Raw genomic sequence first — 141954 nt, 5'->3', positions numbered from 1 at the left:
AAAAGTGATCAACAAAGTGTTGGTCTTTTTCACAGACTGGAGTGCTGTTAGGCTTCGTTCAGATCTGTTTCAGGAAATTCCCTTTCCTCCACTCAGTCTTGCAAAATGTGATGAACTTCTACTGATACGGTGAACTTCTCCTGTCATTTGTTGAAGGGCACAGCAGCTAACTGAGGTGTGAAGTGAGGCCAGCTAGTTGTTGAGTTTCCCCGCTGCACTCTGAAGGGCCATAAGGAATGGCAAGAACAATCTTTGCCCCCCTTTAGCAAACCAGGACCACTTACAGCATCTGGTTCAGTGATGGCAGTAGCACCCAAGTATTGGCCATCTTTAGGAATTAGACATGGGGCTTGGAGTTAATGTGTTGAATGACACTTTTACAGTAAGACTGAGTAAACGGCTCTATGTGGAGACAAATCTGCAGAGAGGAACACTTGCATTTACATCAGTGAAAAGTACCTCAAAGTGATCTCAGCTACACAGTGTTAATCAGCATCCTGTTTTGATCAGACCCAGCTATGGCTATCCCAGTTTGCCAGTAAATTCCTATCACTGTTTTATATTAGGGAAGCACAGCTAGGGTGTTCTTGCTATTTGCTTATTCCTCTATATGTTTCTAAAATAACTGTAAGTTGTCCAGATGACAAGATGACTGATTTTCCTTGTTCTGTTCTATAAAATGTCTAGGACAAGTCTGGACACTACAGAAATGGCAAGGGTCCTCTAGTAGGATCTTGTTCTCAAATCCTGAAGCCAATAAGGCAAGATTCAAGTAAAAATTACCACATCAGTGGAAGTACATCTATGAGAAGAGAAAGTCTGCATTTCTGTTGGTAAATTGAATGTTCTGGTGCTGTCCCTGGGTAACAAGGTTGAGGAGCATGGAGGGGCTCCACTTGTGCTGATGAGTCCCTGCAGCCTTCATAAGGGTGACCAAAGCATTTTCTAGGTGCACTCAAAGGAGCAATCGTCAACCGTGCACAGTGATAGAGAACTGTTTGCAAGGTGGCACGTGGCAGTGACACTGGGGAACAGCTCTTTAGTGCAGACATTTGCTTTTCAGGGCCTGTGTATGGCTCCTGGTATGGTTTGTTTCAGGTCTGTAGGGTTAGCATGGCTTGCTCTGTGTTTTGTCCCCTACATGAGGGTGGTTGCTCAGGACTGCTGCTGGCCAATGAAAACACTGAATGTTTTGCTGCAGAGGCAACAGCATTAAGGCAGAAGTGCCAAAGGAGCACTTTGAGAACAGAAGAATGAAAACACTTGTAAAATTCCTGAGATAAGCCACAAATACGGCAAGGCTGGAGAAGGAAAGCCTGCAGAATTGGTTTATTTAGGCCAGGATGCAGAGGTGGCAAATGCAGAACTGTACAGCTGACTGTAACATTAACAATTCACTCTGCACCAGTGACACAGGTCAAACTGTATCATTTCTTTTCTCCCCCTGGATGTTTTGTGTAACATACCAGCACACCAAGAACCATGTATTTCACAATCAGCCTGAAGTTTGCTTTTAGCACACAAGTGACAGTTCTAATCAAGTCCAAGTGCTCAAATGATCTCTGAAAACAATTAGAATATGGTTATTTCCACAGCAGACTCAAAGTCTACTCAGGAATTTGATTAGAGATTTTTGGAAGCGTTTTCTCCAGCTACCAGCCTGGGCTGTCAATTCCTTGAGAACAATTTCTCGAAGCACACATATATCAGTTTATTATGATTTTGTGCAATAAAAAAAGTGGTATTGAGGATGACTTTGGATTTCTTTTCACCTTCAGTTCTCCAGAAAGGGTCCAGTAGAGTTTAGCAGATTTCAGTCCACCTATGAGTGGTTAATTTACTGATTAGATCACGTTTTTATTACCCTTTCTTCCTTCCTTTGCTGCCTCACTGCACAAATGCTCTTTTTTTTTTTTTTTTTTTTTTTTTTGCAACTTGATTCTTTTGGTTCCTTTCACTGCATATTATCTGCTGCTGGCGGTAATCTTAGCTCTTCAACTGATAGCAAAATTATGAGGTGCTCAGTGCAAGATGACAATTTTCCTTCCCTCATTCTAATTCATTTGCAGCACCATCAAGAAATCAGCGTCATCTTTTCAATGCGTTAACAGCTCTCTGCTGATAGAAAGCATTAGCTCCACATTCTCCAGCAAGAGGTCAAAACCAATTTTTGTTTGGTAACAACCCATTAAATTTTGCACTTTGAAAGATTCCATTGCTCCCTGATGTCAAATACCTTGGCTGTTACCTCGGTTAACACGCAGCCAGAAAGCAGGTTTGCTGTAAAGTGCTGAATGGGTCAGGCAGCAGAGAGCAATTGCTAGAGAGAATTGTGATCTACTACATGGTCTACTACCCATGCCCAGTTAATTTCTTTATGTCTGCTTATAAATAAGCTAGGAAATAAGCTAGGAAATAAGCTAGGAAAGCTTATTTCATAGAATCATAAGGGTTGGAAAAGAACAACTGTCCACCTAGCACCAATATTGCCCTCTAACCACGTGCCACATCTGCCATTCATCTCCAGAAACGGTGGTTCCCCCACCCTGGGCAGCCTATGCCACTGCCTCACCATTCTTCCTGAGAAGATGTTTTTCCTAATATCCAATCTGAACCTCCCCTGTTGCAACTTACGATCATTTCCTCTCATCCTATCTCTGTTCTTGTGCATGTAAAGGCACCTGAAACAATTTTATTACCTTTTAAAAAGCAATAGGTATACATTGCTAACAGGCCTCTTTGATGTCCAAAAAGATTTGGTCTTACATGTTAGAAGCCAAAGCAGAGCAGCATCATAACAAAAACTAGGCCCATGTGACTCAATAAAAATAGTAATGGTCATCTCTGTCACTTTCTTAGGGTATTTACACAATCACACATTCAGTAAAAAATTGTAACATATCACATACCTCAATCAAATGCATGTGTATGGAAACAGCTTTCTATATACATGGCATAGCTTTATTTAGTTAGTTTTCTGTGCAGAAGAGCTGATCTGGGTAGGGAGCTGAGTTCCTTTGTCCTTTACTCCACATTAACCTGGGACAATGTTACACACGCACTCATTTATGGCCAGCACAACAGAAACCTACAACCTTTATCAGACTACTTCCATTGGGTTGTTTGTGCCAATTGTGTTCCTGGGGATACACACAAATTGCAGTGGTAAATAAGCCTATGTGGCAAACTGGTGGCCCACAGAAAATGTGGGGCCACAGTAGCTGACCAGCTCCATTCACAGAATCATAAGAACCACAAGGTTGGAAACGACCTGCAAGATCATCTAGTCCAACTGTCCTCCCATTGCCATTGCTGTCACAAGCTACTAAACCATATCTCGTAGCTCCTCATCCAGATGCCTCTTGAACACTGACAAAGACATCGACTCCACCAACTCCCTGGGCAGGACATTCCAGTGTCTAACCACTCTCTGAGAGAAGTTCTTCCTTATGTCTAACCTAAACCTCCTGATACAACCTTGGGTCCTGTTTGTTGCTTGGGAGAAGAGGCCCTGCTGCTCTGTGTGCTGTAAGCAGACAGATGGGCCCGGATTTTTCCTATCTTTCCTTCAACTACAACACATTTAAATAAAAAGAGTAAGGCTTGCAATAACTCAAAAACAAAATCTGGAGAATGACAGCTGGAAATAACCTTGTTAAAAATAGCCCAAAGTAAGCCTGCAATACAATCTACATACTGACATATTTGTATGTAGGGCTGGAAGGATGCAGAGGTAGCATATTGTGGTTTTGGCTGAAAATAAAAGTTGAGGGGCTAATTCAGCATCCAGCTCCGCACAGTTGGTGCCCTGGCAGAGAAACCAACAGCAGGGCTGCTGGGCTCTGCAGCACTGATAGCAGGATGCCTGAAGGGTAGGATTCGGAGAAGAGAAACCTGTTTGCTTGGGGAAAGAAAGGGCTTCTTATTGCAGACAGCTTGGACAGCAGGAAAAAAAGCAACAATATTTTTAAAATACTGGGGAGATATATCGTTCTTCTATCCCAGCTGTAAACAGAGCAGCTGCCCAAATGGCTTCCTCCTGACCCAAGGGAGTTCTATGGGCGTCCCCTTCTCCTGGGAGAGCTGCAGCAGCTTGGCACAAATTGGGTTTGCTGCTTTGCAGCCCAATCTGAGGGCGGTGCTCCACAGTGTGCTAGCAGCTCCACAAGCCTTTATTTTATTGCTGCTGCTCTGGGAGTAGCTGTAGCTATTTTCAGTTTAGCATCAGATGGCATCTGAAATTAATGTTCTTTAATAAGCAGCAAAATGCATGTTGTCAGCATCTCGGTGTGAACACAGATACAATTAGGCCTTTGGCAGAGCTTATTTATGCTTTACCTGTGCATAAAAATGTTCTTTAGATTTTATCCCATGTCTCTCCTGGCCTGATTTATTTACTTAGCCCAGATTCAACAAAAAGAGGGAAAAAAAATGCTGCAAACACAAAGGCTTCACTCCTCCTCACTCTTCCCAGTTGCACACACCCAGCCGACTCATTTCCTTTCTCAGCAAAGGAATTAGGCCCCTGTGATGCAGTATTTCCAAAACAAGGATGTTCAGCCACAAAACCTTCACCTCTGCATTAGGGAAAATGTGACAGACGTTCTTGCTACACACAGAAGGAGAAACAGCCCAGGAGCTACCACACAAAACGCATGCATTAGCCTTGGAGGTGCAACACATGCCAGAGCATTTAATGCAACACATGCCAGATTGTTTCACGCAATGCATTCAATATGAGCCAGTGCTGCTGAGCCACAAGGCAGCAGGAGAGCCTCAACTCTCCAAGTGCAGGTGCTGTGGTCAGATAGGGGTATAGAGAAATGGCAGGGTGTGAAAGTTGCATGGTGAAGTCCTTTGTGTTCACCGTAACATTTGAACCCAGTTTAGGAACAGTCTTTCTTTACCAAGGGCATTAAATTATCTTTTTTTTTTTTCTCTCCTCATTCTGTCAGAAGAGTCATCTAAATTTTGCTGCTTCCTTTGCTGAAATGCAGCTCTGCTCTCCCAGAACCACTTCACAGCATTTGTAGTCTTTGCTATCTAGTGATGAATTCCAAATGAAACAGGCTGCATTTGAAGGAGAAAGGGTTTTCTCAAGCTGTCACCTCAGCCAAGTTCCCAGCAGTTGAGCTGGATTTCTTCCATCACATGCATCACCAGTGGCAATAGAGGGTCAGGTAAGCAAGCTCCGCATCCTGGCTGTGCCTGCAGAGCTGCATGGCCATCAGCTGGTGCTCTCAGCAGCAGCCTGCTGACCTTAATAGCTCTAGTACTGTCACACAAGGGAATGTATTGCAACAAAGCTGGCAGATCTGATGGCCTCACATGCTGAAGAGCAGTGCCAACAAGCATAGGAATCACTAAGGACTATATGATTAATGCCAGGAGACAGCTACCTAAGTGAGTAATCTTAACATATGGCACCACTCACGCTTTTATAAAAATCACATGTTTACCTTCTATAAATGTGGTCATGGTACAAAGTGCCCTTAATATCTCAAACCTCTTATCAAGGTATATCCAATCAACTTCATCTAGGAGTAGATGTCTGTGCCTATGACGGGGAAGTTGGAATTGAATGGCCCTTAAGGTGTGTTCCAACCCAAGCCATTCTGTGATTCTATGAAAAGATGCTGTTTTCAGTCTTTCCGTTTTCACAGAATAGCTTAGGTTGGAACGGATCTCAAAGAAAATCTAGTTCCTGCCACGGGCAGGGCTGCCAGCCCCCAGCTCAGCTGCCCAGGACCCCATCCAATCTGACTTTGCACCCCTGCAGGAATGAGGCAGCTGCAACTTCTCTGGGCAGTTGTGCCAGCACTTCACCTTCCTGTGAGTAAAGAATTTCTTCCCAACATTTCACCTAAATCCCCCCTCTTTTAATTTTAAGTCATTTCCTCTTCCCCTATCACTATCTCTATCTGGAGCACGGGTTCACAAGGAAACTGTCTTGCTGTGGATTGGACAGAGAAAGCTTTCTTTTTTTTCCCAACCTAGGAAAGAATCCTTAAAGAGAAAAAAATGCCTTCCTATTCCTCAGAAAGGAACATGACATAGTAGAGAGTAAACTCATGCATATTCACTCAGCACTAACAGTCAACACACACTTGCTCACTGTGCAAAAATATACAGCAGAACTGAAACAGGCAGCTCAAAACACCACTAAATTACACATGTTGTGCAATGTGAGTTTTCCCTTTGGGCCATTCAGTGCTATCCTCCCACACCAGTACTCAGGGTGAGCACTTGGACGCAGAGGAAATGATGTTCCCTGCATGAACCTAGAGGGAATTCATTGTTCATTAGCTGTGGCAGGAGGGAAAAGTATTTCTGATATACCTCAGCTGGACTATCAGTACTCCATCAGGATTTCTGAAGACAAAATGCTGTTTACACAGCATCAGTTGGGAAAATGGTATTTCATTAACGAAGCCCTGTTGAAAATCTGCCTGACATTTAAACGGCACCAAGTTTTTGTAGGTCTTGCTTTCCCTTTACTTTTTTTCCCTCACAGTTCCATGACTCATTACTCAGAAGCATTAAGAGTTTCTGGATACATCTTTAAAGTCCTCTCTTTTCTTGGTGACCTTTTCCCCATGCCTGTTAAAAAAAATATTTTAAGAGTCAGCTTTTTAACATCTCTTATAAACTGAAGTATTGCAGAAATATAATGAGGTAATTGAGATTTAATATAACCTATTTATTAGCTAAGTAAGAGCAGCTGCAGATCTAATACAAGGCATGCATGATGTCCTTATAAGGTGAAGGGAGAAGATTCTGCACGTGAGGTCTATGCTTATCCTTCACATGTATTACCTTTCCACTTCCTATTTCCCCAACTGCCACTGTTTTTGGAAGAACCATAAACGTCGCTACAGTTCAGCTTGAGAAAAGCGTACCAGCCCTTAGTCTTGTGTGTGAGGATTGACACCTTGTGGCCAGAAAGCGTTAAAGAAAAAATGGCCCTATCCTATTTTGAATCATCTAGCCATTCCCTATAGGACAAAGTTTTCTTTAAGTAATGCTTACTTAATTCTTCAGAGAGCCACTGAAGTATCAGCCTAAGCGTGGGTTTGTGCTCTTTTCTTTGTGTTTCTGTATGGTTGTGTACGACTCCATTTCCTTTCTTCTACAGGGAGAAAAAAAACTCATTCATCCAGCAACCGAAGAAGTTCCTGCTTCAGGGAGACCATCCTTTAGAAAGAGGGCATCTCAATGGTCATCTCAAAGGGAGACTTTTCTCCAGAGGACTCTGAAATCTTTTTACTTTAAGCAAGTTGAAATGTAACAGACTTGAAACACCTCTTACTGAACTCAGTGTTTCCTCCTACACAGAGGTGCATTTTTTTTTTTATTATTTAAATTACACTGACTCCTAGGAACACAGTGTGCTAGGGATCATACCAACAAAGTGCTCAGAAGGTAGTTAGACACTGCCTCGCATCCTCACTGTGTGGCAGACAAGAAGTGGCAGCTAGGCAAAACAGATTAAAAGTGGGAGTGTGGGTTGAGAACAGACAATAAAGTGAAGGGGGAAAAGCAGACATTCCTGCTTATCCACTAAGTCTGGCTGATGTCAGATGAGAACAATTTGTATATCAGCCTGAGAAAGGTGAATTTCAAATGGAGAGATCAGAAAGGATGTGTTTACCTTCTTTAGATTTTGACTAGAAGCTTCCTGCAGGAGCAGGAGGCAGAGAGAAAAAGAAGCAAAGGATCTTCCTGGTCTTGAAAGGCTTGCAGGGCTAGTAGGCTGACAACAAAATCATTATTTGACCCTAGGTTGACCCTTTTTGCTTGTGCAAAGCTCACAGATTCTCCCAAAGTACAGTAATTATCTCTTTAATGGCTGGAAACGTCCTGGAGAAACTTTCATTCTCTTCTACATGGAAAACCATTTTATCGATTCAAACAGCCATCTGCCCATAGTAACAATGCGCAGAGACCATAAGATCTGCAACATACTGAAGCTAGTTACGTATTCCCAGCTCTGTTGCTATATGGGCTACATATAAGATCACTCATGTGAGAACCATTATGAACTTAAGAGCCAATGGGCTCATCCAAACCTATTTCATAGCTCTCCAGTCGGGGAGAATTTGTTCCCCTGGACATCACATGCCCCAATACTATACACCAACCACATTTCTGGCCTAGCAGCAGTAACAGTTCTGCTTTCATGTTTGCGAGTTATTCTCTTTATTTTCTCTCTGCTAGGTAACAGAAGCTCTTTCTCCAGATGCACCTATCACAACAAACAAATCAGTCTTTCTGGCTGATGGAGGATTTCTTTAAAGCCATCAGCTGGGTTGATTCAGCACCAAGTTAGTATAGCCATGTATTTTTCAGAGAATTACAGAACATCCTGAGTTGCAAGAGACCCAAAAGAATCTTGGAGTCTAGCTTCACAAAGGACCACCCAAAATTCAAAACTTATGCCTGAGAACAGTGTCCAAATACTCCTTGAACTCCAGCAACCACTGCCCTGCGGAGCCTATTCCAGGGAGCACCCTCTGGTGAAGAATCTTTTCCTCATATCTGGTTTGAACCTTCTCTGATGCAGTACAAGCACGTTGTCCGTTTTGGTTATGCTACCTACCAGGAAGCCAAAGGGAAGCGTTGCTCAGGTGAGGTTGCAGCAGAACAGAATGAACAGCAGCAGAGGGCACCTGAAGCTCTGCTACTGGGCCCATGGGAGAAATGTCACCAGAAATGTCACCAACAAACAGTTGTGCTTCCTCTGCGCACAACCAGGAGAGAGGACAAAACACCTCCTGAGGGGCAGAGCAGAGGAAAAGTGTCTTGATGAAATTGTGCACAGAAGTTATAACTATGACCAGACTTGAAGGGGAAAGGGCCCCAGCATTTCAACCATGAATTTTCACTTTTCATGACTGAAAACCTGTGGGAGACAATTAAATACAAAACAAAACACTGAGTATTTTATTTTAAAGAGTCAGTATAGGATATTAGGTACTTGGCTCTGGTTTCATAGTGTAACACTTGCTACCTTTCAAAGCTCGACCTGAGGGAGCTATGAGCGGCCCTTTTAGATTTTGAAGCTCACTGCACTTCAAGCATGGGTGAACAAGACGACCTCCAGAAGTCCCTTTCAACCTGTCTTTCCCTATGATTCTCTGAATTGTGGTTATCCCAGAAATCTTTGCAAGGTGTCAAACCAAACCTCAGAACAGAAACATTTTAAGGCAGCCACTATCAGGGCATTCACTTTAAACTGATTTAGCTTTGAGCTTCACTTCATTTTCATTTTGCAACCTCAGCCTCTCATGGTATAAATGCCACAGCTCCAGTGGAAACAGAATACCTCCTTTTGCATTTCTATTACAATTATTTTTGGAATAACTTTCAAGCTCAGAATCTTATAAGAAAGTAATGACACTTTATGGCCTATATGATTGAGGAAAAGCATTTCTGAAAGACAACTTTGCAGACTTGATGATTTCTTTTGTATTTGCTGGATGACAACAAATACATTTACACAGCAGCACACTGAATTCAAGTGTATGACTATCTGCAAGTCCTTGGAGTGGGCTGAAAGATTTAATAAATCAATCATTTGATTTGGAAAGGGTGAGAAAAAAACACCTAGCAACATTTCTTAAGGCTTGCTTTTCTAAGACAGAAAATGAGTAAAAGTATCTGAGCAATGAAAGGAATTTTTAACCTGAATCTGTAGAGCAATTTAAGCCCATTTCCTACCACATTTGTGCACTGTTTGAAAACACAGAAGTTTAGAATGCAGTTTTACACTTTTCTTTTGAATCATACCATTAAGGTCTTTATCAACTTTATAAAGCCAAAAATCATAAAACCAAATGACTGCAGCAGGACTATATGTCATTAATAGCAGTAACAGTGGATTCTTCATTTATATCCATTCCAAGAAGTGAGCCATACCTTTCAACAATTTATTACAAGAGTTTAGTTGCTTTCATCTAGCTCTTACTGTAAGTTATAACTCATCTTTTAAAATCTTATTATTAGTGCTGCTGCTTCCTCTGATACAAGGTAATATAGAACGGGTATAAATTTCCATATTTATAATCCATAGTTACTGAAGCATAACAAAACCCACTTTCTTATATTAAATTAGAAACCTAAAAAAAAAAAAACCCAAACAAATTTACTCACAGAAAACCAGTTATGAAGACTGAAATACAAACAGGATATGATTTTCCTTTGTGATAGGGGGCTACATTCTAAGAGGCTCGCAGAAGTGTAACTGTGCAACAGGAAGTAATGTTCCAGGCTTTATAGTCCTTGTGAAGCTCTTGGAGTGCTGTATTTGGTGCTAGAGTTACAAAACTGATTTCAGAAAAAAAATAGAGAATGATAAAGTAATAGCAGTGGGTGTTAACACACCTATACACAATTTAAAAATATGAAGTAAAAAGATTAGAAAGATACTAAGTGGCAGTAGGGCTAGAAGAAGTAAGAAGAAATTAATAGAAGAAGTTATTAAGAGGACTATCAGAAGCAATATTTTAAGTAAGTAATGGAAGTAAGCTTTGAAGGTTAAAGCAAAAAGCAGCTCAGCAAGTCCAAGAACACACTTAAAAACACACTTTGATTTATATTATAACCTACTTATCTAATTATAGCAGAGCTACCTCAACATAATAAAGTATTCTTACCAGATAAAATACACGGAACGGATTGGAAGGGCCCTCAAAGTGCACCCAGCCCCACTCCGTGCCATGGGCAGGGCCCCCCCACCAGCTCACAGAGTCACAGTATCACAAGACTGGTAAGGACCTACAAGACCACCTAGTCCAATCATCCTCCCACTACTATCGTTATCACATGCTGAGCCACCCAGGGCCCCATCCAACCTGGCCTTGATCAATTCCAGGAATGGGGCACCCCAGAAAAGCCTGTAGCTGTACTTCACTGCTCTCTGAAGAGTAAATTCACTTAAACCCATGTGTCCTTTCCAGTGCTTTGCTTGGATGCCTCTTCTCTAGGAGAAAAATGATTCTAAAGGAGCTTCCATGTAAGCTCTATTTTCACAATAGTTCCCATTTTTAGGTCTCCTTCTTACACAAGGGCAACTCCATTTAATCTGGCTTTAACCACCTGAAAGGAATTAACAGGTGGTTAAAGGAAGGCCAGGAAGGCTGAAAGTTCACCATCACTGAACTGGCTTTGCTGAACCATGCACCTATCTATGAATGCTGAACTGCAACTTCAGGAAAAATATAGGGTATAATGTTATAATAGGATGGAAAGTACCACAATAATAGCAGGGTGGCAAAGCCACTGACTGTAACAAATGAGAACAAGCCCAAATTAGCAGCTGCAGAAATGAAGGAAAAAAGCTGCTTACATTTAGAAAGCCTCAGATAGGTAGCAGTCTCCAGCCAGAGATGCCTTTGCTTCCACTGCCAGCCCTTAAATAAGGTCTGGGAAGGGGTGGATCCTGGCTCCAACCCTCCCAGTCACTCAGCTGCATCACACCTTAGCTCCTCTGGGTTGGTCCTGCCTTCCCACCAGGTGCTCAATCACTGGTTCAGGCTGTGACTCAGCATTTCCACTACATAAGAGAATAAACAGGTCTGTGCCTTAAGTACAATATTTATTTGTTGAGCTACAAGTGGTGCAGCTGTATTTTTAATATCTGATGGAAAAATGTTAAGATAAATATTCCAAGGGCTCTGACTGTTCTCTCTTCTGCTGTTTTTCTGTCCCAGCAGTATATTCTGAAAGCCCTTCTTTGTCAGAGAAAACTTTCCTGCAGCATTTCTGACTCAGATCTATGTATACCAGTGGGTAGTGATGGCTTAGAAATAAGCAAACTGATGTTTTGTACAGGTTCTATCTAGAGGGTACCTGAGGGACTGTTGAGAACAAAAAAAAATATGAGTTACTTAAGAAAGTTTTTTCCAGTACAGCAAAGTGACAGGTTTGTTGGTTGGTAAGATGATCCAAATGGCTGCCAGCCTCCAAAATTTTTTTAATAAAAATATTTAGTAAACATGATAATCATGTTGAAATTTTAGAACGCCCAGAAACTAAGAGGAGAAATACAAGAAGAAAAATGTTAATTAAGAGCACATACTGAACTTTAAGTTATTTAGAAGAAAATATGGTGCCCACAAACAGAAAATTTATCCATGTTCTCTTTTGATTCTTTGTCATCTCTCTGTAAGAGTAAATGAAATTTTCACAGTGCTTTAAAATGAAGAAGTGTGTCATCCCATTTTCCTATTTTTTACTTTCCTGTTGAATAAAGGGTTGCAAGAGGCAGACCATTGAGCAATGAAGAAAGCTTGTTTTGCACATATTTTCAAGAGTACAGGGGGAGATCATGGCTCCACTGACACATGCAGCTGCAGATCATGAGTAGGAGGTAGCAAACACAGCTGGAGGAAATGACTTCTCAGCATCTCGCCTTGGCCTGGCAAAGGTTACTTTGGCTGCAGACCGAAGCGACCTTTTAGGATCATACATTCAAAAGGTATCCAAATGCACTTTTCACAGAGTTCCAGCATGCCTGAGGCAGGCAGAGCCCTCTGGGCCCATCAGATCCCAGCTTAGCTCCAGCAGGGCCATCCAGAGCAGGGTGCCCAGGACCATGGCCAGGCAGTCTGGACATCCCCAAGGCACAGACTCCACAGCCTCAAGGCAAATGAACCTCTATCACTTTCCTTATGAGAAGCTCCAAAAGGGCAACTTCATTCTGTTGCAACCTCTATGGTCAACCAGTGCTGTTTTTCCAGATAAATTCTTTATTGATGACACAATCATTTTAGACCTCTCCCTTGTCTCAGGCTCCTTACATCCATATACCATTCTCTAGCCAATTTCACCAGCTGGCAGCAAAGCTCACAACATTAGGCTAGGTGCCGATCCATGTTTCATCCACCCAGAGTAGGGTGGCTCAGCTCTAAAGCTTATTACTATGACACAAAGACTGACCCTATTCAGTAGATATCAATTACTTAGGAAAAATCCATAAAAATTATTTGGATTTAAAAATGGAAAAATTGTTCCATTTTAGGGAAATGATGAATAGAAAGCTGCAAGGAACTGGTCAGTAGGTGGCACAAGAACAGCACAGGACATTGCTGCAGTGTAAGAGCTGAGCCACCAGGTTTATTTGTGCTATTAATGCTGTCTTCTCCCTCCCCTGTTATTTTATACAGTACTTCATAAAGCACATTACCCTGTGATTCAACTGACTAACTACATCATTTCACTGAAGTACGTAGGGTGCATGGCTTAAGTGGAAATTCACTTGAAACACTCATTACTGCATCCCTGAGTGCACAGGGTTCTCCTGACATGCACTAACATCACTATACCTTATGAACTGCTTTCAAGCACTAAACAAGGTCGAATTCCACTCTACATCAAAATAGACACCTGACACGCGATGCTCATTTTAGCGGACTTGTGGTTTGCTGACCTGAGAAATTACTGTTTGAATTGCAATCCCAGCATCTCAGAGATTTTAAGATAACTGGGGAAATCTAGGTACAAAACAGACTCCATCTGCTGATGGAAAAGGTTCATTAACAGGGTTTACTCATTGACAGAGAGTTAGGGGAAAAGCCAGAAGAGATTTGTCAGGGCTTGAGGCTATGATTTGTGGCTGTTGCTATTTGCAGATCTGCCTGGAGGAATTGCAGTCACTAGAAAGCTACATTGTGCTGAGATGTCTGCAATGAGCAACATCAAGTGATTACATTTAATCGAGGCTGTTGTCCCCTTGTACTCCAAAGGGTTTCTTGCTGATTGGAGTTACAGGAGAATCACAACAGGTATGAACAGATTCAGCAGCTCCTATTTCTGCTGTATAATTGCACATCTTTCTCTCTGCAAAGATTTTAAAGTAAAATGCAAGAAGACATGAACTGGGTGCCCTGCCTTGAGACCTCAACTTTGTTTAAAAAAAAAAAAATGGGTTGGAGTAAAGCTGAAGGCATTGCAGGGAAGAAAATGACTTTCATATTTCAATTCTCTGATCTTCTTTCTGTGCTTTGATTCCAAAGGACTGCACCCAAATGTTATGAAGAAACAATGATGAATTTGAACCAAACAAGGTAAAAATGCTGACTTCTGGCTGCTCAAAGGTAAAAAAAAAAATATAACTGCAAATAATTTAAGTTTAGATGAGTTTCTGATTGGAAAAAAATAGTAAAAGAACAAAAAGAAGCAGGACAAACATCAAGAAAACAAGCTATCATCAGCACAAATACACTTGTCATTGTAACATATTTTCCTTAAACAAGCAAAACATAATGCCACATAGTCTCTTACATTATTCTTATTTCTTAGCCTGTATGATTATGAAAGGACAATTATAAGCACTATTTAAACATCAAGTGCTCCAGAGCTGTCACACCCTTCTCACTTCAGAAGTAATTGCAACTTCCAGCCCACACTTACCTGCTGTCACAGCTCATTTATTGCTGTAAATTAGGTGCATCAGAGCCACTGAAGGAACCAATAAAACTGAGATCACAGCTGTGCTACATTCTAATCAAAATTCACTCTTCACCTTCTAAAGTCCCCTCAATAAAGGATAGGCAGGAAGCCTAATTCTGATACATGGTGTAGAGGTTGGAAATATTCTAGGATTGTCTAAGACAGTTAGAGGGTGGATGTAGTGACCCAGTAATCCCTTAGAGTTTGGTACCACAACAATTTCAGCAGAGCCAAGGCATAATATGATGAGTTCTGCTTGATAGGAGTAGAAATAGATGCTGGTGCCTATTCAAACACTAGAAGTATGTTAGTGGAGAAAATAATCTCGATTAGCTGCTCCTTGTGTCTCCAGCAGTGCTGTCTACCACAACACATGGCTGTTCACTCTGACTGGTTTCCAAATGAAGTTACTGCACAACAACTCAAAACTTAAAACAAATTCTTCACAGTTCCAGAATTATTTCTACATCACACATTACTTTCATTTCTGATCAGTTCTGAATGAATAACACCACGTTGCTGATATCTGACAACATTAAATGGAGGACTGTGGAATGTTATAACTCCCCTAGACAGAGATTTGGATTTATTTCTTTTAATTTCCAGACTGCTCAGTGTTGTCACTCTGAATCCTGTGTGAATTCCTAGTGGGAATGAACTACACATTTTCTTTAATGAAAGCTTCAAGTGTAAATATCACTGAGATTTTTAAACCCACAATAGGGATTCAAAATAGCACAACTAGTCTAAGCCAGGATGAATCTAATGAACTTTAAAATTAAGCTCAAATGCATTGACTGGCTATTGTCTATCATTACAACAAGAGTGCAACATTTACCTGATTATGTCAAACCAAAAAGACATCCATGGCCTACGAGTGACCCCATGATGAGATTCAAATAGTGACAAAATCCAAAATTCAGGCAGCCACCTCTCCAGTTACACATTTGACATAGACTGCAGCCCTCCTAGCCACTGTTCACTGGTCTCACAGCAGGACCCTTGATAAAGAGAGGCTCCTGGGGTCCTATGGTTCTGCAGCACAGCTCATGAACTCTAGCTCCACTTCCTAGCTTTGCTGTTATCTGATAAAGGATGTGCTGGTGAGCATGAATGCTAACTTCTTTCCTGTCACCTAGGAAAGATTTATGGAACAAGCACAAACATATTCATGGAAGCAAATCATGTAGATCAGGAAGTTGTAAAGTCATTGGCCCACAAATCTGAAACTATTGAATCAATGCCTATAAGTATCTAAGGTGCGGGAGACAAAGGGATGAGGCTGGACTCTTTTCAGCAGTGTGGCAATAGGACAAGAGGGAACAGCCACAAACTGAAGCACAGGGAGCAGAGTCTCCTTCTCTGGAAACATTCCATTCCTGCCTGGACGCCTACCTATACAACCTGCTGTAGGGAGCCTGCTTTAGCATGGGGGGGGGTTTGAACTAGATGATCTCTGGACATCCCTTCCAGTCCCTACAATTCTGTGATTCTGGAGAATTACTTTGTCATGGGTACAACCAGAATATACAGATGTTATAGTATAGCAGAGAGCTTGGCTATGTAGTTACTACACCAAAGCAGAAAACAGAAAAGACAGGAACACTTACCCATAACCCAGGCTCATTTAGGAAACTCAAGTGGAGTAGACCTCCAGAAGAGATCCTCCCCCCTGGTGGTCAGCTCTTAAATGGGTCTAGGAGAGGTGCAGCCAGGCTCCATCCCTTCTGGCAGCACAGCTGAATTGCCTTCACCTGTGCTCCCGTGGCTGACTCAGTGCTGGCCTCAGGTGATCAATCAGAGGTTCAGGCCGTGATTCAGCAGATCCATACAGTCATGGTAAAGACAAGAGCCTTGCACAGCAGTGATGGGGCTAATGGTAGCACTCTGGAGCTTACTGTAAAGTCAGAACTAAAACTAGAATATAAATCATAAAATCTGACCATTCCTATAAGTCTAGTATTGGCATGCACACATAACATAGCATTCTCACTTCCATAGGTTGCCAGCAATGTGCAGCGGTGAGGCCTCAAGCACAGGGCATGCTTTCTGTATAACACAGTAGACAACCCTGTGTTTTGGATAGACCTGAGCCAAGTGGCTCCAAAAGGCTCTGCTTCTGCAACTAGCTCCTTCCCCACTATGGGAGAACCATGTGGCTCCTCAGGGCTCTGAGGCGCAGGCTGATGCTCTGTGTCCTCTGCGTCCGTCGCAGGAGCTCACGTACACACCGGGCGCAGAGAACTGGGATGAAATTACGTCCCATCACCTTCATGCATAAAATATGGCGTGGCGACACCGGGACAGCAGGGCCTTGGCGGCCTCCCGCCGCATCCTTCCGTCCGCCTGGGGCTTTTCCCGGGGCTGCCGTGGGTCTGCCTGGCTGGTAAACAGGAACCCCAGGTGGCCCCGGGGACGAGTAGGGCCTGCAGCCATGGAGCTGGCCCCCTGCCTGCAGTGGGTGCGGACGCGGATCTGGCGACGCAGAACCGGGCGGCGGAGGCTCTGCAGTAAGTGTGGCATCTGATCCCCTGCACACCCTTCCCTTCTCCACCTGATGGATCTTCTGTGGGAGAGAATGGCTTGGAAGGGTCCCTTCCAAATGGATAGGTGCTTCTTCACATTTTTAACAGGGGATAGGGTGTGGGGTGGGAGGAAACACCCTCACTGTCACTTTTTGATCAGCTGCATGAATCAGAAAGGTTTGATTGAACAGAACATAACCCATTCTGCGGTTTGTGAGACAGCAGAGATGATATCTGGAGCCTTGCCTCCTCTTCAGTGGTTAGAAGCTGTGCACATCACTGAGCTGATTTACATATGACTTTGCTGGAAGTTGCTGCAGCGTGTTATTTGCCATTTCATCACAGTTTTACTAGAGGAATGTCGCATACCTTCCATGGTGGATCTTATGGGCTGTGGTGGGTGCTGCTGTGCAAAGAGTCAAGCTCTCCTAGCAGCTGTACTTGGGCTGTTGTGCTGGAAAGAAATACTGCCTGCGGTACTGCAGAGCCTCAGCAAATGCAACGTAGTCCTGACAAACTGGAAAAAGCAAGGGGATTTCTTTGGTTTGGACAACTGTAGTGTCTAGTCTCTCTTAAAGATGGCAAAGAGTCCAGAGGGCAAGATGTGCGAGGAGCAGCTGAGGTCCCTGTGTTGGCTCAGCGCAGAGCAGAGGAGCTGAGGGGAGGCTGATGGCGGCTGCAGCTCCTCACAGGGAGCGGAGGGGCAGCGCTGAGCTCTGCTCTGTGTGACAGCGACAGGGAACGGCATGGAGCTGCGTCAGGGGAGGGCAGCTGGGGGTCAGGGAAAGGGTCTGCACCACAGGGCGGTGGGCATGGAACGGGCTGCACAGGGCTGTGGGCACGGCCCCGAGTGCTGGAGTTCATGGAGTGTTTGGACACTGCTCCCAGACATAAGGTTTGAATTTTGGCTGATGTGTGGAGCCAGGAGTTGGACTCAGTGATCCTCATGAGTGCCTTCCAACTCCGGATGGCTCTATGAGCAGAGCAGACCAGGTGAATGAGGAATGTTGGCTGGCAATGTGAAGCATCTGCTCTGCTATCAAATTTTAAAAGGGATTTGGAAGAGGATGCCATTCTGCAAAAGGATAAACATGCTAAAATGAGCATGGTGCGTGTCAGCAGGTCTGCCTGGAGTCCATGTCATTTCCTTACCCTAGTTTAGTTATATTATCTTTCTTTAGTTTATCTTTTCTTTAGTTACATTATCTTTCAGAGAGGTTGGGTTGAATCTTTCAATCTCTTAACATTGCAGCACAGGCACCAAACTCTCACATTAGCTTCCTGAACATGTTTTTATCATGAACTCAGATCCACTTTGTTCAGATTCAAAATATTGATGGTAGATGCCAGAAAATCTGTATTTTTTTAGTTGCTGGTTGTCCATGCTCAGGTGCTCACTGGTTTTCAACGCCTGCTGTTTTGCACATAATTTGGTGTGCCAGAGCTTAATGATTATTCTTCTCATTGTTAATGAAGTAGGAAAAAGAAGCAGTTCTGCTTCATGTCTTCTTAGGATTATATTTACCTTTTCCATTTGAGTTCCCTATTCTTGACAAATATGAATTTGGCAGATAGTTTGGAAATGTATATGGAAATATCTTACCATGAAATTAATCTTTAAACATTAATTATCCCATGAATACATGTGTACCTTACTCTGGCTGTCCTCTGAGTTAACAAGAACTGCTGCCAAATGCGTGCAGCACCACTTAGCTCAAGCTGTAAGAATGAGAAATTCGAGAGCAGCAGACACTGAATAATTGAAGGAGGTTTCTTTGGTTGACAATGGTGCTAACTTTGCACACCACTCAGAGCCCCTTTTTTTCTCTTGCTTCTGGATTTGGATAGCATTGCAGCACTAAAGAGGAAGAAAATGGAGAGAATAGATATATTTATATACTTTAATGTCTGAAAAATATTAATCACTTGGAAGAATGTTGGCTTCATTGCTAGAAATAACTTGTGGCATCAGTGAGCACTTTGGCCTGCACTAGTGAAGGAACACGGCTTTGTGTGAGCTGACATGGCTGATGCTGAGGCCTGTCATGAGGGTTTGCTCCTCGCAAGCTCCTCATGTCCAGGTTCAGCTTGCCCTTCCTAGATGTCTTCTGCTGAACACTGCCTCTGGGCTGCTGCTGTTAGAGGAGATGTGTTACTGTGCTGCTTATAGATGTGAACTTTCGAATTAAAAATATAAGATCTAGTAAGAAAACTAGGGTACTGCTGGCTTGTTTCTGAAGTCTGTGAGCACAGTCTGTCACTGTACCTTGTTGTTAAAGCAGCCATTCAGAGGAACAGACAGAGGATTTGCAGTACTTCTGTGTCTGCCCCATGGCCCTGTTTTCCAGCTGAAACCCTGAAGGAAACTCCCTGTAGGCACGTGTGCTTGTGGCAGAAATGCCTCTTTGAACAAAGACATGCTTTCAAATGGTGAGCAAAGCTTTCCTCACTGTCCTGGTGGATCTGGCTGTTCCCTCCAGCCAAGAGAAAACAACTGCAGCCTGTGCCAGAAAAGCCCTCAGAGAGAATCTTGACATTCACAAAATTCACTCTCAGTTTTCTCCACACAGGAAGGGCTGACACCTGTAGATGTGAGAGAAATTGGAAAGAAAGCATAAGTTCATGATAGCTCTGTACAAGCTGATAATGGAATGAATGGCATCTGCCTTCCTGCTGGACACGTCAGTGTCCAAGGATATGGAAGCTCTTGCAAATCCTTCCTGTAGGGGAACACCTCTCCATAGCAACACCTCTCCGTGGGTTCTCTGGCATCTCATACAGGCTGTACTGCTTGTTCTTTCATTTTCTTTTGCCCAGACATGCGTGGTTTGGAATGCAGTGGCAGCTTGGGGGTTGTAAAGCAATTGGTTTGCTGCTTTGATTGAAGCTGGCCAGTGGGTTCCATGTATATTGATGGAAAGACTGATAGGAGTGTCATCACATGTGCAATGTTTCCTTAGGAAAGCAGGCTAAAAAGCCTTGCTTGCGTCAGTGTTGGAAGCTGAGACTGAATCGCTCTAATAATAACTACAGGAATGGAACAAGTCTCAAAGCTGCATTGGGAAGAGTCTGAAAAACAGCTGTTTGCTGCTGCTCCCCAAAATGTACTGGCTTCTGGCCACCAAAACATGTTAATGCCCTGGGGGGAAGGTTTGTTTCTCTGCTTTTTTCCTGAAATTTAGAAGATGTTGTTTGCACCAAAAAAAAAAAAAAAAAAAAAAAAAAAAAAGCCCATCCTAGGGCATTGCTGCATACCAGGGGTCCAACCATAGCTTTTGAACAGTAAGGGTGGGCCTAACCACCTGTGTGCTGGAGCTAATGCAGTCTGTAACCATAGGAAAAAAGCTGATGGCAAACTTCAATAAAATCTTGTTAAATATTCACTGTTAGGCACTTCTCCTCACCAGAGAGGTCTACCAGAGTCATTTTATAAACCCTTTTATAAACCCTTTCTTATTTCTGCTCCAACCTAGCTGTGAAAATTATACAGGAAAATGTATGCACTGTAGCTTGACTTGCCTCCAAGTGGTGAAAAAAACAACAAGCAACCAAACAAACCAACAATCAGTCGCCACAAAAATTCAGGGGAAAGCAAGAAACAAGGAGCAAAAATGTCATCTGGAAAAGAGAAATGGCCACAGCTTAATTGTACATGACCTGCACAGCCTTATACAGTATTAGAACCTACCATACTTCATAGTATATGTTGTCCATAGGGAAAAAGAAATAGATATATATCACTGGAATATGGGAAAGCAGCACAAATATATTGTCCATACTCATTAATGGAAGTTAATAGACAAGCTTTGCCAGACAAGCGTTGCTACCCTTAAATGGCAATAAAAAGAAAGTACACTGTCCTCCTCGTTCCTGGCAATAATGTAACTTTAAATGGTGTTTTTGTTTTGGGAAAGGAGGAGGAGTTTGCTTTCCTGCAGAAAGTGAGCTTTAAGCAATTTTGGATACCAGCACTACATTTTGTCCGTTACCTCGGGAGAACGTTCCTTGCAAAGCATGCTGTAACACATCCGCTGGCGGGACGCTCCATGCAGTGCTGCGATACTTGTGTGGGCAGAAAGCATTTCCACTTCAAGGGGTCCATTCAGTACCAACAGAGATTGATGGATTTCAGAAATGTCGAGGGCACGACTCTTTGTCTCTGCAGACTTTTAACGTGTGGAAGGAAGAATTTGCAAGTATGACTAATGCTTAGCCACTGCGGTACAAAACCTCTTCCCACCGAGCCTTTGTTAGTGGTACCCATGTGATGCTTACACTCCGTTCTTCACTAACAGGAAAATCACAAGGGGTTTCCAGGTACCTTTTGAATACAAATTAACATGCTAAGAATTTCACAGCAATAAGTCTTTGAATGCGACCCTAAGAATGATTCCATGTTTTGTTCTGTTTTTTTTTTTTGTTTGTTTCTTTCTTAATATCACCTCTTTCCCCACCCCCACCCCCATCACCCAGTGGTCCAAAGGTGTGTTTCAGAGAAGCTGAAATCACTTTGTCATCACTCACTACAGTCAACGATTCTTGACAGCATAATGGTGTGTTTGCAGCAGACCCTTAGCAGCACACATGGCAAAGAAAATGTTTTAGACACTTTCATATGCATAATAATTAACAGGTGCTAATGTTAAGAATTTCTAGGAAACAAGTGGCAATTGCAATTACCTGTACAAAGCCAGACAAAACTTTAGTAACTTAAAGGATAGGAACTGTTATTTTGCTTTTGTTTCCCCTCCTCCTTTGGAGGATTATGATCTGCTTTATCATTATAGACCACATATAAGCCCTCTTGCATCTCATCCTTTTGGATAAAACAAAGCTTCAGCAATTCTCAGGTGAATTATCAGTTAGTATGGAAATTCACACACAGAGCAATGTGGTGTCACTCTGTGCATCACTTAAGAGGTATAGTGCTGATGGAATAGCTGGATGTTAGGAAGAATTTCTTAACCATGAGAGTGGGCAAACACTAGAACAGGTTTCCTAGTGATGTAATTGATGCCCCATGCCTGCCAGTGCTCAAGAGGCATTTGGACAATGCCCTCATTATTGTCCTTTAACTTTTGGTGACCCCTGACATGGTTGGGCAGTTAGACTTCATGATCTTTGTAAAATCCTCCTATTCTATTCTATTCTATTCTATTCTATTCTATTCTATTCTATTCTATTCTATTCTATTCTATTCTATTCTATTCTATTCTATTCTATTCTATTCCACTCCACTCCACTCCACTCCACTCCACTCCATTCCACTTCATTCCATCCCATCCCATTCCACTTCACTCTACTCAGATCTAGTCTGTCATGTCTGACATTCAGTCAAATGTAAGAGTCACCAGGAAAACTGTGCAGAGTGATGTTGCTTTGTCCCCATACCACCAAAGCTGTGCACAGTTACTCTTCCACTTCGTATCCATGTCATTCTGAAGTGAATGGAGCCAAAATTTACAAGAGCCAGGTTTCCATAGTGTAGCGGTTATCACGTTTGCCTCACACGCAAAAGGTCCCTGGTTCGATCCCAGGTGGAAACAGTAGAAATTTTGCATGGAGAGTGCAGTGAGGCGCTGGCATAGTTGCACAGATGAGCTGTGGTGCCCCATCCCTGGAGGTGCTCAAGGCCAAGTTGGATGGGGCCCTGGGCAGCTGAGCTGGTGGGGGGCAGCCCTGCCCACGGCACGAGTTGGGGCTGGGTGGGCTTTGAGATCTCTTCTGGCTCAAATCATTCTGTGTTTCTATTTGCTTCTATTCTGTTATGCTATGTTATGTTCTAGTACTTTTAAAAAACCAGAGGCAGTGCAAGAGAATAACACTGTCCTGTCACAGCCAAATATTTCTTTTTTTTTATTATTTTTTTAATGGGGGTGTGGGGGGTCTTGTGTTGGTACATTAAGACTATTTCATTCATAACAGAGGACTTCAACATTCTACTAAACATTCTGAATACCCAGAAACATCTTCTGGTGACACTGCCTAATAACATGGGATAACTAGTGTTGGTAATTGCTTACATAAAATCCACGGGAATTAAACCCACAATGGGCTAAGAGTAAATCTCACTCAATTCCCATTTGCAGCATGCTCTGAGAAGCATTATACTCCCTGAGTTATGTGGGTAAGATGGGAACTGCCCCATTGTACCTTCTGTGTGATTCTGAGAGTAATGTGGCTTCAGGTCCTCCTCTGAAGATAAAGGGGGTGGAACAGTCTAGACAATATATGTTATTATATCACTACTCTCTACTGGGCACAGCCTGTCAGACCTGCCCAAGTGATACTCTGGAGTGAAGCTGTTGTTTGCTATAGCAGACAGAAGGCAATATGCAAAGACTTGCTGGGGTTTGGTTCACTTTCCTAATTGCTGAGTATCCACTTAACCCTGCTCACTCGTGCTTCTTAGGTAATGTAATTGTTTCATAGACAATGAAACAATTCGTTCTCTATATTTGGGATCCCAAGTTCCTCCACTCTGCTCCTTGAGATTAGTGAGATCTTAGGCTGTTCCCGTAACTCTAAGATGGATAAAATTAGTCGAGATAAATCCCACTCACAGTGATCTGCTAAAGAGGATTTCAACCCTAACCTTTTTCAAAATAGGTAGGGGATTTGCACTCAGCTGAAAAAAGTAATGAGCTGGTCCAGAGCTTGTCCTTTACACAGAGTGGTTACAACATCCACAGCACAAGCACCGCAACTTGCTCCAAATATAATGAATGGTTTACGTAAGCTTTTTACCTCTGTTAATCCTTTTGATCTGAGTAAGGAGAGACAGGTTGGAAAACTAAGCTGGAAAGCAAAGAGAAAGTGATGAAAAGGAACAACAGATTATGCTTGAGTAGGGCTAAAGAAATGCAGAACATGCTACTGCTTAAAAGCAGTACCACTGGACATGGAGTGGATACTAACCTGAGTATGTGGCTTGGGAAGTCCAGATGCAGCATGGAGCACCTTTTCAAGGAGCAAAACTTAGATATCACCAGAAGATGACTTAAACCCAAGCAGAACGCATGTGCTATTGGCAGGGACTCTAAATCATGTTGTTTATGAAGAAATGAGTTGTAGTCCCTTGCAGATTACTGTCCTGTCTCATAGGCAGAGGTTGCATTTTTCAGAGCTTTTGAGTGCTGGAGGCAGCTTCCCATTGAGGGCACAGAATCCTGAAGTCCTCTTTGCAAGTGGCCTTCAGAAGCCAGCGTGTAGTTGCCCGCAGCTGAGCTCAGGCTGCACAGCAGGAGCATGGTGTTCCTCCCAAGGGGAAATACTGCAGAACTATTTGTATAGCATCTGCACTAAATAATGGAAAGCAGCTGCTTTCTGAGTGACAGACAGGCATAACGAATGTCTGCATGCATCACACCAATTCTTGGAGGAATACAGCCTTCCAGTGAAATACTACCATTCCAACATTAAGACTGAGAAGTACTTTTCATTTTACTCAGAGTTGCCAAACTATTTGAAGTCAGCTCTCACTTCTAACTTTCATAGCAGCTGCTCTCCAGAATACCCACCAGAAGGTGCCTTCATATTTGTGAGAAACAAAACTTTCCACTTTCAAAAACTTTACACCACTTGCTCTGATGGGAGTGAAGATGCTGGGATAAATTCTCCGTATGCAAACCAGCCTTTCAGAAAACAAAATCCAGATTTTAGGCACCCAGTACAGGTACTGAATAAAAGTGAACATATTCAAAGTATTAAGGAAACACTGTGCAGTAGAAGAATACCAATAAGCTTGTCAACTTCTCTGCAAAAATGCTTAGCAGGAGTATCCCTTATATATTCCTGTATAAAATGTACAGACTTATAATGTTTTGAAACAACTGTACTTCAGCAAAACAGGCCCTTTCATTTAGTGTAACATTTGAGATGGAGCCCTTGTATTAAGGCAATGGCTGTCACAGTCACCACATTACAGCACTGCAGTAGATGGACCCAAAACTGGGGAGGAAAGCTCCTTGACACAGACTTGTCTCCATTTCCCACCCCTGATCACTTATAGAGCACTTGGAGATTAGAGTCTCCCAACAGGAGAAAAGCGCCAGGAACCTGAGAGTCTGGCCAGGTCAGGGGAATCACTGTGAGGGAAAAAAATGGAAGATAAAGTAGCTCCCGCAACCAGCTTTATCCTACTTATCCTTTCTATTTAAAACCTGCACTGAAGAGAGTTCCGGACCTGAGAGGGTTTAGTTTTGGAAAAGGGGTGGGCGGGTGCATAATTGAATTGCTGCTTGTTTGGAGCGGCAGTACAAAGCCAGGAGCCCGCACTGAGTTCCTGAAGTGTAACCCAAAAATGTCACATCACTTTGAAGCAGAAAAAAACTTCTAAGAGGAATGCAGATGGAGCAACTCAGTTTGCCTGTAATTGCTTACGTTTCCTCTGCTTTCATAGTGCGAGAATGCTAGATACATCCAGTATGGCTTAAAACACAAGCAATTAATATTTCACCTACACGTGCATATTGGGTCTTTGTAATATACCCAGATGTTCTTCAGAAGCACCAAAGTATTTCAGTAAGTTTTTCTGCAAGAACTGGAAAACGTGCAACTACCAACTTAAGTACTTTTGGTGAGCATGCAATCATAGAAATGTTTGAGTTGGAATAGACCATTAAAGATCATCCAGTCCAACTCCCCTGCAATGAACAGGGACACCTACAACTACATCAGGTTGCTCAGAGCCTCATCCAGCCTGACCTCGAGTGTCTCCAGAGATGGGACATCCACAACCTTCTGGGCAACTTGTGCCAGTGCTTCTCTTCCCTTATTATAGGAATGTTTTTCCTTAAATTGAGTCTAAATTTCTCCTCTTTTAATTCGAAACCATTTCCCCTTGTCCTGTTACAGCAGACTCTCTAAAGTGTCTGTCTGTCTTCCTTTCTTTCTTACAGCTCCCGTTTAGATACTGAAAGGCTGCTCTCAGGTCTCACTGCAGCCTTCCCTTCTCCAGGCTGAACAGTCCGAGCTCTCTCAGCCTGTCCTTGTAGGAGAGGTGTTCCATCCTTTGGATCATTTTTATGGCCCTCCTGTGGATGTACTCCAACAGGTCCATGCCTCTTCTGTACTGAGGACTCCATATCTGGATGCAGTACTCCATGTGAGGCCTCACCATCACACAGTAGAGGCTCAGGATCACCTCCCTCACCCTGGCCACGCTTCTTTCAAGGCAGCCCAGGCTATGGTTGGCTTTCAGGTCTGCAAGGGCACACTTCTGGCTCATGTCCAGCTTGCCCTCCACCAGTTTCCCAAAGTCCTTTTCAGCACTGCAGTGCTCAATCCTTTAATCCCCCAGCTTGTATTGGTAATGGGGGTTGCCATGACGCAGGTACAAGACCTTGCACTTGGCTTCGTTGAACCTCATGAGGCTCACCCGGGCCCACTGCTGGAGCCTATCTAGGTCCCTCTGCACGGCATCCCGTCCCTTAGGTGTGTTGCCTGCATCTCACAGCTTGGTGTCATCCACAAACTTGCTGAGGATGCACGCGATCCCAGCATTCTGGCTCTGTAGAAAGGGTATTTTTACTTTGAGTGTGTTTCACAGCCTGGAGCTGCTGTGGTGTTTGTGTCAACTGCTGTGACAGCACAGCCTACATCACCTACAGCCTGGGACCTGCTGCAGGGCTGGTCCATGTCTCATCATTGTTTACAAAGACCGCAGTAACCTACTTGTTTTTCAATCAGATCACTAATTTTAGATCAATCACTACTGCTGATGTTAGTATTTTTACTAACAGAAAGAGACATTTCTTAAAAGGTCTACGGTGGCATCTTTAATGATGGCAGAACTGCTTAAGGAATGTGGTTATGCTTTGGTCATCATGCTATTTGTGTTCAAATTTGTCTATTCAAGCACAGATAAACAGTCTCTGGAAAGGTCAGAGAGAGGCCTGGTAGAACTAAAGGTAGAACTATTTGTTCTGTGCTACCCTGCAGAATTAATCAGTTTGAAGTGTTCTCAGAGACCCTTTGTGCCACTTTCAAGACTTGTGTATTGCTGGGCTACATATTCAACAGCCATGCTGCGTGAATTGGCTTTTCTGGAGGATGTGGCTTTCTGTTTTGATGTTTGTAGGAAACCTGTCTTTTCAGACGAGATGAGATCTTCCCTGGTGGAAGACACATCTAGTCAGAGGAACTAGCAAGAAATCCATACCAACAAAAATACCAGTCATGATACTTAACATACAGTGAAGGTTTGGAAGGGGAAAGGAAATAGGGAATGTGACATTGAAGCTGATTATTAGGACCTTAAAGGTTAATTGTGTCAAAACTCTAAGAAAAGCATTGTCTCCTCTGCAACTATGACTGGAGGTCATGATCTTATTTTTCTGGCATGTGTGTATTGTGTATTGCTTTTGTACTATGACACAATTATTCTGGTATTATTTGATACTGGAGAGGAATGGAGAGCTGCACTTGTACACAGTCCCAAAGGCCCCTCTCCTGCCATCACTCTCTATTTCATCAAGTAGCTTGTCCTGCAGTATTACTCACTCCTGGGAGGCTTTCCTCAGGTGGTTTTTTGTTTTTTTTTTGTTATTTTCGGGGTTTTTTTTTTGAGAAAATTTTGCTCTTGCTGTCACTGAAAAGCAGGAGCTGAAAACCTATTTGTTTTGGTGGCAGATGGCATTTAGAGGGCATTTATTCCTTGAAGGCAAACACATGTACCCAACTTATGAGCTCATATCCACAGTGACTTCACAATGTGACTGTGGCAGAGATGCTGAGTTGCTTATTCCAGACCACTCTAATTAAGCTCTCCATTAAAAGAAAGTAGTAAAAATAAGTTGTTTCTGTTTGTTTGTTTGTTTTGTCTCAGTTACTTCATGAGGATTGTTCTGTTATACAGAATAAAAGTATGTCTTCACAGAAATAATCAGGTTGGTACTGCAAGATATCCCATCCCTGGAGGTGCTCAAGGCCAGGTTGGATGGGGCCCTGGGCAGCTGAGCTGGTGGTGGACAGCCCTGCCCAAGGCACTGGGTGGGCCTTGAGGTCCTTGCCAGCCTAAGCCATTCTGTGATTCTATGATTCTACGACTCAGTGATTCTGTGAAATGGAAATAAATTATGTGCCTAATAAATCTGTACACCCTGATAAGTCCACATCAACTTTCTTGGTGGCACATCTTTGTTAGAGCAGAGTATCAGAGGGCTGAGATGAGCTTAACTCTTGCTCCTTCCAGATCCTGTGGGTCCAACAGGATGCTGAGGCTGCTTTCGTTCCTTAGGAAGGGGAACAGAGGTGCTTGCAGACTGTACTTGCCCACCATGTACCCCTACACGGAGCAGGCTCCTCTCCTAGGCCCCAGGACTGGGAGCTGCTGATGGATATATGTAATTACCAGCTCTGGCTGAATGAATCTTTTCCCATAGAGTTTATGACTCATGAAGCTTTGCTGAAAAATTTATGGTCTGTTTTAGAGTTGTGACTCTAAGGAACTCTTGCTTGGGGGAGGTGAGATCCAATTCACTTTTGGTTGTTGCAGAAAAATGGGACATTTCTTACTGAGTCTGTCCCAAAAATTGGATTTTAAAGTGATAAGACATAGATAAGACAGAATTTCCTGTTTCTTCACAGAACAAAAGCCTACCTTATTCACAAGGCCTTCATGTCTGTTTGCTCTAAGAAGGGCAGCTGATGATCATCAGCCTTTCTGTAATACACATCATGTGACTTCTTTTTGCTTCTAGACATTGTGGGCCTTAATTTAGATTGAAAAAAAAAATTGTCAAGAGTTGCCAAAAAAAAAAAAAAAAAGTCATGCTGAGATGTTGCAGCTCATCAAATCAAAATGCAAGATAAAACGAATATATCTTTGTTCAGATAATGCGGCAGACAGTAAGGAAGGCATTTCTCATCTCATGTGAGATGCCTTTCTGAGAGCTGTGACTCTTGCAAGACAGCAGCTTCTTTCTGGAGCAGGAGCATGGCTATAGCAATGGATGCTCTGTGAACTCAGGCAGACATCCAGTGCCCATGGACTGAGCACGATTAAACAATGCTCATTTTTGAGCACATTCCTGGTTGTGGCAAAAGAAGATCAGTGACAGAAGTGGAGGAAATTTACTGCAGCAGTTCACCAGACTGAATACTGGGGAAGTATTGAGATGCTCCTGTTAGCACTGCCCTGAGTGCGCACAAGGAGTTTGCTACAAAGTTGGAAGATGTGTGCACCAGGGTGCGTAGCTGGTGAGTAGTTTGCACTGCGACTCCTCCACATTTGTTCACAGAACTACAGAATCACAAAGGTTAGAAAAGACCATCAGGATCATTTAGCCTCACCATGAACCCATCACCACCATGCCCTCTAGCCATGTCCTTCAGTACCACATCTCCGTGTCATCTGCAAACCTCCAGGGATGGTGACTCGTGGTTATAAAGCTGACTTTGATATCATTACACTCAGTTCCTCTTTTCACGTTCATTAGCCACAGCAGTATCATTCATGTTTTAATTGGACTAAACACCTCCTTTTTTCTGTCCTTATTTCAATTGACTCAACAATGTGTTTCCTTTGATAAATATCCAGAGATGCTATAAATGAAGATGTTGGTAGGAATTCTATAGCTTGTGTGAGTGATGCTAAGCATCCGTGACATTCATTAACTTCAAGTTACATCCATCCCTTTATGGATGGGACTGCAGACTCCACCAGGCATCCTCTGCAGGAACCTACAGCTACTGTCTGGGAGCACTGAAAGTATTCTGAACATGTTGCTAGTTAATGCCTAGAACTGCAAGAGGGGCAAGAGCTGCTTGTGCTGTGCCAAACCACACACTGGTACATATGTTGGGAATTCCATGAGGACACTCAGGAGAGCCAGCTACTCTGGAGAATGTTCTGTAGGTTGGGTTTTCCTGACCGAGCTCCATCACAGAGATCCTGGTGAGAACAGGTGAGCACTGGTGCCAGCAGCAGGGTAGATGGCACCCTTACAAGGCCCACATAAAGAGCTTTTTGCCTGGGGACACCTGGTTGTGCTGAAAGAAGCCTCAGGTCTGAGAGGTGTCGGGATATTTGTTGCCCACTTTGGGAGTCAGCAGTGGGACATTAGGTGTGCATGAAACTGGTGAAAAGTGGGCACCTACAGCCTTTGAGGAGCTTTGACTAGACTGGGTCTCAACGCCACCAGAGGACATACCAGATCTGCACTCCGGGTGCAACCATCCTCTCCTCTCCCTTTTCATTCAGCCTGTCCATTATGAATAACCAACCAGGATCACACAAGAGACTCACTGTAACTAGTTTCACAACAGTTTCTGAGATCTTTGTGAAAGATTTCCACTTTACTCCATTTACTACCTTATATTGTGTCTGCATTCATAACAGCACGTAATTCTGAAAAGTAACGTCCTTTCTCTTTGTTTCCTCTGCAACTTCTTTATCACTATAACAGTGTTCTTGAGGAATTCAGGATTGCTATTTTCAGGGATGCTTTCTCCTTAGAGGATGATATCAAGATAATATCAGTGATAACCAGTGTGTGTTTTCTAGTGACCTACTACAAGTAGATTAGTAGTTGGTAAAAGAAATTTTTATAGTGACAGGAATAAAACCAAATATTTGTTTTGGATTGGAAGGCAGTCTGCTGGAATACCATTTAGATGTGAGTGGTTTTACTTGCTAACTGGTGACATATAATATTTGGCAATGTGAACACGTAGGGAGGAAAATATGGCAAAGCTATGGAGTTACATTAAGTTACCAGAGTCTGTGGGAGGACCAGATGCCAGATACAAAGTATCACAAAGTATCTGTCATTATGTCTGATTTTACAAATTGTATAATAAAGGGGTCAGGAATATAACCCTGCTCTGAATTTCAGCATTGCTGAGGAACAGAGAGCGCTACTTGAACCCAGCAACCTGACTTCAAGGACTAGCTAGCCTGCAAAGCAAGAACAGTTCCTGGATTCCTGTTATGGCTGCATCTTAAACCCCAGCCTCAAATGTCCTGAACACCACAAGTGTCAGAAACGGAGCCTTAAAAACCAGGTCGTTCTCTGCTAACTTTTAGAGACCATTGCACATCACTGTTCTAGAACTGAGGGCAGGGAAAGGTGCATGCTGAATTAATGGGGTTGACCAGAAATGAGGCATAGAGAAATCTTATGAAAGCAAGGGAGAAAAGCATGTCAGACTGGTTAGATCCCAAAGAAACCACTGCTGGCTCTCACAGTTTTAAACAGGAGATTTTCTGCTTGGCTACAGGTGGGTTTCTGTTAACATAGATTGTTGTTGGATAGATTCAGGTGGAAAAATGGTACCAAGGGAAGAAGTTCTAGGAAACGTACATCAAATTCTGCCCCTACGTATCTTTAAGCATCCTTTTTTTCTTTAAAGAAGATGTTGTCAAGGAGTGTGCTATGGCAGCAACATCCTGCAGTACCTTATTTGCTTCCTTCTGAATCAAAATATTATGGAGCTGTTACTGCATAGCCCTGCCGTAATTTTGGAAATTTAATCCTCAGCATTTGAGGAATCACACTCCTCCCTGACACATAAACTTTCTAAGCAGATTCTCTGCCAAGTTTTAGAGTGTTCCAATTTCAAGTTATTTTGATCTCATCTCCAACATGCTTTTTTAATGTATCTTATCATTAGAGATTCCTTATTGTGCAGTTGCAGAGCTCCCACGCTTAATGCAGATGGAGCAGAGTTTAGCTGGGCTGCTCCAATAGCTCAGCTAGAGGAGGGATGTGGTTATTTGTTTAAAAAAAGCTCTGTTTCCCAAACCATATGCTGCTGTGACTGTCCCCAGAAATGGAAGTGCTTGCAGAGCTGTGCTCCTGATGCAGCATGGTGTGGTGCCTGGTACCTGCAGCACACAGGTCCTGGTGAGGCTCAGGTGGGGAGTGCAGGCAGGCAGGAGTGAAAACATGATGAAAACATTCCAGACAAGAGCTGTGCAGGCATTGAAAGCTGAGGGCTTCATTTCTCCACCTTGGAAGCATTTAGGTTTGATGCTCCAGAGTGCTGACTGCAGCTGGCCATGGCAAGGTGAGCAGTATGTGCTCAGCCCAACACTGAGAGGCTGAAGTGGTCACTCACAGCAGGACCTCAGTATCTCCACCACACCATGTACTACTGAGGAAAAACTATTTGCATCTCCCCAGAAATCTAGGCATTGCACCCTGTGAAGCAAGCAGCTGCAGCAGCATCCAAGCAATCACACTAACTAACATCCAGGAAAGGTTTCAGAGAAGTTTTAACAAGCACTTTGATTCACCCACCATCTTGACACACAGAAAGACTTGGCTCCTGTCAAAACTCTCCTGTGACACTGGGGAGGCAAGCAAAACATTTTATTAGGAGAGTTTTTCTCTCCAGAGGCTGCTGGTCCATACTTCACAATCTTGGGTAGTGTTCCCTTTCTCCCACCCTATCCTCCCTGAGATTTCAAGCCCTTCTCCTGCTGGGACAGTTAGGCAAATAAACAACATGCAGCTATTTTATGACTTCCCTCAGTTTTCACAGTGAGACATTCCTATGCAGCAGCTAATGAAAGCAGTACAGCATAGCATCATCTGTATGCACTGCTGGTTGGAGTGCTCTAGTGCTTGCAGCTCGGCATTGCACATTCCCTAATGTGTGCTGACTTAGATATGAAATTCTCCGGCTTTTGTTTGCTTGATTACTGGATTTAAAAATCCCTTACTTACTCAAAGTACTTGCTTTGCTTATGAAAACTAGTAGTAACAGGTGATGCTTGATGCTGTTTAGTTGAATCAACCCATTCACTCCTCACTGCAAGCAGCACAAGTTTCAGTCCTCTTTGTTATGCACAGGAGTGTTCCCACCACAACCAAGCAAGGTCTGCTTCACCCACACTGCCTACTCTCTGCATTACCCTATGCCTCCCAGCAGCTCTCCATTACGCCTGATACGATGGATGTGTGATATCAGATGCTTGCTTGCACAAGAGGCCAACAGCAAGCAGAGCTGAACTGCTGCCAAGTGTGCGGGCTGTGACCATGCTTAAACATCTGAAACCTCCCCTCCTGGCGGCAGCACAGAGCAGGTGTGGTTCATTTTTCTGGTACAAAACCATCTGTGAGGTCAGAGGACAGGCCTGGGGAGACCCTGGCAGCTTGCAGGCAGTTTTTCCTAATGGTGGACAGCAACAAGCAGTGAGAGGGGCTGCCTAGAAAGGTTCAGCCCCCCCCCCAACAAAGACCCTTGGAACAATATCTATCAAAGACAGACAGTGAGGCCCTGAAGTACAACAAAAGAAGGACAGTGACACTGCAAAGGGTCTGCAGGCACAAGTCTTAGGGTGTGTGGTTGATGGAACTGGGTCTAGCAAAAAAGAAGCTCAGGGAAGACCCTATCACTCTCAACCATGATCTGAAAGGAGGTTGTGGTGAGGTGGGGGGGTCTGCCTCTTCTCTCAGGTAACAGAGATAGGTTGAGAAGGAATGGCCGCAGGTTGCACCACGAGAGATTCAGGTTGGATATAAGGAAGAATTTCTTCTCAGAAAGAGCAGTGAGGCAGCGGCAAAGGCTGCCCAGGAAGGTGGTGGGGTCACTGTCCCTGGAGGTGTGGCACTGAGAAACATGGTCAGTGGGCATGGTGGCAGCCTGATATCAAGAGTGGCCTTGCCTTGGGACAAGGAACAAATCTCTTGAGGTCTCTTCCAGCTCTATTTTTCTGTGAACACTTCTAGGTTTCTCCTCTGCATCTCTGTTCTTAACCTGATGCCCCCAGCCCACATTGGGTAGCAGTCACTGGCAGGTGCCATCTTAGGGCTGAAGGGTGAGGGGGTAGTCCTGCCTGTTCTTAGAGTAGAGTGCCCATAGCCTTGAAAAGTGCTTGAATCTACTGAGCAGAAGGTTCAATATTTTGCAATTGTTCTATTATTTTATCATTTAACATTTTTCCTGCTGTTTAAAGACTAACATGTTCAAGGTTAAGCTCTGAAAAGACATTTTGAAAGAAAAAAGAAAAAGCACAACAAACTTTCCCTTCCACTCACTGCTACAGATTTGTTGGATGCCTTTGGATAACCATTTTCCTTGTTACTGCCTAAGTACTATCAGCTTTCAAATGCTTGAGAGAATTTTGCGGCTGCTGAGGGTTTCTTGTGAAATGGGCCCATACACCACAATTTTCACGTCAAATGGATGTTATAACTGATAGTCCTTTTATCCACCAGAAGTTTGCTGGGACAGTTTTGAAAAAAAAAAAAAAAAAAAAAAAAAAAGTCCTGTCAGAAAGCTGTTGGGGATTGTCTTCAAGAAGGAGATATGCAACATAATGTTAACTTCAACTTCTGTAGGGTTTTAGCATCTCTTTCTGGCAGGGAGTGGCTCTCCGATCCTGATGCCGGGTCTCAGCTGGGACAGGATCTCTATATTTAGGTGATGCTAAATTCTAGTTCCTTCTTTCTCCCTCTTATTCCTCTCTTTCAGGGGAAAAAGCTGGCAAAGACATATCCATGCTATAGTTGTAGTGCCCATGGGTCTCCCTGACTCTCCTTGTACAGTTCTGTAACCCCATCACTTATCTATAAATCACAACTTGCCTTCCTGACAGCTGTGTTTCCAGCCCATAATCAGATTAAATGGTTGCACAGCAAGCATGAATCAGGGTTTGGCTCACAAGAGCACACTGATGTAAGAAGCTGCCCATGAATCTCCTGGAGTGCTCGCAGCCCCCCTGAGGTGCCATCACTGGGGCATCAGCAAAGCTCTGCCAAGCTCCCAGCCCAGTGAGCATGCTGATTTCATGGGATATATCTTCACCCTCCTGCCTACTGGATTTGTGTCATTTATGTCCTGCATGCTTAGATAAGAATATCAACTGTATAACAAAAGGTTGTACAACTCTGTATTGCCACTACGGGTGTTTTGGGGGTCCTTTCCTACTGATTTTGTTGTTGCTGGCATCAATTTAAAGCATGAGATTTTTTTGAGAATCATAGAATAGCTTGGGTTAGAAGGGACCTCAAAGATCATCTAGTTCCAACTCTGTGCTATGGGTAGGGTAGCCAAGCACTAAATCAGGCACTAGTTCAGGGTGCCCAGGGCCCCATCCTACCTGGAGGTGTTCAAACCTCCAGGAATGGAGCAGTCTCCACGGGTGGGCCTCAGTCTGCTGTGTCTTGTGACTGATGGTTCCTTAGCTTACAGGTAACTTGGGAGCCCCTAGCCCAATAGCCAGCATTGGCTTTTGACATATCAGGCCTTTAAAAGCAAGTCTTCCCATGCTGTGTGGGATTCCAAGCTTGGAGGCTGCTCGGCCTCCTGATAAAGGACATTATACTCCCGGATCTCCCAGTTCCCAACCTTTCCTTCAGCACTAGGTACTCAGCAAAACAGCAAGTTACATTCTAGCAAAATGCTAACAACTCAGAGGGAACATTCTGAACATGATCAGAAATAAAATCACACACCAAGCAGAAGAAAGCTCTGCAAAATAAATCTCCTTTGAGTTCTTGGCTCTGCAAATACATTTCTGCCAAGGAATGGCTGGCCTCCATGGCCTCAGAATGGAGATGTGCAGGGAAGCCTAAAGCAGTGCACACAGTGGGTAGAGGCACCACAGGCATTTTCTGGATGAGCAGGCTCCTCCCACATCAACAGGACATCCATCCATCCAACATCCTCAGTAACACCTTTAGTGTCTCTGCAGCCACAGTGACTAACTCCTGAACCACTGCAAACCAACCATCAATCATTTGAGTTGGGGATTATCCCATCTACTTGCTAAGGTCCGTACTTCTGTCAAGGGCAGAAACAAGGCTCTCAATGAGAACACTCCCTAACCAGGCAATTTCAAACTCTGCACCATCTGAACCCAAATGTAATCTCTTCAAACATTCAATTTTGGATTTGATATACGAGACAGAAAACCAGACCCAGGTCTTCAAGGTGAGGCACTGATTAAATCTCTCATTTTACACTCTACACTGATTTTATCTCCTAAATATTTGTGGCTAGGGGACAGAACCAAACTTCCTTGCTCTTCATTTTGGGAGTGATGAGAACAGCTCTGTCTAGCAACACTGTATCTTCTGCACAGATCATACCCTGTGCTTGTGCTAGCAGTCATTCCTTCTTCCTTGACAGAGGAAATTAAAGAAATCAATTTTTATCATCTCTGTGATTAAAGAAATTCAATACCTTCCTCGCCTACGCAAGCAAAGAGTTTCTTTTTAATCATAGCACCAAATGCAAACAAGCCCACTTCCAGACCTCTTATCACAGATTCCTAACACTCCCCACATTCATCATATTGACTAAATGATGAAATAATGTATGAAAAATGCCTCCAAGCAATGAGTGGCATCTTGATTATAGGAACACACAGCATTTCAGACTAGGGAAATCTGAGGAAACTCGCTGAAGTGAGCTGCAAAGCAGCTGCCATAAGAACTCACAGACCACTGGTATGAAGGAGATGGCTTTTTCCACAAGGCTGTTGTGAGAGAGCTGCTATAATGTGTCACTGTGGGTACAGTCCTTGCCACCCGGCTGCAAATCTGCTTCTGGCTGTCAGTCACACAGTTGTTATGCTTTTATTACCACCTTTTAATGGCAGCACCCTTAGTAAAAGCCTAACTTGTCTCCTATTTCCACACCTTCTGGGAAAAGAGGTGAGGAAATGGCAGCATCAAGTGAAACCTTCCTGGCTCAAACCTCAGCAGCAAGAGCAGGAGCTGGGATGTCTAGCTTTTGTTTGTATTATGAGGCTGTAGCTTGCAGTCAAGCCAAGGAAGCACTTGCAGAAAGATGCTGCCACATGGGCTGTATCTGCCCAGCTTAGTGCCAAACTGCCACCAGGCAAGACCTATTAGCAATGACAGCAAATTGCAGGGTCAGAGTGGTACTGAACCCAGTCAAAAAGCAAAATAACATCCATGCTGTGTCTAGAGTGGCTGCATACCTGCTGCTGGGTTTTGCCAATGAGGAAGCACGGCCCCTCCGTGGTTGTGTCCCAGATGTGTACACACAACTGCCTGCAATAACACAGGTATCTCATAAGTCATTCAGTTGAGATTCTATGCACTTCCTGAGGAGAAAAGAACTAATAATAACTACAACTGTGGCAGATTCCCTGCTCATGTGTGGGTTTTATTTTTGTATCCTTAGAAAAATCTCCTCATATGTTAGTTCTTTTCTTAAACTAGCTATGTCACATAGGCACCACAGCTTTCTTACACAAAGATAACTGCCTCACCACCTTCTGCCACCCAAAGTTCACATGAAAATAGTCCTTTGGCCCCAGCTTGAGTTACTTCACTGAATCACAGTATCACAGAACTGTTTGAGCAGGGAAGGACCTCAAAGCCCACCCAGCCCCACCCCGTGCCGTGGGCAGGGCTGCCCCCCACCAACTCAGCTGCCCAGGGCCCCATCCAACCTGGCCTTGAGCGCCTCCAGGGATGGGGCACCACAGCTTCTGTGGGCAGCTGTGCCAACGCCTCACTGCACTCTGAGTAAAGAATTTCTGCCTGACATTTCACCTAAATCTCCCCTCTTTAGTTTAAAGCAGTCCTCCCATGTCCCATCGCTATCAGAGTACAGATCTGAGTTATTAGAGTTATTCATTTAGAAACTACCATTTTCTATTTGTATCTTAGTACTTCAGCAAAGGAATTATTTAACTGGTCACAATACATGTAAAGCAGTATCAATATAGTACATACATCTGAGGCAGAAGTACACCCTTCTGCCTCAGTATACTCAAAACATACAATTTCCCAAACTGATGTGCTGTATATGAGCAAGGAGTAACATCATGAGCAGACTAGCCTGCTGATAGAAAAGATGTCCTGATTTCCCAGGCTGGTGCAATTCTGGCACTTTGCAAGACCATTTCCAATTGCAGTGCAAGACAGAAGGACAAGGGGAAACGGCTGAAAACTGCAGCATAGGAAGTTCTGCACAAATGTGCAAAGGAACTTCTTTACAGTGAGGTGGCGGAGCACTGGAACAGGCTGCCCAGGGAGGTGGTGGAGTCTCCTTCTCTGGAGATGTTCAAGACCTGCCTGGATGCCTACCTGTGCGACCTGCTGTAGGGAACCTGCTTTGGCAGGGGGGTTGGACTCGATGATCTCTGGAGGTCCCTTCCAACCCCTACAATTCTGTGATTCTGTGAAAAGGGGTCTGCTGGTATTTCTATTACTGACACACACTGCTGGAAATTGCATGTTTTCCCAGAGTGCCACTGCATGGGGATAAGATCGTACCAGCTTAGGCTCTTTCATGACAGCTTTTAGACTGAATACTCTCAGCTCCTCCCTTACAGACTGTGAGAATCCAAGAGCTTTTGACATTGTTCTGGTTGGAATAGAAACTCTTCCTTGCTGAAAATTAATTATTGAGGGCTCTGCTGCTTTATAATATATTTATGTGCTCCTGGGGACCTCTCCCTTTTAAAGCACAGGAAACACCATCTTAAATACAGCTCAGGCAAGAGCAGGAACCAGCTCTGCTTTGTGGTGCCTTTCCTCCAGGTACAGCAGGACAGAATGCTATCCACAGATGGTGCTTGACTTTGACTGAAAGTGAGATGGAGGTGAAAGAACTGGAGAGCATAGGCTAAAAGCTCAGCATATTGCTATTCCATTGGCTCTCTGGAGAGAGAACAACAATTAAGAAAGTGAACCCAACAAATCCACTGGACTGGGTTAGCCATTCAATTGCTGTTATGCTGTGAACATATTTTGTGGTCCTCCTACATTGAGTTATTCTCTTCTTACACATAACTTTGACCACTAAGGAAAAAAGGCCTGGCAACATCCAGTCTGGTGATTCATTTCACAAGTTGCTGCAGCTTCTAAAACACAATTTACTCAATGGCTTAATTGCAGGCTTACTAACTACCACAAAAGGTTGGTTTTGGCCTTGGAAAGGGAAATAACCTTACCCAGGCATACTTACAGAGCTAGGCCTGCCTCACAGCAGTGATGGCTGCTAACATAACTGCTAAAGTCAGCGGGGATCTCCTTAAAATCTTAGCACTGCTTGCCTTTTGTTGATCAATCACAAAGTCACAGAGCCATTATGGGGATAAGTAGGCAATTTGGGAAGTGGCATTTGGGTGACTTGGTATTATGTATCCTCCCAGCCACATGGATTCAGAAAAGCAGAGTCAGAACATCAGATGAGGCGCTCAGAGAGCAAATCTCAATAAACATCAAGAAACAAAGAGAAAAGCCTTACAGAGGTTTCTGTCTCTTAAAACCTTGTGTGAGGAAACATCAGGCATTTTCCTCCCACCTTCACCTTTTCTCCTGCCCTCAATGACATCCTCCTCATACTGCAACGTTCTGCTTCACTTGCTCAGCTTTCAATTGTGAGTTCGAAGGACAAAATTTTAGGTAGAAATAACATTAAAAAAACATTAAACAAAATACATAACATATATACTATTGTGGCAATGGGACAGATCAATACAATGGGAAAAGTGTTACAACAAAGGTGTAATATATAGAGAGGTGCTATAAAGGAAGAGAAGAAGATTACTCACCCATATCAGGTTCCAGGCTCATAGGGGAAGCTTCACCAAGGGGAGATCTCCAGAAAGAGCTCCCACAGCAGTCAGCCCTTAAATGAGGCCTAAGAGAGGTGCAGCCAGGCTCCATCCCTTCCAGTCACACAGCTGAATTGCCTTCACCTGTGCTCCCAGGGCTGACTGGGTCCTTTCCCCAGGTGCTCAATCAGTGGCTCAGGCCGTGACTCAACAGTTACCATACAATTATTTATTTATATAATATATAATAAATATATATCTAATTATTATATACCAGGGTACTACTATCTAGGGTACTACTACTAGCTCAAGAGCACACCCAGGCTTGGTTTGTGGATGACCACCTAAATCTGAAGGTATTTCAGATGTTTGCTCATCCATTCCACTTGCAAGTCCTATGTGGGGACACATATTATACGGCTTCCCCCTGCCTTTCCAGTACAGGTGTATCTGGTCACACCTGGAAATCCCAACATGTATTGTCTGACCTGCATCTTTCTCTGGCTTCTTCTAAGTCTTAAATTGCTTCCCCAAATTTGCCAGTGAGATCCAGACCAGATTGAAAGCAATTTAAAATTTGGCCGATTAAGCGAGGCTCAGCGGTGCTGGCACTGCACTGGATATGTCACCAGCTGCCTTTCTTCTCTGCTCTACTTTGCTCCAAAAGACAAGTGACTTCAAACAGAAACATTTTCCACGTTTCTCAGGTGTTTTTGAGCAACCTAGTTTCTCTGAGCCACTGCCTGGAGCTTAGTTTGGCAGCTTCCCCCAAGGGCAGAGAGAAGTAGGAGGAACACAAGTACTACCGCAGCCCCTTTCACTTCTCCCATATGAAATGCTTGCTGCCAGGTACAGCCTCACTTCTTCTTCTGCAGCGCTCCTTTGATGTAGCCCATGGACATCTCAGACATCCCATTTGTGAGGGAGAACCCTGCAGCCCCAGGCAAACCCCTACAGCCAGACCTAGTGTTGGTGGCTGTGGCCACTCATGGTTTGATTCCCCATGGATTGGACAATGCTCTCAGATTCAGGGTTTGAATTTTTAGTGGTCTTGTGTGAAGCCAGAAGTTGGACTCAAGGACCCTATGCCCCATCCCTACAGGCACCCAAGGCGAGGTGGGATGGAACCCTGGGCAGCCTGAGCTGGTGGGGGGCAGCCCTGTCTACAGCAGAAGGTGGGGGCTGGGTGGGCTTTGAGGTCCCTTTCAATCCAAACCATTCTGTGATTCTACGATCTTAATGGCCCTTTCCAGCTTAGGATACGTGTGATGCTATGGTTCTATGAAAAGCAGGCAGTTTAGGGCAGTAACCAAAGCTGCAGTGGAGACAGGTCTCCATAGGGAAGAGAAAGATGCAAAAACTGCTCTCAGTCAGTTTGATCCATATGGTGCAAAGCCTTGCAAAAAGGCAACAGACTTCATGTGTCCCAGTTTTGACATCACCATCCTGTTTCCTGCCTATATTTCAGTGTGCTAATTGCTTGGAAAGGGGTGCTGGGAGGGGGGAAAGGATCTTACGCTCAGATCTTCATGTAGGTGCTGTTGCTAAGAAGCAGGATAAAAAAGAAATTAACCTTTTTTTTCTTTTCTGGAGGAGAGGTTGTAGGGAAGGACAGGGCAGAGCAACCCTTTCAGCTTCATATGAGGAAGATGCTGTTGCACACAAGAGATGTTGGAGTGAAACAAGAAAACCCCATCCTTCTTGCAGACAACAGCTGCCCCTCACTGCTCTGCACCGGATGGCATTGCAGTATGGAAGAAAGCACCAGACTCAACAACAAGGAGGGGTGATTAGCCTGCATGTAGACTGGCTGCACAGGGTGAAGCCAAAGTGGGTGTCCTTCACGTGCATCTGCTTGGCAGGGGTCCCAGACCAGTGGCTGCAAAAGCCTGCTGAGAGCTCCCTTCTCTGGGACTCACATGCCCACATCATCGCTAGCACCTGGGCTCCTCCATCCCTGCAGCACTCTCTGTGCTGTGACCTGTGTTTCCCTGCCTGTCTTCACAGCTGGGTGGGCAATATTCTTTTTCCCCCTTGCTACCCCCTAGAGCTGTTTCACTGACTGCCAAGCTCTCTGTGCACAGAGCTCTAAGTAGGGCACGCTGGTGCATCTCCCACAACTGCTATTTTATCACTGTCTGGAAGACACTATTTTGCTGTCACCAATGTCTTGCTTGTTCGGCAATGCCAAAGCCTGTACCAAGGTTGTCAGATCAGTCAGACATGTACTGTCCTGTGCTGGAACACAGAGTCTGCCTGTGGGGATAAGCTAGTTTGCTGCTGATTTTCCTTCTGGCCCACTTATGTCATTTTCTGTCCATCATGACTATTATCTCTGAGCTGCCTCTGTATGAAATACTAACACCTGTTAATTCCTGCACTTCAGACCCAGCTGTATTTTTACTGACTTTGAGAAGCTAACTCCATGTTCCTCCACTATTTGGGAGAGTCTCTCCCTAGACTAAAAATGTTGGGGGGAGGGGGCATCTACGCAGGGGTTAAACTGATTAGAAAAAGAAAATTCAGGAGATGAAAGCAGGAAAAATAACTTGCATGAAATGCCACATTTTGATGAAACTCGTGTTGCTATTTTTATTCTTGTGTTGTTAGGCTCTCTCTGAAGTAGCTCTCTCAGCAAAGAAGCCCAGAATGAAAGATAGACTGATTAACAAAGCCGTCTGCTGAAGAAACACTGATGCAGTGGGTGGTGATCTTATCCTGAGCCAGCAAAGTATTTGTGCAGCGATGCAGCAGGAGGGGAACAAACTCCTAGCCATGTGCCAACAATAGTAAGCTTCAGGCTCATTCAACAAGTGAAATTTGACCAGCACACAGTGGCCAGTATAAGCCAGGTGTATGTGCTCATGCATCATATGAAGGTAGGGAAGCTGTTCTTTAAGTCCCATCTTAAATTACTGTACCTTTGTGGGCACTGGAACTGTAGAAGCATGTACAAGTTTTCAGAGGGTTCCTCATTCTGAGATACTCTATGATTATTGTCGTTGCTCGTCCATTCATATAACAACATTTCTCCCCAGAAGATGGGGATGTGGGTCTTCACTTTTATCTCCAGTGGTCACAAAATCTACTGTGTCTATTGACCCTTTACATTTGGAAGAAAAGTCAGAACTGTTAATATTCACTAAAAAGAAACTAAAAACACAGAACACAGTCTGCTGTGGTCACTACATTTCTGAGCTGCTAATCCATTCAGCAAATTGCAAAATCATAGAATCACCAAGGTTGGAAAAGATTTGTTAGAAAAAAAAGTGAAGCACTGTGCTAAAAAATTATACATTCCTCTTTTCTGTCCTACTTAGTAGGAGTAAAAACGAAGCAGGTCCTCCAGGAGAGCTATTAAGAGCCCTGTGCACATCCAGCCCCCACACCTGCCCTGTGTGGCTTGCCCAAGGAGGAAGGCAGGCAGGGCGGGGATGCCTTGCGGCGAGCTTTCCTTTACCACAGGTTCCGTTCTCAGCTATGCTTTTATTCTAGGGCTAAAGAAAGAGAAGTAAATCCTCCTGTTGTAATTATTCTGAGAACTCGATCCCAGAGTGGCACCAATGTACCAAGAGGTTGCAAGAACAAAGTGGGGTTATTTTTCAGAAAGAGTTCTCAAAAGAAAAGGGCTGAAATCCAGGATAGAACATCCCCATTTCAACTCTGCGTAATTAACAAAATATTCCCCTTCGCTATCACATTCAACAGGCCATATAGCAGAGCTTCTCTGTCCTTTGGAGACATTAGTTTGTATATTTTTCTAAAACCAAGACAAGTCTCTTGGTCACGCTTCAATGCGTCCCCACAGCTAACTGAACCGTGGTTGCTAGAAATGCACAGGAAGGAAAAATCACCTGTCTGTTGGCTTTGGAATTAAATGCTCAGACCTCCGAGGGCCTTGGTAGCAGGTGTGAGTGACACAGTCTGAAAGAAAGCACCTAATCCAGGTTCCATGGAAACCAGCAGCAATTCCTTACAACTGCCAGGCAGAGAACCACCAGAGTGGTAAAGATCCATTTCACAGCAGCAGGATGAATACTATACTGACTGGAGCTGAAAGATGTAGAGAAGACTAAGGGAGAAGGTCAACTCCTGAACTCTTTCCAATGGCTGGAGAAACTGCAAACAGGGAGCACATAGAACAGAGCAGTAAAGGCCAGAGAGATGATTTAATTAAATGTGATGGAGAAGCGTTCATCTGCAGACACTATTTGTTTCACAGTGTGAATTAACAGTCTAAAATAAGCGACCTGAGCTTTAACTCAATTTCTCATAGTTTACCTGGAGAAAAAGTATCTATATCTTTATGTAAATATCAGCAAAATTTGTTGGAAATCAACTTGGAATTTACCTTACCTAAGATTGGAGACATATAGCTTAACAACAAGATGAGTTTCTTCCCTGTATCTTCTCCAAGCCCAAAGACAATGATTATTTGGCATAATTGTTTGAATAAAAACTGCTAGTATACAGGAAATTAGGAAATTAGGAAATTGGTCAATTTTAGAGTCTGTTCAAGTTAGTAAATGATTACATGATTAATGTAAAAACCCTTACTGAGATGTAAGGTTTTAATGGTTACAGGGATTGAGCATACTTATTGGTTTTGCAGGGGACAGCATCAGATAGTTTGAATGTTAATATTGTGTGCAGACTGCATCTCTTCTACAGTTTATGAAAACAATCTGAAATAATTCTGAAAGAAACCCATGGGATTTAAACATCAGAGGAGGAAAAAATACTTTGTCTTGCAGGATTACAGAAGAATAGGTGTGAAAATAACTAGGAGGTAGGAAAGAAGGTAAAAAAAAACCAAAAAACAAATGTGAAGATTTCTTAGAGAAAGGCAAAGATATTTCCATGCCAACTGAGAGCCACTGGAATGTGTTGAGCCCTTCAAGCAGCTGGACAATAAAGTTCTCAGCTTAGTGTTGCTGAGAAAGAAAGTCATCAAGTAGAAATGAAGTATTGTTCAACAGCTGCTGTGTCCAATAGTATTGAGTGTAACCTCAAGAGATTCCCCTATTTCCATTGCCCTTCCCTTCAACTATTCTTGCATTATTCCCAATAGCTACTTGTCTACTCTGTTCTTCAAAGCCCCACAGACGCTTTCTAAGTTTAAAGCAGCCCTGATTCACTCAACACTGACTCACTCAAGCACTATTTTCCTGCTTCACAGATTTTTTTTCCAAACTTGCTTCTTCCTTGTTTCTGTAGTTTCCTACCTAAATTACATCTTCTCTTCTGCAGTTTGAGTTCATGACTCCTTGTGCAACACAGAGGTCAAGAAGAGGGCTTCAGGACCACTTTTATACCCTGTCTTGATCTTCTTTCCTTCAAGAAAAGGGATTTCAGTTCCTCCTGTGTTTACCTTAATTTCCAGTTTTCTAGCCTTCTGATCAGACTTATTGCTCTTCACAAGACTTTCACCAAATAGTCTCTCACAGAAGGCATCTCCATTGTCAGAGGCCTTGCTGACCCTGACCACAGTGAGAGAATTACTTCATGCCTCTGTTTTTGATCACACCAGCTAGCACATTTTCTGCTGTTTTCATGTGTTGTTGCCAACCCACATTTGGTTTCCTCCAGCCTCTTTTTCTGAACATGTGATATTTAAGCCTGCATCTATGAGGATACTTATTCTTACTTGAACATAGTACTTCACAGCTCTCTCTTGAATTGCATTTAATTCTTTCCAGACCACTTCTCCAGCGTGTCATGATTTGGTTGAATTTTGATTCTGTTCTGCAATGTACTGCACTCCTTGGAAGCCAGGCAAACGTAACAAGTGTTATCATGCCCATTTCATTCATCTGTAGGATTAAAGGATACATTGAATAGTACCAGGTCCAAAGCTCAGCCCTGCAAAATCACACTTGACCATGTACTTTCTTTCAATGAGCCACTGGGAACTACTTACTGAGAAAAATTTATACTCATTCTGATAATACTCGTTCTGATAATACTCATTCTGCAGGCCTTTCATCTAGGCTGTCTCGCCTTTGAATCCCTTTAAACTGAAATAGGATTTTGCCATGAGAAGGAAATAATTTACTTTAATAGGCTAAGTGATATCTTCATGAAAAATGGGGTAAGAGAACAGAGAAGAAAGCCAAAGTTCTCTTTGATGAGCCTGATGGGATGTGGTAGGTGCTGTGGTGCTGTGGATAGCAGTGACACACCTAAACACACGTTTAAGTGACCTCCAGGGCATGTGGTTCACTGCACACAGCATGAGGAACACACGAATGTCCCCACTAAAAATAGAAAGCAAAAAAAATTGAAGAAAAAGTGCAAAAGCTTTCAAGAGTTTGGCAAAGAGAAAACTGCACTAAGCTCAGTCAATCACTGGCACAGAATGCCTAAATATAACTGAAGTCTCCAGAGTCCCTGTAACTTGCAAATGAGTTAACAACTAGACACAACACCGTAACTAAATTCTTGATGTTTCTAAGGAGGCTGTTCACCACGAGAACAGACACTGCAGCAACATCCAGAGCAGAATCTCTACAGACATTCTAAATCTTTGTGGGCACTCCTCTCCCCAGACTGAGCAGCAACTAGCCTCAGCCACCTTTCTCATATCCCTTTCATACCTTAGGTCACCTTCCTTTCCTCCTAATCCTCCTTTTTTTTTTTTTCCTTTTTTTTTCCTTCTTATTTGCTGTGCAGGTTATTCTTCCAAGGCAGCTTCTCTGCCCAGACAGCCCTAAAATGACATGGGGCAACAACAGAGCCTCAGGGGCAGGACTTGGCTGTGTGTTGGGTGCTGAGGCAGGAAGGGCCTGGGTAGGGCAGATGCCTGTTTAAGACCCCTCCCTTCCATACCAGCACAGCAGGGCAGAAAAGGGTCAGCCCTCCTCTCCTGTTGTTTGTGGACATTTTGGAATTTAAGGTAGAGATTAATTAAAATAACCTCATCTAACACAGCCAAATGGCACACTTTTAGACCTTTTGTAAAGTAAAAATATCTTGGCTTTTAGACTTGCATTTGCAAATAAAATGCCACAACACAGTGTTTTTATGCTGGGTCAAAAATTCTTTTTTTCCTTACCTTTAGAGTCTGACATAGGTTTAGTACTGTATTTCAGACTTGTCAAAGAATATATAAACAAAGCAAGTGAACTGCACAAAATATTTTCTTTCCCTGGTGTGGCAAAAATCTTTCTTGAGAAGACCATCTGCAATGTGGTAGAAATACTGCCCAAGAACCCAATTCTTCACCACTGAGGGCAATTTTCCCATCTGTACATGTGGTACCGAGCATAACTCCCCTTTCTTAGGCTACAAGCTAACCATGAAGTAATTACTGTCCTCTTTGCAAGTGCTAAATTATTATTTCTGTCCCATATTTAGCACATGACTAATGCATCCTGCTCAGACCTGGTGTGCTTTCCTGAGGACACCAGGAAAGCAGGTGAAAAAAAAAGAAAGCACACTCAGCAGGCTTCTCTAGAAAAGATGTGGCTCTTGGAACAGCAGACACGTGCAGGCTGGAACCATGTGCCACACATGGCCAATGCTAGATGGCAGGGCAGGTTGCTGAGATGGGAGCTGCTTAAAGTAAGTTGCAAGGGAAGAGAAATAATGGTAGAGACATTTGGTAAGAGTTGTTCTAAAAGCTGCCAGCTCTTGCTTGATCCACCCTTGTTTTTGACATTGCCCTTGTCTCCCCTGTGCTTTGTTGACTGGTTCTTAGACCATGGGTGGTGGCTTTTTCTGGTAGCAGTATCAGATTGTGGTTTTGTGAAAAGCACACTCACAAGAGCTGTGCAGTACCTGCAGGGTGGATTCCGTTGTTTTTCTTTTCTTTTTTTTTTTTAGTGTGGAGTGGGGCCTTGTTAGCCAGCAGATAAAGTTACTGAGTTTTGAAACAGCTCAGAAGGAATAAGATTGTATGCACTTCTTGTGTGTACAGAGGGAAAAAAAAAAAAAAAAAAAAAAAAAAAAAAGGCTGGATTGCTAAAAAATACAGCTGGGAGGAAGCCACTTTATATGGTTAGAATAGTAGAATCACAGAATCATTAAGGTTGAAAAAAGGCACTAAGATCATCTCGTCCATCCATCAGTCCATCTCCACCGTGCTGCTCAACCACATCCCTCAGTGCCACATCCACACATTTCTTGAACACCTCCAGGGACGGTGACCCCACCAACTCCCTGGGCAGCCTGTGCTACTGCCTCACTGCTCTTTATGAGAAGTATTTTTTCCTTATATCCAACCTGAGAGATCCATGAACAGCAGAGACACAGGCATGCCAACCAGCAGGGTGAAATTACAGCTCCCCAAATGCAAAGGTGGGCAGGGACCCTAGTGACATTCTGTGCTGAGCTATCCTGCCTCAAGGAAAGGGCACAATGGTCATCCGGAGGCCTGGTAGAACGCTGTGTGCTGTGGGGATGAAGGTGAAGTTGCCATCATGAGACAATGAGACAAACGGGAACGAATCAAAGTGACTCGTCTTTGTGCATTTGCAATGGGTGCTGAGTCATTACCATTCATCACCAGCCCGGCTGGTGCGCTCATGATTGTGACAGCTGGTTTTGGGAGAGAGGACAGCTTTTGATCCCTTTTAATTCCCAAAACTAAAAACAAAAAGGGCTGTCAAGGTAACAGGCATCCGGAGATGCCGACTGAAAACAGCGGGTGAGGAAATAACTTCCCAGGGAAATGCAGCACAAAAGGGAACTGCCACAATAACCAGGATAGAGTCGTTTGCTCCTTCATCTTCCTGAAGTAAATGGCTAACACTTCCCATGACCGACTTACAAAAGAGCTCCTGTTGCAGCATAACACAGCAGAGTCACTATTTCTGTAGCACATTATTTTCCCCAGGTTTCTTCTTGAGAGGCTGGCTGCATGGTTTGAGCAATTTACACCCCTATGTGCAGCACCACTAACCTTAACATTAATCAGAATTGAGCTCCAAAGTACTCAGCAGGATCAGCAAAGCCTATTCTGGTCCTCCTTAGTCCTCAGAAGCCCCTCTTTGCCCAGAGAAGCTGTGGTGCCCCATCCTTGGAGGTGGTCAAGGTCAGGTTGGACAGGGCCCTGGGCAGCTGAGCTGGTGGGGGGCAGCCCTGCCCTGGCAGGGGCTGGGGCTGGGTGGACTTTAAAGTTTCTTCCAACCCAAATCATTCTATGCACTCCATGGCCTTTCAGAAGCTCACGTTTCTCCTGATATTTCAAGGAAGTGAAACACAGCGACTGCCCATTGCTGGGAGTAGTTCTTGCCAGGAAGCACTTTAATGCAATGTACACCCTGTGGCTGCCCTTCCGTCTGCACTTCTCCTTTCTGTGACTAGCCTGTAGCTTTCTCACCACCCCCCAGGATCAGCACTTTCCCCTTCAGAAATGCCCAGGAAGGAGGGAACCCCTCCCTCCACAACAGTGCTTCTCTCTCTGTCCACTCTCTTAACTGATCCCTTCTGCTTCATTTCCTTTTAGCATCCCATAGCAGTGCTTCTCTCTTTTTACCACTTTCTCCATCTACTTGCCAGCACTGTGAGGTCAGGAGAGCCTTACTGAGGCCGAAGGATGCTCCTTAGGACTGTATGCAATAGGCTTCAGCTTGCAGACCTAGTCAGAGATTGTCCCTACCTGCAGAATTCACTTCAATAAATGGGCAAAGAAAAAGGATGAAGAGAGGAAGTTTACAAAAGAGAACTGTTATCCCCAAGCTGGCCCAGCAGGGCCAGAGCCAAGACTTCTCCCTTAGCCACTAGACCAAACTGCCTTATTTTCTCCATGGGGACTTGAACAAGTATGGTATTAAAGCAAAGACAAGTGAGAGAGGGCCTCCTGGGACCTGAGCTCCTCGGGGAGAGGCATTCTGCCTGGAACTGACAGCAATTACACCAAAATTCAGCTTCTTCCATACCCAGCTGGGAAAACAGCTTCTCTCCTGGGAAAGGAGGCAGAAGGAAGCCTGACCAAGTGGGCATCATGAAAGAAGGGGACAGGAGGAGGCACCTTCCAGGGAACAGTACTCAAGCTGGGAAGGGGATTTAGGCCTTCCTGTATCATCAAAAGTACCGCCACAGGATTTGCTTTGGGACAGATGCACGTGGCTCTGAGGCCTGGGCTGGGGTTAGGTTTAGGTTCCCTAATGGGGCTTCTTCTGCCTTATATCTCATCTTCTCCACCCGGGCTTGTTTAAGCTGTGTGCTGCCCAGGAGGTCAGCTGTCTTTCAGCCCTGCAGAAACCCAGTGGCAGAGCTTTCAAGAGGATAAAAAAACCCAAAACACTAACTAGAGATGAACTCATCTCTGGTTGTGACTCATCTGCTGGAAGCTACAGTGACCACCACTGTGCTGGGAGTCGCACTTTCAAGAGTGTGGTGGCACATGCGAATACAAGAGCAAGTGATCAGAGCTCAGAGCAAATCTGCTGCCATCATGCTGACAGCAGAGATGGGGCAGGCTATCACTTTCAGTCCCCACACCTGCATGTACACATATGCACATGAATTCCATGTGAGTGGCCTCATGAAGCATTGGGAGTACCCAAGGTTCGAGCATCACCTGACTGTACACACCAAGTGTGTTTTTATGCAAGCCTAAGTTCCTGGGTATGGCCTTCTTACAGACTGAGGGACCTGGCAGGAGGGAGTCAACTTGCTTCATAAAGTTCAGAAAACAACCAGTGAAAGGGATGGTGAGATGCAGAATTAGTAGTGACAGAGGTCTACAAATAACATGCCTGTTATTGACAGAAAGTTTTACTTTAGATGTCTATGGTTCTGCTGATCTCTCCTCTCCCCTTCTATTCCCTCCTCTCCCCTCCTCTGCACAACTCAAAGCTGCTCCCAAGGCCAACAGTAAGACAATGGATCATTATTTCATAGAAATAGAATGATAGAATCACCAAGGCTGGAAAAGACCTAAAAGATCATCCAGTCCAACCATCCACCTATCACCAATAGTTCTCACTATTTGTATGAATGAGTCTGCTTTCACAAAGGCAGAAGCGGAAGCTGTTGCAAGCACGATGTTTAGGAAACCAGTGAGAGGAAATAGTCTCTCTTAGTGTAGGAACCGGTGTGAGCATTCAGTTCTGGCTGCTGCCCTGAGCTGCACCCTCACCACGATGCAGCACACCCAAGAAGACCCGGTTGCATCTGGGGAAGAAGATGATGCCTTTGAGGAAGGTAAAGTCATCTTTTATTCAACTAATCATTCTCCTGCACAGACTAAAGGCAGTCCTAGCTTGGGTGGTATTTCTCGGATAAATCTGAAGTTCTCTGCTGAATCCAAAGTGTCAGGGTAATCAGGCTTTCTTTTCCCTGAGAGAATAGGGAACAAAAGCAACCCCAGACACAATAAAGCACTGCTCAGCAGCTTGCTTCCTCAGCAAGGAGCTTATTGCAGAAGAAGAAAGCTGGGTGGACACACCAAGCGTGTTTTCTACAACAGCTGCAAAGCTGCACATTTGCCATTCATTGCCACACGTGCAGCTGCCCTTAAAGCATTAGGGGCTGCCTACAGGGGCTGAAGGCAATAGGCTACCTAAATAGTCTCTGCAAAATTAGCCTCCTCCTCTCCAGCCTCTGCAGCCCAGGGTAGAGTTGGTACTGTACTTTCTCATCCCGACAACTGGAGGGCCCACAGGTTGTAATTTGTGCCTTGCTCCCATCTGCACTTGAGCAAGGCTGGGGGATATGGCTCATGCAAATCTCCCAGCCCTAAGCAGTTTCCAAGGGAGCTGGAGGCACAAAGAGCTGCCTGGACCAGCTCCAGGGACTGTGACCCTTTAAACTCACTTGCAGCACTGCTTCAGCAAACCTCATTTAAACAAAGCTCAGCTGCGGTTGGTATGGAAAACTTAGCAGTGAATGGTGCCAAATCAAGTTATCCGAGCCTCACTGAAAGGCATCAGCCCAGAAAAGAAAGCAACTTCAGTGATGTACTGTCTGTGCTCAGATACATTTCTCACGTATATATGACCCGGCTCCTTGCCCTGTGTCATAGTTCTGGCTCAGAGGGGCAAAGGATTTGCAGAAAGGAGAGGTCGGAGCATTTGCATTTGGGCAAAAATCCCAACGGCCCGGGGAGGAGCTGGCACCCCTGGGACAGATCAGCCTGTGCTGGGAACTGCGTGCCCACAGCTCACCCTCGTCCAGGGGAGACTGCCTCTTGCAATGATCAGCAACCTGCTCCTATTCCATGCGGGTTTTTGTGACGGGATTTAGGTGGGTGTTGCTGCTGTTTCTGAAGTCTGTAGCTGATGTTCTTAACCAGCAGGGTAGGAGGGGAAGAGAAGAATGTATTTGATATTTGTATCAGGAAAGATACAGTTCTTGAGAAGTCCTTTCGAGCCTCCCAGCTATGTTGTTTCTGGCAGAGCCATCCAGCACAGCTAGCAAGAGCATTAGCTAGAGGAGGCTGCCTTTTCCAGGGCAGGGACATTCTTAGAACCTCTGTGTGACCTTGCTGGGAGCAAGAGGTCTCTTCCAACCTGAATCACTCTTTGGCTTAGGGGCTGGTGCCCACATCTTCCACTCCATCCGCATGCAGCTCACAGCAGGATGCTGGCTCCCAGACTTTCAACTGGAAGCCCCATGTTAATAGGGCACAGCATTCACCCTCGCCTTCATCCTTCTCTTTGTTCTCCTGGGCAGGTTAGCAGGTAAATGTATTTTTGGCTGGTTAAGATTGGCAAAGAGAGGTGCAACAGCAGTTTCAATTACAGGGTGTGGGGGAAAAAAACAGGCAGTGGCAAAGATAGCCTGTATACAGAAGCAGACCTGTGCTTAACAAAACCTCTGGTGGGTCTGCTGGTGCTGCTGTGCTTTGCGGTGCTCCTGCTGAGCTCCCAAGACCATGTAAGTCCACCCATACTGGGGGTAGACCTGCTCTTCTTATAAGAGTAAGATGTCCAACCTCCCTGATAAGGTTTGGAAGAGCCCAGCTCAGCACATGAACTTCTCTAACTGTGTTAATCCTGCAAGGTGCTGAGCCAACACCTGTGCTCTCATGCTTGCTTAGGCTGAGACTGGAAATTAAAACTCTGCTGCTGTGTAACTACACAAGAAATCTATTTCTGTCAGGGGCTTGCTAAATCTGGTGGCTGGGGGCTGGGTGCACCCTCCCTGGTACCTCACAGGGAATGTTGGGCAGAGCCAGCACCACTACGACACCTGAAACCCCAAACTGTAGAGAGCACGTACCAGCTAAAACCTGGCTGTGGGTTTTTGGGCCAGCTGGAGTCATTTGGCAGCTGCTGAGCTGGAACTTTCAAACCAGAGCTCTGAGGGTGTGGGCTTGTTTTGTTCTCTTTTCTTTTTTCTTTTTTTAACATCCGGCATGATATAGAAATAGGTGATGGCAGAGCTGCCATGCAACTTCTAAAGTTATCCCAGAGATTGATTACTATCTAAGTTATCCCAGAGATTAGTTAGTTTAAAAAAGCTGCATTTTACTTTTGGTGCTAATTTGTCTTGGTTTTGGAGTTTGTTGCCCAGGACAGCAAACAACTTACTCATGCTGTAGGTGTGTGCCTCATACAACTGCCCACAGACTGTACTCACACCACTCTTACCCTTGTCAAACAGACCGTTGTCAATGGCTCTTTCTGTATAAGGTGTGAGTTTTAAGGCTTTGGGGCATTCTCATGAATCTTTCTGGGACCAATATCTTGGAGATGTAGACATGAGCATGGAGCAGATTGTCCCTGTTACACCAGGGATAAATCCAGAAGTTAGATGATTTGCTGCTCACACTTGTGTATGCAATCTATCAGGATTGCTTCAAGGATAAGTTAATATATACAAGGACTGGTTGAATCCTTTCAGGCCCCAGCATCACACGAGGATATACTCCTCGTAAGATTTTCCTCTACAATCTTCAACACATTCAGCATCAAAATTTGAGAATATCATCAACACTATTCCATAATCATGGCCCACATCCTTCACCTGCAGATATGCCCATCCTAAACCCAGATGAATCAGCTCACTCTCCCAGTAATCTTTTGTCACAGTTATTTACTACTTCCTCAGACATAGAGCCTTCAGCATATGGTCACAGTCAGATCTTGGGCATTAAGAGTTAAATCCCACAGGGATAAAACCAATCTGTGCAGGTTCACACAATATGCGGGCATCCTTGATGACTCCTCAGCTGGTTTACTTCTATCTCTGAGACTTGCTTTGAATCCATCCAGCACACCCCAAACTGACCTACATCATTTCAAGTTTCTTAGTCAAGCTCTCATGCAGTACCAAGTACTATTTCTCACAGAAGTCCAAGTCTAGTACCAAAACAATTCTTTTCAATAAAACCCTAATTAGTGCTGCTGGTTGTATTCCATCTCTTTTTGCTTATATTACTCCTACATCAGCTATTCCTTGAGGAGGTCAGGACGCACTGCCAGGCTGTCACTCCATCACTGACAGAGGACTGTGAATTCCCCTCCCTGTAAGTATTGGAGGTCAGACTGGATGGGACCTTGAGCAACCCGATCTATAGGGAAGTGTCCCTGCCTATATCAGGGCGGTTGGAACTAGGTGGTCTTAAAGGTCCCTTCTAAAACTAAGCATTCTATTATTCTATGATTAACTCAGAGTTCCCTGAAGTTGAGACATGTTCTTCATTTAGCAACAGTTCAGGTTAAGCAACTTTTCTCTCCCCTAAAACAAAGCAAGACATTACACTTTCCTTGGAAGTACCTCTCAGGCACCATATCTAAAGCCGCACAAGACTGGTGCCACAGCTTGTCCACTGTCTATGGGGCCACACTTCTTTCCATGCCTCTTCTGTGAGAGCCAGCTACTGCACAGCCCATGGAGAACAAACTGCTGCTATTTTGAACAAGCTGCATCCACTAAAGTTGTTCCCATGTGCACAGCGGTGCCATATTCCAGCAGGTGTGTACCTCAGAGATATAATTTATCTTATATTTTCACCCCAAACTGTGTCTGAGATGTCTACCTCCCAACATGCTGAGCATCCAGCACATGGGAAGCCTTTAGCAAAGACAAGCAGTCTTGCACCCCCAGCATGACTACTGGGGGACAATGGATGGTTGTCCTGCAGCTCCCACCAGCCCTTCTAGCTTATCTCCCATGCCCACAATGGAACAGGCATGTGGCACACTCACTGCAGTGCAGAGGAAGGAAAAGTCCCAGTTCCTCATCACCAAGGCAACAGTGTTTACTTGAACCAGATAGATGGATTTTAATAAGAGGTGTTTGGCCTATAAACTTGGCTTTAAGAACATTTCTCCTAGAACACGGACAGACCTGTTCAGGCCAGATGAGGGCAGAGTTGCAAGGTGGCTGCACAGCATGGAGCAGCTGTTCTTGCTCTTATCTATGCAGACTGCTTGGATCCCCTGCTCTGCACAGCTGCTGTTCAGGGTTGGGTCTGTGGGCTGTGTGGGTAGGTCCAAGCTGATCCGGAGCAAAGGGCTGTGTGGGATGCCCATCACCACCCCGGAAATCCCACAGCTGTCCTGGAGCAGCTGGAGTCCTATTTTTAATGGGGTGTTGCCGCAGAGATGATCAGGCCTGGAATTTAAAAATAACTGGAATCAGGGGCATATTGTCCTTTGTTGTCTCCCTGTATTTTAATTGAAAATCTTTGATCTTTTTTTTCCCTTTCTCCACGTCTTGAAGGCAGATTGTTTGGCTTCTGTTTGTCTGCAGTATTTCTAGATCACTAATAATAACAGCAGTGAGGGAAAAAAAACAGGTCAAATAATAAACAAATGGCATTTAACCAGTTCTCACAGAAAAAGAAGCAACTAGCCAGTCAGAGACTGCAGGTGTTGGTGCTCAGGTGACTTTCTAGGCTCTCCAAACCAGCATCTCACCAAAGCCTGAAGCTGAAGTGCCCTCCTTCCCACTTTTTTGGTTCCTGTTTTTGGATAGCCCTCTTACAGAATCCTGTAAAACACAACTTGTTTTTTTTGTCATCCAGCCCCTTTCTTAAAGTCACAAAATGAATGTGGCCTGGCTGGGGTGGGCTGACAGAATAAACAGCTTCCCCGCTTAGTGATGCAAGGCACAGCTCACTGCATGCGGAATGCTTCCGCCTCTCTGTGCTGAAAACAAAGGTCTGAGGCTGGTGTGCTGAGGGCGTAACACCACAACACAGCCCATCAGGAAGCATGAGGGTAAAGGCTGTGAGTGAAAATGAGAGAAAAACAGAGAAAACAGCATGATGACATGAGTTAAGGGGATAGGATGGAGCAGCCAAGCACTTGGCAATGTTGCTGGAGCACTGCAATGCTGGTAGTGGGATGGTTTCCTGAGGATAGGACTTTATCGTAGAAACACAGAATCACAGAATGGCTTGAGTTGGAAGGGACCCCAGAGCCCACCCACCCCACCCCGTGCCGTGGGCAGGGCTGCCCCCCACCAGCTCAGCTGCCCAGGGCCCCATCCAACCTGGCCTTGAGCGCCTCCAGGGATGGGGCACCACAGCTTCTGTGGGCAGCTGTGCCAGCGCCTCACCGCTCTCTCAGTGAAAAATTTCCCTGACTAAATCTCCCTTTTTTCAGTTTTAAGCTGTTCTCCCTTGGCCTATCACTGTCTACCCATGTAAAAAGTTGATTTCTCTTTTGTTTATAATATTCCTTTAAACATTGGAAGTTCACAATTAAGACTTCCTGGAGCCTCCTCCAGACTGAACAAGCCCAATTCCCTCAGCCTGTCTTCATAGGAGAGGTGCTCCAGCCCTCTGAGCATCTTTGTGGCCCTCTTTTGGACCTACTCCAACAATTCCATGTCTTTCTTGTGTTGGGTGTCCCAGGTCTGAACAGAGTACTCCAGATGGGGCCTCACAAGGGTAGAGGGGAACAATCACCTCCCTCTTCCTCTTAGCAACCCCTCTTTTACTGCAGCCTCATCGTCACAGTGGGGTGAGGGGTGCTGTCATGCTCCACAGAATTCGGAGCAGCATTGCCAAACCTTGGACCTGCCACCTAAGAACAGTAAAGTGGTTTGAATGGGAGTCTTGTTGTGATTGTTACCTCAAAAACGGCCCTTCCGATGGGTGGGAGGTACAGCTGCAGCACCAGACCTTCTGCTAAGGGTGCAAAAGAGCAGACACTGTGTGCACAGCCACTGTAAGCCCCCTGCACCTGATGGCTGGGCAACAGGTGGAGCAGCTTTGCCAGGAAATGCTGAGTGCAAGGCCTGTGCTGTTTTACTTACAGGTGTGGGGGATGATGCTGGCTCACTCTGGTTTAAGTGCAAGGAGCCCGGAATTGGAAAATTCAGAGCTGGAACTTGAAAATTATGCCTGGAGCTCAAAAAGTAAAAAAGATGGATAGGCAAAAATTGAGAGGGAGCTTTCCTCTAATAAATAGCAACCTACCTTACAGAGAAGGAGACACTAAAAATAACCCAGCTCCAAATACTGAAGCCTCTCCTTGAGGCGGGACTTTCAGTGAAATGACCGCCCTGGGAAGCAAAGCCCTCAACTTCCCTAAATGCTTATGCCTGCCCAAGGTGCAAGTGGCATTGCACACAAGTGCTTGCAACACCTCCTGTTTCATCATGTGAGTGTGGCTCGACACACAGCCTCCAGGGAGCAAACCTAAATTTTCTTACTTGGAAAGAAAAAAGAAAAAAATAAGAGAGGACCCAGGTGATGCCATGGAGTTAACAAAGGTAGCACAAAGCAAATGAGATCTTTTACTGCCTCATAAATCAGCAAACCAGAGCTCGCTGCAGTTTCCTAATGGAGATGATGTGCAGAGCACAGCCTGTTCCTCTAGGGAACTGCTGACTTCTGTGGTGGCATCTGGAGGAGCTGCCTTATTTATAAACAGAACAGTTAGCAGAGCTTTTGTTATGTCAGCTCTGGTGATCAAGCCATGACATGTGGCATTCACACGCATCTGACAGATTTCCTTCCCAGGAGCAACCTGCATGAAAGATTTTATGAGTGGACATGGATTTGGTGCTAGATCGCATCTCTGGAATCCCACTGCAAATGAAACTGAAGAAGCCAAACCTCCAGCATGACTGAGCACAGCTCTGGAGCTGGGTGGCCATCATTTTTTTTTCAATTTTCCCACGGAAAAGCAGGCAGCTGGGAAGGTCCTGAGCTGCTTTGCCTCTCCTGCTGCTCTAGGGAGCTTCCTGCCCTTTCTATTCCTGCTGCCGGCCACGAGCCAAAGAAGAGTTAGCTTAATCAGCAACATCATCCACTGATCGGTGCCAAGCTGTTGTCATTAATAGCTTCAAAAAGCACTGTGCTGAATATACTACCAGGGTCAGATGTTCAAAAACTGGCCTCATTTCCCTGGTGTCGTGTAACCCCATTGCATTGCCATGTCACACCCCTGGGAAGGCAGCTCCTGCAGCTGCAGGGCTGGCTGGTTCATGGGCAGCCTGCCTCCTCCCCAAGAGATACCCCTTAGAGATGCTCACAGCACCAGCCTGAGGGCCTAGTCAGCACTGAGGACCCCTCTCTTCTTCGGCATCTCAGCCCAAATATTTGGCAGATGCTCTCTGGGCTCCTTATGTTACTCAGGCAGCATGTTCAGCGCGCTCCCCCGAATGGCATTTCATATGCGCTGCACTTGTTTTATATAGGCTATATTTAAGCCACAGAAATATGCGGCAATGAGGAAGAGGGCTGTGGGGTATCTTGGATGTATCTTGCGCTGGGGACCTGGTCAACATGCTGCTGTCTGGCTGGAAGAGATCTCCAGGCAACTCTGCTTTTATGCTGAAGATGGAAACTGCCCAGAGCCTCTGCACCAGGGGACTCCTCTCAGGTTTCTGTAATGAAACCGTCATATTGGGAACCTGTTTTAGCATGGAGTCGGACTTGATGATCTCCAGAGGTCTCTTCCAACCCCACAGTGCCTCACCCCATGCAACAACTGTCCATCGTGACCTTCCGGGTCTGGTGCCCTCTTGGTAACATAAGGTGAGCATGGATAGGGCTGGCCCAGACAGTTCCAGGCAGCCTGGATGTGGTTGGCCCACATTTCAACTGCAGTCCTGCTGAAACCAGCAGGTTTTGGAAGTGGACATTATTATCCATCCCAAAGAGACACCCAAACATAGCAGGAGTTCAGCCTGCTGCAGGAACACACGGTGAGGATTGGGGCAGGCAGCACTCAGGAACCAAGAAGCAGGAAGGAGCCAAGAGAGGGCTTAAAGATTCAAGATGATCCCAACAGGAAGGCTTCTGTCCACAGGGATGAATCCTGGAGACAAATCTGATAAGGTACTCCTGCTCCTGTCCTGAGGAGGCACCTGACCTGTGGGCCCACACTTCATTCTCCTCAGGAGCCCCCCACTCTCCTCAGCCCTCTGGGCAATGTGGGAGCCAGGTTTTGAGGCCATCCAGCAGCAAGGGCTCAGCTCAGCACAGAGGAGGCTGTCTGACAGCCACGCTCCTAAAAAGCTGCCTGACACCATCATACCTTTCGTTCTCTAATCACTACAGTGGCTTTGATCATTGCATTGCTTTTCTGACTTTCAGCTATTCAGGAAAGCAAAATGAATTCCCAGCAGATCTCCGTGCAACTTAAATTAGCAAACTAGGGATACATTTTGAAAGCAACAAGGGACAAAGCTTAGGATAGAACTGCAGCAATAGACATGCCATCCACACACTCGGTGTGCACAAGAGCAACTCAGCCAGCCCTGGTTGCTAAGCAGGCTGAGGAACTGGAATGTGCTGCTCCCTCCAACCCCTCTGCTCCTTGCCATGGCCACCGAAACCTGCCTGGGAGAGGGGCTGCTGCCCACTGGCTTGACTATGAAGAGAGACAGTTTTGGGGGGAAAAATAGTATGGTCAGTGGCTCCTTTCTCCTGCTTCCCTAGGGCAGGTATGTGAGGGCAGATAGGGTTTAGGCTTGTCAAGATTTCCACTGCCACAAGGCACAACCACTGCCTTACGTATGCATCAGTCATTCCCAAAGACCTAGCTGTGCTGAGCATCTGACCAGAGGTCCTGGGAGATTGAATCTTTTCCTGAATCACTGCAGAACATCAGCTGAAGTGACCTTATTTCCCGTAAAGTGCTGTGAGAGCTGCAAAAGGGATGTGAAGAAGAAAGTAAAATGGGGAAACTGAGGGTGGAGCAGCCACACAGTGACGGGAAGTACAAGGGGGGAAATGGTTGCACAGTGGTTAGAGGGTGTGAGCAGAAAAACAAGTGAGTACCAACAGACTGCAGAAGGTGAGCAACAAGTGGTGCAGGAGGGCAGTGAGCACAGGTCAGATGTACCAAGCAGCTCCATCTGACAGAGAAGGTAGAAATATGGGAATGGAGTAACCAACTCGAGGAGCTGCATGTTTAGCTGAGAAAAAAGGTGAATTTGTACATGGCCTGCCCTGCCCAGGTTGCTTCTAATCAGCATCAGGTCTTTGGCTTTTAGCTCTCCAATAAAGGCCTTTCCAAGTGGAAGCACCTGTCTTGCTTTCTGCTCTCAAACTTGATCACTCACTTCCTTTTTGGACTGAGGTCCCAGGTTTGCTACCTGTGTTCCCAGGGGAGCCTTCCTGGGCAAGCTACCTGCTGCAGAAATCTCATGTGGATGTCTGTCCATGAGGTGGAAATGCACCCAGGCACTCCCTCCCATACGAATGGGAGGAGACTTCCACAGAAACACAGCAAGGAGTTACAGTTGGAAAAAACATACAAATAGTCTTCCATGAAGGCTGGGGCAGGCCTAATCTACCTCAGACATCCAGGGCCCCAGGCAACCGTCTAGTGGCCACTTCCTTAGCCTCTTGCTTACACAAATGTGCTGATGAGAGACACCCATGCAAATTGTTGTCTGCACGCTGTGCTGAGCACTGCCACTGAGCTGTCTGCCAACCCCAGTCCCCAGATTCCAGGTGTCTGAAGTCAGCCAGGACTGGGATGTCTATCTGCATGACAGACATGTGTCCCTGTGGTACAACAGGGAAGGTACAAGGACACCCCACACTCTCACTGTGATCCTCACAGGGTCCTCCATCAGAGAATTTGATGGGGGGAGAGATTCCCCATAAGCCTCCATCTTTCCAAGTTTCTGTAGAGGACGGTGGCAGTGGGCCTGAAGGCGACTGCTTTGCTCGGCTGTTCTGGGGAGCCAGCACCTAACGGGGACTACAGAAGAGAAAAGAAAGGATTCCTTATTGGGGAGTGTAGTGACAGGACAGGGGGCAATGGTTTTCAACTCAAACGGGAGATTTAAGTGAGATGTCAGGAAGAAATTAATTACTCAGAGAGCGGTGAGGCGCTGGCACAGCTGCCCAGAGAAGCTGTGGTGCCCCATCCCTGGAGGGGCTCAAGGCCAGGTTGGATGGGGCTGTGGGCAGCTGAGCTGGTGGGGGGCAGCCCTGCCCATGGCACGGGGTGGGGTGGGTGGGCTTTGAGGGCCCTTTCTACCCAAGCCTTTGAGTGATTCTATGATATGTATCAGCCAGAAAATCCTGCTCGGCCCTTGCAAGAAGCCTTCCAGGTGTCTGGGAGTAGCATAGCATTTAGGTATGCCCTAATCTCTCCCTTGGTAAGCATGATTTGCTCTCTGGCCTGAGAGCGAAGGCTAATAGAAAGCAGAGTGCTCCTGTGAAGCCCAACAGGTAATTGAAGAACTCAGGCTTAGATCTCTCAAGTACAGCGTGGGGCTGCCACTGCTGAAAGTGCTGCTTGTAAAGGTGCACGGAAGCCCAGCAGGGATATGTAAGTGCAGCACAACTGGCAATTGCTGTTTTGCAGAGGTCACTCTCTCTTGTAGAGACAAAGCCAGAATCGGTTTTGCTGTTGTCACTTGCAAATTGCACTGAGGACATTTGCATTGACCTATTTTTAACATAACAGCAGATTACAGTGCAATCCAGTGAATAATTTATGGGGGTAGCGGCATGACCAAGGCCACAATACAATGGCAGCTTCGGGTCTGGCCTAATGATGGAGGGAAGCAGAGCTTTCTGGCATTTTCCACTGAATTAGCAAAACAAGACACACGTGGAATGACTGACCCGATCCTTTCAAAAGCATGTCTGTCATGATGAATGCATGCTCAGAAGGACTGTGTGGAGCAAAGATTTTATCTAGAGCATTCTCAAACCTGCTCAGCCTTCCCTTTGGCAAGCAGCAGCCCTGAGAGCAGGGAACTGGGAACACATGTAGGGCTAGAAGTGACAGGAGGGAATTAGACTTCCACGTTTGCTATGCAAAACAGTATTGAGAAACATAGAGAAACAGATCCCACATCCCTCAGCACACGTATTTGCATAGGACGGAGAACATTTCCTTGAAAGAGGAGGCTGCACATGAAGGAGGCATTTACATCTGCAACCTTAGGTTCAAAAAATCTTCTGAAAGAGAAGACTGATGAGGCCAGAGGGAATTTGCAACATGGAGCACACGGAGTAATTGCCAGGAACTACTATGGGAGGCACAAGGTTGAAGTCAGATGCTGCAATTAGCTGACAGCACTGAAAACCTATAACAAATTAACTAGACTTCCACAGTGAGAGCTGCCACCCCCTAAAAGGCTGAAATGGACTCAAAAGCATATTAAGTATGCATGATGAGACATTTATAGCTTTCAGCATTGCCACAAATATTCCCTCTCCTCTTCCCCTGACATTCCACAGCTCGAAACACGCAGCTGCTTTTTTCCAGAAAGCTACTTCTCCTCCATGCCCTCCTCATTCACATCCATGTGGAGCACATGGAGATAGTCCGGGCAGAGACCTGCAGGCATGACCCTAAAAACATGCCTAGACCCTACAGCAGCACCACGGTGCCAGTGGCAGCCTCTGTACTTCTCCCCAACACCCGTGCTTTTAGAGAGTCTGGAATCATTTTCTGTTATTTCTACTTCTGAAGGCTTCAGGGTGCTGTATGATTTCAGCATACGATATAAATACCACATGTTTATTAGTACTGATGGAAATTACTGAAGATTGTAGGTCAGCTGGAATTGGCAGCTGGGATTTTCTTTTATTAGGTGATGCTTTTTTTTTTCTCTGAGTACAATGCTTTGTGGAACCCAAACTCTTAGTAGCATTTCACAAACTTCTCCACATAGCGTCATCCTGTGTGCTCCACGGACAACACTGGCATTTGGAAGGGTGAACGTGACCCAAGTGGGAAAGGATCCAGGCATAAATGAGAGTACCAGTAGGGTCTTCTTGAGCTCCACCCAAACTGTGCCAATTTACCCACCCCACAACCTTGCCAGGGTCCCCTTGTCCCTCTTCCTCTCCCTCTTCCTCTTCCATTTGCATTCAATACAAAAACCAAGTAAACATGTTAATGAGGCGTTAAGGTGCATCCACATGAGGCGCAGGTTTGAATTTTGCTTAAAGTCAGTGAAAGAAGGTGTTGGATCAGTATCTATTTCAGAGAAATGGGAAGAGCTTGGTGAAGGGCTCTGCAGCAGCTTGAACTGTTGGAGGAGGGACAGCAAATCCTATGGCAATAGGGCATAGGTGTTGGGTGCTGCTGTTGGGTGATGGCTGAAGTAAAACCCTGCACAAAAAGAGCTGTGGAAGAGAAAGGATGAAGTCTTAAGGCCAGCAGTTCAGAACCTTATCTCTGAGGAGATGCATTTATAGCAACGTGGAGTATATATTTTGGATGGAAGACTGAAATTGAAATATTATGATTGGATATTAGGAAAAATTACTTCTCTGAAAGTGTAGTGAGGCAGTGGCACAGGCTGCCCAGGAAGGTGGTAGGGTCACCATCCCTGGAGGTGTTCAAGAACCATGTGGATGTGGCACTGAGAGATGTGGTCAGTGGGCATGGTGGGGGTGGGCTGGTGGTGGACTAGATCATCTCAGTGGTCTTTTCCATCCTGAATGATTCTATGGTTCTATGATCCCATGATTGAAATACCCTACAATCTCAGTGACGATGCAGCATTCCTATATTTTTGTCTTTCCCACTGAAATGCAGCATAGAGGGCCGAAAGGAAAAATTCTCAGTCCTGTTCATTGGCGTGTCCCTCTGTACCTCCTGCCCTCGCAACATTTCAGTTTTGGACCTGTGTACATTACTGCCAGCAGCAGACGGGGCAGCAAGAGGGCTCCACACGAGACCACTCCTCGTCCCTCTCCTCTTGCTAAGAGAACACGAGAAAAATAGCATGGGGCAAGTCAAAAGTACGGGGCTGGCCCCGGGGGCCGCGCAGACCTCTCAGACAGAGGTGCACCGCCGCGGGAGCGGCATCAGGAACGCGCCGGGGCCCCGCACCGCCCTCACCGCGGCGGGGGCGGGCAGCGCCGCGCCTCCTCCTTCTCTTCCTCCTCCTCCCGTAGCTCGGCGAGGAAAAGCCGGCGGCGGTTGCGCTGGCTGCCAGAGCAGCGGGCAGCGTGAACGGAGGCAGCCTGCACCCCTCCTCTTTAAAAACAGCAACAAGAAAATTCTTTAAATTATTATTGTGAATTTTTCCGAGGATGGAGAGCCGCTGTGTCCGAGGAGCCCGGGGCTGCGGAAGCAGCGGGCAAACCATGTCCCGGGGCGCGCTGTGAGCCGGCGACAGCTGCAGGTATCGGGGGTCGAGAGCCGGGATCCGCCGAGCTTCGCCTCCGGAGCGGCCGAGCCGAGCCCGGGGCTGCGAGGCCGGAGGGGGCGCGGGCTGGGCGTTTGAGGAGGGGAGCGGGCGTGTGCGGGTTTCGCCGTGGGAATAAGGTGAAATTCTCGGGGTGCTCATAGAGGGTAGGGAGAACCGCGCGGATGGCTGCCGTTGTGTTTTCACGAAGTGCTCTTGGTTCCGTCCTAAAATAGAGTCTCGGCGTTTCCTCGGGTGCTGTCTTTCTATTTCCAGTGAGCTTCCATGGTATTACGGCTGAGGAGAGCTCAGACCCTCTTAAGTTCTCCTTTTGGTCCCTGGCTCATTCCCAAGGGCTGATGCAAACACATCACAGCCTGGCACTGCTCCCGGGTCTGCCCCGGTTACAAAAGGTCGCCTTCATCCTGGGGCCGACCTTCCCACTGCTGAGCAGCCGGGCACCCTGCTGCCCCTCATTCAAAGTTCTGCAAAGCTTTCTGGAAACGGTGTGCGTGAGTCTGTGTGCGTGTGTGACCATTCCTCCTGCATGCCTTTTCATCCATCCCCTCAGTCAGGAGTCCGATGTGTTCCCAGCCCGATCTCCGTGCCCACTGCCATGCTCACCTTCGTGACTGTGCTCTGGTGCAATCACACAGTCAGAGCCCCAGGCAGGAGCGTTCCCCAGCAGCAGCATTACCTTCCTATTCCCCAGCAGCTAATTAGGTTTCACCAGCATTGCTCTCTTCTGAATAAACAAAAGGTTGGAGCATAACCCCAATGGGGTTTGGAGTAAGGGGTGAGATTCCCATGCTGCCTTCCCTGCTCCTCTGGGGTATTCCCTTTCATTTGCTTGTCACACGGCAGGAAAAGATGTAATGTGGTCCAGGTTGCCATGGCCAGGTTGGAGGATGATGTCTGCTATAGCCACAGTGGCACAGATAACCCCACACAGCTTCCACGCCTCAGTAGGCACAGGTGGGTATATATGGGGCAGCGTGAGTCCCAGAGCACCACATCCACCTTTTCTTCCATAAATACAACATTTTCTCAGTCACTGACTAAATCACTTGGACAGTAATTTAAGATGGTGCTTGTGCTTCCCATTAGTACAGCAAGCACTTGCGCAGGGTGGACTCTGAAAATCTCAGCATCCATAACCTTGCTTTAAATTTCAGCATCCAAGCAGCACTTCCTTGGTAGGATGAGGAAGTTTTGTATGTTTGCTTGTTTTGGTTTTCCTTTTGAGGAGCAACAGGTGGAATGCATTTCCAGGTTCCTGCTTAAGGAACAGAACAGTTTGCTTTTCCATATCTCTTTCCTGCTCTCTGGAATAACGATGCAGTTATGGCTTAGGGCTTCTCTGTAACAGAATGAGCAATGTAATGGGAGAAGTCTGTGGTTTGTGCATGAGGGGTGTCTGGCATCCCTGTATGAGAAGGGTGCTCTGCCTCTCTCTGCTCTCAAGGCGCGTGGCCATTTCATTCAACTTTATGAAATCACTGAGCTCTGCTCTGTGTGACAGCGACAGGGCCCAGGGAACGGCATGGAGCTGCGTCAGGGGAGGGCAGCTGGGGGTCAGGGAAAGGCTCTGCACCACAGGGCGGTGGGCATGGAACGGGCTGCACAGGGCTGTGGGCATGGCCCCGAGGGCTGGAGTTCAAGGAGCATTTGGACAGCACTATCAGACACAAGGTTTGGCTTTCAGTTGGTCCTGTATAGAGCCAGGAGTTGGACTCAGTGATCCTTGTGGGTCCTTTCCAACTTGAGTTATTCTGTGATTCTATGATATTTTATGAACTCTATTTTATTTTATCAACTCTATTCTATTTTACTACAGAGCAAACACTCAAGGTGATTGCTGCACAAAGCGTGCCCTGAACCCCACTGCAGTGCATTTACGAACCCCCAGAGCTGCCTTTTTCTCTGTTCTTCTATAGCCCAGCCAGAAGCAAGGTGACTCGCAGGCAGTGCCCCCACCTACCCGCTGTGAAGAAGCGGCAGAGAAGGCGAGAGGCAGTGTTTGCTGTTTCCAAAAAAGGGCTGGTTGCTCTGCCTCTGTCCCTGTGCTATGTGCAGCAGGGACAGGCAGCCCATGGACAGATTTTGGAAACGATAAAAACCAAGGGGATGCACCAGCTCCTCCCTGTACAGCTGTGCCTCGGGGAGGGCTGAGCATACAGGTCCCCACTTGTGTGCTCCCCACAGTGCCCTGCACTGCTCTGGTTTTACTGCAGCTGTGCCCGGCCCGGGACGTGCTGCCCCAGAGCAGGGCCGGTCCCTTGGCACACCGCAGTTGCTTTTTGGCAGCTGCAAGCACCAACCTCGCTTCTCTCTTTGTATCCAGGCTCTGCACGCGGTGGCCTCTGTAAGCAGCAAGTCCTCAAAGTGTGACGCAAGAACTGTCTGCCTTTTTTTTTCTTTAAATTTGTCTTTTACTGCTCTGTTTTCATGTTACAAGGGGATCCTCTCATTCTTACCCCTGCCAAGTACAAAAGAAATGACAGATTAGCCCCGAAGTACGGGAGCATCTTTCTTCTCCTCAATGGGAGGCACAAATTGAAGCTGACAGTTCCCTGGAAGGAGCACAACCCACGGAGCAGCCACAATAACACATGCCATCTCTCAGCCCTTTTAAAGCCTCAGCCTTGCTGCTAAATGCCTGCTCTGCCGGCCCTAAGCACCCCATGTACTGCAGCCACCAGAGCCTCCTGGGTCAGACAGCTGCTGGTGGGCCTCCAGCCACCGATTGATTTCAGATAATCACTTCTCCAAAGCGCTTTTAGTCTTTAATTCAACAAAACACACGACACAACCACTTAGCTGCAACACCCAGAGATTGGTCAGACTTGGTTTTGTCCTAAAAATAGCACTGATGGGAAAACTTCAAGCCATCCATCAACCCCAGAGAGGCTTGAGGAGTTGCAGCAGAGAAAACCTACGTAGCTGTCCCTGAGGTGCTGGGTTTAGCTTCCCTGTCATGTATTCTTGCAGCTTGCCTTCATGCCCACAAAAGGTCAGCCTGGACCAACCCTACCTATTCATATTTAACCATTCTTGTTCAAGCTGACCAAAGGAATAGAATCACAGAACCATTCAGGTTGGAAAGAAGCACTAAGATCATCGATTCCAGCCACCAACCCACCCCCACCATGCCCAGTGACCATGGCCCTCAGTGCCACATCCACACATTCCTTGGACACCTCCAGGGACAGTGACTCCCCCACCTCCCTGGGCAGTCTGTGCCACTGCCTCACCACTCTTTATGAGAAGAAATTTTTCCTAATATCCAACCTGAACCTCCCATAGCACAACTTGAGGTCATTACCTCTTGTCGTATCACTGAACCTATTTACAGTGCTGGAAGCAGATAGGCAAATAAGCACTTGCAAATCCCTGTGAGAGGTTGCACTTGGATGGATGGGGCAAGGCTAAGTACTGCTGCTGCCTTTCTCTCTCCCTGAGATACCTCTGAGCAGCCCTCACTTCTTGCTCTGTCTCCCAGTACCTCTCCCTTCAGTTGGATTTCCCTTTATACCTACTGGAAGACTGAAGCAGTACAGAGGGCAGACGTGGTTTGTGGAGCTGGTGCATGGGAGTGCATGGGGTTCAGGCCCTTGGTACAACCTGGGGCAGGCAGGTGGGAAGGGGGATGTAGCTTTGCATTCACAGATGGGCATTTTCTGGTTGTATGGCAGTAGGGAAAAGACTTTTTCCTTAATTAAGTAACTTAATCTCCTCTGTTTGTCTCTAAGTTAAACATGTTTGGGCTTAAAACTGTAATTATAGGGGCATCTATTGCACGTTTGTGCATTGACATCCCAGCAAGTGGTTTTTGGCCAGGACATCTCCCTTGGTGCAGAGGCACCTTCTCTGCCCATCACTGGAAGCATCATTGGGTTTTGGTAACAGTAGCCATCCCAGATGTACAGGCATGCTTGTGGGTGATGGAGCTGCTGGAAAAATACTGCTGCTCAGTCAAGTGTATGATATGTCAAGTCCTGCATGAATGAATGCCCTTTCCTTGTCTTGATCAGTACATCCACAAAATGCCATTTTGTTGGTTCAGAGAAGGAGTTGGGTTTTTGCACAGGGCTGATTGTGGGCTGGGGAGCAATTGGCTGTGAGGTGCTCTTTGAAGCATGAGGCATTTTCCTGAATTCAGTGTAATGCTCGCAGGCCACATCTATTTAGATAAACGCATCTTTTTAATCAGAATAGACATCTGCCAAAGTGAGCAGAGGGGACTGCTTGGTTTATCAGACGTTTAGATTAATGAACCTAAGAGCTGGAAACACTCATTAAATCATCTATGCTACACAGAACCAAACCGAGGCCATATTAAAAATGGTAAGACCAGCTGATGCCATGGCTGGAGAGCAATCAGCTTAAAAGCCTGCTTGCAAAGCCAAGATTTTGCTTCCTTTGCATTCAGAGAGCAGTGAGATCAAAGAGCCTTTCTGCAGGCACAACCACGTTGGAAGGGCTTGCAGTGTGTTTGGCTTCCATGCCCTACACTGCAAGCAGAAGCTGCCCGATGTTCTTTTTAAGGATGGAGTCTTTGTGTCCTTGTTTTCTTGTACCCAGAATGGCAGCACATGCCCATTGTTGCTGTTATGTGAATTGGAAAATGCAGAAACCTCAGCAGAGAGCAAAATAAGAAAAGAGCAGGAGGGCAGTGGAGGACAGAGTGTGGTGCCATGCCTGGGAAATTTTCGTTGGCTTGCAATGGCCCCGGTGGGTTTCTTCTTTAAACAGCAGAACATGGAAAAGTAGGCCTGTCCGAGGTGCACACAGCCCTCTTTTATGCAATGAAAAGTTCCACCAGATAATTGCCTTGTAGTTCAGCAGTATAAATGCTGTCAGATCTCTTTAATCCAGCCTCCATTTATCTTTCATGTCTCTGTATCTACGAAGACTGAAACAGCAACTAGTAGTGAGGCTGCAGTGTATGGCGTTTGAAACTCGAGATTTCTTTTTTTAATATTCACTCCAGTTGAAATTTACCAATTGAACTCAGCTAGCTCTACTTAGTGTATACTCAAGAGTCTCATCAGGTTTGCATTGGACATGCCTGTAGCAGTAAACTATATCAGCTTGGGGTTGTTCTCCTGCATTAACAGCAATAGGCACTGGAACAGGCTTACCCGACAACAGGCACTATTTCATCCTCATATCGATTCTGAGTCTCTTTTCTTTTAGTTTTTAGTCGTTCTCCCTTGTCCTGTTGCTGTCAGATGATGTAAAAAGTCCCTCTACCTCCTGTTTAAAAGCTCTTTTTTAAATACCATAAGGCTGCAGTGAAGTTCCCCTAGAGCCTTCTCCAGGCTGAACAAGCCCAACTCTCTCAAGCCTTTCTTCACAGAAGACTTGAAAAGATTGTCATCAGAAAAATACCAACCTCTGCCTTAACTTCAAATTAAAAAAAATAATCGAGGTCATCTACATCAGCTCTTGTCTAATGTGAGATTCAAGTTGTGAGTGCAGATGAGCTGAAGCCAAGGAATGGCAGTTCCATCAGAGCACACGGCCTCGCTGGGCTGTGCACGGACAGTGTTCCATTGTTTGATGTTCCGCAGAGGAACTTCGGCCGTGCACCGTGGCCAAGTATAAATGAAGTAACAGGACTTCTATGGCAATGCTTTGGGAACAGACACACTTGTGAAGTGTTGAAAAGATTAAATAAATAGATTGCTTCGGTGCTCACACCTGGGACAAAAATGTCTGGCTATAAGGACAGTGTTCTGTCCTAAACTGCGCAGCAGTGTATCTTCAACAATATATTAATGAGCAGTGTGCATTAAGATCCTCTTGGAAACAGGACTATCTTGTAAACATCGAAGGCATTTTAAGTCTCCCTAATCCCAAGTATTTAAAGAGGAGCAGCAAAGTGTTTGCATCTCATTAGCAGCTGAAAGGGTTTTGACAACAGAGATGTTTTACTTTCAGGGATGAAAAGCCTGCCTCACTTGTTTAATTTATCTCACGCCTGCTTGTGTTAGAGTGAGCATGGAGGGGATACTGAATATGGCAGTGGTTGGTTTGCCTTGGCTGAAGCAAACCCAACAACCCCTAGAGCAGCCCACCACTTACCCACACCATCTTACACAGAGCTTGGTGCCTTTACTTTCTTGTAAAAGTAAAGAAATGAAGGTTGTAAACAGAAATAGTGTTGCAAAGTGAGAGGAGAAAGCAGCATTCTTCAGAGTAGTTTTGCATTAAATGCTGCTATGCCACTGCTTTTCTCTCCCGACAAGGGGAAGATTTTTATGTTCACTGCTTACACAGACTATGAAATCAGGTCACTCTCCTGCTTTCACCTGACGTACAGCTTTAGGACAGTGCTCACCGTGGATTTTTGCCAAATGACTCCCACCAGAGTCACACATCATTACATCAGGGCTGGCTCACCCAGCTGCTTTCGGATTCCACTGCTGGGCTCATCCAAGGGTGACGTCTGGTCAGTAAGGGACAGCACCACTCACCGAGCCACCGAGGGCTGCTGACTCCCCAGCTCCTACTGTTAGTGCTGGCAAAAGTGCAAGATGGCTTCATCACCTTTTGTGATCCCCGCTGAGAAATTGCAATTCTACCCAACACATTGATACAGGCAACCTTACAGTAGTTGCCTGGTTATGGTTGTAGAGGTAGAGAAGCAGCCTGACTGCTACCAGCAGTAATCCCACAGCCCATTCTGCATCCTGCTAGTTTTATTACTTCTCACAAGACCACATCTTTTAGTATATCTCCTGCTACAGGGAGAGATAACAGTGCAGCACAAAGTCTACTGCGTTACTCCCCACAGCACTGCTAAATGTCGGTGTGATTCAGCAAGGCACGAACTGCTTGCACTGAGCTACTGCTGCAGAAGCAGTGAAAGCTGGCTTTCAAGCGCAGGGAGATCATCCTCAGCTGATTTTCAGAAATGCTTTTCTTTATGTTATTTTCTTACACTCGAATGGCAGGGGGCTTTGCTTTTAATTAATTCTTTAATTGACACGAAGAACAATCGATGATGAGTAGAATTGGAGTTGACTTCTAATCAAAGATAATTCTGCATCCTAGGGTTAGTTTTAAATGAACGAACATGAAACCTAATTAGACAGGCAGGCCCTGATCCCTCGGCCGCACTCCGGTGCTGTCGCAGCGCCGCTTCTGCTGAGCCACGCTAATACCTCCTGGATGTGGTTGCTCTGTATTCAGAGAGCTGTAAGAGAATGGCATTAAGGACGGCCCTGGGTGTATTTCACGCTCACAGTTGCTCCAGCTGCCAGCACGAAACAAATGTTGGAACTGAAAAAATGAGGTCAGCCACCGCGAACCCATCTGTCATGTGTGGGAGCCATTTAGTCTCAAATTTATTTTCCTTGGGTTTATTACAGCAAAATAACTCCTTAGCGTTTCCCTCGCCTTATGTTTTTGGCATGTGCTAAACCAAAATTGAGGAAGATGCTGGAGGTGTTTCTCCGAGGGGGACTGAAGCAGAGGAAAGGGCTCCATGTGCTGGCAGCTCTGCCGAGAGCAACCACAGCATTGCTGCAAGGCAGCAGCGTGCTGCTTTGCTGCAGCCACTAGCAAAGCAATGGGAGTGACAGAAAAGAGAGGTTTTACTGAAAATAATAAAACAAGTTAGACGTCCCCACGTTGAATTTGGCACTGTACTGCTGTAACAGATTGATACAAGCTGAATTTGTTGGAATTATGTTACAATTGGAGCGTCAACCACCAACTCCCATATATACACAGGCACAGATGCTATCACCGTTCTGCTGGTGACCTGAATGCTTAGCTTTCTTCTTATTACTGTTGTTACTGCTTTTTGGCTTAAGTGCTTCATCCCGTCAGGTAGCAAGAGCAGAACAAACAGCATGAGCCACTCCAGATGGTAGACAACTTGGGTTTCTGCTCAGGCCATCTTGTGATGAGCTAGCAAATACTGCAGCATTTCAGCTGAAAACATCCTTACATGCAACAGAAAAAATGTTCTTCCATAAATGGAACAGTAAAGTATAAGTCCTGCTATTAGTATCAAGCCTTGGGGGGATATTATCTGACACCAAAGCTAAAATTTGTAACCAAAGTACCCAAAGCTGACACTCATTTATTAGAAATAGGTAATGGCACCTTGTGCTCACTCCCAGGGTTTTCTGCAATCAAGCAGAGCTCTCAGCTATGACTTAGGCAGGGCCAGAAAGGACACACAGGCTCTTCCTTGTGCACTGTAAAAACTGAATCCACCCAAACTGAAGATACAAAAATACAACTAACAAAAGAAAGTATCCCTGCAAGAGCAGAGCTGTCAGCCAGCAGCCGGCCCACGCCTTTGAGGAGATCCCACTGGTGAGGAGATGCACCTCAGGCCGTGCTGCTTCCATCTCAGAGTCTTGGGGCTGCAAGGGCAGACCGAATTTTGCTCCTTGTGCTGGAGCCAACGAGGCTGCCTACTGCCTGGGTGCCCACCCCAGCACAACCCAGGCACTCCCACATCTCCTTTCAGAAGGAGAGGGAGCCAGCTTGTAGCTCCTCTGTGTGCAATACTGTTCTCCGCAGCCATGCCGATAAGCCCACGTGCTTCTTTTTCTGTGCTAAAATTAACATTTGAAGCTTACAGATCTGCTGGCCTTTCACTGGCTGATGTAGGCTTGGGAAGTGTGCTTCTCAGTGTAGCCATATGCTCCTATTTAGGAGTACCTCCGACTTGGACTTTGATGGAACAAATGCACGATTTTGTTCTGGCAACCCAGAATAGTTCTTCAGATGGAGCTCAGATGTCTGTACTGCTCTAGCAAACCCTGCCCTGCACAAGAAGTAGAAGCTCAGTCACTGGGAGCATAAAAATGCCATCAAAGTTGTACTATATGTAATCCAGTCATCTTCTGATGTTTCCAGGAGATTCCATCCCACAGAAATGATCCTGACACATTTAGATATTAGGAGCCTATGTGCTAACGCGTAGGATTTTTTGTCCTAAAAACGTTAACGCTACTGTAAGAGAGTTAATTTCCTTGTGAAAGTTTTTATAATGCTTTTGAGGGCTCTTACCCATATATTATTGTCAACCTTTTATATTAAAAATTCATCCTCAAGAATGTTTAAGTTGTCATCCAAGATACATACCTCTTTGCCTGCTAGGAGTCTGGGATACACGAAAACAGTAAATTCCAGGTGGTAGTTTGGGCTACTGGCCATGCTGGCCTCATATTGCCAAGGTAATTCAATTAATCAGAAAGAAGAAATTGGGAAATTGATATTAATGAAGACTAGATTGTAGACCACAAATGCAAGCAGCACTAGCTGCCTTCACAGAAGGTTCAGGTTGCGTATTAAGAAAAGTTCCTTCTCAGATAGAGTGGTGAGGCAGTGGCACAGGCTGCCCAAGGGAGGTGGTGCAGTCACCACCCCTGAAAGGTGTTCAAGGGACTTGTGGATGTGGCTTTGAGGGTGGTCAGTGGGTATGGTGGGCTGGTTGGACTAGATGGTTTTACTGGTCTTTTCCAATCTTACTGATTCTGTGATTCTATGAATGTACACTGAAAGAGCTTGGAATTGGACTGAGACAGAGTGCGGAACTGAATTGTGCTCTTCAGGTTTGTTCATGCAAAGCAGAAAGAATTGGCTTGCTGTGCAGGGGCCATGACTTGTAGGGGAAAGTCAGTTTCTTCCCTTGTTGTACTTACTCTTTTGGAGGTGTACATTACTAAATGAGGTTTTATTGCAATAAAGCATTTTACCTTTTGAAGTTAACAAGCTACTCTGATAAGCACACTATAATCCTTGACACAGATGAGAGATGAATATGTTCTTTCATTATTCAGTAAGTTCCTGGTTCATTTGTTAGACATATCCAGTTGCCAGGTTTTTGGTTAAGAGGGGTTCCTCGCATGCACAGCTGAGCCCTTTGGCTGCTGCCACAATCTGCTCAGAGCAGTTTAGCGGACCCTCTCACCTTACCCCAAGCAATCATCACTAAATCTTAATGCACAGTCTTCAGACCACAGATCAGCACAAGGAACATCAGACAAAACATCTCACTATGGGGATTACATCTTTGCAGATCCAGAGAGGGCCTTGAGACGCATGCCACATAAAAAAATAAGACAGGAACAAAGGATTATCAAGGATCAGATCAGCCCTTGAATCTACCCCCAACATTCCCTTTTAATCAAGGATTATATTTAATCCAAAAGCATCCCCAAAGCTGCTGTGCTGCAAACCCTCAGCTTCAGCTCCCTAACATTCTACAGCAAACCCAGGACCTAGAGCCATAACTGCAGATGCTATGAGAGAGTGGGATCAACCATGGGCGCACCACCAACATGTATTTATTGGCGGTCTCTAGGTCAATTAGAGGGGGAAAGCAAACAAAAAGGTCAGTCTTGATTTAGCAAACATGTTTCCAACTGAATTTCCCATCTCTTAGCTTGAAACCTGCACTGTTTATAATATATGTTGGCATTACGGGAGGTGCAAGTCCATTCAGAGGGTGACTGAAAGAGGGCAGCCCTGTGGAAGTGATGGGCTCAGTAGTCACTTCTCTCATTAGCTCAGGCTCAGCTGTTTTAGCTGTTAGGAGAGATGAGAGCAATGGGGCTTTATTTCTCCGGGGACAGAGGCACCATCAATTATCTGCCATTCCCCACTGCACACTGTCACTGAGTCAGGCAGAAAAAAATACTGATACAATTTCACCTTATCCCTCAGCATTGCTGCTAGACTCATCACTCAGCTGCCACACACTTAGCATGGGCAATACTAATTGTATTAATTATGCTCACACACACACAGTACATGTTTCTCTTAGCAGGAAGCGGACTGATGATTTTTTTTTTAAGTGAAACGTTGGCGGTTCATCAGCTGTAGAGATTTTAAAATAATGAAAAAAGATTTCAATTTCTGCTGGTTCGATCCACCGCTGGGGCAGAGTCTTGAATCTCCAAAGCTTTTAATACCATTTCAGATGCACATTTTCATAAAATCATAGAATGGCTTGGGTATGAAGGGTCCTCAAGGATCATAAGGCTCCAACCGCCTGCCACAGGCAGGGCCACCAACAGGAGCTCCCCATTTAACACTAGACCAGGCTGCCCAGGGCCCCATCCAACCTGGCCTAAAACACCTCCAGGGACAGGGCATCCACAACCTCTCTGGGCAGCCTGTTCCAGCACCTCACCACTCTCTCTGTAAAGAACTTCTCCCCGAACATCCAACCTAAATCTTCCCTCCTTCAACTTGAAACCATTTCCCCTTGTTCTGCTATTGTCTATCCTTCAAAGAGTTGACTCCCCTCCTGTTAGTAGGCTCCCTTTAGGTACTGAAAGGCTGCAATGAGGTCACCCCGCAGCCTTCTTTTCTCCAGGCTGAACAAGCTCCACTCCCTCAGCCTGTCTTCGCAGGGGAGGTGCTCCAGCCCTCTGATTATCTTTGTGTCCCTCTTCTGGACTCTCTCCAGCAGCTCCCAAAAGCACACCATGCTTTAATATTGAGAGAAGAATGCATATTATAACTAGAAGATGGTAGCTTTGTATCAGATAACTATTAGAAACTTGGTCACTACATTGGAGCATCACCAGAATCCCCCTGCTTCTGTAGGGATGGTGGTCAGTTCTATAACAGATCTGGGTGAGTACTTGTGGACTGAGACTTAATGAAATTACCCCAGTGATTACATGCATGTATACAATCAGAGTACAGCTGTATTATTCAACTCTGTGGTAAGCTTGTGAATGGTTTAATAGTAAGCAGGAATATAACTGCTCCTCAGCAAAGCGTTTTCCCACAGCATGGTAAATACTCATCACCCAAAGGGTATTTGCTAGATGTCAGTGTCATAAATAATCCATGACTGTGAACGTGGTGCCTGTGCAAATCTGGGCTAAGGGGCTGCTGCTTCCAGAGGGGGTCAGTGCAGCTGTGTGCGGTCAGCTGGAAACGTCTGAGGTGTTGGCAATGTAATGTTAAATTTTAACAGCAGATTGTGTTTGTATGATAGAGGCAAACTCTAACCTGATGAACATATATATATTGAGCACGAGCCAATGTGGGCTCTGAGTTCTGACCATTCTATGCAATAGCAAAGCAGAAGTAGTTCCAGGCAGGTCTCCAGTTTGCATTTCAATTGCACTTCATCCACATTTCCTTTTGGTACTGTGAGCAAAGCCCTCACTACTAAAGCACTGCAAAGCCCCTGAGAACTTCAGCAAAATAAGTAAAATAAATAAATCAGTACATTTCTTTTTCAAGATTGTTGCATTTTTAAGCTTCTCCAAAACAAAATAACTATGTTTTTATGGCCAATATAGCCATGACTAGCACCCAGTATCAGGTTTGCTCTTGTTCCTCTTGTTTCCTGAGGGTTTGTGAGCTGATGTTTTTTGTCAGCGGGATTTAGCTTCCACCCTCACATGTCCCTGGAGGGATTCAAGGCCAGATTGGATGGGGCCCTGGGCAGCCTGGTATAGTATTGAATGGGGAGGTTGATGTCCATGAATGTGGCAGGGGGGTTGGAGATTCATAATGCTTGAGGTCCCTTCCAACCCTGGCCATTCTGTGATTCTGTGATGTCACCAGATGCTGGCCACGCTGTTCTATCCATCCTGCTGGACACCCTCAAAGCTTGCTGCTCTTCTCAGAGGGGTTTGGTCTGGTTCTCAGATGGGTTTTCGCAGCATGATCATAATTGCGTAGTGAACATAATGAATACAACAAACACACTGTTAGATGAACAGTGTGCAAGGTTTTGCTTCCAGGTTATGGCACTGGTCTGCTGAAGACAATTCCGTATCCCAAAGTTGATCCTAGCAGGTACCAGCACTGCTTTTGGGAGACAGCAGGGGTGGGAAGTGGTGGCTGGGAGCTGGACAACTGGCAGCCAGGGCTCACATCTGCAGATGCTCCTGTGGAGCTCTGCCATAAACCCGTCACTCCTGCTCCTGTGCTCCAGGCACAAGGCCAGATGAATTGGAATGGTCTCCAGCTATAAAAGTCTCCCAAAAATGGGGCCTGGCCACATCCAAGCTGCGTGCTAGAGTAGCTGGAATAGCTTCTAGCCCATGCTAATTCCCTAGATGTGCCTGGGGATTGTTCAGGAAGGCTTTGGTTGGCATAGCTGGCTTGAGAGAGACCTCAGTGGTTGTTCTTGCCCAGACATGAGGCTGCATGGAGACAGAAACCTTTCCAGGTAGATCACAGCTACCTGCTGGTCACAGCAGTGGAGAAAATTTGGCTTAAGCACACCTATCACAAAGCCAAGGCTGCATCTGTGAGGGTTGCCCAGTTACAGGGTACTGATCAGTTCTCACTTCCAGAATCAGGAGACTGATGCTGTTTGGGTTGTGTAACGGAGAAAATTTCACATCGCTAATAGCGCTGACAATTCTGAGGCTGGAAGAAATATTTTTGGCAGAGCTCTTATAGAAATATTCCTGACAAAGCAGCTCTTCTTGGGCAATACAATCATCTCCAGAGAAAAGTAGCAGCTCTCTACAGTGGTGAATGCCACCTCAGGGAGTATTTGTCCAGCCTAGCATTACAAATCAAACAGAACTGGACTGTGCACGACGTTTCCCCACATATTTGCTTTTTCCAGTGAGTGTTTGCCGTGGAGGCACTGCGTAACTCTGCTCCTTATCTGCAATAAATACGTTTGGTTGTGAAGGCTCAGGCTGCAAATCTGTGGTCCTCACACGTGGCTCCCTTTCAGGCACTCAGCTATGGACTATTCACTTGTGGGGATGAGAGGCTGCTTTAAATTTACCCACTGAGTCCCATAGGCTGCAGTGTCGCAAAGCATCAACTCTGTTGCCTGCAGGCAGCTCCAGCACTAACGCCTGGAGTCCTGCTGCAGCCCTGTCTCAGCCCCAGACTCATCCACAGCTGTGGAGCAGATGCAGGGTGAAATGAACTGAGGGTATGAGGTGTGCCAGGTTCTGCTTTTAAAATAAATGGGAAAATAATATTTTTGTTCATTTTTTTTGTCAGGTTATTTTAAGCTGTCTTAGTTTCTCCATGTGTTTCCCAAAGCAGTGGTGTTAGCAGCCCTGGAAGGAAGGCAGTGGTGAATGGACGGGTCCTGTGAGACAGGGGTGCAACAGGGTCCTTCTTCTTAGTTCACTGACCACCTCATCGTAGCGTGGCACTCAAAAGGTAGCACTTCTGGTGTGGCAGATGTTGACACTGGAACTGGGGGAGAAGCATGCCAGGCATGGCATGAATTGGGGCCACTGCTGAGATTAGCACATCGCAGCAGCTGGTTTCCAGCCCCACACCCAGATCCTCATTGCAGCCGCAACATGGTTTTCATAGTCCACTCTTGTAATTTATTCTGCAAACCAAGCAACAGATCTCAGCAGACTGGAGCTGGGGGTTGTGTTCATGCCCTAGCTCGCAGCCCCTCCTAGGGTTGGGTTGCCTTTTCTCCTTTCTGATGCCCCTGCTTCACAGCACATCTCCTGCCCACCCCGATCCCTGACCTTCTTTCTGTTGTTTTTCAGGAATATCCTCCCGGCTTCCGGAAATCATGTCAATAGGATCACATTCATTCTCTCCAGGAGGTCCTAATGGGATTATCAGGAGCCAGTCCTTTGCTGGCTTCAGCGGTCTGCAAGAGAGACGCTCCAGGCAAGTACCATGTTCTTTAAGTGGCTTTCACAGTCAGGTGCTAAAGGGACTGGGGGCTTAGAAGGCAGAAAAGAGGTGACGGAGAGCTTCCTTCTCCCCAGCTTGCAGGAATAAGTTTTCTAGGCTAAAATCTCCTTATATATTGGCCATGTCATTAAGCTGTTACCCTGCATCTTAACTACCAAGTACTTCCCCTCCACCCTTAATGCAAGGCTTCCTCACATTTCTCAGAGTTGTGAGAACATTTCAGAGAATGATTTTAATTTCCTAACTTATGCAGCAATCTTTTCACAAGTAAAATGCACAGAACTATGATAAGCTTTCCACCGCCCCCAGCTTCACACTGCTGCTACCTAAAAGTCAGTTTTCTCATTGCTGCTGTGAAGTCAAAGCAGCCCCATTTTTTTGTCTGTTTTTGCAGAGCTGCTTCAGCGTCCTGCTGGAAGCAGATCCTGGTGCAGAGCCTTTCCCTGCGTGGTCCTTTTAGCTAGACAGGACCTCAGGCTTTGAGCCACACACTTTACTGGGTCAGCCAGATGCCTCCAGAGCTGCTTTCCAATTAGTTTCAACTTGCATGAACCCCACCAAGCTCCAGATCAGCAGTTAACAGTCAGGGAGGAGCCACATGGTGAGGAGGTCACCTCCCAGTTGCCAGCAGTAGGGTTAGATGCTGACCTGCAGGAGGGGAGCCAAAGAGCCACCTACAAGCAGCACAGCTGTCCTCCATTTGTGGTCCACCAGCAGTATGATAGAGAATCATACAATAGCTCGAGTTGGAAAGGACCCACAGGGAACACTGAGTTCAACTCCTGCTCCACACAGGACCACCCAAAATTCAAATCCTATGTCTGAGAATGTTGTCTTGAACTCTGGCAGCCCGTTCCATGCCCACCGCCCTGTGGTGCAGCCCCTTTCCCTGACCCCCAGCTGCCCTCCCCTGACGCAGCTCCATGCCATCCCTGTCGCTGTCACACAGAGCAGAGCTCAGTGCTGCCCTCCGCTCCCTGTGAGGAGCTGCAGCTGCCATCAGGACTCCAGACACACACGTGACCAGTCCCAAGTCTTAGGAACCTCCAGATTTTACACCTGAAATTATCTAGGCACCCCTTTGCTCTTAGCCCTTTCATGGCTGAATCTAAGCAGCAGGAGGCAGGACAGGCACAGGATAAGACAGAGAAATGCCTGATGAGCCTGGGACTTCATATCTGGGAGAGGCAACTGGCACATCAAAAGCTGATGGCACACATCCCAGAATGCTCAGACTTCTCAACCTGTAAACAAACACAGCCCTTTAAGCAGCAGGCATGTAAGCAGAACCATTTCTCTAGCACAGATAAGATCAGGAAGATCTCTTTAAGTTACGCTTCTTTGAGATTGTTATGATTTATAGGGATTTTCTCCTCTTTTATGTTCACTTTGCAGGTGTAATTCTTTTATTGAAAATTCCTCTGCGCTCAAGAAGCCCCAAGCAAAGGTGAAGAAAATGCATAATTTGGGCCACAAGAACAGCACCACCCCCAAGGAGCCCCAGCCCAAAAGAATGGAAGAGGTCTACAGGGCCTTGAAGAATGGCCTGGAGTAAGAGCCGTTCTTGTGCTTGTTGACTGAAGTCTTCTGGGACATTTTAGCACATAGAAAGACATTGCACAGAAGCAAAGATCCTTAATGATAGAAGAATGTACCTGTTGGAGCAAACTTAAGATTGGAAATGTGCAGGAAAAAATCAGTCCAGAATTCCAATTCTGTTTGCTTGAAAAAGTCCCAAGGACAGGGATTTCAACAGTAGATTTTTCTTTTTTCCCCCTCCAGGTTTCCTGGAGTCATATCAGAAGCACGTATAGTCCTTAAGATAACGCTTCTGATGATAAGGGCTTTTACCAACCAGACACGATAGCAGCAATTGGAAAGCACCAGCCTGTAAACTAAGCAGAAGATAGCTTACTTGAAGGTGGTTGTTTAACATCAGGAAAACACTGGGCTGCCTAAACAAATGGCTTCTAATTATTCTCAAAAAGGCAGCGGGGAAACTGTTTTTAGAACAGATCAATACAGATCAACTTTTTGAGGAAGGCTGTTTGTTGCAGAGATTTCCTTGTATAGTGCTTAGGAAGCAGCTCCGTGACACGCTGCAGAGCTCATGCCTCCCTTCTCTGGTTTGTGTTTACAGCGAGTATCTGGAAGTGCACCAGACAGAGCTGGACAAGCTGACTGCTCAGTTAAAAGACATGAGAAGAAACTCACGCCTGGTACGTGTCATACTTGTGATTGTTCAGAGAAGCACAGTACCCATCCAGAGGTACTGGAACAGGCATGGGCTGGGAGTGGGAAACTGGGCATGTGAATGCATGATCTTCGTCCCTTCCAGCTCTCGTCTTGGTTTCGATTTCTATTCGCTGATAAATATTATTGTCTCACAGTGCTCTGGCACTGTTGTGTTTCAAAATAAATTACAGTTTCATCTTCTCTGTTGCAGGGAGTCCTGTACGACTTAGATAAGGTATGTTACCCTTTTTAACACTTGCAAGGTAGCATTGGTATTTGTACGATGTGCGGAGCTGGAAACTCTCAGCCTGCTCTAGCAGCCAGGCTAATGTCTTTGATGCAGAAGTTACCTGCAAGCCATTGAATCAGTTGCTTGTACAACTTTGCCCTGTAACCACCAGCAGGGGTGGGAGGCTGGCAAGGGCACATGCTGGGTGTCTACAGGCCAACTCCAGAGGGACAAGCCAAGGGCTCAAGCAGCTGCCTTTCGTCTTACGTTTTCTCCTCTGAGTGAGAGCCAGCCAGCGCTTCATGGCATGAATATTCAAAAGAGCAGGACAAAATCCCCAGAGAAGCGAACTGTACAGAGGTGGGCTTGCTGATAGCTGCCCTTGGGGTAATTACAGCCTGTGTGATCACTGCTTACTCCTGCTCTGGGCACTGCTGGGGGGGGGGGGGGGGGAACAAGCTGAAGAATTGAAGGTATTCCTTCTGTATGGGAAATTTTGGCTGAAACAAAATAAAAGCCCTCAAAAGCTTTTCCTGAACTATTTGGCTTTTTTCAGTTGAAATGCCAAGCTTGATTTTGCTTTCAAAAACAGTTTATTCAGGAGAATAGGTTTTGAAATGCAAAATCTTACCCGTTTTAATATAGGCTTTCAAAGTAGTGAAAATACAGAGGTTTTTAAGCCAAAAGTGCTCAACTTACTAATTTCAAATGAACTAGGGAACTCGCATCAAAGAAAATTGTTGCAGACTCTATCAGAAAACATGGCTTTGTACCTGAAAGCATATTATGTGCAGATATCAGCGAGCTCCATTTTCAGCAGCAGCTTAGTCACAGTAAGGTGGGACAGTTGAGGCCAGATTCATGGTCAGCAATGCCTTGCATGCATTAAGGAGGAGTTCCTCAGACTCCTGGGGATCTGAAGACACAAGCTAGAGTGGAAATATCTTGCAGATGTGTTCACATGTGCCTCACTCTCTACTTTCTGTTTCCCCCAGCAAATCAAAGCAGTTGAACGATACATGAGGAGGCTGGAGTTCCACATTAGCAAGGTAACAAGCACCCCAAGCATGTCCTACATTAGAAAAAACAACTCCTGAACCTAATACTGCCCCCTCCCTCCACCTTCCAGGGAGGTGGATTTGACAAAGCCTCTCCCAGATTCAGTATTTTTGCTGGTCTCGGTCATCTTGTGCAGCTTCTGCTGCATGGTTTGGTGGGCTCACATCCTCTTGATTGCATTGGTGAGAATGAGTGTCTTGTACCCAGCAGAGGTACGCTTTGTGATTTATACCTATACAGTTTAGAGTTGGATGAGGCCCACAACATGCGTTCTCTTGGTTATAAGCATATCTGCTAGTTATTAGTTACTTTTCTGAGCCTGACAAAAGAAGGAATTATTTTTGACGGAGGAAATGCGTTTTGAGAGCCATTTGAAAAGCATTCATACAGCTTGAAGTGCTCCAATTATGATAGTCCATCAAACCTTTTAATTTTGTGTTCTCTTACTCTGAGAGCTGAAAAAAGTCAACAGGCAATAGGCTGAAATTTTGTTCCCCCAGCCACTTTCTTTCTTGCTGGCAACATGAATGGCAAAATTACTGCTTGGAGAACATTTCCATTCAAGACCTTCCCACTCCAGTCCTTTTAAAGCTAATGGTTTCTATGCTTGTAATAGGAATGAAAGGCACCAAATGCAAGAGGGTAACACTGGTCACCTGAGCACATTAGTTTTCTTCCTGTAACCCACAGCAACAGAGGCAGGAGAAGTAGAGTTGCATTGCATTAAAACTGGTGGGCTTGTTCAGGTGACAGCACAGTTTTGTTTCAGATGCCGGAGGGCTCTTTTGACCCTGTGCTGAACAAGGGCACCCGCTGCATAGGAAGCAAAGGGTGAGAACAGTGTGCAGCAGCAGACCACACTCATTTATTGGGGCAGATGAGCATGTTCACACTGGAGATAGCAGCACAAAGTCAGTGCTCCACCCTGATGGCAGGAGTCAACTCCAAGAAATGGCCATTTGTAGGATCTGTCTTTAGCTTAGGGAACAGTGCTGACTTAGAAGTGGTAAAGTGGTGGGTACATCACCAAGAAAGTTTTTCCTGTAACTCTGAAATGTCAAGATGCTGCCTATGGCTTCCATTACCCTTTGCTGCACCATTTCACTTGCAGAGTAGTTCCCATGTTGGTTGGAGAACCAACAGTAAGGGCTTCTGCTATCAGGAATATGTCTGTCTTGTACGAGTCAATGTCGTGTTTTGAAGAAGTCAGGATGAGCAGCCCCACTCCAAATAAATAATCAGTGACACCTTTTGCTAAAGATTAAGCAGGCTTGAAAAAAAAAAAAAGAAAAAGAAAAAAAAAAGAAGACAATTGCAGCACACCTGAATCAGGATCATTTCTAGCACAGCAAAATGATCATAGACTAACAAAGCCAAGGTGCTGGAAGCTTCCACAGAAAGAAATTCTGCGAAAATCCATGAGAAAGCACCAGCATGGGTAGGGCAGACACTTAATGACAGAGAACAAAGGAAAACAGTTATTCTAGATAAAGAACACATATCATTCCATCCTCACAGGGACATAAGAAGCAGGAAGAGATGCATCTTTCTCTTTTCCTCTCCTCCCCCGATAATGTCAGATTAGAAAACCTGTTTTCTCAACCATAAATTAAACTATACCATTGTAGACTTCCACTGGACAGCTTGGATGGTGTAAAGCATATACATTCAGTGCAGGGATTAGAGAGAAAAGGAAAACCAAAGCATGAGACACATGTAAATCCACTGCAGGCTTGATCCAGGTGAGACTTCACATTGTACATCACCAAATATTACAAAACCTCCAGACTGCTTACTGAATGTCTGGTGCCTCGGCCATGCCAAGGACTCTAAGAAGATCACAAGGAAATTATGCAAGCATCTATGGAGCTGAAGTTCAAAACTGAATTTAGCTGTTTCTAAACTTTTTCTTATTTGGGCTACAACTCCTAGTTGTTGAGGATTTAAAATCACCCCCCCTTCTCCCACTATTACCTGTCAGTCCAATACTGCAACAGTCTTAATGCATGGCTGGTGTTAGCAATACTGAGGACACTGCTGTCCCTAAGAAATGTGCCAATTAGCATGCCCACTCCCATCTGGCAGTGTGGACATCGCCCACATCTTTGAAAGAGCACTTATGACACCAGTATATTTATTTTAGAAGCTTGCTGCGTTCCTCCTGTACAGCTGCAATTGCACGTGTCCCAAACTGGAGGGAAAGGCAGCAGCAAAACTTAAGGGCACACAGGGTAAGCAGATGAGTTGCTGCAAAGCATCTGTTATCACAGTAATGAGATTTATGCAGTAGAAGATACTTCTATCTTGTGCTTTTTTTTTGGTCAGCTGTGACAGTATGACAGCTTCACTGACAGCTTCATTCATCCACTCACTCTCCATCTGAGGGTTTAATCGCTTGTTTGGCTTAGTTTCCTTGTAACACAATTGTTTTACTTCATTGAGTTCTCAGTTCATCTTTTTTTTTCCTCCCTTCCTCACCGTTCCTGTTGTTTGCTCTAGGTGGATGAGCTTTACGAGGCCTACTGTATTCAGAGACGTCTCTGTGATGGTGCCAGCAAGATGAAACAGGCCTTTGCAATGTCTCCTGCCAGCAAAGCAGCTCGAGAGAGTTTAACCGAAATCAACAGGAGTTACAAAGAATACACAGAGGTATGTCTTCATCCATTTGGCCTTCCATTTTCATTGTTTAAAGGCCATGAAAACTTGGCCGCTCATTTCAGTGATAATCACATCCAGATAAAAGGGTTAGATGTAAAACCACTGAAGGAAAATTGTTGTTTTCTCGTGAATGCCTGCTATCTTACAAAGATGGGTGACATAAACCCAAAGAGTTCTTTGAAATAATAATGGTTATGTTCCAAAAGACCAGGGCTATACTCCAGGAATCACTGCATTTAAAGAAGTAAATCTGGCCCGAACCTACATATGTCACAACCATACATGCTCTTTCCCATCCTGCAGACATTAGGGTGGCAGGGTAGCTAGAACAAGCAGACATCTTGTGCTCTGCATCCAGTTTCAATTGCTGTGATTACTATCTATTTTATTAAACCAGCTGTTTAATTATGGAAAGTCTGATAGTGCTGCAAACATCACAACGCACAAGCTGTGGCATCCTGCCTAGCTCTTCTGGGGAGGGTCAAGTACCCATCTCACACAGTCTTTATTTTTAATGTCGTCCATGTTTCTTGGGAGATTAAAAACATGCTGGGAGCTACTGTGGCATGGAGCTGCTGCTGGCCCGCATCCTGGCTGGAGAAGACAGGGACAGTAGCCATGCTATCCTTTAAGGGCCACAGCTGCCCACTGCTAATGCCAGGATTAGATCTCAGGGTTACATTCAGCTTCGGTGTGAGCAAGTATAGCTCAGCTGCTGTTTTTAGGGCCAGATTTTGCTAAAAACTGGAGTAGCTCTTGCATATTGATTTTAATGAAAAATACCTTCCCTTTGCATAATAGAAGTGTTTATTTCCAAAGGAAAAAAAGGAGGGTTTTTCTGACCTTGCTATTCTGTCTTCCTTAACAGAACATGTGTACCATTGAAGCAGAGCTGGAAAACCTGCTGGGGGAGTTTAGTATCAAGATGAAAGGTAATTACTTTTTCACCTTTGCTTTCACTGAACAGCAGAAGTCAGTCTGTGCCTGGTACTGAGGGAACTGAGATGCTTTGGTTTTATATGTACTTAGAAGCTTGCTTTCCCCTCCACTACACTAATTGCTGAGCCTTCAAACTCTGACTTGCACATCTACCTTTGGAAAGGATCACAGAGCTGGGGGCAGAGTTTGCAGAGAGATTCTTCCAATAAAATGATTCATGTTTTCAAGGGAGACGTGATAGTTAGGCTCACCCAAATGCTCCTCCCAACAGCCAAAGCAATTCAGTTTGAAGGCTACTGCACCTTTTGCCTCTATCCCCACAACCCTTTAGGAGCTACATGAACATCCATGGAGCTGAACTTCAAAATAGTAAACCCGAGGCCATACAGCACAGAAAGCAAATTGCATCAAGCCCCTCAGGGTATTTCCATAGTTGCTGCAAATGCAGTGTGATGCACAGTTCAACACAAGGTGACGCGTTGCAGAAGGTATCAGGGCATCACTAACAACTGGGCTGAAAAGGCCTGGCCCCTTCTCTCTTGGATACCCAAGTCCTGTACAAAGGCCTGTGGGCTACAGTGAAGCAGAGAGCAAACCACAGATAACAGCTATATCTAAACATTCTTGTACCATGAAGAAGCCAAATGAGAAATTAACAAAGAGAAATACTGTATTACTAAGTATTTTCTAATTAGGACACCATGACTCCTATCTAGGCCACTTTCTCCAGGAATGGGAATCCAGTAGGACAATCCAACTTTTGCTATTAGCACAGCTAGAGCAACTCCAGCACAAAAGCCTAGTGATCACATTGCAAGCATCCTTTCATTACACCACAGCACAGCCAACTGTGCTACTAATTTTAGAATCCAATGTTAAAACTCAAAGTATTCCTCCCCCCAACGCTTACCTGTTCCTAGCCACACCAGTGACAGTTATTTTAGTGCACTCTGTTGCTTATGTGAAAAGTGAGCCAACCCACACAGCACCATCAGGAAGCAGGAGGCCTATGCTGTGCTTTTATGATTGATACAGGTATGGGAAATGTTGATCACAGCCTGAACTTCTGATTGACCACCTGAGGTGAGCAATGAGTCAGGCACAGGAGCACAGGTGAAGGCAATTCACCTGTGCTACCAGAAGAGGGTGGAGCCTGGCTCCACCTCTCCTGGACCCCATTTAAGTTGTGTCTGGTTAACCCAAAGACTGCCACTGAGGAAGGATCTCTTTTAGAGATTGCTTTTTGTGGAGCTTATTGTGAACATTTTTCATTTATTATCCTTCCACCATGATAATCCTACTTAGCCTAACCTCTGTACACCTATTGATAGTACAATACTTTTTTTTTTTTTTTAAACCTAATCATTTCTCAAAATAAAGATAATAAGCTTGCTAGAAAGAGCGGTAGCTCAGGATTAATCAGCTGAAATTAAACAGGAAAACCCAATATGGGACTGTAGGAAGTCTGAGTGGGTAAGCCAAGTGCCTTGTTATGATGCACAGGGAAGTGCCCTTGCCCCTCTTTGAAGCAGACAGCAAAACACTCAGGTCATTCTTAGAGCAACACTAGTCCAGCACTGAAATCCACCTGCCCACATTCCTGCACTTGAGCAGAGCTATGCATGCTGCAGAAGGCTTCAGGGCCCTGAATGCAAAATACGTTTGTGTTCTGATATCTTACATAGCCACCTAGCAGCCAACCTGTCCTGCCACTAATTGCACTGACCTCTTCAAGGTGCATCAAGGGAGGTTCAGGTTGGATATTGGGGAAAATTTCTTCTCTGAAAGAATGGTAAGGCACTAGAACTGTCTGCCCAGGGAGGTGTTTAAGAACTGTGTGGGTGTGGCACTGATGGACGTGGTTAGTGGAGATGGGTAGACAGTTGGACTAGGCGATCTTAGTGGTCTTTTCCAACCTTAATGATTCTATGACGAGAGCCATTGGTTCCTGCTATACACTGAGGCCCCAAGAGCTGCTCGTCACCAAAACCTACGTGCCTTGTGACAGTGATTTGAGCTCAGCAGCTGTGCACTGTTCAGTCTGCCCATCATCAGGCTGCAGAGACCTGAACAGCAGCCTTAAGACCTCATTCCTAGACCTCAGTTCCTGCCTAAGCTGGTGCCTGGCAGGGCCTGTCACTGGGCACAGACCTCAGCTCCAGACAGAATGCACACAGAGGCCCAAGCCACATCCCCCCCCATCCAGTGAGCAAAGAAGGGGCCTTTTATGTTCCTCAGATGCTTTCAGAGATGCGTCCCAGCAGAGATCAAATTCCTTTGTAAAAGCGTGCCTAGGGAGAGGGGAGCAGCAGTGGAGTGCTAAAAAGTTTGAATTATTTATAAACAGTAAATAAATTAGACAGGAATTGGTAATATGAGCTCTGAACAAGGGCATCTTTATTCAGCTAAGCAATAGGATGAGTGAAGAAAACTATTTTCTGATGAAAGAAATGAATGATCAGCAGATTACTGGGACAGGCCGTGACTGCACAAGAGGGATCTAGTTGGTCCCAAAGTCTACCTGCAGCCTGGTAGTAGAAGCCAACGTTAGGGCACAGCTTAGCTGTGCTGATGCTAATAAACTCTTTCTCTCTATGAAAGTACCAGCAGCAGCTGGTATGAGAGGACAGAAAAAACATGGTGTATTCCTGGGGTGCTGAGCAGCTGAAAGAAATGAAGCAATTATTTTTTCTTAACAAAACAAATGCAGTAGCTACCTAATAAAGAGATCAGTGAGGAAGAAGAGATTCCCTATGTAGAGGGTTGGGCGACCAGAAAGCAGCCAGTTTTCCCCGTCCTGCAGAAGGGCAAGTTACAAGGCCAGGAGGGGGGTGGTGGCTTCCCTGGGACCGCAGAATGGTCACGAACCCCAGGAAACTTTCCATTTCATATGTATGGTGCCTATGCAGAAATAGCATCATGACATCCTTTTAAGAAAAGCTCTCAAGCAGACAGTGCAGCAAAGCTCTTGTGGCATATATATCACCCCTCTGGGGAAAGATGGGATAAATCTCATATTACAGAGGTCACTTGTGGTTCTTGATGTAGTTAGTACTCAAAGACACTGGGGTAGTACAGCAGTGGTTACACCATGGATGCAGGAGTCCTTCTGCCTCCCTGTGTTTCCACTAGGAAGTTATAACACAGACTTCTTGTTCAGACTTCAGAACAGATAGCTGGGGCTGATTTGGGTTAACCAGCAAGAACTGCTGGTAATCAGCAGCTCGCCTACGCCTTGTGATAGTCAGAGCATGAAGCCCAGCTTCTGAAACCAGATGATGTCAGGAAGCTATTTCCTCTGTTTTATAGTTATTACACAAAAGGGAGAAGTATGCTCAGAGGGAAAAAAGCTGGGAAGTGCGAGTCTTTGATATGCACAAAACCACTACATGATGAATTTCTGTACCAAAGGAAAAAAAACAACCATCCCCATAGAGGGTGGGCTGACAGGGCTGCTGCCCTCTCTTGTCACAGCTGGTGGCCATTGGGTAGACGCAGGGGGCTGTTTATCTGCACTGACCCTCACTTTCTGTCTCTCTCCCCAGGTCTGGCTGGCTTTGCTCGACTCTGCCCTGGGGATCAGTATGAGGTATGTAGCACTTGGCTTCTGGTTCAACACAAGAAGAATTAAAAGGGAGGCAGACTCCTGCTGCATTTTACTCTGCATTGAGCAAAACTTACTGACATCTACATGCCAAGAAACAGCTGCTAGTTTTCCTGTAAGCTTTCTGAAAATCATTGCAGATCTCTATCTTCCTGTGTTAGGGCATCTGTCACAAGACCTGAAAATTACATTTGGAGCACTGGGTGATAGCTATTCCATGAACTACAAGACTTTTTTTTTTTTTTTTAAATGAAAATAAGGCTTTTTTCTTGTGTTTAAGTGTCTCCCAGAATTAGGGCATGCTTTTCACCATCTTGTTCTCAACAAGCATTTCCAATTCTTCTGGAAATAAAGCATATACCTCACCCTACATATGCAGCTCACTGGACAGGTCATTGCAAACATTCTTAACTGTATGCTGGAGTTTTCTTGAGGAAGCAGAAAGACACAGAATCATTTATTTTGAAACCCCAGTGCTACATGCTGTGAAGCTGTGTCAGTATCTCAGGTCACTGCAGTGACCTAGAGAACATCAAAAGCAGGTTCATTAGAAATAGGTTAAACTAAAAGTCTCCAGCTCTGTCCAGCAGGGAATTTGCAGTGGTTTGATTATGGATTCCCCCTACAATCTGCAGCTTGCAGCTGTCTTGGTCATTGATTCCCCACTCTGGCTATCATCAGTTTCTCCCACCACTTTCATGCCTGCAAGCCTCTGCAGGCCCAACGTTGGTGCTGGTTTTACCCAGCCAGCTCTGAAGTCCATGGCAGCCATACCAGCATACCACCTCAGTTTGAGGTGTTGCACCACTGTCACTCTGTTTTCATCATCAGCCAAAGCCCTGCAACTGCAAAGGCCTCTCAACGGGGGACAGCCAAACCCCGCTTAGCCTACCCATCAAGCTGTAGGAGTTAGGGAACTGCAAAAGGTGACCTTCCCTTTCCAATATTTGAGCATTAAGAGAGCATATTGCTCAAGATAATAAGAGGAGTTTTCTTTTTCAGATTTTCATGCGTTATGGTCGCCAGCGATGGAAATTGAAAGGCAAAATAGAAGTAAATGGCAAGCAAAGCTGGGATGGAGAAGAAATGGTCTTCCTCCCTCTCATTGTTGGGCTGATCTCCATAAAGGTATGCATACTAACTTCTCTGCCTGCAAGCAAGACAAGAGCCAAGAGACTGCCTTTATGTGCACTATCAGCAAAAATACAGAAGTAGATCATGAAACTTCTTTGAAATGAGTCATAATTAGTATTTCAAGCACACTTGACTAAAAGAAGTGCCATAGTACTATGCAGTCCTAGATGCTACAAGGCTAATCAGTTTGGTAACCCATGTGGGAGAGGTTGTCTTAATGCTCCCTATATAGGCACCTTTACCAACGTAACCCTTGCCTCACATCACTCTCCAGCAACTCTTAGTTATTTTCACTAAAGCAACATAAATCTATAGAAACCTTTTTGCTAACAGTATTCAGCAAAACAACAACAAAAGCAAACTGAAAACCCAAAAAAATCCACTACTGATGAGTTAGTTAATGCTGCTCAGATAAGAGAGCAGCATCTGTTGATCTGGAGAAATACAGAGGTCTCCAGTTCAAACACACGCAGGGGACAGTCAGGTGTAAGTTGGAACAGCCCCAAAGCTCAGTCCTACCAACCAGCTGCACTAAACAAACTTGTGCACCTGATTCTTTTGCAGTTCTTACACAGCAGTTCCCAAAGTTTAACATCTCTCTTCATGCCTGATTCCAGATCCTGTCCTCTGTACAGGATCTGCATGTATAACTATCCCTCTGAATTTTCAAGAAAAGAGATAAATGTACACGTAAGCTTGAATAGTGCTGTATTCTACTCTTACTATAAAAACTTAAATGGTTTTATGTGAGATTTTTTCCTACTAGATTTGTACAAGTCTTTACCAAACACCATTATAGATGTAATGATTACATAGGTTCAGAGTTACAGGAAACAAATACAGAGAAATGAGTCTCTGTATTAGGGGTTACTAGATAGGCAAACTTTATTAGGAAATACACTAATATGAAAGCTGCCTATTGCAGAGAGAATATTAGATGAAATCACAGATACACTATGCCTGCTACTGCCATTCCCTCAGACTCCACATACAGTCACTGTGGAAGAACAAATACAACACAAGACAGTCCTTGGTCTGACCCAGCCTGCTTGTTCTCTTCTGACACCAACAAAAACTGTGAAGTAAACATACAAGATATGCCTGTGTTTTGTAAGCATGATTGTGTGCAATCATACATTTATGAAAAAGAGAAAATAAATTTTCATTTTTCTGTAGTTTTTCTGTAAGTAATGAAGACACAACAAATATAATCATATTTTAAAAGCCTTCTAGCAAGAGGCCCAGTCCAGAAAAAAACCAAAACCATTTCTTGTAATTAAGGATTACAGTACCTTGCATGATCATGGATGTCCTGTTTTTTTCTCTTGTAGGTGACAGAAGTGAAGGGACTTGCTACTCACATCCTTGTAGGAAGTGTAACCTGTGAAACAAAAGACCTGTTTGCAGCTCGGCCCCAGGTGGTTGCAGTAGACATTAATGACCTTGGCACAATCAAGCTGAACCTTGAAATCACCTGGTAGTAAGTAGAACTGGTTGGATGGTCTCTGTGTCAAGTGGCTGTTTTAAAGAAAAGTGGACAAAAATCACACAGAAGAGATCTATCAATGTAGTCTCTTCTCTCTTTGTGGGAAAAAACATGGTTTATAAGCTGGACTTTGTGGGTTTTGTATGTGGTGTGAAGGCAGTGGGAAGTTTCCTAGCACTGTCTATCTGCAGTGGTAAGCATGGGTAAGCTGATAATGTTTGGATTCAGAGCTAATTCTCAGTGTGTTTTAATGAAATAGATAACTGTCATTTCTTAAGCAGCATTATTGTTTTACTTCTACAGTCATGTATGCTGTTTCTTGTAATCCAATAAACATGAAGCTAGCAATGACAGCAACTGATTTCCTTTATAATACAACAGCTCTATTAGCTACTGTTAACTCTACTGAGCACCTACCTTGTTATTACATGTTCTACCTGTCAACTCTGCTTCAAGAATACCCTTCTTGTGAGAAGCAGGCAGTACTGCATAAAAGGTTTCTGAGAATAAAATGCTTTTAGAAATGAAAACTGTACATCTGAGCCTGCTGCTTAATTAACATTTTAAAACACTCCAGTTAAAAAAAATGCCAGCTCTGAGATTTGATGTGCTAATAAACACCCTTTTCAAAAAATCCTTTCTGTGGACCTGAAATTCCTTCTCCATCAGCCTAACAGTGTTTTTTTAATTATTATTTTATTTTATTTTATTTTCCCCATCTGTGTGCTTGCAGCCCCTTTGATGTGGAGGACCTGACCCCCACCACGGGAAATGTGAGCAAGGCCTCCGCTCTCCAAAGGAGAATGTCCATGTACAGCCAAGGCACTCCAGAGACGCCAACCTTCAAGGATCACTCGTTCTTTGTAAGCCCTCCTTGGCTTCATGTTTATGTAATGAGAAACCCTAGCACAGTTCAAACACTGCAAATGCTTCATTGCTTTCTACATCTAGGCTTTTTTCCCTGGTGTCAGCAGGTTACCCTCACAGACGCTTATAAAGCAAATGCATTTCTAGCTGCTAATCCTCAAAGAAGGTGACGGTGGTCCTGGCATGCTATATGGCCAACTACCATGTAACTGTTCTCCCCTGACTGCTGTGTTACTTGAGTAATCTCTATAAAATCTCTGTTCTTCCTGTAGCAGTGGTTAAACAGGCATTGCCGCAATAGTATTTTTAATGCGTCCCCTGGTAAAAAAGAGATTTGTAAGGTGCTCTTAGATTTTGTGTGAAACAACTTCTGAATGCTTTATAAGGACTGCATATTAAGCTGAATAGGCCATCTGTAGAGATGTGAATTTTACAAGTGCTGTGTCCTGTGCCTGTAATTTAAATACTCTGCTGCAAAGCATTCAGTTAACCTGCCCTCCTTACCATGTTTGCTTTTAACTGTTGAAGAAATGGCTGCATCCCCTGCAAGACAGGCCAAGGTTGGCAATCTTAGATGCTCTGCAAGACACTTTCTTTGACAAGCTTCGGCGCAGTCGCTCTTTTAGTGATCTGCCATCGCTCAGGCTAAGCCCCAAAGCGGGGCTAGAGCTATATGTGAGTCCTGGTATTTGTGTGCTGAAGGAGTGTATCAGTCCCCATGTGGCATCTCCATTCCCATGCATGCCTTGTGTGCTGCTTTCTGGTGCAACTGGCTTATTTTGCTGACTGCTGACAGGGGAGAGCGTGAGTGTGAACCCACGCTGCTTGTGGTAAAGCAAAGTTCCTCTTGGTTTCTACAGGGGTAATGTTCTGAGTGCAGAGAGGAGTGCAGAGCAGGAGCACAAGCCAGTATGGTATTCTTAAAAATGAAGTTATTGAAAATGGCGTGCCATGCTGATTGATGTTACACATTTGCTGAGTGACTTGACTTTCAGCAGTAAAAGAGAGGTTGAAAGTGCACTCATGTGAGGGGAAAGAAGAAATAAGAGTGTCGTTATGTCTAGGGAAAAAAGCTGCTGGAAAAATGATGAAAATTTCAAACATTTTAACTGTGAGTACCTTGCCAACACGGGAGTGCCTATAGTTCCTTCCAGCAAATTGTCAGCAAAATACTAGTTGCAATTCATCTGTGCTGTGCTTTTGCATGAGTTTGCCACGTAATGAAGGCTAAAATTTGCTTCAGAGCCCATCAGTGTGAAATTTCAGGCTTTAATTTATTACATTCTGCCTCCAGGCAGGTTCTTGTACTTCCCCTCCTTACTGCTTTTTGCCTTTCTTTCCGTTCTAAAAACTGTGTAAAATAATAGAAGGATGTGTACTACAGCTCTGAGATGCTTCAAACCTGATAGCAGGGAAGAAGTCAGCAGAAATGTTCTAACACTCTCCAGTGTGCAGTAAGTGAGTTTAACATGAGATTAAGGCAAAATTTGTGCGTCAGATAGGCAGTGGGGTCAGGTAGACAACCTGCAGTGTTGTGTCCCCATAGGTGAGCCAGGGGTGAATGTATATATGTGCTGATAATCACTCTGGGGGGAACATGTGATATCATTTTTGGATCAATATATGCTGTTTTTGTTTCCTAAGTGATCAGTATTCTGCTCAGTACACCACCACACAAATCCTTCTGTTTCCTTTTGGATTAAGTTCGTGTTGAACATGATTCTTGTGTAGCTCACGTTCAGCAATAGGCAGAGGTATCTGCATGTGGTTGTGTACTTTCTACAGGAAAGGAATAGCATGGTCATATCCCCATTAAAATGATGTGACTGGAGAAACTTTTGGAGCAGACTGTTTTACAGTTTAGGGATTGCTACTTTAAAAGTCAGGAAATAAATACAACAGAAATCTGTAAGAATGTGAAAATGTAGCCAAGATAGCTTGAGTGCAGCCCATCAGGAGGATTTCCCACAAGAAGTGGGGTAGTGCCATGGAAGTGCTGTCAATTTGCTTAGACAAACAGTGCTTGGTTGCTCCTGTGGGACATGCTTACCAGAGCTCTTGACTTACCCCAAAGAGATGTTGAACCTAGAGTTACCAGCAGAATCCTTCTGGAGTCGGGAACTGTGCCAGATGAAAGCACAAGTTGGACTTCAATTTTCCCATTTCTCAAGTCTTGACTGCTTCTCAAATCTTATTCCTTGTATTTGTCTTTCCCAGACACATAGATCATTTTTTTTTTCTTTCCAATGAGACATGAAAGACATTTTCTCTCTTTCTCAATTCTCTTTTCAGTCAAACTTGCCAGATGATGTCTTTGAAAATGGAACAGCAACCACTGAGAAGCGGCCTCTTTCCTTCACTTTTGGCGACCTGCCTTATGAAGACCGCGTGCCCCCTGCCAACCCAGCAGAGCCCTCCTCTGCTCACGTCAGCTCCAGCCCCGATATCACCACCACTGCTACTCAGCACCGAGCTCACAAGTCGTCTCAGAGCTCGAGCCCAGACTGCAGCAGCAGTGACTCCTGCGGAGACTCTGTCCCTGAGCCCAAGGACCTGCCATCCTCCGGAGAGGCAGCAGTGACTGGGATCAAGGCCACCCCCAGGGCACATTCTGAAGCTTGCCAAAAGCCCTCCGATGCCAGGAGCGATCGTGTCTTTATAGAGGCGAGCGTCCCGGTGTCTCTCCTGCAGGACACAGATGAAGGTTCTGAACTAAAGCCGGTGGAGCTGGACACCTATGAGGGCAACATCACCAAGCAGCTGGTGAAAAGGCTGACGTCTGCTGAGGTGCCTGGGACCCCAGAGAGGCTGCCATGTGAGGGGTCCATCAGTGGGGAGTCAGAAGGCTACAAGTCTTATCTCGATGGAAGCATTGAAGAAGCCTTGCAAGGGCTTCTCTTAGCTCTTGAGCCTCATAAAGAGCAGTACAAAGAGTTTCAGGACCTGGACCAGGAAGTGATGCATCTGGATGACATCCTAAAAGTGAGTACATTTTCGGAAAGTACTACACTAAAGGAGATCTGAGCGAGTAGAATCTCTTCCTCTTCCACGCAAACATCAAATCAGAGATCACTAAACAGATTTGCTCCTGTTGGAGCACCCTTTCACAGTGTTGTATTTTTAAGCATGTGTCTGCAGTGTGCTGGTGGTAGCCTTGTATGCTTGAGCAATGGATCCTTTAATCTACTCAAAACTTGGGGGAAAGAGAAAAAGGTACAATGGCAGAGGGGCAATTACATTATGCCTTTCTCTGCAGAAACCACTTGAGAGCCTGTTAGTTGTGCCATACTGGAGATCATATTATAGCCAATCTTCTGCCTTTAAAATTCACAAGCCGCATCCTTGGTGGGTGTACTTTGGCACTGAACTACACAGAGCTCTGCAAAGCTACACCAGCTGAGGATCAGGCCATGTAGGCATGGCAGCTGAATTTTCTGAACTGCCAAGGTGATTTTTGAAGCGCAGATCCTACTGAAGGTTGCCATTCCTTCCTTGCTTTTTTCCCCAAGCCTTTTCTCTTTTTCCCCCATGCATTTTTAAAAGAAGAAATCCTGTCTTTACACCAGGATGAACCAAACACATTGGAGATTGGAAAGAAGTAATGAATTTTGTATGTGTGTTGTTAGTATGTTGACTGCTGATCACTGTGACTCATATCTCCCTGTGAATAATAACTCATGATATGTTACTGAGCAAATAGTATCACATGGGAAATAATCATTTCAAATGCTTCATATTCATGTGCAAGTTGGTCTGATAGTCATTTAAATCTCATCCTTTAAGTACAAGGCTGAGGAGGAAGGAGGGAAGCATTCATCTTTTTTACAAAAAAAAAAGCCCACAGCTTTGTTAACATCTTTGTTTCCATTGGTGCATGCAGCTGCACAGTATTTCCCCAAGCTAAGTGGTGTGTTTTTTTTTTTTTGACAGTCTGCAGCCCCTGATTTTTGTACTATTTCCTCAGTATTTGAAACAGGCAAAGCTACCATTACTGTTGATTTTCAACTTCATGGCTGCTCCGCCATGAAGTTGAGTGTCCAAGCAACACAGGGACAATGGAGACTGCTCATTCACTTTCCGTTTTTTGGAAGCCATAAAGGGACAGGCATGGTGGGAGAGAGGACAGATGTGCAGACAGGAGCCCTGCACACTGGGGATGGCTGCTTCTCCCAGACCTGCTTTCCATCTGCATGTGGCTATTAACCAGCTTGCAGGTGGGTGCACAGCATCCCCAGTGGTTATACTGGGCTCAGAAGGCTGAGCTGGTATCCAGCTGTGTCTGAAGAAAGCTTTCTTGGCCATGTCAGATGGTCAGAGAAATATGAAGCCCACATGTTGCTGTTGCTCTTGCCTGAAGAAGCTGCACTACCAGCCTCGAAAGAAGTAGCAGCTAAAGCCATCTGTGCCGCACAAGTGTGACAGCCCTGTGGAGATGTTGTGGACTGTGTTTGAATAGTGAAAGACTGTGCTGTCAGTTCAAGATGACAAGCATCATAAATGCTAACATACAATTTGCAAACAAACTAGAAGCAAAACTCCAAACCTTGACAGTTCTAGAAGAGCCAAGTCCAGACTCAGAGGCCAGCTTGTTTTCTTTTACTAGTTGAAACAGAGTCCTGGTTCCTACTTGGGACTGGAAGATGCAGCTTTGTACCTGCGTCAGTGGTCACGCAGTGCATGAGGTGCAGAAGTCCTCACACAACTCCATCTGCTGATCATCATTTGCTCTGGCAAAGTAACCTTGGCATCAAGTCTGTGGGCACACCTGGATGAACCACCACATGTAACCAGGGCTTTGGTACTTCCTGCAGCACCAGCAAGGCCTTGGTGGTATTTCATCCCAGCAGTGAGATAGGATGACTTCCTCCCTCTCTAGGCACTGTTGGTTTGCAGGTTAGAATGCTACCTTTTTCTGTCACCTAGGAAATCAGTGCATTTTCCTTCATAAGCAGTGTGGCTTCAAAGGCCACAGAAGTCCTCTCTCTTCCATCACATGTATACCTCTGCAGATGTGGGACCAATATGGCTTAGCTTCATTGGAGTTATATCTGGAATACATTCAGTAGTGCCATTGTATATGTATTTATATATAAATCTGCTTTTGTACCTGTAACAGCCATTATGCAATGTGCCTTTCTTTTTCAAATTCCAGTGTTCTAATTACCATCTCTCCTTTTGGAGGATGTTGAAAGCTGTGTCACTTGGACTTGAGATGTACCTGTTCTTTCTATAAAACGTGCTGATTTTTGCCTTTGCAGGTCTTCTCTTTGGGTAAAGGAGGAGGTAGGAGGGGAGGAGAAAGGGATTTTCTAGTTTCCAGGCTTTGATTGTGTATGCTATGAATATGAAGGTTTGAAATGAAATACCCAATAAAATGAAGTATTATAAATAAAATGAAGAATTTGAAAATTTTAAGCTTTATCCTTTATGTTTTTCTTTCAGTAGTAGCTAATATCTGGGGTTTTCATTGGTTCGTTCTGCTTTTGCAGTGCAAGCCAGCAGTAAGCCGAAGCAGGTCCTCCAGTTTAAGTCTAACAGTTGAAAGTGCTTTAGAAAGCTTTGATTTCCTGAACACCTCTGACTTTGATGATGAGGATGGTGGTGGTGAGGAGGTTTGTAATGGTGGAGGAGGTGCAGACTCAGTATTTTCAGATACTGAGGTTGAGAAGAATAGGTAAGTTTGTAGCAACTGCCAGCTGTGCTTAAGCCAAACTGATCCCCCAGCTCTTTGTTGCTAACAGAGGATCCCGGTGCATACATTATTCAAGGAAGATTGACAAATCCTGGAGGAGTTTATAGGGTCAGAGGGTTTCCGGTGGCTGCTGCGTACCAAATCTTTAGCTTCCAGGATAATCTTTTCAAATATGCGCAATCTGCCCCCCAAAAAGAGATGGGTAAATTAAATTAAGCTGTCATCGATACTGGCAGAGCCTCTTCCTTGACATAGGTTTGGACCTGGCTTTCCTTGGATGTAATTACTAATTCCTCTGTGGTTTTTCCCCCCTCCCTTTGTCTTTTCTCTCTAGCCGAATGAGTCTTTGCAGTGGATTAAGCTTGTCAATAACAGTAACACAGGGCCAGATTTAAGCAGCATGGTGTAGGTTTCCTTTGGAATGTAAGAGTGATGACTGGTACTCTGTCCATGGCCCTGCGTGTTACCTGCCCTTCTTTCATCACTTCTGGTCTTCTTGAGGGGAAAAAAAAAAAAAAAAAAAAAAGAGAAAAAAAAAAGCTGTGGTGTTTTGTGTTGTGGTTTGCCATTGTTGTGTGACCGTAAGATGCTGTGTTTTGATCATTAGATCCTAAAAGCACATCTGCTTCCTTAGCACTGCCTGCGTGTGGCACTAGAGCAGGAAAAAAGAAAAAGCAGAGCGCATCTTCCCTCAGCCCACATGCTTTTCAACAGGGAAGCTCTGCTTCTCACACCTTATCATGGCCCGTTCAAAACAATTCTGAGTGCAAACGAGCAACAACCATTCGGTTCCCATCATTTCTGTGTTGCCTCTTCCCAGGCTGAGAGAGGGTGGGAAGAAAAACTCAGAAAATTGTGTTGCTTGCTGTTCTGGTATTCTGAGCTTAGGTCATTGATTTAAAGATTTGGCTTTAAGCTGGCACTTCATCATAATTTTAAGTTGAGCAGAAGAAATTGAAGTCAGTTGTAAGCTAACTCGGAACCTAACTAAAATCTTGAAGTTAAAAATCTCATGTTCCCCCCTGGGCTCATCCCAGACAATGTGGATTCCTGCTTCCACTTTTAGCTGCATGCGACTCAGTGTAAGGACCGCAGGCACTGACGCTCCCAGCCCTGCAGCCAAGCACACTTACAGTCTGGGGCATGACCTCGGGCTTTGTATTTAAACACAGGGAGGACCATTTGTACAAGACGAAGTTGGAAATAATGATTTAAAACACAGCGAGAACAGCTTTACATTCTTACAGAAACTACTGGCAAACTAAGCTGTACACAGTGTGCCTAAAGCAGCCTATGAAAATATCATGTCCCATATTCCAGCAGTGGTTTCCCTTCTGCAGAGACCGTTGAATTTAGCACCAGAAAGATGCTGATAGCCTAGACCTGCTCTCAGCAGCTCAGTACTTGAGACAGTACAAACTGTAATGCTATTTCTTCTGGACTAATATGGGAGATAATTTGTTGAGAGATGGGTGTTTACCCCCAGTGTTTGTGCCTCTATGTGACAGCAAGGTTATAGACACTTGCTGGTGCAGACACCACGTTGTTCAAGGCCTGTCCCTACTGTGCCTCAGGTACCTCTGCTCACGCGTGACATGATGTCTTCATCACCATGTTTCTGGCTTTCTAAGGGCTGTGTGGTCCCAGGGCGCTGCTTTCAGCTCTGCTCCGTGCTCGTTGCCCATCTCTGAGTGAATGTGTGTCTGTCTGCCCAGGCAGCCACAGCCCCACACTAACCTCCTCCTCCCTCTGTAGTTACAGGACTGAGCACCCTGAAGCCAGGGGCCACCTCAGCGAAGCCCTGACTGAGGACACAGGGGTAGGCACCAGTGTTGCTGGCAGCCCTCTGCCCCTGACCACAGGAAGCGACAGCCTCGATATAACCATAGTTAAGCACTTGCAGTACTGCACACAGCTCATCCAGGTACTGAGCAAAGTTCATTTTTGCATTATGTTTTTACCTTTTCATAGGGATAAATGGTTTAACAAGGCCAGCGAGTGCTGGGATGGCTGTGGTGGCAGTAGGAACCTCCCCTCCCCATATTCTTCACCCCCACCACAACAGTCCCAGCATTTGGGAGAAGACTCTTCAACCTCAGATATAACCAGAAGCCCACTGTAGCAATGCAGAACAACTCTAATCCCAGTCCACATTAGCACTAAGCTGGACACTGCTGACTCACAAGTATGAGAAAAAGGGAGTTTTGGGCTCGTCTACAAGAGCACACAGTAAATATGCAGCTGAGGGAAGCAGGCTTGAACACTGTCCAGGTTTGATATGAATGATGTTGGACTGCTGAAGGAAATGCAGATGTCAGCAGCAGGGAGTATTGGCCATGGGAAAGCACCAAACAGAGGCAGCTGGGCAGGGGATCAGAGCCAAAACAGAGCAGAGCAACAAGAAATATTTGATAATTCCAGGCAAAGAATTTGCCATTGCATTTCTTCAGGTGCCAGGTGTTTCAGAGGCTTAAGTTTTGTTTTGAAGCTTCAAAATGACTCCTTTTCTTCCTTTCCACCTTGTCTCCATTAGCAAATTGTCTTCTCTGGTAAAACACCATTTGTGACAAGAGACCTCCTTGATAAGCTGTCCAGGCAGACTCTTGTGATGGAGAATATTGCAGAGATCAGCACCGAGAACTTGGGAAGCATCACCTCCCTTACTGATGGTAAGAGAAACATTAGGGGGCCTTCCTTCTGAAAAGGGCTGGTTTGGGCAGGAGGCTTGCTGAAATAACCACTGTAATTAACTGCAGGGAGTGCACCATAGCAGGAGACAACTCACAAACAGATGTAGCAGTCACTGAAGCTGGTCAGGGACCTTATTCATAGAATCCTTAGAGTTAGAAGGGATCTCTGAGGGCTGTCTAGTCCAGTTCCCCTGCAATAGACAAGGACATCACAGCTAGATCATGTTGCCCAGGCCTTCTCCAGCCTCACCTTATTCTGTCTTATGTACTCCTATTCAGAAATAAGCAGGTGAGAAGGGGTTGTACTGATCCTTATCCTGGTTGACATGCAGAAGGTGAGCAGGGGTAGCTGCAGCAACAGGGTGGGGATGCTGCCACTTTGGCAGCCAAATTTGTCCTCCACCTCTTTCCCGAGGAAATTCAAGATCTGCCTTATGCTACAGGAGTCGTAAGACAACTCCTCAGACAGTGTGTCCCAAATGGAGCAACTTACCCAAGGCTACAGAGCAGTGCTTGGATAGGGACCAGTCTCATGCAGACCATTTATTTCCCCTAGTAATTCATGGTATTTAAAAGAGATGAGACAGTGTCCAGAACTGGATCAGAAGCAGATTTTCCTCACATCTTCCTTTGGGAAACAGAAATAACACATCACAAACTTGGGGTCAGCATGCGACCACCTCTGTGAAGGCAGTGGCACAGGGTGACCTACTTTCTATCAGTGACATGGAGTGGATGTTCTCCACACATACCACATTTCCCTTTAGAAAGAGAGTGCACTGAGCACAGCTTTGCTTCATCATTCATTTTGTCTTCTCCTTCAGCAATCCCCGAATTCCACAAGAAGCTGTCACTGCTGGCTTTCTGGATGAAGTGTACTGGTCCTTCAGGAGTCTATCACACATCTGCAGACAAGATGATGAAGCAGCTGGATATCAATTTTGCTGCCACTGTGAATGAGGAATGTCCAGGGCTTGCAGAAACAGGTACCTCCTGCTGCTGCAAAGAAGTTATTTGTCATCAAAAGGGAGAACAGTTTTGCACTGGGCTTTACTCAGCTTTCATTGCTTTGTTTTCCAACCCCTGGAGGTCTGTTTGGGCATGGCTCCAAGATGTTATTTGAAAACTAATACAACAAATTCTTGGAACAATTTTAGCCTGAAATAATCAGATTGGAATAGGAGAAAAAAAGTGAAAAGAAATCATTGTTTAAAGACTCATGAGGTAATCAGAAAGTGCATTCCCAAATACAGATTTGAAAGCAATACAGTGCAGTGGGAAACCTCTCAATTTTATACAACCATTAAGATTGGAAAAGACCACAAAGATCACCTAGTCCAACCATAACGTGTTGATATAATGTCCATGTCCCATTACAGTTCACTGGCATGAAATGTGTACAAATTCAAGTGTGTCTATCTGAACATTGGTTTCTGTTTGGGGTTGAATGTACCACTTGTCAAACTCCAGCTCCAATTGACTAGCTCTCCCTGAGCAGGAACAGGATGGCTTGCTCAGACTGCAGATGCCCACCCAGGATGGGGTTTTCCTTCCTGTTCTATTCTGCTGCCCTCCAGGACATTCCCAGGCTCACTTTCTGCATGCCTCACACCTGGGCAGGAATGCCAGCAGCTTCTGTTCTCACTAACACATCCTTTTGTCCCTGCAGTTTTCCGAATCCTGGTGTCTCAGATTCTGGACCGGACAGAGCCCGTCCTCTACTCTACCATGTCCTCAGAAATCATTACTGTCTTTCAGTATTACAACTATTTTGCCAGCCACAGTGTTAATGACCTTGGAAGCTATTTGCTGCAGCTTGCAAAAGAAGGTAGGGTATACAAAATATAGTAGCTAATAGGGATTGCATGGGTGTCCTTCTGATTTTACAGGAGAATGGGGGAGAGGCAAAGAAATGCCTTGGATACTAAATGTGACTGCATCCCAGAGTTGCACATATCAAAGGGAGGTGCTGATGCAGATTCACTATCAGTCATTTCTATTTCCACAAATGAATAAGAAAAAAAACACTAAGTTACTTTTCAGGAAATAGCTGATAGTGCTGAGCCAGGCCCAAGGCCTGGCACGTTTTCCATGCCCACAGCTTTGGTGGAGTTCTAGTCTTTCATCCTCCTTTACGCAGATATCTCATGAATTCTGTGATTCTATGAAATGCTGAGATCTTCTCAGGAGCCAAGGGATCACAGCACCGAGGTCACTGGTAGGCTCTGCCTCCAAGACTTAAAGAGAGAAGCAGATGTTCCACAAAGCATGCTAGACTGCAATTCCTGGCAAGTCAAGTTTTCACAAAAATCACAGAATGGCTTAGGTTAGAAGAGACCTCAAAGATCATTGAGTTCCAGGACTCTGTAGTGAGCTAGCTGAGATGCAGTTTGAGTATAGTTTTCCCTAACCGGAGAACTTTAATCAAAAGCCTGGAAGGAAAAAGACATTTCAGGTCACATCTGAAACACATAAGCCCTAGCTTTTGATGGGAGACATCAACCTGCCTAGGAAAAACTTCCATAAAACTGTACTGGAAGTCAATACACTGGCTAAGATATTGGTTTTCCCTTGTTATGATGAGAATTTAAGCAACACAACAGCATCCCATTTAGTCCATCTACTCATATACTCCTGTTACAGCTGGAAAGATTACTCCAATGAAAACAGGAAAAAAAATACTCACCTTTATCCAAAGATCTAGGCTTGCAGAAAAAAACTACACAGAGAAGTGAGCTCCAGAAAGAGATCCTTCCCCAGGCGCAGTCAGCCCTTAAATGAGGTCTAAGAGAGGTGCAGCCAGGCTCCATCCCTTCCAGTCACACAGCTGAATTGCCTTCACTTGTGCTCCCACAGCTGACTCAGTGCTTGCCTCAGGTGATCAATCAGTGGTTCAGGCTGTGACTCAACACCATACACCTCCTTAAGAAGAATGTCTGAGAAACAAACCCAACCTAGAGCCCAGTTCCCTGTGAAGAGACACCACAATGCTGCAACATTTAGATGGGGATTTTTTATCTGTCCTCTGTATATAGTGAGGATTGTTGGTGGGGAAATGAGGAATCTGAAACACGTGATAAAAAAAAGTAACAAAAGCCTTCCTCCTACACTTCTAGCCTCCGTGGTTCAGATGTTGCAGTCTGTGAAAGATGGAAAACTGCATCAAAATGTGTCCAAAATAAACTCCAACAACCTCCCACCGCAGCAAGAAGTTTTGAGAGCTTTGGCTTTACTTCTCAATGAAAATAAAAATGAAGTCAGTGAGTCTGTGGCATCACTTCTGACAGCTACTGCAGAAAACAAGCACTTCAGGGAGAAGGTAAGTGGCAGAAAATCACCTACTGCATAAGGGACCTGTATAATCATAAATTTTTTTTTCTGTCTGTGTGTCTCAAATGTCTACATTTATAAAATAATTGTTCTGAGCCTGATTTAAACTGAACCAGGGGGATTTTCCACCTATTTTTTCTGCAAATATGTAGGTTTATTTCTATCATTATGCCAGTCTGCTTCTACCTGTTGTTGTGTACTAAACAGGTGCTAAACCAGATCACACATATATTTAGGAAGTACTGAACTCTACAGCTATCTTCCACATCTTGGCCTTTGTGCCAGCCTACCTTAAACCCAGCTTGAAGGCAAGTCCTCAGCATCATCAGCACACAAAGATGTAGATTGCATTTTTTTTCCCTAAAGGAAGCTGGCAACTGAGATCTGCCACCTAAGATGTGAGTCTAGCACAGATGCTGAAGGTAGGAAGTAAAGCCAGATTAAGCACAGAAATTAAAGAGATGGGAGAAGGGAAATGAGAAGAAATTAGGGGTTGACTTCCAGCCATTCGTGGCAGACTCCACTCTCCAGCCTGCTGCTCCAAACAGCCAAAGACATTTTCAAGGCTACTTCTCTTTATCTTTCTCCAGGCCTTGATTTATTACTGTGAAGCGCTAACCCAGCCCAACCTCCAGCTGCAGAAAGCAGCCTGCCTGGCTCTGAGATACCTCAAGGTAAGAGACAAGGAGTTTAGTCGTGGTTCTTGGCATTACTTTAAAGAAAGGACACCTGAGAAGTGAGAATGATAAAATAGAAATTGCAACAGCAGCTTTTGTTTTGCATTGCTGCATATCATTGTACAGATTCCTTGTTTGGAAACAGTTTCAAAGCTTTTTTTTGAAGGAGAGGAAGAAAATAATCCTTTTCCAGGATAAAACTAACTATAATGCACGTAGATTGCAGCAGTAGAAGAGATACATAGCAAATTTGTGACACTGCACAGAGAGACTGCAAGAGGAAGTTTAGGCCATGCTACATTTTCAGCTCACCTCTGGTACCACTTCCGTACTACTTCCCATAAAAGAAAGAAAAACAGTTGCATGCTAACTCAGCTGGCACTGGACACAGCAAATAAAAGTATATTCCATGCAATAGACCTACAGCAGAGTGATGGTTTCTCCTGCATGAAGCATGAGATACGGGGCTTCTCATGTTAGTGCTGGGCGCTCCGGCAGCTTCCCCTGCACAGCCTCCTGGCTAAAGCTAGTGGAGCAGGAGCCCTTCTCATCCTGCATGAAGTGAGACAGGGCAGAGGGGTGTGCATGTTGTCATGCAGTTTGGCTTGTGAACACTTTTAAGACGAGACCAAGGACACAAGATGGTATTTCCAAGTGCACAGTGAAAGGAAACACAGAGGGTGGTAAATACTCCTATATGATGTTCTGAAATTAAACCATAATAGGCAGTGTTCATATGATTCTTTTTTCTATTTTCCAGGCTACTGAGAGTATTAAAATGCTGGTCATGCTCTGCCAGTCTGACAATGAAGAGATTAGAAAAGTAGCCTCTGAAACCTTGCTCTCACTTGGTGAGTTGCCTCCTTTACAGCATTTTGTTTTCTTTTTGAACAGAAATACACATAAAACAATTGAATTACACACAAACAGGTTAAAAGTATATGTTCTTAGAAGTAATTCATTCTGAAGATCATGAAAATGGATCAAAAAGAGAGAAATTGAACTGAGTCTAGGGGGGGAGCAGAAATGGAAAAATAGCAAAGGAAAAGCTGACAAAAGGGATCTACTTCATAATGACTTTATGTTTGAAAAACAAGCGTAGGCATTCAGTACAACACCTTTTATTGAAGTTATATAGAAAACAGCATTTGTGTTCTGCTTGTCCTAGGGAGTGTAACCTCTCCTCCTTGAGGAGGCAGGACCAGCTCCCCTTCTGCAACATATCACACCCTGTTCTGGGCTTCCTCTGTACCCTGCACTTCCTAGCTGCCTAAACAGCTTACTGAAACAAATCACACTTGCAAGTGCCATTAGCACTACCAAGCTTTCATTTGAGCTGAATGATTTCCATATGCTTATTTGGACAGATCCTAACCTGCAACAGCTCCTTCACACAGAACCTCAGACACCTTGCAGAGACCTTCATTTTTCTCTGGGGCAGCAGCCACCCTGCTCATTAACCTGTTATCTAGCTGTGTATCAGCATGACTGGAACTATGGCTGCCCAGTACTTCAGTGGCACTACTCCATTACTGAAAAAAACCAAAGCTGTATTTTTCTGGCCTGTCCTCAACTCCATAGGGTAGACAGAATGTTTTGCTCATGGGTATATGTCCATTTCTAATTTTACTTATGCAAATTCATCAAACACACACTCTTCATTTACCAATTTAGCAGGAACTTACTCTGCTGCCAACGTTGTTACTCAGATTCTGAAATGTTTAACCCTATGTCTGTTATACAAACTCTGGAAGATTGTACCATTCTTCTAGATGATGTACCAGAGACCTTTTTTTGATTGCTCATGGTGAGCTCAAGATGTGGTTAGACTCACTTCTTAAAAGTGCCAGAAAGCAACAAGTGGGTGAAAGCACCTAAATTACAAACAGATAAACATCATCTGCTTCATATTACAGCTGCAGCTGAGACATGGAGCACTGCAGGTCATTTAAGTAAGATAGTTGTACAGATTCTGTCATCTAGCCATACAAGCCAGAGCTGCTTCTGTTTTGCTCTAAATAAAAGCAACCGGCAAGGGCAAATTAAGAAATAGTTTGAACATTCTTTTCCAAGTAATCCTTAAGTTACTTGTACCAACATACTTAACTTTCCAAGTAATTTCTGAAGTTGCCTTCAACAACGTAAGAAATGTTAAGGGGGAAAGAAGTTACCGGTTACCTTCTAATAGCAGAGAATCCAATAGTTCACATGTTGTATGGCAGTGATATAGGTTGCTATGATGCTTTAACATGTTGTGTTCAGGTGAAGATGGGAGACTGGCCTACGAACAGCTGGACAAATTCCCTCGGGAATTCGTCAGAGTTGGAAGTCGCCGTGGAACTGAATCTGCCACAGCTTTTTAGGAAAAGAACCTGAGCGTAACAGACGTGAAAGAAAGATGGAGCTGCCATTAAGCGTGGGAAGTAGAATGAAGACTTTGAAGGAGCATCCCAAAATGTAGCAATTCACCAACTTTTTAAGGAAAAGCAAAATCTAAACACAGCTAAAGAGTTCCTATTGGCTCCTCTGCAGCTTATGATGGAACAGCCAGATGAGGCTGAGGAACAATATTTTCTTGACTGGTCTGTAATAAATAATGCAATTGCAGTTACTCAGCCTTGGCAAACTTCTCTGAGTTTTTAGAATCTGGCATCTTTGTATATTTTACTGAGCATTAATTACGTTTACTTCCTTGAAGTGGTCATGAAAACTTGAGACACATGATGTGTATATGTGAAACGGATGAGTAGGAGGCCACTTGAGCAGAACCACAAAGCAACTTTCTCTCCAATGCCGAACAAAGCGCCTGCTGCCTCACAGTGTTCCCAGAACCACTCCAGCAGCCCAGAACTCCACGTGCTGTCTCAGTAATGAAATACAGAGCGATTTTCTTCAAATTTTGCCTCCAGAAGCAGCATGATGCAAGCCCAAGGAGGTGTCACTTTAGTGACTCATTCTGAATGCCTCTACTAGTCTTTTATTTCCTTTCTCTCACCCTCCAGCAACGAACCATCATTAATCCAGAGATTCATGAGGATCAAATAACCACGTAGGTTTTGAAAAACTAAATGAAAAGGTAAAGCACATTTATTTATTCCAAGAAGTAGTGATGAATACAGCTAATTGCACAAGTCCCCAAAGCCATTCTGTCCTGCAGGTTGCAAGCAGGATTGGATTTCACACACTGTAATTAGTGGAGGATAGCTTCTATAGAATGATTTCAATAAAGAACTGAAACAAACTAAAGCAGACCTTGGAGGCAGTAATAAACAGTGTGAAGTGAATGCATTCGCTCCCCCACTGCAAGAAGACAGTGCTTCAAGCTGTTGATTATGAGCCTGAAGATAACAGAGGAGGTGAACAGAATTTAGCAGAAGAGTGTTTCTGTACTGTGTTTATTATGCATGAAATGATATTTAGATGTCAATTATAGTATCCAAATTTGCATAGACTACATATAAAAGATTGCAAACAATTCACATCAAAAGGAAGCCTTTAGCGCCAAACACATTGGCAGGCAGAAGTTATTCTGGTTTTTGTTGTTTTTTTTTTTAATGGTGAATGTTACAACAATGTACATATCTGTATATTTATAAATATATATATTCTCCCTTTAATTAAAAAGGTACATTTTGTACAGTTCAAAATGCTTACTTGTTTACTGAGGGACACAGACTCTTTATACAGAAGGTGAAATAACCATGTTCTGGTTTTTGTACCACACCTGTCCCAGCAGCTGAGTTCTTTCAAGGTGTTCTTTTGTACTGACCTCTGCTTTTTTTTTTCCCCCCTTTAGTTTTGTGACATTTATTTCCTATCACATTTAAGTTATAATAAAGATTATTTTTTAAGTACTAAGCACATCAGTCCATATGTATAATCTTTCTTTCTACCAGTATCCTCTCCATAGTTAGGCTCACGTAACTTTCAAACTACCATGGAAATCACCCCCCACTACTATAGGCAGAACTCAGCAGGAACTGCCTATTTGGAAATCACAAGATTACAAGATTCTATGATATAAAAGAAGTTCAGCTAAATTGTGCAAAATTACCTGCTAGATTTCCTGTGGTGAAGAAATGCTTTTTGTTACATACCATATCAATGTTAAGACTTGGAAGAACATTAAGGTCTGACAAATATCTACGTTTGAGCAAGCAATACACACAGCAAACACATAGCTTATTTGTGTGAGGGCAGACAGAACTGCAGTATCTTGAGTGGCGCAGAAATGATACAATACTAGCTCATGTTTTTGTATACACAACTGCTGCAAGTTCCTTTTTTCTGTTGGCCAAGGGAAGGTACGCAGCAAGCTGTTTTAGTAACAGAAATAGACACACAAATCAGAAAGTTTGGAAAAATAGAGGGATGAAACAACGGTGAAAGTGACTGCTCTTAGTTGTATCTCTGTAAGGTGAACAAAAGCACATTAAAAAAGTTCTAAAATAAAATAGTATTTTTGAAGCAAGGTGAAGAGTGCATCCTCTTAGCACTCCTCCTCTGTTTGCTTCAAGTGTCTCTGTGTGGGCACCCTTCCTCCTGTCTCAGAGCATCAGCAAGAAGCACACAGTGTTTAAAAAGAAACCAGGAATATTCTTATATTCTTCTATCTGTCATCAGATCCTATCAAAAGCTTGCTTGGCTACAGTTTGTGCATCACAGAGCAGAATGCAATTTTTTAGGGGGAAAAGCTATGTAGGTGTTGCATTCTGAACTGATCTGAGGTACGCAGAAGTACCTGAAGATCAAAAAGCCAAAGCTACAGAGAACAACAGGTTGCTCACACGTACAGGTATTACACTAAATGGAGTTGATGGCGTTGCTTCTGTCTCACTGTAGTTTAAGTGAGTTTGTTACTGTAAAGCTCATCCACAATAGTATTCCAATTATTAGAAGCCCCATATATACAGCTTACACCAAATGGGTATGAGAAAATTGCGCCCTCAGACTCAGTGAGGAAATTCACAGATATCTGAGTGCAAACATTGAGACACAGAGTTTGGTTTTTATTGTGGTACCTGAGACTGACAAGCTTGAACCTGGCATATAGATGTATAAAGGCTAAAGGTAAGTTTAAGCACTAGCTTTCTTTTATTTACTTTTTTTCTAAAAGAAAAAGTCTTGTCTTAACATGATTTGTGACAACATACAGGAAAAAAAAAAACTACATTCAGTTTAAGTAACCAAACAGGAATCTCAGCAGTTTCTGCCCTCAGTGTTACATATTCTTGAGAAAGTGAACACCTTGAGCCTTCTAAAAACCTATTAAAACTAGGTCCAGGGCACCCCAGAAAAGTATGTGAAGAAAACAGTTCCTGGACCAAAGTAACTCAGCAGCAATGGAGTCTAAGTAGCACGCCAGGTTAAGTGCTCTCAGGAACCGAGTTTGCCTGGTGTTTGTGTCAGTGGCTTGTTCTTATTTTTACCCCTCACACTTTCTGTGAGCTACCATGGTTTTCACCATGCTGTTAGCATTGCTGGGTTCTGCCCAGTAGATACAGTCACCTACAGCCTCCAGCTACAGCAGCAGAAGCAATCTGCCTGCCCAGAGCTTCTCATTGCCATCCATAAGGTTCCTCCTGGAATCAGCATGCCTCCAAAAAGCAATCTAATGTAGCTTTGCTCCATGCTGCAGTCTGTTATATACTGATTATTACATGAAACATTCAAAACTAGAAGTCTGTAGGATTGCTGGACTGTGTATCCTATATATGGACCTCAATTTGCAATCCTACCTGATGATAGAACCCACAGTGCTCCTCTTCAGCTGATTTAGGTGCCCCAGAGGTATCGCTGTCCCCAGGGGTTTGGCCTTGAACATGACCAATCACATTTCATCATGGTCAGTTGGCAGATCTACAAAGCAGCAGAAAATAGTTTTCTTATCATTTCCTCATCCTTATCATTTCTCAACTACCCTGTTATTACATGAATGGAAACATAAGTTAACAATACACAATAATGATTTCTGAAGAAAGAACTGCTAACAATGCAATTCAGTCTCAACAGGAACAGCACTAATAACATGAGGGCTTGGTAGATTTTCAAACCTGCTCATAATCTCAAATTCAGTTCTAAAAACAACCTCAGACGGCCCTTAAGGAAAAGTAAATGAATACACAGTGTACTTCCTTTGAAAAAAAAAAATAACTAAACTGATCTTTTTTTCTTATTTGTGTGCAGGCTGCAAAGTAAGCTGTAGCACATGTCAGTGCTGTGGTCACTCAGGCAAGCAATACAGTGCCAAACATCGAGTGATTTTAGTTGTCCAGCCAAGGAGTTATTATGGTCTAATTCACTTCTCTGTGCATTGTCTTCAATACAATGAACTTCTGCACTGAGATGGTTATTTTTGCTGAGCTTGTCTTCCAGCTAAAACATTCTTCCTAACATGAGCCCCCTCCAAACCAATGATTACTTGTCTCTGCTAGTCCAGGCACAGCTGTTCCTTCCTGAAACACGTCCAGACTCATAACACTTCAGTCTTACATACCTGACATTCTGTCCTCAAGGCATGCACATTTCTTTGTGGAAAAGTGCCAGGACCCAGTAAATGCATCCCACATCTGTGAAACTTTAAGGTCCATCAGCAAAAGATCAAACTGTGACCACAGGCTGAACAATGAAAAAGAGGCAGCATGCTGGTTAGGTGGCTGCACAAAGGCATTTATGACTTCTTGGAAAAATCACCTTCTCTACTTAGGTTCCAGAACTGATAATTTTGTTTTGCATGACAGTGTTCTCTGTAATTTAGCTGGATATGAAATGCCTTTGTCTTTAGTGATGCTTTTCAGCTACACAGCTGTGCTTCAGTGGTAAGTGAAAGTTTCCTTACATATTTGAACAGAAATAAAAGGTTAGATGTCTGTAACAGATACATATAACCTACAAATAACTTCCACACATTTGACAAGTTTTTCCACACACAGAAAGTTCTCGTACTTTGATAAGACAACTCCAATGCATGTATGTTTAAAAAAAATGAATTCAGGACAAAAAAAATGAAACAACTGTTTTAGGACATTTTTAAACAGCGATGAATGCAGCAGCACAAGGCTCCTGATAATGTTTCTATAGTTAATATTTCTGATATAACAAGGAGATATTACTTGATCAAGGTCCAATACATCTGCAACAAAGAACACATACAGATTCAGCTTCCAAGCCACAGTTCATCTCTCACAGCTGGTCTTCTCACAGTATGTTGTTTTTTTTTTCAATTACAAAACTAGTTTCTCTGATAATTGCCACAGTATGCATTGGAGTTATTCAGTGCAAGCATGCTGTAATTACTAACTGACCTGTGTATTTTTGAAAGTAAGAGGTGTTCTAATCACAGGCCAGCCAAATGCTGCAGGGTATAAAGAATATATGAATGACATGAAAGATTTACTTAGCACAAAGTCCTTCTCAACTCAAAGAAAGATCCAGGTACTCAAAAGCATCTTTTCTTTGTTACTTGAACTTAATCAAAAAACAGCACACAATTTAGATCTAATAAACATTCTTCTTGGCTGTTTTAATGAAGATTTTAATGAAGATGAGACAAATGCAAGATGAAGATGGTGCATGCGAATTCTGGGTTTAGAGCATTCTGACAATTGTTTTATTCAAGCTTGTGTTGTATCAGTTAGAAAACACCAAAACATGAATAAAGTTCCAACAGCTGCCTCCACTCGCTTGGTCTAACTTGCCAAGGAATTAGGTATGAAACTTCATAGCTTTCTATGGCTCTGAGGAAACGTAAACTACTCCAAATGTTGAAAATAATGCTACCTAAGAAGAAACTACAAATAAATTCAATTCCACTGCATAAAAGATCTGCTATGAAAAGTTAAAACTGTTTCCTCAGCTTCTACTGCTTAACTACTTTGACATGAAAAACCTTCACTACCTTAGAATCCAGGCAATAAGGTCACTTGACCATATTACCCATCTCCCCCAAAAAGAAAATTATTCTACAAAACAGTTAGCCATTATCCAAGCTGTTAGGTTTTTTTGTTTTAGTTTTGCTCAGTAGAGCATTGCATTATTGCAAGTTAAAGGAAACACCTGCAATGGAAAGAATTATGTTTAGTCCTCTGAGCACAACTGAAGGGTGTAATCTTTTGTTTATTACATTCCCAGGAAAACACGATGCCTTGCTTTGCTTACCAGATTCAAGACTAAATGGAAGCCAGAAATCCTGTAATGATTCCAATATACCCATTCAAATGTGTTGTGAAACAGGTGTTAACTGGCACCCATGTGGAAACAATAGTATACAGAAGAAATCTAAAAATACCAATCTGATAGCTCTGAAGGCATTTGTGCATGCCCTGAAGCACCTGTTTTGGGAAGGTCAGATAGAAACCCACTAACTAAAATCCCTGATTATTTCAGCCAGCTGAAAGTCATGCAGCATTGCATTTTGCATTAAACTCTTCACAAGGTATTGCAATTGCCACCACCTTCTTTTAGAGCCTGTCCAAGGAAGACCCTTGCCAAACAACTGCCAAGATCCCACCCAAGACTAGAAAGCTTGCACTACTCTCCCTTGTACCTCAGCACTTGGAGCTGGAAATACTTAATTCCTGTATACGGCTATCAGATAAGGTCCTCAAAAGTTTTTGAAGTGTACCTTTTGTTCTTGTAAACACTTAAAGACTTGAAGTATTTACAAGAGAAACATTTGTAAACACTGTACTGGCAAACACACTGCCTCATCCCTTGGTAAATACCAAGAACAGTACTCTGAAAACAGACAGCAAGTTTCCATTTGGAACAGCTCTGAAGCATGGCTACTTCATCTCTATCAAGTTCTCAGAACAGCTGCTGAAGAGCAAGCAAGAGCATCCAGGGGAGGCTTCAGAGGGATCTAGTTACCATGGAGAAGTGGGTAATAGCAATAGCACGATGTTTAAAGGTAATTGCTGGGTTCTGTGTTTGGAAAAGTAATGCCTGGCACAGGTACAGAGTAGGAGATGAGCAGCTCAGCAGAAAGTGACTGGAGGTGGTGACAGCAGGCTCAGCATGTGCCAGCAGCATGTCCTGGCAGCCAAGGGCAAACCACATTTGGGGGGTATTAAAGCATAGCCCAGCAGAGGCAGACCTCTTGCTATACTTGCACTGATGCAGTTCTGACCCCCACAATATGAAAGATACTAAGGCCTTTGAAAGCACACAAAAGAAGGCAAAGCTTGTAACAGGGCTGAAAGCTACATCTTGCTAGGAGAGGCAGAGTACACAAGTCTGAGTGGTCTCTGTCTGTTTGCTCTCCTCAAGAGGCAGCAGGCTCTGCTCCTTTATTACCAATAACAGAACAAGAGCACAAAACATGCAGGTGAGTTTCAGACTGGACATTAATAAAGCATTCTTTACTGTGAGGTTGGTGGAACACTGCAACAGGCTTCTTAGTGAGGTGGTAAACACCACAGCTGTCAGCAGCTCAAGAAGCATTTTGACAATTTTGCCATCAGTGATGAGCTTTACATTTTCAGTTAGCTCCTAAGGCTCTCAGGATCTGGACTTGATCTCCACAGGTCCCTTCCAACTGAGCTATTCTATAAGCTGACAAATTTCAAAAAACCCTACCATTTTCTATTTAAGCTTTCACCTATACGCCTTGGAAAAGGCTCCTTTAAAAGACAGCAGCAATCATTTAAGAGTGACAAAGCAAGGGTTTAACTAAACCTCAGAACCAATCTGAAGTCTTATTATCCATTCAGAAAAAAAAAAAAATAATCTTACATCTCACCAACAGCACTCAAGTTTTTTTCCAGCTTTTGCTTTTCCCTTCCCCTCAAGCCATTCTGCTCTCCAGAATTCTGAATAAAATAAAAATAAACCAAGGGAGTTCAGAAGTGCCCAGGTAGTCCTTCTAAACACACTGAGAACTTCCATCTACAGTAGCCACAATCAACTTGTGGAGCTTAAAATTAGCCATTCCTCAACTCAGACAAGACACTGCTTTGGTAAGGCAAAAATTTATTTCTCAGTTCTCATGCATTATGTCAGACCATTTGATACTTAAACAACAGTTTGAAATACACAGTATTTGCATTTTAAACAAGCAACTAACTGCAGCCTGTAATAAGTTTTACAAGCAGTATAGAGATACTCCCTGCTACATAATTTCAGTTAAAAGCCACCCTCATGCTCCCACAAGAGTTTCTATACCTGAGAAGATGTAGTATGTCCTTTCAAGGGGAAGTCTGCAATTAAAAGAATCCACATACATAAGCCTACTTAAGGTCACAGTTGTTAATTTCCTTCACTTGAAGCAAGACACTCTTCCTTAAGTCACACAATGCTTGTGAAGGCCCTTCTGAAGAAGTGCTGTCTGCATCACCACCAAGGTTAAGTTCTTCATTTTCTTGCTTGGATTCATCCAAAGCCAGACTTTCCAGTGTCTCAAGATTATCAGATTCTTGCCCCGTTAGCCTCTAGAAAAACCACAGGGGATTGTATGAATTTAATAACCAGTAAGACAGCCTGAAGTGAGTTTAGTAATCACTAAAACAGTGCATGACATGGTTCATATACCTCATTCCTCAGAAGATGTATTTGAAAATGTTTTACATACAATTAATGCTTTAGCATTACTTCAAGCTTATTATTTCTGCATGGGAGTCTGTCAGTAACAAGCACTCCCTGAATAACAGAAATATCAGGTGGAGTAAATCAATGGAGTCTTAAGACTGATCTAAATAATCACACTAACTGAAACTTGAAGATTACTGTGAAATTCATGAAGTAAACTTGATTAACTTGTCCAGTCCAATCAGATAACTGAAGTAGACCGCCAGGCACCCAGCTTCTTATGTCACAAGAGAGCTCAGTCCAGACACTAACCAACTAGATGATCATATGTACATCCAGGTTTCATGGCTGCTTATTTGTTATAGTTCTAGGGCTGCTACAGGCAAGCTATACCTGCTTTCACAGACTCAGCAGCAAGGTTACCAGTCTCCAAGGAACTCTCAGAGAGAAAGAACAGCAGCTACTTCCAGAAATTAAATCTACTGTAGGTCTGCAATTTAAAGCACAAAACATGTTGTTTCCAAGAACTATTCAGCAGCTAGTGGAATCAGCCTTAGCTCTTGCAGGTGACTTATCTTCCTTGAGGCATAGAGATGCACTCTCCCTTAAAAGAGTAAGGCTGTAACTAAGCTCTGGTTCCCAGCTCTTTGTTGAGACCTGCTGATCAAGCATACTTTTCAATTTTTATTGAGTTCAGCAATATTAGCATCTACAGTACCACTTTTAATTAAACAAGCCATTTTACAGTTTACAAGTTTATAAGCCTTGCAGAAAGGCTTTGTACATTAGGCTTTTCTTAGGCCAAAGTGGCAAAAAAGTTAACTCATCCCAATAAAGTGCAAGTGAACTCTTCCTTTGCATGTCGCTATCTCTAACATGCACAGACTGTTCTTGGGAGACAACAGGTTGAATCTTCATTTTGGAGAACATATCTCCCAAGTACTTCTGATACTGCTGCAGCTCCTTAACCAAGTGTAAGCTAGAAAAAAACTCATTCCCCAAAAAGGGCTCTTATGCCTCTTGTCAGAGCTAGCCTGTGGAAAGCAGCTCAAACAATAATCTACATTTCTATCAGCACACAAATGAAGTCATGCTTTGCTAATAACAGCCTTGCAGATCTCCCATATTTCATCCTACAATGTTACTTTTAAGTACCTCGATCATGCTGGTCAAATAATGCACGTGTTCAGCCAGTGACATGAGCTCCTCATTTTCCTCCTTTAGGCGGGCGATTTCACCATCTTTTTGTTCGATCTCTTTGTGCAACTGAATTCAACAAAACAGTGATGTTAAAACAGAGGAACAATAGCTGCTGGTGGTACAAAAGTTAGTTAACTTTCACCAGCTACCTTTTCATTTTCTTGAAGCACTTCATACAGAGCCTTCCTCCTTTCTTCAGCGACTTCTTTCCAATATTGAGATGAAGGACTTTCTAAAGTAAGAAGCTACAGTAAGTCCATGCTAGGACTGAACTCAGCAGATCACCTTAAGGTACCTAACTCAAACACAAGCATTCCAGATACTGCAAGAATAGAAACTGTGTAGTGTTTTCCCCACACACTTAGTAGCACATTTACATTGAGAAATTTACATTGAGAAACAAGTTCAGAGAAAAAGATCCCACATTTATTAGTGGCTATATAGGCTGAGTCTCCTAGAAGATATCCCACATATTACAACATATGGAAGACATGAGTCTTAAGTCACTGTCCACACTGAACACTAACACCCACAAAACCCACAGTATTTTATAATTAGTCCTGAGAAACTCAGGAGCTTCAGCATCAGCACCCTACAGCAAAACAGACCTTCATTTCAGCTTAGTCAGTTGAAAGCCCATAGATAAGCTGAAGTAGAGAACTACCAGACTTAACATTGCACAGAGAGTTCATGGTAATCAGTATTGGGAGCCACTCTTAATAGCAGACAACTATACTGCATTTAGCATACTACAGTGGGAAAGTATCATCAGCTCCCCCAAATACTACATAAAAACACCTAACAAAACAACCATGCTTCAAGTCATATCAAGTAGAAGGACAGCATTTAAAGAGCAAGAAATTATTCCTAGAATTACCACGCACTTTTTATGAGATCTACAGCTTGAATGACATCATCTGTATTCTCATTTTCTTGCTCTCTGTCCACAGATTCCTCAGCTTTACAAGCTGAAGAAGTAAGCCTGTTATTCCAGAGTTTCCTCTTGACTGAAGATTTCTTCTGCATAAAACAAAAGCAGGTTTAGTTTCAGAGCAGCATTTAAATGTATGTTTTTATTGTTTTCTTAATACAAGTTAGCAAGTGCAAGCTTGTCCAGGACTGCAAGTAAGACTACCACCTCCAATTTCTTCACATATTTCAAGCTTACATAAAATTTGATTATAATAGATGCTTTCTATAAGAACATTCCCAAATGTTTTCCTGAAATACTCCAAAATTATTAATTTTAAGTATTGTTACTAAAACAGTAAGCTTAGATTATGTCACTAATTAGTAGATTACATGTTTTTTCAGTTGAAGCTTTAGTACAAGTAGAAATAATTACACAGCTACAAGTGATTCTCTTACCTCATTACACCTTCCAACCAGGCAACCTTTTGCAGAAGGCTGAATCATCTTAAGAGTCCGTCTTGGGGCAGCACTGCATGCAGTGTCTGTGAAGTACTTCTAAAGAAAGGAAACACTGCTTCAAAGGGTTGCCGCACTTACCTACATAAACTGAAACTCCAGTTTGCCATGTTGCCATTAGCATAATGGACTGTTCACCTCTTCAAAAAGAGATGATATTTTAAACTACTTTGAAGATTATGCAAAGAAGGGAATATAGTCTTCTACAACAGAGGTAATCTTATCAAGCCAAGCTCAATCTCTACCCTCAGTCTTCTCAGAGCTTAAACAGGCCACTGGGCAGAAATGCATGACTACATTCCAAGGCCAGTTGAAAAGCAGTATAACACATGCTACAATGAAAGCTCCCAAAGCCATGTTTGACAACAGCAGTATTACACTCTGAAACAAAGTATTACACAACAGAAACAAAGGCTGCAATAGCAAGTTTATTTACCATGCTACATTGTTTTATTGGTGGTTTTACTGTCTATGAACACATAAATGGTATTCATTTATACACATGGTGTTGCTTCAGTTAACCAAAGTGAAGCCACAACTTCTTTGCTTGGATCCAGACAGGCTACTGTTTTGTATGAACAATATATTTGTTACTTTTCTTCTTGTATGTAAATATCTATTTCCTACACTAATGCTCTCTGATTGGGTTGGTTACATGGCCACCATGGGACAGCAAACAATGGCAGAAAACCAAGCAAAAATAACCAGAATACAATGCCACGCCAGCGTGAGAAAGTCACCGATCCACACACCATGCTTCGTATGACAGGAGCTCACCTTTCCCACGGTAGTTTCTGCCACCAATTACCCTGCTGTTGAACTGCAGGACAAACACTAACTACTGTGGGAACAGGAATCACACTGTGTCAGACACTGCTTGCTGCTATTGAGGACCAGCATTCAGTATGCTCTGCCAGGGAACTATTGACTAATACTTGACTTAACACATGACAATTAAGTATTTGAAAGTACAAAAAAAAATGCAGACTTATCAAAGATCATTTTCACTAATAAATTCTTGTTGTAATCAATCTCACTTAAGTGCTATTAGACTACATTATGTCATATTTTCCAGTTCCAGTCAAGGTCTACATTTAATTAAAAAAAAAAAAAAGTAAGTTCAGTATAATCTCAGGTAACTTCTAGACAGCTAGCTCAGAAATAAAAAAAAGCTTTGCTATCATCTCAAGGCAATTAAGACTTATTAAAGTGGTTCTAGAAAAAAACCTACAGACATACAACAATTACAGTATGCTCAAACCAAGATGGCTTCACCTGTAAGCTCACCCCCACAACAGAACCCACTCTGTAGAGCCCTACACACAGCCCTAAACACAGTAACTGAACTGCAGCAGGCCAGCAGCAGCTTTAAGACAGCAAGCTACCTCAGACTTAAGCTAATACATACTTGTTGTGTACTGAAGAGCACTCAAACACATCTGCTCAAGCAGAATACAGCATTCCCAAGACAAGAGCATTAAGTCAGGTGGGAGCACGTTGCATACCTCAAGTGGATATATGGTTTGTGCCTCTAACAGCCCATTTCCAAGACATCACAGTGCACACCTTCAAACACACCAAGGTTATTCACAACACAGCACTCGCCAACTTGCACCTTGCACTTTCTGTTCTTTACATGCTCCTGCATTCTAGCAGCAACACCTCAAAGCTCATACCTGCAGAGATCCAGATGAGTTCTCCACGTTCAGGCTTTGTTTCATTTTGGAATTCATCAGATCACTGCAGAATAGAAAATAATAATAAAAAAAAATTAGAATACCTGGCTACGGCTAAAGCCAGAGTATTACGATCCCACTTCGCAAGCTCTTACAGCAGCACTAAGAACTCAGCCAAAGTCACGCGGTTAGGAAGCTCCTTCAGCTCAGAGCTCCACGCGTTTTAGCCCTACACAAGCAAGATGCCAGAGGTCACCGCGAGCTCGGCAGCTGCGAAGCCTTCCCACAGCCTCCCCGTAGCAGCCCAGACACCCCTCAGAAGCACCCTATCTCCCTACCTGAAGTAACGCACGCCCAAAATGGCGGGAGACGGAGCCCCGCCCCTGCGCCGCGCAACCAATGGGGAGGCGCGCCCGGAGCCCGCCAAGATCCAAACGCAGAGCCTTCCAGCCCCGCTCTTCTCCAGTAGCACAGAGCCCCCGCTTACCGCCGGCCGCTCGCGCACAGCACACTGCAATAACACGCACGCAGCACCCAACGAACTGCCCCCTTCCCTCCTGTCCGGCGGCTATAAGCAGCTCGGCCGATGCTGGTCCCTCCCCCGTCACGTGACCTGCTCGCCGCGCTCCGAGCCAATCGCAGGCCACGCCGGCCGCAACCCGCCTATGGGAGTCACGCCTCCGGCGGTGCGAGGGGATGGGCGGGAAGGTTTCGTGTCAGGGGTGGGAGGTGGGGTGCGCCTCTGTGCACTGCAGTCTTACACCGTGGAGAGCAGTGCACACGCTGCTGGCCATCTCATAGCTAGCCTTGGACAGCTTTCAGTGTCTTTTCCAGGCAGTATTTTGAAGCACAATTACAGAGAGCAATGGCAATTTAGCGTCCCACCCGTCAGTTATCTGCTTGGAAATAAACTGCATGGCACTTAGAATGTCTCGAGGCAAGTTACAGTCTGGCAAAGTAAAGACAGACTACAGAGAATGATGAATTAAACAGTGTTTAAACAAGTATAAGGAAATAAAGCTGATCTCTCTTGCATAAACTTGCTCAGTCTCCCATTGACCCATTCAAAGTTTATTGTTCACCACATCCTTTGGCAAGTAGTTCCAGAGCTCAAATAGCCGTTGTCTGAAGAACCTTCACCTTCCACATTTTTAAACTTGGAACCTGATTCCCATTGCTTCGCTTGATGTCCGCAGCCCTTGAACTGGAAAAGATAACAGCCAGTCCTTCCCAACCTTCTCTCGGCTGCTTTTGTCCATCCGCTCCAGCTCTACTCAGTAAACACAAAAGCTATTATGCGTAAATGTCTGTTGTAACTCTGAGATCTTTTTTCTTGAATTACAATCACTTCAAAACTTGCTACTCACCATGTACAATTAAGACATTTTTTTTCCCCTGTGTGTATTCATTGACATTCATTTACAATGGACTTCACTGACTGCCATATTCCGCTGTTACTCGGTTCCATAATGCCCTTCTGCAGTTTTTTGGTCAGCCTTATTCCTGTTATATGAATAATGTGGCATCATCCACAGACTGTCACCTCAGCAAGCTTTGACTTCTATGAAGAAAATAAAAATGACATTTAGAAACGCCTGTCTAAATTACTATAATTACTATACTAAATTACTTTGTTACACTAGCTTGTGCTTTTAAATTAATTCTTCTTGTTTCTAAATTAAAATATGAAATTTCCATGTTCCAAAGCACTAGCTGTTATACTAAACTCTGATTAAGAAGTCTTTCCAGTGTTAAATTTCATTTCAGAAAGATCTGGGTATGGGTAAAGCATACATACAGATAGAAATGTAAAACATAAATATGCTATGAAATATTGTTGTCTTAGAATGTAAACACTGTATATTTGAAATATATTCCATGGGAAATGCTTTATATGTAATGTTTAAATTATATTCAGGCATAACTTTACAGAAAAGGAAAGGCATTTTCTGCCTATGATATGATATGTGCTACTGTGATACAAAAATTATTTAAAGATTGTCTTTTCAAAATTCAATTTTTATTTATAAAACGCTTTCAGAAAAACAGTTCTGAAGTGGAATCATTGCTTTTGGAAATGTCGACAATTGGAAAGGGCCGAGGCAATGGGTGATGGCTCTGATGTGACAGTTCTGTTTGCTTTTCTTTTAATCTGTTCCTTGCTGGAGGCATGTAATCTGGAGTTTTATTACAAAGGTGCCACTCCTTCAATTTATCCAGAACATGTCCCATAATAAACCATTGTGTTTCAAGAGTTCTCCTTCCGTTGAGTTTCTTTGCTTTGAAAAGTTTCTAAAGAATCCCTTCACTATGTCAGAAGCTTATTACTAACTTATTCATTGATTAACTGTGGGAACCAGCATGATTATATTGAATATTAAAAACAAATAAACTAACTAACTAAAAAACAGACAAAAAGGTGTCCGTTTACTTTTTTTGGTAGTAATTCTCATTTCTGTGACTGAAGGTTACATTTAATAAGAGGGTTTTTAATGCAAAAACCTGTCATATCCAATAGCAGCAGAATATACACTTCTTCAGATAGAGGGCAACATGCTGCATTTCAAATTAAGTTTCATAAAAAAATAAAACTTGGTGTGATGAGTTCTTATGACTATTTTCACTTCAAGGGCCTGAGCAAACATGCCAAGGTTTCCCATATAGCTCAGCCATTTTGTTAGATTATTTATGGCAGCAGAGAATGTGTACTTTTTAGAGCTTTGATAAACGTTATCGTTTTTACAGCACAGACTGTGCAGAAACTTCCTAAGCATTACATAGCAGAGCTCACTGCAGGGTTTGGACTTAGCTAGCTGAATCCAATACTATCAAAAACCCTGGAGGCATTCAAGGCCAGGCTGGATGTGGCTCTGGGTGCTCTGGTCTAGTGGTTGGTGACCCTGCACACAGCAGGGGGGTTGAAACTCGATGATCATTGTGGCCCCTTTCAACCCAGGCCATTCTATGATTCTATGATACTATAATTAGTATTTTATTTGATAGTCATGCCGTGCATTTCATCAAGGCCTTTCTTGTCATTCACAGAAAATAAGCAAGCTTTAGGTTGCTCTTTTTTTTTTTTTTTTTTTTTTAATCTGCTACATTAACCACAAGTAAATTGCATGGCTATTTTATATTTTCTAAATTACTTTATTACATACATATCATAAACGCTTTCCTACTTGTTACTATTTGCAAATAGGAAATACTGTGGTTGTTTTAGATGCAGAGAATCACTGTGGAGATGCTCAAGAGACTTGAGTACAGTGCTGTGCCTCGGGAGTGTGTGAATGTCTCAGTCCTGCTCTGGGTGCAGCTCTCACAAAAGAGTCCTGCAGAGGAAGCCCTGAGGCTGGGTTTGGGATCTTTGGGTAAATAAACAGGAATTGTGGCTCTCAGGATCCCCTACTGCTGTTCTCTTCACCCTTCTGTCCAATAAAAGGGCCATTTATTTTACTGAAAGGATACAAGGAAAAGCAGGAAAAAGAATACAGGGAAAGCCTGAGCTGCAGCAAATTAATCACTGCTTTTAGTCCACGCCTTGCTCGGTTGCCGTCTTCTGAGAGACATAGCCCTGTGCCAGGTTCTGGGGATTCCTCGGAAGCCCGCCGGAGCCACGGAAGGACGTTGGCATCCTGCCTGTGTTGAGTGCCTCCTGCCTTGTTTCCACGCGGCTCCGACCCCCTGCTTGACGAGTGCTCGATGTGCCCGTGGAAATCAACCCGCTACCATCCCCTATGCGACAGCAGGTGGCAGCGTGGCCTTGCTTTGACCCTCCATCGCTGCACTGTTCCTGTGGCATACGCAAGAACTTTGTGCATCACCTACAAGTTCGTGATCTATCTTCTTTTTCCTGGCTTGATAATCATGGAAAGCCGTATTCTAATAAAACTCTGCCCCAAAAAAGGGGTTTATATACACAGCATGATCCAAACAGGTTTTTTATGGTGGCCACTGCTCTAAATTAAATCACCCCCAAGAATCTGTAATTTCTTTTTGTCTAGTAAAAGAGAAGACTGTCCTGCGAATAGTGATTAATAGTGCTTCAGTGGGGAAAGATTAAAAGAAAAATCTGTGCCTCTTCTGAATTTTTGTTTAGTTAACTACTGCATGAGTCACTAAGACATCCCTTAAAATATAGTTAGGTCCTAACCTCAGTGGTATGTTTATCTTTAAAAATGTATCATTTGTCTAATGCTTTAAGATTTAAAAATGAATCATCCTCTAGAAAGGCTAGGAGTTGATTCATGTAAAGCTAATTCTAGTTCTGTTGATTGCCAGTATTTATAATACTGTTTATAGACTCAATAATTAAAATGTGTTTCAAATATTACTTTTATTCTTGCAAGCATCTGCTGAGCAAACACAAAAACTCATTTGGAACAGGACTACATTCACCAGCCTAATACAGACAAATGCACTTGCACAGCACTGAGAACCTAAGTTAAAGGTAACACAGCAAAGCAACAAGGAGTCAATTGACTTTCAATATCAAAGCATTTTCTCCATTGGAATTGATTCACAGGTTTATGTACAAATTGAAGGCAGGGACTCTTTCTTTTAATGTGCATTTCAGACATTCTCAAAAGAAATGCTAAAGTTTTAGAGATTAGACATGTACTTCCTACAATAATACCGAAGCTGCTAACCTCAGAAATGACCACCATTCTCACAGAGGTAATTCATTGTCTGTATGCCAATACCTGGGGATGCTATCTTCTCAGCTAATGCGCTGGCAAGCTATAGTTATTTCTGACATCACGACTGCACATACTCAGCACTCCTAAGCAAGTAAAAAAATCACAAACTGGACAAGCACAAAATGAAAAACACACATAACCACCTGCATTATATATACACACATGTAATTATTAAGATGGAACAAACCTAGCAACGCAGTAGGTATAATTCTGCCAAAGTTAAGGATCAATATCTCCCTTACCCAAGGATGTACGATCCATTTTATGACCAGAGGCAGGACACAGGGAAGAGATGAATGAAGCCTCAATGCTGTAGCAATAGCTATGAGGTGGATATACAGTTGTCCACAGCATGCTTAGGGAATGCTTTCCACATGAAACACTGCCATTTCCCTATGAAAAAGCATTCCTGTTATGTCTTAGAAACTAATGTTTGCTATAAAGGCAGAAAAGAGAGAGTTAGAGTGCACTCTGAAGTAAATGAAAGAGTTTTAATTGCCACTAATTTGTCTTGTTTGAATTATAAAGGAATACTAATTTATTTCTGTCTGATGCATAAACATTTGGCACTGAATTAATCATAGTTCTGTTTTTGAAGCAAGCAGCCTCGGGGCTGATACTATTTCTAACATATGCAGCCAGTACAATGCAAATAGTAGGTATAAACATAAAGAGATCAGACTCCATCTCATCTCTTCCTATCTATGTCCAACCTTTTTAAAAAACCAGAACTAATTATTAAGTCGGAAATCAAAAGCATAGGCATTAGAGTACAATCTTGCCCACATGTTTATGGGGCATTTAATTCTGCAAGTGGGAGCTAGAATCTGAAATCATGCTGATTTTGGAAACAAGCAAACAAGCAAACTAAAAACAATAAACAAAGTTGTACAACTATAAAGAATCATAACAATACACAATTAGCTGGTCAAGAAAATTACAGATCAATAACATTTAACTGTTTGTTTCACTAGGTCTTAACTCCCTCGTCCATTCAGTAGAAATGTTACTGAAACAACAGCGTGCATTATTTTAACTAAGGTGTTGATGTATGATTTTTCTACTTTTTTTTTCCTACTGTATGAATGGTGTTTTTCTCTACTTTACGATATGTTTTTTTCCCTGCTACATTTTTTCTACTTTATGAGCTTCACCGTTGCACACGCAATGGAGAAAAAGAAGCACAGTGATATAAAAGTAGGACAAGACAGCTATTACTCATGGCTTTATTAGGACAGATATTTCTGTGTGTATATTCACCCATAAAATAAACACACTTGAGCTGGTTGGTCTACTAGTTTGTGTAAAGATTGTCAGGATATCTTTACTAGACTGTGATTAAGGAGAAAAATATCCTTTGCTAAGCATGGCAATGGAGAGGGCAGCTGGAATCACTGGGCTGGAAGAAAGCTCCTTGCTTTCTCCTCTGCAGGCGGGCAAGGTGCCAGTTCCTCAGAGAGCAATCCCTCAGAGCCGTGCTGCTGCACCAGGCCTGTTGTGTGTCAGAACGAGGGTTACAGGCCAAGCGTGATTCAGAGCTCAGAATAGCAGTGGACGCAGCACAGGGCAAAACGCAGCATGGGGTGGTGCAGCAAAGCAAACTGCTTCAGTTGAGCAAGGCGGAATCTAAACACAGCTCTCACTAAGGCTGGGCTGAAAAAGGTAGGCATTTTGAAACAGTCCCAGCAATCTAGAGCTCATGTATAGTGCTGCTGGTTAGAGACCATGCTTCTACCTCCACTCACAGGGTTATTTTCTACAGGCATTGCCATGAAGAGTGAACAGCAGGCTGCAAGTGGATGAAAAATAGCCTGCTTCTGCTCTGTTCAGAACAACAGGGGAGTGTCCTGGGTCACGCCTGCAACAGGGAAGGCAAGATGGAGGTCTGACTCAGAGGAGTTGGCTTGTGGTGGGTAAGGACGAGAGCTAAGGGCTGAGGCATGACAGCTCCCTGCCAGAGATGGACAGGAGGAAGGAGTCAGAGGGAAAGTGTGCGAAGGATTGCTGAGCCAAAGGGAAATAACCAACAGGAAACAGAACAAAAGAGACCAGCACAGCCAAGTCACAGCAGGGGAAATAAAAGACTGACATTTACTGGAGTTTATCAGAGAGAGCCCACCGCCATGCTCTGTGAGCTCTGAAACAATCAGCCCAGCCAGCCAATGCCTGCACTCGCCTTCTGCTTGTAATCTTTCCTAACACCATTTCTGTTCTGATGAGTCATGAACACTGCCAGAGGGAATGTGGAAGGGGTGCCTTCACCCCATACTTTTTGGCTGCAGCAGTGGTACAGGTGTGAAATAGTGGGTCACTGCCAGCCCTGGTTCAGCGCAAGGCAAGCCTGAGGCCTGTCAGTAGCAGTCTACTTCTGGGCAGTGCTGGGGGGGGAGGCTTGGCTTTTCTACCCCATATCCCTGAGTGGAAAAGAGGGATGGACAGTCAGGAGCCAGGACACAGTATAGAATGTGACCCTTATGCCCACACCTATGGGCGTTACCAATGAAAGGAGCAACTGGGAACATGAACTGTGTGCCTTTGCTTCTTCTGTGGCAGAGAAGCCAAGAGATGGGCAGCATACACCTTTCCTTCTAGCGTGGAGATAGAAATGCCTATTTTTATTCAAGGATTAGGCTCGGGTCTCCGTAATGGCAACAAAAAAGCGAGCAGCCTTCCTCAGGGTGCACCTCAGCCACACACATTCGCTGCTGCAGAGCCACGTTGGAGGTGGGCACCATCTGGCGTCTCGCGGTCAACTTATTTTCACACGTGCAGTGTACTTTGTGCACACATTCTGAGCTGAACCCAACACTCGGTGAGTGAGATGAAACAAAAGCGGCCACCCCGATACGGAGACCACCACACGCCTCGTTGAGCCCACCTCTCTCCGGCAGCTCCCACCGAGAGGGAGCGCTGTAAGGGGGGGTCGGTTCTCCCCCCGGCCCGAGTGCAGCGTTCCGCAACTCCATCCGGGTCCTCGTCCCTCAGGGGCACGTGGGGCGCGAGGGCAGCGACACGGGGCGCCGGGGGGACAAAGGAGCAGGCAAGAGCCGCCTTCTCGGCGTGCTGACGGCTCGGAGAAGCCCTGCCGTATTTGTTGTCTCCTCTTTATTTCTTCCAGAAACGAGTGCCCGCGGCTAACGAGGCTGCCGCGGAGCCTTCCTACCTGCACCCGGATCCCTTTCCCCCGCGGGCCCGAGCGCTTGGTACGCGCCTGCCGAGCACGCCTGCGCAGTGCGGGCAGGGCGGCACCTGTGTGACTCAGGCGCTGCCATTTTGAGCGTTCGCTCCTGCCGCGCGGCTGCTCTGCTTCTTCGCTCCCGTGCCGACAGCCAGGCGCAGACTGCGGCGCTCCCGCTCGCTCCTGCCGTCGCCTCCGAGGACGTCCCAGGGTCGCCTGGGCGAAGAGAGCCCTCGTCCTCCTTCGGGCTGTCGCCGTCCTCCGCCGCCGTTCCCGGCGCCTCTATGCCCGCCGCCCTCCTTGGGAGCCGCTAGCGCAGCGACCCGCCGCCGTCTCCTCCTCCTTCCGTTGCTGCCGCCGCCGTCGTCTCTTCCTCCTTCTCCTCTTCCTCTCTCCGCCACCATTTCCCCACTCCCCGGCACCGGGGCGCTGAGCTAGACTATGGGGACCAGGCTGGGGCTGAGCAGCGGCAGAGCGGGCGGCCCGGTCACCGTGTCCACTGCGGCGGGGATGGGGGGGCTCGGCGGCTTGGTGGCTTTATCTTGACATGGCTCCTCTCCGTGCTGCTAGCAGCGCCGCCTCCTCTGCCCCTCCTGCGCCCGCCGGTTGCGGGTAGCGAGCGAGCCACGGCCCTGGTCTCTTGTCCGAGTCTCTCAGCCTCTTGCTTCAGTTAGGGGGAAATTGGGGGAGGAGTTCCTTTTTTTTCTGTTTTTTTTTTTTTTCTTTGTAAGGAGAGGAGGGGGGAATTTTTTTCCCCTGTCTTTAACCTGGTCCGACGAATTTGCTAACCTCCAACCTTTAAATCCCTGCTAATCTAATCAAACACCTCAGGGGGCAAAATGTCCGGAGAGAGAAGGAAAATAACCTGATAATTGGGGATTTGCTTTTTGGGGGGGAAGGGTGTTTGGGAGGTTTAAAATCACAACCTAGGCTTGTGATTAAAAAAAAAAAAAAAACCTCGCCAAAAAAAAAAAAATTGCCACTGAAATCTGCTTGGCAAGGAAAGCGGAAGCAAAACTCTCCATGTTTTCCAAGTCGTGACCATGAAGTGAGAGGAGGAAGCGTCGCGCTACTGTGGGTGTGCCAGGTCCCGGGCACGGGCCGCCCGCTACAGCCTCTGCCGCCTTGCATAGGGAGGCTCAAGGAGAAGCAGGGAGCATTGGTCATGCACAGCCTCGGCTAGCCGAGTGCTCTGCTGGCGCAGCAGCAGCAGAGAGAGAAGGATCCCCCGGGATCTGCAGCCCAGGGAGCCTGTGGGGCATCGGGGGATGTAGGGCTCTCCTGCTGGGAAGGAGTCAGGGTTTGGGGTGTCCGTTTGGGTGTTAGTCTCTAGGTGAGATAATACTGTCTCAACCCCTGCCCGCTTCTCATCGGTGGCTGTCATGCTCTGTCTTCCCTTTGGCAGCAGAAGCCTCAGGGCAGTGACGTGCCCGATGATGAGCAGGATGAAGTTAGAAATGACTCTGCTGTTTTTTCTCTTTGCTTCCCTTCAAACCAGCACTGTGTTGTCTGTAGTTGATTTTGTTCTTGTTGGCAGAGAAATGTCATACCTCCCAGGATGCGCACTCCTCCTTTGCACCCTTTTCTCTGCCGTCCACCAAGTGTAATCGTTGCGAAGGGTAAAAAGCAGCACAGCAATAGTGGGAATCTGAGAATAATAATCAGTAGAGTCATGAATCTGGCTGGGGTGAAACACAGTTTGTAATACCAGCTTCATTTTTTTGTAAGCAGAGCAAAAATAACCCCCCCATGGATTGGGTTTGTGCCAGTTGCTTTTTATTGTACACATAAATTGTGATAAGATTTGTTTTTTCATTCTCGCCCACTTATTCCTGCAGCCAAACTGTTAAATTTTTTTTTGTTGTTGTTAAAAATTCTTAGTTTTTTTCTTGGTTTATGGTCAAACCTCTTGTCCAGCCATGGCTGGGCAACTGCTTATTTTGTTTCTTGACCCTTCCAATATGACATTCCCATAAAATACTGCCTGAGGTGCGGTTTTGGGTTGCACTTGTGTTTTTATCTATTCAGTCATATTAGCAGGAATAAAATGACTTGTTTCTGTTGTACTTGAGTCTTATGAAAAAGTGCCCATAGTTTAGCGACAGTTTCCAAAGGCTTTAGTACCACCTATATAACAAAATGGGGGACCCAAACTCCCGGAAGAAACAAGCTCTGAACAGACTTCGTGCTCAGCTTAGAAAGAAAAAAGAATCTTTAGCTGACCAGTTTGACTTCAAGATGTACATTGCCTTTGTGTTCAAGGACAAGGTAACTTGGTTCTTGTTTATCTGCTTCTGTGTTGCAGTGCAAGATAACTATGCTGAGCCAAGTCTTTTATCAGTAGTTTGTTCCTGTGAATGTTTTATGTCTTTTTATTGCTCATTGATATTTGCCTTGCTCTTATTTATTGTCAGTTTGGCTTTCCTTCTTGTTTGTAGTTCTGTAATCCTGGGGGTGCTAATGCATTATTAAATAAGTTGGTAGCTTCTGCATTGGGGAAGAACAGGTTATGCTGTACTTTGTTCAGCTTTATTATGGTCTGAGTTGTATAATTGTTTGCTGTGAAATGGTTCACTTAAGAAACGAGACCTGACTGGTGCAATTGACAAAGCTACTGCACTTATCTGGTTAAAGCAGAAGGGAGAACTTGGCAGCTGAAGGGAGCGGCTGTTAAAGGCAGTGTTGCAATGGCCTGAGGATGTTGGCGTATGTGAAGCTGCCTCCCCTTTTCTGAAAGTAGGGGGAAAAAGAGGAAGTCTGTTCACTCAGCTGTCTTGTAGAAGGCTGTTGGAGGCTGTAAATGTGAGCCAAAATGGGAAACCCATTGGTGTTCTAATGTCAACTTAGAGCCAGAATTGTAAGATTTTTCTGTCCACAGAAGGAGAGGAAAAGTAGATGCTCAGAGTAACATACTGAACAAATTGACTGACTGAAGATGGAAGCTAATTGCACCTAAATAGACAAAATAAGGAAACATGTACATGAGCACTAAAAGCGTTTAACTAAATGTATAGTTCTTTACATTTGGTAGGAGTTACTTCTCTCTAATGAAGACTGTTCTCTGGACTTCATTTAAAAAATTCCATACAGTTGTTGTGTCCAGTTTGTTCAGCAATTCTTGTTCAAACCCAGCTTTCTGTAGTATGACATAGTTCTGGGTATTGTCTCTTGCAATGAGACTGCTGAGTGAACTTGCTTGTATTTAAAGGACAGTTCATTCTTTTTTCCTTCTGTGTTACTTCTCCCAATAGTAGAAGATACCACTATTTCTAAAGAAATACAAGTTTAGTCAATGATAACTGGATTTTCTTAGTTGGTGGGGTTCTAACAAGCCAATCTCCCACTTAACAAACGTCGAGGTGGAAAGACTTCACCAGGCTTATTTGACTGGCAAATAAAAGCTTGTGGAGGACTCTTGGTCAGCCTGACGTCACGCATTCTGCATGATGGAAGTTCAGTTCTAACAGCATCTAGGTAGACTCTTGATATTTGATCCAAAAGATGTCTACGTTTTCAGATTCTGCTCTGATTTGTGTCTAGGTCCTAGCTGAGGCCTTGTACATGAATACTAGTAGAAAATTATGAAGTCTGAAATAAATTAATTACAAGTACCTAGAGTGTAACCTTAATGCAATGTGTATTTTCTTTTGCAGAAGAAAAAGTCAGCGCTTTTTGAAGTGTCTGAAGTGATACCAGTCATGACCAATAATTATGAAGAAAATATTCTGAGAGGTGTGCGGGATTCCAGCTATTCTTTGGAAAGTTCCTTAGAGCTTCTGCAGAAGGATGTAGTACAGCTTCATGCACCCCGCTACCAGTCTATGCGCAGGGTAGGGTTATACTTTATGCTTGCTGAGTTTCACTTTGAGTTTTGAATTCTTGTACTACTACTTGTGAATCTTGATGCTAATCCTGCTTCCCTATTTTCTCATCTGCTGCTGCCTGAGAGTTCTGAAGGGTTGCTTTTGTAGGGTCTAGTTTGAAGGGTAACTTAAAATTTTAGAATTGCTCAGGTTGGAAAAGACCTCCAAGATCATCAAGTCCAACTGCAACCCAACCGTACTACCCTAACTCTAATCCTCTGCTACATCATGTCCCTGAGCACCACATCCAAACAGTTTTTAAGCAATCCAGGGATGGTGACTCAACCACCTCCCTGGGGAGCCTATTGCAGTGCTTAACCATCATAGAACTTAGCACATGCTTTCTGAAATTCTTAAATCTGCAGTGCTTGTGCTTTATTTTAATGTGTCTCACTGAAATATGCCTTGGTAGTTTTTTGCTGGCATTTGTTAATAGGTATGTACTGACACAACTATATACATAGAACTAAATGGTTTTGTTAGATGAATACTGGAAAGCAAATAACCTTTCCTAGGAATGATAGTTTTCCTGAAGCTGGAACTTACATTAACTGGATACTTAAAACTCACTGGAGGGTGGGAGGATTATAGTTGTTTTGAGTCACACTAATGAGGGAAAAAAACCCACACAAACAAGATAATAAGAATCGCCTTTTAATTATAAGCCTGTATAGACAAGCTGCTTATCAGTATCTCCTACTAATGGAGAGACTCTTAAGTACAGAACTCTATCATTTGCAGGATGTGATCGGCTGTACCCAGGAGATGGACTTCATTCTTTGGCCTCGTAATGACATTGAGAAGATAGTCTGTCTCCTGTTTTCTCGGTGGAAGGGAGCTGATGAACCCTTTAGGCCTGTTCAGGTATTGTTTTTACCTTAAGTTATGTATCTGGGGTAGGGAAGAAGGGACTAGGCAGGAGGAAGATGGGAAGGCTTAATACTATCTTTGCTTAACCGTGATAAGGTCTGTGACTTTTGTGCATGTTACAAAGCGTTCCAGTTGGATTTATTTATAAAACAGTCTTCTGAGATCTGCTTCATGAAGTGTGATCTTAGCGCGAAGAACCTTTCCAACTGTCGTATATAGACCGATTCATAGTCTTAGTGTTTCTAGTAACTAATTCAACATGGCTCTTCTCACTACAGTGTAATCTTTATCTACATATGTCATTAAGGTTCTGTGAGTACCCCTGAGTTGCTGTATTTTGTAAATGGCAGCAGATCTGAAATAGGTGGGATTATTGCATTGTAGTTTTGCCTTGAAACAAACACATTTCCAACACTTCAAAGTAACTTCAGTGGCAGTAGTAAGTTATTGACAGAAATGTGCTGTACAGCTGATGCACAGATGTTCTGCTAGAATAAGCTGTTTTTTTTTTTTCTTATGTAGGCAGTTAGAGTTGCACCTTGGTTTGAATTATAAATGCCATTGGAATGAGTCCAGGCAATTTAACTTCTGTGCCAAGACTAAAGTGTGTACTGGTTGCTGAGGTTCCTGATTTTTTTTTTTTTCTCAGATGAGAAAAGGAAAGAAACAGCAGTGGATTGTAAAGCCCCAGACTGAGTGAAATTAATTGATAATACTTGCATTTTTAGCTGGGTAAATATTTCCCTTCCTCACACAATGCAGGCCAAGTTTGAGTTTCATCATGGTGACTACGAAAAACAGTTTCTGCATGTTCTGAGCCGAAAGGACAAGACTGGAATTGTTGTCAACAACCCTACCCAGTCAGTGTTTCTCTTCATTGACAGACAGCACTTGCAGGTAAACTTACTCTGTCCCTTATTTTCCGTGCTACCCAAAGTGTGTTTTAGGAGTGTCTTATTCGTCAAATGCTTTTTCTTCTCAGGAATGTTAGTGACTTGTATTGCAAAATATCCATGTGGAAAAACTGATTGTGCGTTCGTGCTTGCGTTTCAGCTCTTAGAGGAAGCATGCTATAAATAGCATTTGCGCATGCATGAGCTATTTACGGGGCAGAGATCTGGCTGCGCAGTTCTGTAATTTTTAATACAAAAACATAAAGTTCTGAAATAGACTGAAGTGTTTTGGAGATATTAAAGTATTGGCTGAGTTTGTGCGATGTTACCAAAAGGGTTGGAAGGGAAAATGAACAAAATAACGAGAAGATTTTTAGGTATTCAGAGTTCTTTGTTTAGATTGCGTGAAAGACAGTGGCTTTTAAATGCTGTGTTCTGCCACAAACGTGCTATTAAATGCACTGAGTGTCTGCCTGTTAGTCCTGAGTTGACTTGCATGTTTAATTGCTTTTCTTTGTGTTTTCTTTGCCTGTAGACTCCAAAAAACAAAGCTACGATCTTCAAGTTATGCAGCATCTGCCTGTACCTGCCACAGGAGCAGCTCACTCACTGGACGGTTGGTACCATAGAGGATCACCTCCGTCCTTACATGCCAGAGTAAGGTACTGGCCAGCAAAATGGGGAAGATCACAGAATGCAGCAGTGAATTTTCACTTTCCTCACCACTTTATTCTTTCAGGATTTAGAAGAAAACGGACTCATGTTCAGAACACTATGCATTGTGAAACTTGATCATCCTGGATTTTTTTTTTGTCATTTGTATCTCAGAACTTTAAAATTTTTTTAGTTGTTTTCTGCATGGACCTTGTGAAAGAGAGGATGCTTTGCATACTTCTGCACTGCATCAGCATCTTACTAAAATGTGAAACGAAGGGACTGTACACTGAAATGTATCTGAAAGCACAAGGTGATCATTTGTGGTGGTGTTCCCATTTGTGCTGGTCATGTCCCCTAACATCTGTGTTAACCATCAGTGTTTGGAGGGTGAGAAGTGAATGTAAAGGGTTTAAAAGCCTTACAGCTTAGCTGTTAATGATTGTATCAAAGAGCACTATCAGATTCATGTTAATGAACAGAAAAGTGGCTATTACAATAGGAGGTAAACGTGGGAAAGATTTTTCTCTTCTTTTAAAGCAAGGAAAAAAAGCATCTCATTTAATGTGTAGGCATCTCTTGCCTTTTTTTTTTCTTTTGCTGGGCCATGTATGAGTTTACTGGCACTTTCATTTTGGATCTCTTTCCCCAAGTTGCTGTATAACTGTATGAAAGTATTCTTTTGAGTTGGATGCATTTATACAGATGAGGCAGACCTGGAGTCTGAAGTCGCTAAAGCAGCTAAAAATAAAATAAAATAATAGCTGCAGAAACAATGTTGGTAGAGGATTATTTTTTCTTGAGAGTTGAGACTTGTAGACTTGCTGGTGAACTGTGCAGGAAATACTGGTTTCTAAAACATTTCTTATGGAAAACCTGTTGAGGTTTTTTCTTTTGGAATAGACGTTATAAAACAATGTAAGATAGTGTTTGGAGTGTCAAAAGTTGGTTCTGACAGAACATTAAGATTGTGCAATGATAAAAGAAAGACTACTGTATAGTTTCGATGACAAAGAAGGTTTTGATTAAGGGTTGAGTACTTTACTGGAGTAAAACTGTATAAGCCTGCTCCCTTTGGATAAAGCTAGTGCTTACCTGTTTAAAACTTGTATTTAGCTTTTGTTTGAAATTGGAAAAAAAAATTGGAACTTAAATAAATTAGGTGAAAGACAACTGTGTTAATTCATGGAAATCCTGTGAGCTTTACCAGTGTCTTACCTTTTGACAGTGTCACATTTGCAAGCACTAAAAAAAAAAAAAAAAAAATATAAACTGTAAAACGATGATATGATTAACACAACATAGCAGTAAAGGTTTTCTTTTCAGTAAACAGGGAAAATGTTTACTATGGAAAAGCAGCTGTTGGAAATCACAGAATCACTGGCATGCTAGTGTATGCTACATGGGTATTTTTAGTTCTTTGGTCGTAATATCCTACAGGTTAAACTGGAACAGTCCAGAAAAACACTGCCTGAAAGCTGCATGCCTCACAAAGAAATCATATTGAAATTTCTGCTGTATAAAATGCCAACCAACGTATCTGCAGGTAGTGCTTAGTTTCCCGACTAATTATACCATCTTCATGCCTGTAAGAGTGTAGTTACCTTGATTAGTGAAGCAAACATCTTCAAGTTCCTGATGCAAGAAGTCACTAAAACAACTTCAAAAAACAACAGCAACAAAAACCTTCAATGCTGGCCTAGTTGGATTTGTACAGTGTCAACCCTGGCATGATCCTTAATTTATAATCTTCTGTCATACATAGAGAAATGAATTCAGTTTAGTTGCTTTGAGAGTCTTGTATGGGTTGCAGAAGATGCACTGGTTGGTTGTTCTTTGTAATGATGATCCCAGAGTTAAATGCAATTATGCTTTTGTGGGAGAAGAATGTAGATGTGTAATACTGATTCTGGTAAGTGATGTGTTCCACACAGCTAACAAATATATTTTTTGCTGTGCTGTCAGATGGAGTTGATGCACTTCTGCCTTCTGTAAGTAGTCAAGATAAAGGGAAACAACGGACTCGAGGATGAAAATCTCATTGTATAGGAGTTCATATCATTGGGCATCTTTAGAAGGCAACTTCCTGTGCCTGTAGAATGACTTCAGAGGAAAAAGATCGAGCTTGATGTTACTGTACTCTTAATGGATCTTCTAATGTCAGCGTTATTCTGTTAGCTTCTGTAGCAAAAGAAAAGCACCTTTGGAATCAATGAAATCGATACCTTGCTTATGGTTTCAGGCCCTCTGTCATAATGACTTGATAGGGTTCTTCAAAATGTAGGTTTAATCTCACAGTATTCATGCCTACAAAGTGTAGTTTGTGTGAGCCTAATTACTTTTTTCTGTGGGGATGTGTGTGAATACATGAAGGCCTCTCCATGTCTCTCCTGTACTGAGGACTCACATCTGGATACAGTACTCCAGGTGAGGTCTTCCCAGTACAGAGTAGAGGGGCAGGATCACCTTCCTCTCCTTTCTGACCATGTTGCTTTTGATGCATCATGATCCCAAGATACGGTTGCCTTTCCAGGCTATAAGGGGTCATGTTCAGTTTGTGCTCTTGCAGCTTAGAAACCAAACTGTGAACTGCATATTGTAAGCACTCCCCTTTTGTAGACTCTACAGGTTTCCTTGCCTATTCCTGTTTTGCTGCCAGGAGAACAGTGTTTTCTTGTGCTTGTCATTTGCTGAGTCAGTAAGTTACATGTAGTTAATGAAATCTGTTTCGTATTAAGTCTGACTCTGAGGGTTGCATGAAAAGTGGTCTTTTTAGTTGTTTTGGGGTTTTTTGCTTCTCAAAAGATTCTGTGAGATTACTTGAATGCCCTGCTAGGAGATTCATTTAAGATTGTTTTAAAGTTCCTGCCTGTGATTGTTTTAAAGCTCCTGTGTCAGTAGTATGAAAGTTACTGAAGTCAGGAATTTGTAGACTGCCTGTTTCATGTGTGTAAGCACAGACATGGCGTAAGTTTACTTATTCTCTAGCATTAGACTAGAAAAGCTGCTTCTATTTTCAGCTTTGCAGTTAGGAAAAGCAGAAAGTACAGAAACTGCATAAGCTTACAGATTATGGGAAAGCTTTCTGGTATTAAGTAATAAGAGACAGCTATAATCAAATTTTACAAAGATGAGAAAGTTTGTCTGCTAAAGTTTTGAGGCAAATAGAATACTATGAAAGCTACAGTTCCATCTACACCTCGGGGGGGTCTACTTTGTGGTTTTTTGTTTTGTTTTGTTCTTTTTCCTTGCAGCATATATGAAACAGAATGTCCCTCACAGATAATGCATGGGGATAGCGAAATCAGCTTGCTTCAGTTAACCTGCAGAGCAAGTGATAGGCAAGTGTAATTTTTGCATGACTGACTGAAATGCTTTTTAGGGCTGAAGATATCTATGACCTAGTTTTTCTGCTTGAAGAATATTTACATATGGGAAGGGCTTGTAATTTGAGCACAATTGCTGTATGCTAAAGCCATGCTGAGCCTACGGCATCTGCTCTACAAGCTGCTTTTCTGGGCTCCTGAAAAACTATGTGAGCAACTACTGTTTGTTTTAAGGAGAAGAGTGTTAAAAATACAGCCTCCTTCTGCAGTGATACAGCCCAGGTAGTGTTTCAGCAAGCAGCAGTGGGGAGTTTTCAGGATAGCCAGTGCTTTCCTTTTGGTAAGGGATTCCAGGTAACTTGCTGTCATTAAATGAGAACTGCATGTAGTGCAGTGTCCCACAGCTATGGCTACTTGGGCCCATGGGATTTAGTAATGGCAGTCATTCAGTGAATGCACTACAAGATCATGAAGGCAGTAACTATCAGCATGTTGTCCCTGAACTCTTAAGGAATGAAACAGGAATCAGAGCTCCTCTTTCTCCATACGCATGGAGAGTGAGGTAACAGAGAGGTTTGGGGGTTTCTGTTTCTACTGATCAGATGATTTCTGCAGACAGAACAGAGTTGTGAAATGGCTAATGCTAAAATGCAAGCAGAAGTTCTTACATGTCTCCTGGCAGTGGCTGAGAGCCAGTCAATGCAGCAGAACAGAATTTAGCTGCTGTTCAGAACAGTTACTTAACAGCCTAATTCTAATTCCGTCCCCTTCCCCTGTTTCCTTTAAGTGGCTTGCCAGTTTGAGAGTTGTAAACCAACTAACTCAAATTGGCAGAGAAGCCTGGGTGAAGGTGTTCAGCCACTTGTGGCAGGTGGCTTCAACTGAAAAACCAGCAATGAGTCCTGATGGGTACTGCTGAAACAGGTTTAACTTCCTTATTCTCCTTTCTATTCAGTTTACCACTGACAAGTTGCCTCTAACCGAGAGTTGGAATCCTTATTGACAAAACCCTCCTCACAGCACCTTGGCTGCAATTGGTTTTTGTTCTGCTTAGCATCTGGGCTCTTGGTTTTAAATACTGGGAGGAATGATTCTATGTTGATTCCTTATTTTTCCAAGGGATCTGTTATGCAGAGTTCCACCGTGACACAAATACTCAGGTGTCAGTCTGAATGTATTGCTGCAACAGCCAGTAATAATGTGAAACCAGCATGAAACAGTCAGCTGGCCAATATACTGCATACAGTAGGAAGCTGCAATTGCTCTCAAAGATAAAGATGAACTGTTCCATGTGTCATTCCACTATTTAAAATTTGATCCTGTGAAAGGACAGATCTTTAGACATGTAGGAAATTGTGTAGGTGTTTGATGTGTTGGAGAACAAAAACCACCAATGAACTCCACAGTACGGGATGGACAGTGTCATCTGTAAGGTACGATGGTTACCAGTGTCAGTTACTGGATATGTGATTTCTTATACAAATACGATGAGACCGTCTTGTGATGCTTGTCACTTTATTTGCTTGTAAGGGAATGATGCCTAAATCTGCAGTGATAGAACCAGGTCAACCCCACAGGAGATCAGCTTGTTCTGATGCCAGCTGGAATCACGTGCTATTCATCATTATTATGCTAATTATTTCTCATTCTTTGCTTTCAGACTTCACTAGAATAAGATGCAGATTTTCTAACAGGCAGGTTTAGAGCAGAAGCAGCAAAAGAACACTTTAGAATTGAAGTTTGACACCTTATCCCAAAGTAAGCAATCTTAATGGTAACAATTCCTTCAAAGGCCTTAAACTGTTATTTTGTGAAATAAATTATCAGCGCTGTTGCTGACAGAGGGCTAACAGACAAGGATGTCTTAAATTAATGATTTTAATGAACTGCTTCTAAAACAACTGGTCAGTGTGTTAGTGATGTCCCTCTTATTAATTAGGCAGCACTGAAATACTGTGTACCTTATGACAGACTGTTCTGTTACAAGGGAGAAAAGAATTCACTTGTAATTTCAAGATTTCCCTCTCAGCCTGCAACTGTCCTTGCTAGGCTTGAATAGGAACACAAGGATACTGTTTACTTGTTGAAGTTTGCTATTCCTAATTTGCCTAGACACTTCTCAATTGTGATTATGTAGATATGATGAATACTACATAATAGAATGAGACCATTTAACTGAGGCAACCAGTTTTGATGAAGGAAAGGTGTTAAATTGCACTGGGATAATTACACAACTGCAGAGTTGCTCAGGCATGCAGCTAACTGAAGTGTGTCTGAATCTTTTAGCACTCAAATGCCTCTGTCATTCTTAACCCTCTCTCTTGCTTCTGATAATAATCAAAACAGATGGTAATTGGTCTGCATGAACAGGTGATACCATGTATTCACTGAGAATGCACAAAAAAGTTTGAAATGCATGGAATGTATATTCAGTCACAAAGCTGAAATCACCGAAGACTGAGCTTGTACTTTATCACTGTATGCTAATTTCACATCTTCCACTGGAGCAAAACTAAGGGCATGGTTTATAAAAACTTGCACTGTGCATTGGCCATTGCTATTTTTTCTTGCAGTGTGGAAGATGACAGGTGAGCCTCTGCAAGGCTGTTTAAGGAAAGCTGTTAAATCTGTCAACAGCAGTGCTAGAGGAGATGAGTCTTAGCTGATGCAACAGTGTTCTGTCACATTCAACATGTGTCACAGCCTTCAATTTTGAGCCTGACACAAGACTTTTAGAAATCCCTTTCACACACTTCTGAGTCTCATCTGTTGATTTTTTGAAACAAATATAGACATAATTTTAGTTAAGAGTTGGAAAGCTCTCATACTGAAGCTGAACATTCACAAAGAGAATCAATGAGAAAATAAATTTCTTGGGTGAACTGGTGTATGCCTGTTCCACTGCACCCACTCTCAGCCACTCTGTCCTAACAAGCTTTTATTTCAAACAAAGAGATAAAAGCCTTTAAAAAGGTAGTTTCAGAAAGCTTTATTGAAAAGATTTGAACATGTTACAGTAGCAGTGAATTATGCTTTGTATTATCTTGCTTCACACTTTCCATAACATGAAACTAGTTGCTTACAAGAACCCTTCACCATCCTCCTACAGAACAGTTAGTAAGCATACATTGTAGTGTGTGAATGCAATAGTCATAAGCCTGGAGGGTAGACTGCTTACTCACGTGGCTACATCACAGCAAAAACAAATACCAGATCCTTTAACAGTGTCTTGCTAGTAAACCATACTGCTGTTCCAAAGCCTTTTTCTTTGTTACATTGACCCTCAAAGTCCAAACAGATGCTTTCTTATGCTATTGTGTTGTTTTTCATCCCAAATAGGTATTAATTTTAGGCTTTTAACCATTTTGATGGTAATAAATTGGTTCATTTATCGCAGAACAGAGAGCAATTCATGTTATACAATCAAAAGTGTGGAGATTGTCATTGCATGAGAAGATTGTTCTAGATGGGATTCTTAACCCAATGTTGTTGTTTTTGAAGTCTGTTGCATTACTATCCCATATACTTTGTATGTCTGCCTTGCGCAATTAACTTTCCTGTTGCCTTACTTGTTAGATCCACGCTGGCAAATGCAAGATTTCTTCCTTGCTTCAAAATCTGAGCCGTAATCAGTACTTCTTCTCCAATTTTAGCAGCTGAGGTATATCTTAAAGAACAAAACAAACAAGTAAGGGTCTGTGCAAAGCACAAATCCAAGGCTATTTCTTCATTTTAGATTATCATAAATGGAATTAAGCAAAACCAAGAAATAGTCACATATACTTATAACTGCCTGCTTGAAAATCCCTGCTGCTTCAAGTCCTTGAACTCCTCCAGAGTACTGCAGTGGTAGTTTGGTATAACATTTTCTGAAGAAATGGAGGATAGAAAGAAACCCCTCACATGGTTCTCACAAAAAGTCCTTTTTGGACCAGGAAGAATTAGGTACTGAAAATCTGATACAAGCTCACCTCCAAGTCCTATTCTAGCCACCACAGGCTCCTTGTGGCCTTTCTAAACCAGTCTGGCTGGTTTCTGCAGAATATCTCTGCAAGTAACATATCCAGGATTTCAGCCATCTCTGTGTAGAACGTAATCACAGGTTAACTGCTTCTCATAGCCTGGACAGAGAAAAGCCACGGAAATCTGGGAGGCTTTCAAGACTTCCCTGGTTTAACTCTATTTCCATTCATTACATGACTTTTTGTTTTATTTACATAAGTGTGTGGGTGTGTTCTGAAAACACACTGTCCAGGAATTAAGAAGTTTTACCACAAAAAGCTGGGAAAGAATCAGGAGGAATGTGATCCAGCCCTGACCTGAGGTAAGGGAATACGACTCATATGTTTGCATAGGAGACTGTGTAAGTGCTGGATACAGAACTTCATCAACCAGACCGTTTTTATGCACAACACCATGTTGATCATGTCTCATACTGCTGTTGCACAAGCAACATTAGTTTTCAG

The 141954-nt window shown here is 44.1% G+C and overlaps 3 protein-coding genes, 2 long non-coding RNA genes and 1 other non-coding gene across 14 annotated transcripts; 3 read left to right on the top strand and 3 right to left on the bottom strand.

Moving 5' to 3' along the window:
• Positions 1 to 6191: 6191 nt before the first annotated feature.
• LOC125690886 (uncharacterized) lies at positions 6192 to 16260 on the bottom strand. Of its 2 annotated transcripts, none has more exons than XR_007375822.1 (3): positions 16062 to 16260; positions 8600 to 8902; positions 6192 to 6600 (listed from the first exon to the last, which is right to left on the bottom strand). It is a non-coding gene; the product is annotated as an uncharacterized LOC125690886 (long non-coding RNA). The 2 variants fall into 2 exon arrangements; XR_007375821.1 differs by having other exon boundaries at positions 8600 to 8774.
• A 6189-nt stretch (positions 16261 to 22449) lies between these two features.
• TRNAV-CAC (transfer RNA valine (anticodon CAC)) lies at positions 22450 to 22522 on the top strand. Its single transcript has one exon. It is a non-coding gene; the product is annotated as a tRNA-Val (tRNA).
• A 27963-nt stretch (positions 22523 to 50485) lies between these two features.
• Positions 50486 to 108657, top strand: RIPOR2 (RHO family interacting cell polarization regulator 2). The gene is given in 24 exon segments (XM_048938828.1): positions 50486 to 50619; positions 78423 to 78549; positions 79972 to 80127; positions 80717 to 80795; positions 81023 to 81046; positions 82036 to 82089; positions 84599 to 84748; positions 85626 to 85689; positions 89242 to 89285; positions 90303 to 90428; positions 91766 to 91914; positions 92654 to 92783; positions 95080 to 95769; positions 98277 to 98461; positions 100235 to 100403; positions 101013 to 101148; positions 101994 to 102155; positions 102839 to 102997; positions 104286 to 104488; positions 105090 to 105173; positions 105937 to 106027; positions 107439 to 107473; positions 107475 to 107544; positions 107547 to 108657. Coding segments are annotated over 24 exon segments (3192 nt in total). The 5' UTR covers positions 50486 to 50558; the 3' UTR covers positions 107591 to 108657.
• LOC125690470 (uncharacterized) lies at positions 101194 to 104253 on the bottom strand. Of its 2 annotated transcripts, none has more exons than XR_007375692.1 (3): positions 103856 to 104253; positions 101663 to 102168; positions 101194 to 101360 (listed from the first exon to the last, which is right to left on the bottom strand). It is a non-coding gene; the product is annotated as an uncharacterized LOC125690470 (long non-coding RNA). The 2 variants fall into 2 exon arrangements; XR_007375693.1 differs by having other exon boundaries at positions 101194 to 101797; positions 101922 to 102168; positions 103856 to 104249.
• Positions 108658 to 108781: 124 nt separating the features above from the next.
• Positions 108782 to 120568, bottom strand: GMNN (geminin DNA replication inhibitor). 6 transcript variants are annotated; one of them, XR_007375690.1, is made up of 8 exons: positions 120343 to 120560; positions 120005 to 120068; positions 118269 to 118367; positions 117785 to 117920; positions 117050 to 117132; positions 116856 to 116966; positions 111673 to 115603; positions 108782 to 111035 (listed from the first exon to the last, which is right to left on the bottom strand). XR_007375690.1 is itself a non-coding variant. In XM_048938829.1 (7 exons), the coding sequence occupies exons 2-7, from the start codon at positions 120059 to 120061 to the stop codon at positions 115403 to 115405; spliced, it is 687 nt and encodes a 228-aa protein (XP_048794786.1). In that variant the 5' UTR covers positions 120062 to 120068; positions 120343 to 120568; the 3' UTR covers positions 108782 to 115402. The 6 variants fall into 6 exon arrangements, 4 of the variants coding, with proteins under 4 accessions (XP_048794786.1, XP_048794788.1, XP_048794787.1 ...); XR_007375691.1 differs by having other exon boundaries at positions 112481 to 115603; XM_048938829.1 differs by having other exon boundaries at positions 108782 to 115603; positions 120343 to 120568.
• A 7593-nt stretch (positions 120569 to 128161) lies between these two features.
• On the top strand, positions 128162 to 135443 carry C3H6orf62 (chromosome 3 C6orf62 homolog). Of its 2 annotated transcripts, XM_048939126.1 has the most exons (6): positions 128162 to 130150; positions 131536 to 131712; positions 132487 to 132609; positions 133378 to 133512; positions 134044 to 134170; positions 134248 to 135443. In XM_048939126.1, the coding sequence occupies exons 1-5, from the start codon at positions 130022 to 130024 to the stop codon at positions 134167 to 134169; spliced, it is 690 nt and encodes a 229-aa protein (XP_048795083.1). In that variant the 5' UTR covers positions 128162 to 130021; the 3' UTR covers position 134170; positions 134248 to 135443. The 2 variants fall into 2 exon arrangements, with proteins under 2 accessions (XP_048795083.1, XP_048795082.1); XM_048939125.1 differs by having other exon boundaries at positions 134044 to 135443.
• Positions 135444 to 141954: the final 6511 nt, after the last annotated feature.

Source organism: Lagopus muta, chromosome 3 (genome assembly GCF_023343835.1).
Source record: "Lagopus muta isolate bLagMut1 chromosome 3, bLagMut1 primary, whole genome shotgun sequence".
NCBI lineage: Eukaryota > Metazoa > Chordata > Aves > Galliformes > Phasianidae > Lagopus > Lagopus muta.
This window is presented reverse-complemented; position numbering and strand designations above follow the sequence as displayed.

Bases quoted from the DNA above. Each gene is read 5' to 3' on its own strand.
- GMNN (XM_048938829.1), bottom strand. From the start codon at position 120,061: ATGAATTCCAAAATGAAACAAAGCCTGAACGTGGAGAACTCATCTGGA. The intron at 118,368-120,004 runs GTATGAGCTTTG...TCCTTTCTTTAG, and splicing joins ACTCATCTGGATCTCTGCAG to AAGTACTTCACAGACACTGC. The intron at 116,967-117,049 runs GTAGCTGGTGAA...TGTTGAATTCAG, and splicing joins TGCTTCAAGAAAATGAAAAG to TTGCACAAAGAGATCGAACA.
- C3H6orf62 (XM_048939126.1), top strand. From the start codon at position 130,022: ATGGGGGACCCAAACTCCCGGAAGAAACAAGCTCTGAACAGACTTCGT. The intron at 131,713-132,486 runs GTAGGGTTATAC...TATCATTTGCAG, and splicing joins GCTACCAGTCTATGCGCAGG to GATGTGATCGGCTGTACCCA. The intron at 132,610-133,377 runs GTATTGTTTTTA...CACACAATGCAG, and splicing joins AACCCTTTAGGCCTGTTCAG to GCCAAGTTTGAGTTTCATCA.